The sequence below is a fragment of the Benincasa hispida genome, chromosome 11, assembly GCF_027475165.1.
Source record: "Benincasa hispida cultivar pf3 chromosome 11, pf3_genome.v1.1, whole genome shotgun sequence".
NCBI lineage: Eukaryota > Viridiplantae > Streptophyta > Magnoliopsida > Cucurbitales > Cucurbitaceae > Benincasa > Benincasa hispida.
The window spans coordinates 67,616,909-67,733,536 of NC_143488.1; the positions used below are offsets into that span (position 1 = coordinate 67,616,909).

At 33.5% G+C, this 116,628-nt stretch overlaps 1 pseudogene; it reads left to right on the forward strand.

Annotated features, from left to right (window-relative positions):
• Positions 1-35,065: 35,065 nt before the first annotated feature.
• Positions 35,066-105,756, forward strand: LOC150032826 (uncharacterized; annotated as a pseudogene).
• Positions 105,757-116,628: the final 10,872 nt, after the last annotated feature.

Here is a 116,628-nt window from a genome sequence, read left to right on the forward strand (position 1 = left end):
AAAATTTATAAAATATTTTAGTATATAATGATAGTATTTTTTCAGTATAATCGAGATCATTAAGATTTAAACTAAAGATCTTGTTAAGACATTTATATCTTAATCAAGTTAGGTTGGATTTGATTAGTGTAGAATGAGTTACAAATAGAGTTTTAATATAAAATTGATAGATATTGCAAGTAAAGATAATAATACTAATAAGAATAAATTTTGGTTGAATTATGAAGGTTCTCACTAGCTTAGTAATGATAGAGTTGGTGGTGTTTATAGGGTTCTAGCTCGTTTTAACTTTAAAATGGTCAAAATCTGTAGAATTTCTCACTTTTGTAAAAGAATAGATATTTAAGTTTTGCGGTATATTTAATCCGTGGTTAATCTTAGATTTTTAGGCATCGTTTGAACATAAAAAATGATAAACTGCAAAAATCACCTCTAACATATATATATATATGGTGATAATTGTAACTATGTCTTTAAATTTTTCATTGTGAAAATAGACTCCTCAAACTTATATATAAGTGTTGAAATTAGACTCTCAAACTTATATAATTGTGAATTATATAAGTTTGAGAGTTCAATTTTTTTCAATTGGAGGTTTAATTTCTACAACAATTTTAAGTTTGAATGTTCAATTTTAACACTAATATAAATATGAGGGTTCAATGTTTACGATTGAAAGTTTGATGGTGTAATTACAATTATAATTCTAATTTAGAGTGATTTTGATAATTTGCGCAGGGGTGGAACAAATCTTAGGTATTGAGTTATGGTAAGTATTTTTTTTTTTTTTTTCCTTCAAAGGGTGTTAGAATTCTAAGGTTTTAATTGTATTAAGTTAAAATTTTGTGATAAAAATTGATTCATATATATCCTCAAGTTCAAAGAGTAAAAAAAATTGAACATTTCTCATCATTGCTATTGTTATTATTTGTCTTCATCACTATTTTAGATTATTTTTATCATTATTTCTTCTCAATGATTTTTCTTTTCTTTTTTTTTTTTTTAAAAAAAAAGACATTCACAAAAGCTCACCTCAAACCCGCAAAGAAATCGACAAATCCAAAAATGATATCCAAGATCCAACTCAAGAAGTTGAAAGACCAATTGCACTTGACACTTTCAAAATGGAAGAATCACAAAGACCAACAGAATTTACAAAACCAGCAACATAATTGACTATGTAGTGAGCAATCCTCTTACACTCACAAGGACAAAACAAGAAGAAGACAAAACCCAACCGACTCGCCAAATCCCAGATCTCGACAATTGTATCCTTTACCTCGGTAAAATTTTTCAAGCAATTGTTTAGTAAGTTTACCACCTCCCTCGCATCAAATTCAACCATAAGGAGACGAGGGGAAGTAAACAAGAGGAGGAAAGAAAAGATAAACCGTCAACAAGCCTGAACCTCGAACAATTTTATGGGCTACTATGACGAATCATCGTGTAGTTTGCCCCTTTCAAAGATCATGCACACACTATTCAACCTATGCCACTCCGAAACAAATCTTTATTCTAAGAAGTATCAACATTCATCTTTTCCTCAGAGTGGGGTGTCATGCTCTCCAACTAGAATCAGACCTAGTGCATATTTTTTTTTTACAGGGGACATATTTTTTTGTACTAATTAATGTTGTTTTTAATTATGAAGGAATTAAAAAATAGGGGGTTCCAGTGAACATTAGGATATGGGTTTACTTATTGATGCTTGGGGGTTAGGCTTTGCTTTGACCAAATGTTTCTGACTTTGTTATTATTATCCTTTATAATCACTTGTCAGAAGTATGGGCTTAATTTTAATCATTCAAATTTAATTAAACCTTTTTTTTTTTTCAATAACCCCTCATGCTTCAAACATTGCATTATTTTATCCAATATAAGGCCAACTCTTATTTTAATAATAATTATTAAGGATTTTGACTATCTGATAGCTATATTAATTTTAAAAAAATATATTTGAAAATAAAGTTTGCTTATCAACCATTCTTAACTTTGTAACTTACCTTTGATATGTTGATAATGATAATGTTTTTGTTTGTTTATTGTTCTTGTTTTTAAAGTCTATTTTGAAAGAGTAGAAAATATATATTATGATGGGTTGTTTTTAAATATAGAAAAATGAATTAAAATATTTATAAGTATAATAAAATTTTACTCTCTATTGTGATATATTATGATAGACTACTATTGATCTTTATCTATGTCATTATAGAGATAAATAATAGTCTATCGCGATCTATTATGGTCTATCACAGATAAACTATGCTATTTTGCTATTATTTATTAATATTTTCAGCAGTTTTGTCATTTAAAATAATTTTTCTATTATAACTACTATTGAAAGGTTTATTATTAATAAAAATAAGGACAAATTACAAAACCACTCCTCAAATATGGTGATAATTACAATTATACCTTCAAGCTTTCAATTGTAAAACTTGAGTCCTCAAACTTATACAAATGTTATAATTTTATCCTCAAACTTACATAATTGTAGAAATCTCAAACTTACATAATGGTAGAAATTGTAACAATCATATAAGTTTGAGGGTTTTATTTTTCATTTGAGGGTTCAATTTAAACACTTATATAAGTTCGAAGGCTCAATTTTTACAATAAAAAATTTGAATGTATAATTGCAACTACTACTATACTTCCGAGGTAGTTTTCATTATTTATCTTAAAAATAAATTTAAAATATAGTTTAATTAGTGAAGACGTTAATAGTCTATTTTAAAGGTTAAAAGATCAAATGTTTATCTGCAGGCATAATGTGTTTTAGCACTTACATTATATTCTGAAACATCCATTTGGTCGTAATTTATGTTTTATTTTTAATTCCAGAATATGGATATTATTTTAAGGGACTTTTTTATATATAAAAAAATATTTAAAAATATTTATACTTTATAGCAAAAAGTTCCAAAAGTACAAAATATTTTTTAAATTTTTTGCTATAAAGGGTAAATATTTTTTTTTTAATTTTTTATTTATAAGAATTTCCCTTTTATGAGTATGCACACATGGAATTTTAAAATTATATAAAATCAAATATTTTTAGGAAAACGATCTGTTGCAAATATAGTAAGCAAACCTAAATTATTAACAAATATATCATAATGCAAAATAATTTATAAATATATCAAAATTTATGTCCAATTTTTAGAATTCATTAGTGATAGACTATATCGCTAATAGAAATCTATGAGTGATAGACTCTATCACTACTTTGTAAACCAATTCAACTCAATTTAGCACATCAAATACAAACTTCCTTAACCAACTCAACTCAACTATATACTATAAACACAAACAATTGTTATCAATTATAACTTAACTTTAAGTAACAAACACAGACAATTATTACCAATTACAACTTAACTTTAAATAACAAACACCCCTTAGATTCTCAAAATAGTTTTTATTAAGATTCAATTCGATAACTATTTGTTTTTTTTTTCTTTCTAAATAAGCTTATTTCCTTCTAATCTCTTGTAATGGTTTCTATCTTTTTCAGTTACAGACTTGAGTCATTAGCCAAATTTAAAAAACAAAAATAAGTTTTTAAAAGCTTTTTTTTTTTTTAGTTTTCAAAACTTGGCTTAACTTTTGAAAACATTGGTAAATAGATGATAAAACAAAAATTTTAGAAGTGGAACATGTGTTTATAAATTTAATTTTAAAAAGTTAAATACTTTTCTAACAATTTAGTTCTTGAACTTTGATTTGTAATGATCTAATCCCTATACTTTTAATTTTGTAACAATTTAGTCCCTGAACTTTAGTATCTAACAATTTAGTCCTTGTACTTTCAATATTGTAACAATTTAGCTCCTAACATTAAAAAAAAATTATCAAAATTAGATGCCAATTTTTAATACTTTATGATGTAAACTTTGTATTTCGTAAAAACAATTTAGTCCTTGTACTTTCAATATTGTTACAATTTAGCCTCTAACATTAAAAAAAATTATCAAAATTAGACGCCAATTTTTAATACTTTATGATGTAAATTTTGTATTTCGTAAAAACATTAAGTCTTTAATTAGCTTAATGGTTTATTTATGCATGAACTCTCGTTAAACCTTAACATTAATTTTTACAATAGAGACTAAAACGTTACAAATTTTAAAGTTCAAGGACTAGGTTGTTACATAGTAAAGTTCATGAACTAAATTATTATAAAATTAAAATATAAAGACTAAATCATTACCCACCAAAATTTAAAAACTAAATTGTATGAATGTTTGGGTACTAAAAGTGATGGATGATAAACATGGATTTTTATTTTATTTTATTTTATTTTTAATTTTTTAAATTCCATGCAGGTTGTGTTGGAAGCTAGATCCCCACCCTTTTGGGGCGCCAGGGATGAGAGGACCATTTTTCTTTTTCAACAAAAGACATAAAATGTATGGAAATTTTCTTTTATGTCTTATAATTCGGGCAAATTACTACTTTTTATTTTACTTCATGAATTAGCTGTCCTCGACTCATCTTTTGATGGATGACCTAAAGTTCTCCATTTCCCTCTCAAATCAAACTTCAAACTGGTTGAACCCGAGTTCGTCCAATCCACTTAAGTTAAAAAATACTTAGGTATATCTCAAATAGTACTTATCTTTATACATTTCATTAAATTATCTAATCATAACTTATCATGTGGTAACTTTTGTTTTTTTCTTTTTCGAAATATTTTAATATTTTTTTATGTGAGTGGTGGAAAAAGATGCAAAAAGATGGGTACATCTTGGAATGCACCAAGTATTGTCCCCTAAATTGTAGATGTATGAATTGCAAACTTTGAAATAAAGAGTCTCATCTCGACCACAATGTGGTGGATGTTTGTATTTTTTTAGTCATCATTGGCCTTGGTTGAGTTCTTCATGCTTTAACGTCAGTCAAATTTTGGTTCGGTCTAACTTTGGATTTAACCTATTTTATATTTGATTTCAACTTCACTTCAATAATGAAATTGATTGATTCAATTAAAAATTTGATAGTGTAAATTATAATAATGTTTATAGTTCAGGGTTTCTGTTTTTTACCCTCATAACTAACATTGTGGTCAATAACTAAATAGCATAATATCATTTTTTTTTAAAAGTCAACTAATAGTTGAAAATATCTATAATTATAATTCTCACCTCCATTCCACAACTAAAAATGTAAAAGATTTTTCCCAAAAAAAAAAGAAGAAGAAGAAGAAGTCAGAGGTCGGGAACAAAATGGTAGATGGCGTAATTAATTTTTCTATGAATGACTAAAATAATGTATGTGTTATTTCTGTGGGAAGATTAATTTTTATATTTAATTTCCATTACTGAAAGAAAAAACCCAGAAAAAGTCAGAAATATTTCTGAAATTTCTTATTATTTAAAAACATTATAGTCTAAATAATACCTGTTTGCCTTTATTGTGAGTTGTTGATTTAGGATTTAGTCTCTATAGGTAGGAAATTTAATAATTCAAGCAAACAATCATTAAACCTCTCAAAGAAAAAGGAAAGAAACATGGCTTTCGTCTCTAGATTTTGAGTCTAACTGGTTTCGACGTTATATTTTTATTCTTGAATTTTGAATATTATTTTCATTTTTTGCCTATATATAATTTGTTAAATACTCATCTTGGATCCTTAGCGTTAATAAAATAATTAAATAGTTTTCACTATTTTTTATTATTATTAAAATTAATTTAATATTTTATTTCATAATTATTTTAAATTAAGTATCTGAAACTCAACTATAAAAATCAAAGTGGACATCAATAAAAAAAAAAAAAAAAAAAAAAAAAAAATAATCATGTAAAATACTGAAAATTAAAAGACTAAATAAAAGTTAGATTCATAACTCAAAAGGTAAGAAATGTAACATTTTGAAACCTATAAACCACATAAAATTTAAACTCACAATTTATGAGTAAAAGTTTAAAATTCTAAACCTATGGACTAAATAAAAATTAGACCCACAACTTAGAAACAAAGAAAGTATATGTGACATAATTTACAATCAAATGATTTTAGCTTAAATATTTTGATATGAAATAGATTAACTGTAATCACGTATATAATTGTAATTTGTAAATATATATGGTAACTTTTATGGCATGACTTATTATATAAGTTTTCATCATATTATTTTTAACAAAAAAAATAAAAATAAAAAAATAAAATAAAAAACTATTTGAAATCAATATCGGAGTCTAGAAACACTAACCCTAAAGTTAATGTTAATGGTACTTCTGCACTTCAAATTCATATAACATGTTTACCAAATAAGGTTAGTCAGCAAACTCTAATTTTTATTATTATTATTTGTACTTACACCAAACTTTAGTATTAAATGTTATATATTATCGATTTATTTCAATTTTCTTACTTTATATATACGTCCAAACTTTGAAACAAAATGCACGTAATATTTAGAATTTGAAATCATGATCTCACATTGACTAAAAATCAGAATGACTTTGAATAGGTGAGTGAAAGACAATATAATCATTGGTGAGACATTTTGATAAAGGAAAAATATCAATTTATATTACTTCATTTTAAGGGTTGTATCAATTAAAATTGTTAATTAAATAATTGTATCAATTAATACACTTCATTACATCTTATTTAGGATAAACTCTATATAGGAGATTGAGACTAATAATTTTATCAGTTAAACTCATAAACTATCATAAGTGAATCAATTTAGAAACCTGTATTAAAATTATTTTTGAAAATCATTCATTCATCAAATTTTACACATGTATATTCTCCAAATGTTGAATTAACAAAATGGACAATTATAACTGATGTATGGGTAATTTCTAAGATGAGAGTCTAAATTGATTTTTTTTTTAATGAAAGTTTAGAAACTCAATTGATAAAATTATTAGTTGAAGATTTTAATTGATACAACCTTAAAATTTAGCAATATAAATTGATTTTTTCCCAACAAATTAAAGTAAGAGTTCAAATTTTAACTATTTTTGTTGATTATTTTATTTTTGATAATATGTTGAGTGGGACTGGGAGAATTGAATTTTTAACCTTGAAGTTGATAGTACAGTTATTATGTCAGTTGAATTATACTCATTTTGATTTTTTTTTTCCTTAAGAGTGTTAATAAATAAAATAAAACGAATCACTCCAAGAAAAACTACCTTTCTTGACATTTGCAATTTTAAATATTTGACGTTTTTATAAAAAAAAAATATATAAAAAAATAGGTGATTTTAAAGAAAAAACGTCAAGAATTATTTTTAAAAAGCGGAGGTTTCTGGAAAATATTGTACTTCGTTTTAAAAATGTCAAGTTCAATTAATGGTTTCTTAATGTTCTTAAAACGTTAAGAATATTAGAATATATAGGGCAGCGTTGCAACGTTGAAAAGTAGCGTTGCAATGCTATGAATTTTGATGGAAAAATGAAAAACGTGCGCGCCTCACGCAAGAAACATTGCAACGTTATGGGTTTTGACGGAAAAATAGAGCGCCTCGCAAACAGTGTTGCAGTGCTCTCAATAGCATTGCAACACTATAAGACAGATTTAAAAGAAATTTTCCAATCGAACTGCTCGTTTTCCTTTCTTCTCATCGCAATTTTTTTGCAATTCTTCTTGGTTTTTCACTTCCCTTTGATGCATCTTTATTATTCCACCAAAATCTATTGAAGAATGTCGACATAGAAAAGATCAGCAGAAATAAGCAATTGAGGTAGAACTAAACTCACTTTTAAAACGACAGGTTTTGGACCAGTAGTATGAACATTAGAAGGTGTCAAACTTGTGGGATACAAATGGGTATTTGTGAGAAAAGGAAATGAAAATAATGAGGCTACAAGATGCAAAGCAAGAATAGTTGCACAAGATTTTTCACAAAGACCTAGTATTGATTATGAGGAGACATATTCTCCCGTGGTGGATGCAATTACACTAAGATATTTAATTGGTCTGACTATGTATGAAAGTATGGATACATCTTATAGATGTAGTCAAAACATTTTTTTATGGATCTCTTGATAATGATATTTATATGAGAATCCTAGAAGGATTTAAAGTATTTGAAACATATACATCAAAATTCCGAGAATTGTATTCAACAAAGTTAGAGAGGTTACTATATGGATTTAAACAATCAGGACAGATGTGGTACAATCGCCTGAGTGGATATTTATTGAAAGAATGATATCAAAATAATCCAATATGTCTGTGTGTTATTATAAAGAAATCACAATCAGAATTTGTTATTATAATTGTATATGTTGATGACTTAAATATAATTGGAACTCCTGAAGAGTGTTCAAAGGTAATAGAATGTCTTAAGAAAGAATTTGAGATGAAAGATCTCAAACAAAATTTTTTTGCCTTGGTTTGAAAATTGAACATTTAGTAGATGGGATATTTATTCATCGGTCAACTTATACAGGAAAAATTTTGAAAAGATTTTATATGGGCAAAGTATATTAATTAAATATTCCAATAGAAGTTATTGGATATAAAGAAAGACCTCGAGACGATAATAAAGAACTTATTGGTCTTGAAGTACCATATCTTAATGTAATTTGTGCACTTAGGTATCTCGCTAATAATACAAGACTAGATATTACATTTTCAGTAAATATATTAGCTACATATAGTTCTTCTCCTACAAAAAGACATTGGAACGAAATTAAACATATACTCCATTATCTTCGAGGAACAATCGACATGGGTTTGTTTTATACAAATAAATAGGATTTTGAACTAGTTGGTTATGCATATTTATCTGATCCACACAAAGCTAAATCTTAAACAGGTTATCTGTTCACATGTGGAGGAACTGTTATATCATAGTGATTGGTGAAACAAACCATAACAACCACTTCCTCAAACAATGCTGAAATTCTTGCAACTCACGAGGCTAGTCGAGAATGTGTATGGCTAAGATCAATTACTCAACACATTCGTGAAACATGTGACTTGTCTTCTAATAAAAATCTTCTAACAATATTATAGGAAGACAACACAGCTTGTATAGCCCAAATCAAAAGATGATACATTAAAAGAGATAGAACAAAACATATTTTATTGAAGCTTTTCTACACTTATGATCTTGAAGAAAATGACGACATCATTGTACAACAAATTTGTTCGAATGATAACCTGATAGACTTATTTATAAAGGCATTACCAACCGCAACTTTTGAAAAGTTGGTGTATAACATTGAAATGCAGCGACTCAGAGATCTTAAGTGATGTTTTCTTGAGGGGAAATAAATATATTGTATTCTTTATATATTATATGAAATATATACTATTTTTTCTTCACTAGGATTTTTTCTCATTGGGTTTTTCCTAGTAAGGTTTTAACGAGACATATTTCATATATATATGGACATCTAAGGGGGAGGATTATAAATATTATAAAAATAAATAGATGCCCATTGCTTAGTGTCCTTAAAGCCATATGTTAATCTTCATGTTGTCCACGTGCCTTGTAGTTATTCATGCTTTGTGTTCATGTAAAACCATATCCTACTTGTCACTTTGCCTAAAAAGTAGCATTTGGTGGAATTTAAAATGACACACATGGTGAGAAGTCAACTTCAAAATTCCACTAAATTTTCATACTATTAGATTTTCATAATTTTAGATATTTTATAGCTTTAGTTATTTTATGATTATATTATTTTATATTATACTTATTATTATATTTATATATTATTATATTATATTTTCTTCATATTTGTTGTGTTTCATTGTGTTTCGTTGTACTCCTCAATTTTCCAAGTTATACTTTTTACCTTCATTTTACGTGTATGGAAATATCACACGTACTTAGGGTATTAGAAAATTCATGTTAGATAAGGCTTTAACTTTTTTCCAAAATATTTAGGCCATATTTGAAATGCATATTCCTTTTTTTTTCATATCTAATAAATCGAATATCTATTTAAAATATTTATATTAAAACTATTTATGATGTGATTTAAATAGTGTAAATTATTTATCAACTAACATATTTACAAAGATGTACAATTATTATACCCTAAATTATATGACATAATAAAATATTAACTATATAGAAATTAGGAAACTATTTTAAATAACAAAATTGCTAAAAATAGTTACAAATAATAGCAAAATATCACAGTCTATCTGTGATATAAAGCAATAGATTACTATCAGATAGACTGTGATATTTTGCTATTATTTGTAAATATTTTAATTTATTTTTCTATATTTAAATACAACCCTAGAAATTATAGCATAAAACACCTATTCATAAATTAATTAATAATATTTGAGATTTAACCTAATTGAAGAGGATTAAATTGGGATTTAGTTTCGAAATCTGCTACCAAACACACACATATATATATGAAAACACTAATAAAAGTTAATACATAAATTACAACTTTATTTTTCATTGATTTATTATTTTCAAATTTTTATTTCTAGATTACAGGCAAAGTGAAATACACTGGAGCTATCTATTTGAAAATTCGTGAAACGATCCATCCCTAAGAATGATTGAAAATACTCTATTAAGCTAGCTTGAATTTTTTGGTACAACGATGATCATGACATGCAGTAGCTAATTGACCCTAAAGGAATCAAATTAATATTATGAAATCCAAATTAAATAAATTTGGAAATATGAACTGTGCCAAAAGTAGAATGGTCCTGAAACCCTTAAATTATGCTTCCAAAATTTGGTCTTCGAAAACTGTCAGGCGTTGTAATGTAATATTAATATATAACCTTATTATTATTATTTTTAATATAAAAGTTTTTTTCCCCCTAAATTAATTAGTTTTAAGTTGTCACGAATACTCTCACTTATTGATCACAGACATTAATTTTTTTTTTAAATCAAATAATACAAGTCACATGTCCGTACTCATTAATGCAATATTCTCTCATTTTTAATTATCACATATTTATGGACGAATAAAAAAAATTCGAATGGATCAAATTTGCAACCCAAATGACTCAAACATGTTCTCCAATCCAACCTTCAAAATTTGGATTGGGTTGAATTAGGTTATAGGTTATTACTTGTCTTTTTTTTAATTTAATATATCTACAACACATATCTAATAATTAAAATCTCATAAATCTCAATTTTTACTTATTGAGTATCTATAATATCTACTGCAAACTTTATAAAAACAAACATTTTTAAAAGAAAAACATAAAGAATTCACAAATTAGTCAATTCTAAAAGAAATATATATATTTTTATTCATATATATGTAACTTGGGTTGGGTTGGGTTGGGTTGGGTTATCCCAATTTTTTTTATTCAACCCTAGATCCAACCCAACCCAACAAAAATAGAAAAAAAAAATTGATCCAACCCAACACAAAAACAAAACTAATCCAATCCAATTCTTATAGTTTGAGTTGGATAGTCCGAGTTATTCGGGTTGTCGGATCATTTGAACAACCCTATCATTAGCCTAAGTATTGGTGAGTTAGATTAGATTGGATTGAAATACTTTTTATACCAAATTCAATTGTTTGGATTATAAATGTTTTAACCCAAATAACCCTTATTAAATAATGAACTCAACCCAACACAGTCATAAAACATATGAATTGGGTTGATTCGAGTTATTTGGATTATTTATTTAAAATTTTATTCTAAAAATAAGTAAAATGTTAATATGTAAAAACTTTATTTTATTATTTTCATATATTGAATTAGAATTAAAAACTCAATTTCAATTTATATTATAAAATATTTCTTTCCAAAGTGCTAAATTTTAGGACTTATTAGAGAATAAATTATCTGAAAAATTATGAAACTAAATAAAATTTAAAATAAATATATGTATATATGATTGTAACCTAAGTAAAAGACATATTTTTTAAATTTAATATTAAGTTTGAGTTGGTTTGGGTTGGATTGGATTGTTTTAGGTGAATCTATAAACCAACCCAACCCACAAAATTTTCATTCATTTAAACCTAATATGATCCAAATGAGTATATAACCAAACCCAAACCGTAGGGTTGTGTTGGGTTGATCTAATTTTTCGAATAAGTTTTTTAAAAGGAAATAAGAAGAAATAGCAAAATTGAGGGGTGTCTTTTGATTTTTGTAAAAAAAAAAAAATAAATAAAAACAATAAGATTTTTGGCAAAAGCCATGACATGTATTTTTTTAGTCACCAAATTTTCCTTGGTACAGTCGATTAATAGTTTTTTCGAGTACCGTGTAATTGTTATACCATGTATAAATTCTCAATAGAAATACAGTGTAAATTGAGTCGTTTGTTATAAAACCGTGCATCAATTCTCAATAAAAATACAATGTAAATGGAACCGTCGGTTATAAGACTTCAACCTAACGAATTCAAGAGATAAGGTGCTGGATTTTTCTCCCATACCTTTTGATTTTAATTTATACTATATCTTTAGATTTTACAATATTTTATTCATTTTTAATTATTTTAAATTCGAATTAAATTTTTTTTTATCCTTATTAGGATTTTACTTAATATTTTATATATATTATCATCTTACAAACGGTATATTTCATTTAGATTTTTATCTTTTTTTGTATTCTTTTAATCATCTTTTATTCATTATCATGTTATTATATTATTATACCATTAATTTATCTTTTTTGACAAACAAATAAGTACTCACTCTTGCAATCTTTTTGTTTTTGTTATGCCTCTACAACGAGTTAGACTTCTTTCGTATGTTTTATGGTTGATGGAGTTATAAATACAGTGTATTTATTGAAGCTTCAATGACAATGACATTATGAATACAATGTAATTGTAAATAAACGAGCTTGCTTTCTGACTTTTCTCCCCTAAATTATATTTGAATTTATATTTTATTATCAAACAAAATTTTATCTAACTATTATCAAATTAATCACAATAAAAAAAACTTCCTGATTTTTCTCCTCAATTTATATTTGGAATTTATCTTTTATTATCAAATTTGATTTTATTTAACTAACTTTTGATTTGTTTTAATGTTTGTTACAAATTCAATTTATTTATTTTTTTCTTTAAATTTGTTATACATATTTTTATCAAATTAATTTGATTTTTTTTCTCGTATTTTCGATGTTTTCAATTTTTCATATAAAAACGTGTAAAAATAGCTTGTTGTATTTAAAAAGAAACATATAAATGAGAATTAAACTTTAAATATTTCAATTTTTCATATATAAACTTTAAATATTTCAATTTTTCATATAAAAACTTTAAATGTTTGAAACATGTGCGTGCGCACACACACACACACATATATATATGCACATGTTTCAAATATTTAAAGTTTAATTCTCATTTATATGTTTCTTTTTAAATACAACAACCTATTTTTACACTTTTTTATATGAAAAATTGAAAACATAAAAAATACGAGAAAAAAAAATCAAATTAATTTGATAACAATATGTATAAAAAAAATGAAAAAATATTTAGATAAATTGAATTTGTATATTATTACTATTAATATTAATATCAATATCAATAATAGTATTGTCATTATCATCATTATTATTATTAAAATAAGATAATTAAAAACCCTAAATCTCATCTTCTTCATTTTCTTCACTTAGTCGCCCCCAAAATCTCTTTTTCTACTCCTTAATCTCATGTCTGCGATCGTTGGTTCAACAACCCTTTCTTGAATTCTATCGTCTTGGCTAGCTTTTGATGACCACCCTGGTCAGGTCTTCGACCTTTTTCGCTCGCACACATGTTTTCTACTTTTGTTTTTACTTTGAACATCGTTTTCAACAATGACATTCCGGGATTGATAGTGTCTAAAGTTGGCTTTCAAGATCCTACAAGCAACATGGTCACATGGAATGAAGATGATGAAACTCCCTACAACTGGTTTAGTGTCAAACACAATCATATTTCCAATAGTTACATCGTTCGTTACAATTCCTTCAAATACTCACTTGCCAACAACAACTTTATTGGTACAATCAACTTTGTTTTTTTTTTTTTCACCTTGGAGAAAGTTCGTCGTTGTAGACATCCATAAGTTTTTAATGACCCCCACCGTCTGGTCGTCATCTTCCCTCGCATACACGCATTCTATAGGCAAGTTGAAAGCATTAAGGACCTTACTGGGTGATTTTTAATTTTTGCTTCCGTAATATTCAGATACTATATATTTATGGTTCTAGAATGTTTAGGTAGAGTAAAGTATTTATGGTATTTGAGTTGTTTTTGAAACAGTATATTTTTTCATTCTCGTTGTACTTAATTTTGTTGTTTTAGGGTAGTTTTATCATTTATTAACTAGTATTTTCTATTATATAAATTTTTTTTGCTATTTTAATAATTTTGAAACATTTTTGTCATTTTTCTAAATGAAACTTTAAAATTTGCTACTTCTCTTGTTAGCCATTTTCTAAAGACCCCTATTTGGCCCTATTACTTTAGCACTCATGGGAACAATAATTAAATTAACTAAAAATAGAAATTAATCGCAATGGAATACTGGTATTTACCCAAAGATTATTCCGAAATGCAAAAGATTCACTACTACAAAAACAATGTTTCTTGATGTTTTTTAAATGTCAAGAATCACTTTTCGTGACGTTTTAAAAAACGTCAAGGAAGTCAGTGTCAAGAATGTTGATTTTCTTGACGTTTTAAAAATGTCAAGAAATGTGACACTTGATATTTAAAAAACGTTAAGAAACACTGACACTTGACATGTTAGAAATGTTAAGAATATGCGAGTTCTTGACATGTTAAACATATCAAGAATATCTATATAATCTTGACAAGAAAAAATGTCAAGAAATTTGCTTGTGGTTTTTTTAGCAAAATTTGCAATGTTGACATTTTTACTTATAATTGCTCTTATATTTTGATCCAACCACATTTGGTATATATATAACATACATTCACCAATCAAATAAACAATACACACATTTTCAATGTTATATATCAACCAAATTTCCACCAATATCTCTTTATAAAAACTTCACTTCTTTACATTGTCAATATTACAACCTCATAAAGTATTTCTAAGTTAAAAGAATATGGAAAACCCCACATGAACAATTCCAATATTATAGGCAACCCCATATGAACAACTTCAAAAGTATAACAACTATCAGCCCTCATATGAACACATTTCCTATTGTACAATCAACAACCCCATCCCTTTTAAGAATAATTAAAAAATAAAAAATTACACCTACCAATCCCGTATGAAGTAATCCTAGCTAAATCTCGTTCACTATACTCTTACCTCCACAATAATAACGTAGCCCACCTTGAACTCGTCGTTTTGAGCACCTACATCAATGAAATAATATACCAAAACAACAACATATAGATTGAAACAACTTAGAATTACTAAACTTAAGCACGACAACCTATAAAATCCTATGAAACTTTACAGCTCCTTGAAGGATTTTGTAAGTTAATTAGAAGAATATGGACAGACTCATATAGATACTTCTAAAACAATATAAGGAACATAATTCTTACAGTCAACCAAATATGAATAGTTTCAAAAAAATATATTTCCAAAACTTCTATCAAAACTATCTATATGCCCACATAACAACTATCACATATAGCAATCCAAAACTACCTTTGACATTATATTATGGTACCTAACTATGAAACTTGTCGAATGTAGATAACTCGGGACAAGAGAGCTACATAATAACTTTAGATCATACCTCTTGAAGGAAAAACAAATAGACATAATAAAATAAAGCCCAACAGCTCAAAAGTCCACAAATTACTTTTTGCGAAGCTAGAACTTTATCATAGAGCACCTTGACGTCAATAAAGAACCACTTTATATAAAATATCCTACAAATGATATAAACCCAAAGTTTCAAACAAATATCCCCAACTTTACTCAACATATCAAGATCAATGCAAAATATCCTACAGACGAGCAGTTCGGTTGGAAAATTTCTTATAATCGTAGAAATCTGTCCATATTCTTATATACGCTACTGAAAATTAGCGTTACAACGCTGCCCTATATATTCTAATATTCTTGACGTTTTAAAAACGTCAAGAAACCATTAATTGAACTTGACATTTTTAAAACGTCAAGTATAATATTTTCTAGAAACCTCATCTTTTTTAAAACAATTCTTGACTTTTTTTTCTTTAAAGTCACCTATTTCTTGACATTTTTTCATAAAAACGTCAAGTATTTAAAATTGCAAACGTCAAGAAAGGTGATTTTTCTTGTAGTGACACGTGTGACCATCTACCGAATGCACCTATTAATACCATAAGATATCTAAATGGTCCACTTGGTCAGTTAATAGATCCACATATATCACCATAAATGCGTTCTAAAAATGCAGATGATTTAATTCCCACTTTAGCTGGTGATGGTCTAATTATTAATTTTCCTTGAGAGCAAGCATCACATGATAATTCATTATATTGAAGAATCTTCTAGCTTTTCAATGGGTGTCCACTTGAATTGGCAATCATTCTTCTCATCGTTATAGACCCTAGATAACCCAATCTATCATGCCAAATAGAAAATATATCTGAATTCATGAACTTCGGGTTCATTGTTGTATATGTTTCAACTACTCGTATATTTGTATAATACAACCTATAAGATAAAACAGACAATTTTTCCAGTATACATTTTTCATTTGAGACAGTAGAGATAATATATAGATGTTCCACATTATCCTTACTACCAGTCTTAAATGATAACATTGCAACGTATATCTTTAAAACTTAGAGGATTTCTCTTTGTTTGACTAGAGAACAATGCATTGTCAATTATAAATTTTGTTCCTCTAGGCAAAATAATATTTGCTTTTTCAAAACCTTCACTCAAGTTTGCATAACCTGATATTTTATTTACTTTTGCTTTAAGCATTGTCAATTTGGAAAAGTATTTTTTATATGTAAGTATTGTGTGTATAGTTGCACTATCTGCTAGACATAAATCTTCTTTGCTCATTTTTCAATCACTCAACATATGAAAATGATCTATATTTCTTTATTAAAAGATAATAGTTACAATAAAAAAAACACTTAAAATATACAAAAGTAACTAAAAAAAATGAAGATAAATAAAAGAAAACAACAACATTAATTCTAGATATACTCAAAGTCAAAAGAAACACTTGATATTCCATCAACTGTGCCAATCTTTTATTCGAGAGATTCAAAGAAGTCCGCCACATCCAAATTTGTCATATAGGATGGGTCAAATATGTCATTATCCTGGTATGCAAAATTTACTTCCATATTTTTCTATTTTTTTTTCTTCAGGGAGGTTTGATAGAGGTCAACTAAGTGTTTTGACATATGACAGGTACATGACCAATGTCCAGTCATTCCGTATCGGAAGCATTTATTTTCAACACTCTTTGAACTCTTATCTTGTGGAGCTTTTACTTTGTGATTATCATTTTATGTAGTTCTTTTAATTTGAATAATTAGAACGACCACCATGAAAATAATAATTATTTCTTCATCTGCCACGATCACGATCTTGACCACAATTATTAACATTCACAACATTCACTTCAGGGGATGGTGTTGTTCTAGTTGGTCGAAATTCGTGGTTCTTCATCAATAACTTGTTATTTTGTTCGGCCACGAGAAGACATGAAATTAGTTCAGAATATTCTTTAAAACCTTTCTCTCGATATTGCTACTGCATGAGCATATTCGAGACATGAATGTAGAAAATGTTTTCTCTAACATATTAGCATCAGTAATTTTCTCTTCACATAACAACAATTTTGAACTGATTTTAAATAATGCGGAATTATAATCATTTACTAATTTAAAATCTTGTAGCCTTAAATGCATCCACTCATTACGAGTTTTAGGAAGAATACTATCTTTTGATGATCATACCTCTGTTTCAAATTTTTTCATAAGATAACGGGGTCTTTTATTATAAGATACTCCATTTCTAATCTCTCATGGAGATGATGACAAAGGAAAATCATAGCTTTTGCTTTGTCCTGATTAGATGTCGTATTTCCTTCTTTAATTGTTTCTCCCAAGTTCATTGCATCCAGGTGAATTTCGGCATCGAGCACCTTGAAGGGACCGAATCCCGCAGCGAAAGCATTTTGTGAGAATGTCTTTCAACCATCAATTCAATTTTTACATAAAAAAAAAAATCATTATACTAGAACAGAATATAAACATATAAATTAGCATGCTTTAAGGAAAATATTATAACCATTCTTACCTTTGTAGATTCCCAAGTGCCAAGAACAATCCTTTCGAAGTTCCAACGATCTACCTTCAGCGATGGAAGCAATAGAAGCTCGTGTTGATAACGTGTTGTGAAATTGAGGAGTACAATGAAGCACAACGGATATGGAGAAAATATAATATAATAATATATAAATATAATAATAAATGTAATATAACATAAAAATAAAAGAAAATAACTAAAATTATGAAAATTTAGTGGTATTTTGAAGTTGATTTCTCACCAATGTGTGTCATTTTTTAAGATCCATCAAATACCACTATTTATTGACAAAACGGCAAGTAGGATGTGGTCTTATATGTACACCAAATATGGATAACTACAAGGCATATGAACAACATGAAAATTGACACATGGCTTTAAGGATACTAAACAATGGACATCTATTTATTTTTATAATATTTATAATATAACTCAGTTAATTAACTATACATTATAATTACTTTTAACTAATTATTAATATCAATATATTATTTAACCCTAATAAATTTGAATTAACTAATACATTTATAAATTATGATTTAGATTATCTAATTAACTATTTCATAGAATTTTTGTATGATTAAACTGATTATTTAAATTTTAATTTATCATTATATTAATTTAGTTCAATTTAATTAACTAGAATACTCAAAATATAGAAGAAACCCCACAATATTTAATTTCCAAAACAATAATTATACTCTTGCATATTCAAATATATAGATATTTGATATTCAACACATTCAATTTCTAGATATTTAATAATCATATCCATCAAACAAAATTCATTATCTAAACTGAGTCAATCTTCACATCACTTCATACAATAAGCTTTGAGATGATTTTACCATAGATATCAATACAAGTTTTAAAAACCATTGATAATACAAGTTCTATATTATTTAAATTGCACCTTTAATTATACTAACATAATCATAATTTAATTCACATAAAATTTATATTATCGACCTCAAAATCAACGATATAATTTATATACCCCATATTATGGGGATAATATTATAATTAAATTACATACAAATCCAAAAGGGAATGGCTCAGGTTTTTAATTAACTAAATTATGTTTAATGGAGTAAGAGTTTTGTATATGATAATATATGTATTTAAGTTGTGCATATTAGTGAATTTATGAGTAACACATATACTTGCAGTTTTTGGCAATGATTAGCTTCATAAAGTTATGTTAACAAATTGATAATAGGAAAGGAATAGAAAGGGGATTCTTAAAAATAGAAAAATAAGGAAAATTATCTACACAAAATAATAAAATTTAATTTTTTTTTTTAATAGAGATTGATAGAAGTCTATTAGTGTCTATCACTAATAGGAACGGATAGAAGACTATCATTGATATTGATAGATGTTAATAGATCTATCAGTGTCCATTAATGTTTTTTTTTCTTTTATTATTTTTATAAATAGTTTGATATTTTTTTTTATCTGTAAAAATTTTTATAAATAAATTTTTTGAAAAAATATGTCATTTGACTTCTTAATCTCAAATATAATTATGCGAATCTATTCAAAATTATTAACGGTTAGTTTGGACCGATTTTTCTAAAGGATTTTAAAATATATTTTTTCATTTTCACTTTGGAGGATTTTTTTTTTTTAAGTACTTAAAAAGTTATTTTAAATCTACCCAAAATCGAATTTGGGAATAAAGAGGGAAATGATAGAGAAATTAGGGTTTTGATGGCAGTTGAGATGTAATTATCAACTTTTTTTTTCCCCTTGTTGAGGGGAGAAAGAAAGACCAAATAAAATGGCATGTGGCCTTTAATTTGTTTGGCTTTGGGAAAGAAAATAATACAAGCAAAGTCTCATCCAATTAAATTTTAGTATCATTTTTCTTTTTTTGAAAAGAATTTTTGGTATCAATATTTTTAGGCAAAAGGTAAAACTCAATTTGTTGTATTAATTAGCTATATAATCACTTTTTAAAGGTATATAATCAATATTTTACTTCACCGAAAAAAGAGAAAAAAAAATTGGTTAGGTTTCATTAGATATAAATTTCAAATTTATATATCATCGATCAACTTAAAAAATAAATAAATAAATAATTGACTATGTCCTGAACTAAGGATAATCATTCTATTTTTTAAAATTAATTAATCTTATAAAAACTACTTTTATCTATAAATTTTCATGTTTTGTTATTTTTTTAATATTTTAAAAAACTAAGCTAAGTTTTGAAAAAAAAAAGTTGTACTTTTTTTATAAAAAAAACCTTAACTAACAAGAGTTTATTAAAAAAAAAAACCATAATTGAAAAACTGGGCATAAATAAGCAAAAATTTCAAAAACAGAAAATTAAAAATATTGATATTAAATAGGGCCTAAGAGATCTATTAAATATTTTCAAAAGTTCATGGACCATTTAGCAATCTCAAAATTTATGGGCTAAACTTATAATTTAGTAAAAAAAGAGGAAAAAAGGATTGTTTTGAAATATAGTAAAATGAACCAAAATATAGCCAAATGTCATTGTGGGTCTCTTCACTCCCTCTAAAATAAGAGTACACTTAAGACCCAAAACTAAATCTCAATATGGGAGTATAAGAAGAGACTCCTCTTTCAAAATTAAGCAATGTAGGATTCTCAACCAAAAGTTTTCTTTTTCTTTTTCTTTTAAAAACTTGAACTTTCACCAACATTTATCACTTGGTAGACATTGATAGATGTCTATCAATGCGACAATTTACTATATTTGAAACTATTTTTAACAGTTTTGTTATTTAATATAATTCAAAAAAAGAAAACACAAGAAAAAGTTCCATTCATTTTGGTGGTTGTGAATGACTTCAACCCGTCATGACCGGTTTTTTCCCGATTCAATTGGATAGGACCGTTGCTATCAGTTGCTCAAAACACGGCCGTCGATCGGAATCAATGGATGGTTTTGGCTCTTGAAGGACAACATTTTCATTAGAAGGAAAAATAAGTTTAAACGATATGTAGTTAAGTTGTCGTAGTCATAAATAACCCTAATGGGAAAAAAAATGTGATGTAGCTATTACTAGTTAAGATTTTTTGGGTTATCAAACATTAAATTCATGTGTCCTAAATAGACTTTATTTTATGTTATTAGGGATAGTACTTGGGTAACGAGCAAACGAGGCAAATAAATGACTACTAGAAAGGATAGAACAACTAGCGTTAATAGTTTCGTGAAAAAAATATATTCAATGAGAGGTAGCTCGATAATAACTATCAAATATAAATTCAAGATATACTTTTTTTCAATTTCTCTTTCGTATATCCAACCATTCAAAACTAATTCTCTCTTCAAATAATCAATCCAGTTTCAGAAATAAATTAAAAATACATCCAATTATTAGAATATGGTGGCAAAGCCACACATCTTGGTGACCACAATAATAATGAATGATTCAATAACAAAGAAAATGAGATGATGTCATGAATTTACAAGTAAATGCTATAGCATGTTCATTGGTGTAAATACATTTTTCCTCAACTATATAATTAATTGAAGAGAAGAAAATCAAAATGAGTATAGCTAAAAGTAAAGGTTCGATCTCCCAAACTCACATATTATCTAAAATAATTAAGAGAAGTAAAAAAACATAAGGGTACATGTGGAAATTACTTTAGATGATATGAAAATTGCATTTAAAAGTATAAAATTAATTGGGTTGATTTTAAATATAGAAAAATAAACCAAAATATTTACAAAATATAGCAAATTTTAGAACTATCAATGATAGACGCTAATAGATACTTATTGATGGTTCTAAAATTTTGTTATATCTTGTAAATATTTTCAACAGTTTTACCATTTGAAATAATTTTCTAAATTAATTTTGAATGATTAAAAGAGTAATTTTGGACATGATAAAAATATTTTTTAATAATTTCAAAATCACTCTCAAGTATGTGATGATTAGTACACATCTATTGAATTAGTGTTTATTCCTTCTTCTTTTGTCAAACATGTCTATCCAATATTTACTGTTCAAAGTTTGATTTGTCTATAGCAAATTAATGGACAAGATCAAATGATCATAACTTATAAGCTTTTTCTTTTTTTTTTTTTTTTTTTTTTTTTTTTTTTTTTTTGGGTTGGAGCAATATAAGTACATGGTTATAACCCTAGTTAGGCAATGTTTAGAGTAGTATAGTACTTTTGAATAATTCTAATCAACCAAACTTAATTATATGTTATGTTTTCTATTCGATGTGGAAAATTGGATCTTCGAATTTTAAAAAAGGAGTATATATTAATTATCGTTTAATTAAATTTATTTTTTCTTTTGAAGCTTAATTATTTGTTAGGTTTAGGTTGTGTTTAATTGTTTTATATTCGGTACGATAAATTGGATCTTTAAATTTAAGAAAATGATTGTATATCAATTACCGTTGAATTAGTTTATTATTTTTTCTGAAGCTTAATTATTTGTGAGGTTTAGGTTGTATTTAACGAATTTCTAGAGTTAAATTTTTTTAATAGTTTTTAAACTTCATTTTTATGTTAGTATGTTACTAAATTTGTGTTTACTTAATTCAGAAGTTTTAATTTTGGGTTTACCATGCACTTGACTTATTATTTATTATTTTTTATTTTTTTAAGATTTAATTCAGGACTTATATCTCAAACATAATTGAATTTTGTGTTGAATATGAGTTAATCTTTCAATTTCACATTTATTAGAGTTCATGAAATAAAAAAAATTATCTAATAAATCAAATATCCCTCAGAAACAAAATTAAAATTAATTCGAAGTATACTTACCGAAGATTAAACAAAAAGTTGAAAATTTTATTTGGACGCTTTTTAAACTTGGCTTGGAGGCTTATTCAATTTTTAACATTATCAAGATCTATAAGGTACAACAAAGAAAAAAAAATTGAAAAATATTCATTTATACTTATACCTCTAAATTTTGGAGGTTTGGTATCACTTAAAAACCCCAAAACCTAATATATATATCAATTTAAACTTTGAAGATTTGTAAATGTAACAATTTACATCTTTAGTTATATTATGTTTTTTCGAAAAAAACACATTGTGAAAAAGTATAATTGTATCAATTATACTTAAAAAATTTCATAGGTGTGTCAATTTTAGACTTTTAGTTAAGATTTCCTTTGAGAATAATCATCTATGCATCATCAATTCTATTAATCCATTTTGTAAAATCGACATCTGAAGAAGTTCTTCTTGACTCTACATGAAAATTGATGCATGGATGATTGTCATAGATAATCATAATGTAAGGTCTAAATTGATCTGTTTATGAAAATTTAGGGATTTATTTGATAAACACTACAAAATTTCACACAATATTTTTTTTTGAAAGAAATACAATGAAGAGTATAATTTCACACAATTATATAAATTTATAGTTTAAATTTATATAATTGTAGTTTGATATGACTAAAAGTGATAATGACTAGTTTTAATAGGATTTGGATTTCATCTAATTCTCCTACGTCTTTTTTATTTTTTTTTTACTTTTTTTTTTATATTCAATTCGATATATTCTTTTGCACTTTAACTTTTAATTTAATCCATCACCCCTTAAATATTATCAAATGCATAAATTAGCTGGTAAATTATATTATCCTTACAATCAAACTATTACAATACTTTTACTTTATTTTTTATTCTATAAAACTTGAAAACAATAATACTAAATGGGTTTTCAAATCAATCTTCAGTTGTAATCTTTTAATCAAGAAAAGAATGATAAAAATTACAGTTTGATGATTACAGTCCCTATAGTTTGAGGATTTGATTGGATCAATACTTATAGTCTAGTGGTGTATGACTTGTGCATTTTTGTGATATTGAGTTTAATTGGCAACAATTTCAAATAAGTTTAAAGGATGATTGGTTATATTCAAAGTTTGAGCATGCCATTGGATAGTTTATGACTGAACTTTGCAAATAAGAGAAAAAGAATCACTTTTTTATCAGGATGCATAATAGTTATTTACTAACTCCATCTTCATATCATAAACTATTAATTATTCATACATAGATGTAATAAAAGAGCATTGAAAAAGTTATAATTCCTCTAACTCTGTTATTCGTATTTTTTTAGTATAACAATTGTGGGATATGAAATTAAACTTCTAATTTCTAGGAAGGAAGAACTATGTTAATCGACCCATTGAGTTGAACTCACTATAGGATATCTTAATCAAAAGAACTAATAAAACTTAAGATTTTTACTGCCCTAAAGTATTGAAAGTTTAGAAGATAAATAAAAATAATGGTGGATTTTAACAAAAACTATATGATTTGAAAGGTTATTTGGGTATAATTGGAAGGAAGAGAGGATTTGGTGGGATTTATTGACAAATTTGTCCTTTGAGAGAAACAAGGAAATGACTTGAGTCACATTCATCCATTTGTGTTTGTTTTGTGCTTCCATGGTCTGGCAAAGGGAAGGCACACCAATGCATTCTCCTCTTCTTTCCCTGTCTCTAAAAAATTTAAATAAAAATTAAATTAAATTAAATTAAAATTAATAAAAAAAAATTGGTGTCATTTTTTAATATTTTATGATGTAGATTTTGTATTTTGTAAAAATATTGAATCTCTAATCAATTTAACAGTTTATTTATGCATGAAATCTCATTAAATCTTATTTTTAATTTTTATAAATAGAGACTAAATTGTTACACATTTTAAAGTAGATGGACTAAATTGTTATTTAGTAAAGTTTAAGGGTTAAATTGTTACAAATTTAATATATAGAGACTAAATTGCTAAAACCAAATTTTAGGGACCAAACTGTTATTTCTATGAAAGTTTGGGGACTGAAAGTGATTTTTAACCTAATTATTATTATTATTATTATTTTTCTTTTTTTTAGTTTGGTAAAATGACAAAGTTGTTTTTTCCATTTTTCTAATTTGGGACACTTTTTTTACTTGGGTTTGGATCCAATTTCATGCTCCACATCAGCTTCCACTTCAAAATTAATTAAAGGCTAATTATCTCCAATTGCCTTCTCCTTCTTCTTTTTTTTTTTTTTTCTTTTCTTTTCTTTTTCTTTCTTTTCTTTCTTTTTTTCATTTTTGAAACTTATATAGCTTTCTTCCTTTTATGGGTTTAGATTTTAGGAGATGTAACATTCAATTTTATGTTTTTCTTTGTTTTATATTCTAGTTATAAAAATTACTTTTTGCTTTTTATTGTAATTGATATAATATTATTGAAGCAATTATTTTTTTTCTTCTTCCAATTTAAATTATTAAAAAAAAAACATTTAGCATATGTTGGCCTAATTACTTGCAAAATTACTAATTCAATTATTTAAATGTCTAGGTCAATCATAAAAGTCAATTTAAATATTGCTTAATAGATAAAACATCAATTATCATTTTAAGAGATGATAAATGACTCAATTCTCTAAACTAAAAAAATTCAATAAAAGAAATGAAACAAGTAAAATTAACCGTCTTAATTTAATAGTTTTAAACTTTTCATTAAGTAGTGAAGAATTAAATCGTTTGATATTTTAAATGATAATATATTTCTTGTCGACTAAAGTAATGAAACCAAAACAAATTTTATTAAGAGAATATATCATCAATTATGTAATCAATGATGAATATTAAGTCTATCGTAAAAAAAAAAAAAAAAATTTGAATATCGAGTCGATTTTAAAAATGTTTTAATATTTTGAGAAAACCCTAAGTTTATATATGTTTTTTAAAAAATAATCTACTTTTTTTTAATCAAACCTCTTAACTTTTTACTCGTTTATTGACAAATATGACTTTATTTAATTAAGATATGAAGATTTAAATTCACATTTGTACATATTGTTATTATAATAAAATAAGTACACAAAGAGTAACTTACTTTCAATCAATTAATCAATAGATGGATTTTTATTTTATTTTATTTTATTTTTTTCACCATCTTTGTTGTAATAAAATTCATCAATTATAAGTGTCATTTCAAACCGACCTTATAACGAAAATTGATTATTTTGTTGCGACCCCATTGATTTTTGTATCAACCCATATTCAAAAAGTTAAATTTCAAAAAGAAAATAATAATAATAATATGAGCTCTGACATTTATATAATTTTTTTCTTGTGCCATAATAAATTAATACAACTTATAGGAGAAGACTTTAGAAATGGGCTGTCACGTTTTGTCCCCTCAAAATAGGCTAATTAGGCTTCTAGGGTTTTTCTTTATATTATATGTATATTTTTTCCCTTTTATTTTTCTTAAAGAAAATTAATTTAATAATTTATTTTTTTCAATCTTATAGGAATCACAAATACTTGTCGCTTATTCCCTCATTGGATTTCCACTTATTTTATTTCCCTCTATTTTCTCCAGCCATTAAATTTTAACATTTTTTCCTCCTCTTCTGTTTTGTTTGTTTGTTTTTTTTTTTTTTTTTAAAAAATCCGAATAAAACAAAATTGTAAAAGTAAATGTAAGCTTTTTTTTTTTAATCATAAGTTAAAAGGTAAAATTGAACTTCTAATATCGAAATTAATAGTATAAATTTTATGTTCGTTGAGTTATATGCTCATGTTGGTTTTTCTCTCCTTTACTATCATTACATTTGTTTAAAATTTTGGTTTAAATTTATGTTGAACAAATTAAGCTTATTTATAAGTCGTATATTTATTTAGCTTTCCAACTCTTCCAAATGATTATTAAAAACTTAGCCAATTTATTTTAAAAAATTAATTATTAGAAAAACCGTTAACTTTTTGGAGCTATACTAGCAAGCATGATTTTATTCAAAACATAAATATAAATATAACCATCTCCCTTTGGAGATGTTTACTCATAATGATCTCAGTTAATTGAGCTTGATTTTACATAATTTGTGTTATGTTATGATTAAACAAATAAATTATTAAGAAAATATGCGTTTATATTGATAAGTGATTGATTTGTAGGCTGTGATTTTGAAAGTTAGACGACAAAAGTGAGTTCCATTAGCATGAATTATTGTAAGGGGAGACATTGAAAAATATATGATATTAGATAAACAAACTGCATAGAAAAGACGTCAACTTTTTTTTGTTTGTTTGCTATAAAAGTAAATTGCATAGTAATTATAATAAAAATTAAAATCAAACCTGTAATGAATTAAACTAGATAAGTGAATGATAAATGTTTGGATTTTTCATGATAAGACTTGTCCCATCAATATATGGAAATACCCTCAAAGGCTACACACGATTTATTTAATTTTAGTGGATATAATAATCAAAAGAGAAAACAAAGAAACAAGAAAATACCATACTTTTTTGTTATGGTGGGGGAAAAAGAGGACAAAATATAACCACTAATGAAAGGGAGTTGAAATAATTTTGATCTTCCTTTCAAAATATATTATCTTTCATCTTCACCTTATTGGGGAAGCCAAAACCCTTTCCCTAATAATTCATCAATGGGGTAATTCCACGTGGATTTTATCTTTTTAATATAATTTGACATTTTGTATTTGTCACTCTATAACTCATAATTCATCATCATTTTTTGTACCATTTTTCTATTCTAATTTAGAAAATGAAAAGAGAAATGTTTGTTTTCCAGAGAGGATTTTGGATAAAATTATCCAAAACTATGTATTTAAGAAACAAAAAAGTTTTTTTTTTTTTTTTTTTTAAAATAAAAAATTCACTCAAGGACTCGAACAAATCTAAGCCCAAGAATTAAAAATTCCAAACACAAATGACGAGTACAACCATATTATCAACCAACATCCTTATATTTCCATTTACTTACAAAGATGCTTGTTGATGCACATTTGTCTAAACAATGGTCCACAAACTCCACAAAAGCTCCTTGTAAGCTTTTATTGCCGGTCTACATTAAAAGATTGTATGTACATCAAAGTGGTACTTGTTGAGCATACTTTGACATTCTGGTTAGTTTGATTGATTTTGAGTTGAGTAGGGTTTTAGTTACTTCTTTTCGAAAGAATATCTCAATATTTATAGAGAATATTCAATTGTGATGATTTTACAAACTTACTCTCTCATTAGTTGCTTCATAATTAGGGTTAGTGCATTAATTCTAGGATATGAAGTCCTTGTTTAATTTCGTAAAGATAACATGGCTCGTTAGCAGTTTTTAAGCTTATCGCATGTCAAGAAATAGTTTGCAAACTTCCTCTTGCATTTTGATCAACCTCATACAAACAGTGAATGAGCCAATCGAACTTCCCTCTCTATACCTTATTGACTTTACTATTATGAGATTTGTTAAAATATTGATATATCATTTTAAACTTTTAGATTGATGGATGGTTTAATAATACTCTTATTGAACGAGAAATCTTTATAAAATTAATAACTTGTTAGCTAGAATTCTTTATCATTTTTTAATAATGTATACTTCATTAAAATAAATAAAACAATAGGATATGGATTCCAAATAATTAACATCCAACTAAAAATATAGATTTAATTTGATAAAACCAAATTTATATTGTAAGTTTATAACTAGTTTACCTCGCTTTTGTCAAAGACTACAGTACGTTTGGATAAATCTTTTTCTTTTCTTTTCTTTATCATTTTCTCTCTCTTTTTTTAATATAATATGATCGAAGAATTACGTATCATTGAGACTTCTGTTCTCTGAATGGTATTTTCATAATTGAGAAATTAGAGATCTATCCTTTTTAACTTGAAAGACTCGATGCTTCTTTATACTTTATTTGAAGATAGCAATAATTTCAACAACAAAGTCATAGTTTTCTTTTTAATGATATTCACAAGAGCTTTGTTTTTACAAACCTACAATTGGTTATCATGTATTTAATAAATTTCAACTTTAGATCTCATGAATTGATTATAGTATTTGATAAATAAATACTAACTTGTTTAGATATAATAACTAATGTAGACCACCTATTAGAATTGAATATTTTTTTTAATAATTTATAATTATTTAACTGATGGTTTAAAATATTATATTTTGTTTTTTTAGATTAATTGAAAAACATATTAGATATATAATATAAATCTTAATTTTTAAGGTTAAAAGTTAAAAATTAAAATTAATTTAAAAAATGGCATCTTATCAGTAGAAAAATAGTTTTTAAACGGGTGTGGTGTAAAATCAAGGTGTGTTTTAAAAGTGATTTTAATTTATTTAATCACAATATATTTTACCAACACAAAATCAATATTTAAAATCTTTCCGAATCACTTTTATCCCTCACAAAATCAACTCCAAACCCATTCTAAATTTATTTTTTCAAAAAGAAATAATAATTAATAAATTAAGTACGAAAGTTCTTTTATTTTATGGTTGCGTTCACATTTGTTTTTTAAGAAAGGATTAGGAAATGTATCGATAGTGGGCCTCTATATGGGCCAATAATAATGGGCCAAATTTTACTGTGTTTCGTTTTTGGGTCAGAAGTCCTCTAATTTATAACCATTTTTTTTATTGATAAACTAAAAACCACCTAAATACAATTACAGTTCCAAAAATTCTGTTAAAGTAGGGAAAAAAATTATCACATCATTCTTTATCAAAATTGAGAAATGGGAAGAATCCAAATACACGTATCTATGTAATGATGGGAACAATTTAATCTAACTACAAGGGTAAAACCGAAAGTATCGTGTAATTTCATAATTATGTTGGCGTCATTTTGGTTAAATATTGTTGTGTTTCTTAACCGTGCTCGTGCTTTTGAAGATGAATGATGATAAGAATGAAAGATTATGGGGAAGATGATAGTTGAAGATGAAGAGGTTTCTGGAAATTTTCTTCAGTCCTTTGGACTTCTCTTCTTTTGTTTGTATTATGTATTAAATCAGTGAATGAATACCTACAACCCTATTTCCTTTATACACATCTTGCCATAATATTGTTACAATAATAATAATACATGGAATAAGAATATTACACATGACACTATATGATAGGTGGAGAGCAAACCAATTCTTAACAGAATTGTGACTCACCTCCTTCTTCTTCCACCTTTGTTTTCTCTTTTCCATTTCTAATTTCTGCTCTAACATCCCCCTCAAACTGGAGGGTACTTCAAGTACTCCTTGTTTGGCTCGTAATATATAGAAGTGTGTGTTGTTGAGCGACTTTGTGAGGCAGTCAGCAAGTTGGTCGGCCGATGGCACATATCGAATGTTGATGTTACCTTTTAGAACATGGTCTCTGATGAAATGAAGATCAATTTTGATATGTTTGGTTCTAGAGTGAAACACCGGATTGGCAGCTACGGCTCCTGCTCCTAGATTATCACACCATATGGTCGGTCGAGTATTTGACTATAATCCCATCTCACCTAGTAGTTGTTGAAGCCAGAGGACCTCAGATGTGGCATGGGCAAATGCTCTATATTCATATTCTGTACTCGACCTTGCGACCACTGCTTGCTTCCTTGAGGACCATGAGACGATGTTATTTCCTCCAAATGTACAGTAGGCAGCCCTGATTTCCTGTCATCAAGATTGGATGCCCAGTCAACATCCGAATAGGCAGATATATGTAGATTGGGGTTTGGTTGAAAGTAGAGTCCATAATGTTTTACGTCACTGATATATCTAAGTACTCTTTTAGCTGCCTGCCAATGGATATCAGTTGGAGTTTGAAGAAACCGACTTAGTTGGTTGATATCATAGGTGATGTCCGGCCGTGTATGCGTTAAGTACTGAAGGGCTCCAACAGTGCTGCGATATATATAAGGTTTAGAGAGGGGCTGTCCATCAATTTTTGACAATTTCCTGCCTTGGACAGTTGGCAAGAGCATCAGTTTCACATTAGACATTTGAAGTTTGTGTAGTAAACCATCCACATATTTCGACTGGTTTATCAGTAGGCCTAAGTCAAGATAGTATACTTGGATTCCCAGAAAATACCGAAGTTAGCCCAAATCTTTCAATGCAAAGTGTACATCAAGTGTTTTTATGAGTTGCTCTGTGAGTTGAGTGTTGTTACTTGTGACATAGACATCGTCAACATAGACAAGGAGGTATATGATAGAGCCCTTCGTGCGGTAGATGAACAGAGAGGTATCTGATCTTGACTGATAGAATCCCCATTTTGTGATAATTGAGCTGAGGGCTGTATTCCAGGCTCGTGGTGCTTGTTTCAGACCATAGATTGCTTTTTCCAACTTGCAGACGTGATTCGGGTAATGAGAGCTGACATACCTAGGTGGTTGACTCATATATACTTCCTCAGTTAGTCTTCCATTTAAGAACGCATTGTTGAAGTCAAGTTGCTTCAACATCCAGCCGTGTGACATAGCAGCATTGATGACTACTCGAATTGTTGAGGACTTCATTACTGGGCTGAAGGTTTCAAAGAAATCGACTCCATGATGTTGATGAAAGCCCTTTGATACTAGTTGGGCCTTATACCGCTGTATTGTGCCATCTATGTTCCGCTTTAGTCGAAATATCCATGTGTTCCCAACGATATTCTGAGATGGAGATGGAGGAACTAGTGTTCAGGTCTTATTTCTCATTAGAGTCGTGTATTTTTCATCCATCGCCTTTTTCCATTGAGGGGTTGCAAGTGTTGTTGTAATTCTGGTGGGCTCTGTTTGAGACCAATCTGTGGCTTTGCTCGTTATCCAGGCTTTTGGTTTAAAAATGCCAACTTTTGCTCGGGTGATCATTGGATGAGTGGGAGCAGGTGGGGGGCGGGTGGAGATGGTGGGTTGTGGTGGGCTAGTAGAGATTGAGATATTAGTAGGATGTGATATATGTGGCAGAGTTGGACTGGTATATGTCCTTCTAATGTGGTTTGAGGCAGGGACTTCGATGGGCTATGGTGAGATGCATATCCGGGTGAGGTTGTCTGGTTTGTGGAGTTTAAGGTATAGTCTAGATGGTAGGCTGGTGGTGGATTTGCTTGAAAGAGGGACAGTGATTGAGGCAGGGTATTAAGTATTGGTTGAAGGCTCGAGATTAATGACTCATTGAGGAAAGTAGGTATGGGAGAAGTTGTCGCCTGAACGATCGTGTTGGACAATGGAATGTCCACGATCGATGGACTCACTGCGATCATTTTATCTTTGGCCTTCACAATCAGTCTACATGATGAGAACTGGGCGATCGCATTGTCTTTTGTCTGTGCGATTGTTCTATAAGATGGGCGTTGAATGATCGTATTGTCTATCGGCTGGGCGATCGTTCTAAACGATAGAAACTGAATGATCGCATTGTTTGTCGTCTGGGCGATCGTTCTTAATGATGGGCACTGAACGATCGTATTGTCTGTCGTCTGGGTGATCATTCTAAACGATGGGGACTGAACGATCGCATTGTCTGTCATCTGGGTGATCGTTCTAAGCAATCGTGTTGCCTTAGCGATTTTGGTGTCTTTTGTATGGCCTGTCGTCTGGGCGATCGTGCTAAACGATATGGTTGTTTAGCAATCGTTTGACCTGTCGTCTGGGCGATCGTGGTGCACGATTGTGTTGCAAATGGAAATTCCCTTTCATTAAACTTTACATATCTACTTGTATAAATCTGGCCTGATGGACTGAGACATCTGTACCCTTTGTGATACGAGTTGGGACCAATATACACACATTTCTCCGAGTGTAATTGGAATTTTTTACCGTGGTATGGCCGTATGTATGGGTAGAAGGCACACTGAATGTCCTGAGATTAAGAAAATCAAGATTAAAACCATACATTATGGTGACGGGTGATTTACCTTGCAGTACTGTGGTAGGCATGCCATTAATAAGATAGGCAGTTATTGAAAACGCCTCCCACCAAAAGGACAGAGGCATGGATGCCTGTGCAAGGAACGTGTGCCTAGTTTCTATGATGTGCCGATGCTTGCACTCAGCTCTGCCATTTTGTGCAGAGGTATAGGGACATGAATTTTTGATTAAAATACCTTTGGACTCACAGAGATGGTGTATTTTGTCATGCTCTCTCCCATTATTTGATTGTAGTATCTTTATTCTAGAATTGAATTGAGTTTGTATTAGTTGAATGAAATGATGGAATGTTGCCAATGTCTCACTTTTCTGTTTCAGAAGGTATAGCCACACATATCTACTGTGATCATCCAAGAATGATATGTAATATCGGTATCCATCAGTAGATTCAATAGGGGTTGGTCCCCATACATCAGTATGTATTAATTAAAACTTATTAGAAGCCCGAGATTGAGAGTTAGGAAGCGGTAAGGCATAGGATTTTCCCAATTGACATGAATGACAAAATTCTTTTCCTTCATTCGATTTAACTGGTAATTTACACTCTCTAATAACATAATCTAGAGTTTTTACTGATGGATGTCCTAGTCTTCTATGCCAAACAACTCTTGATTCAACTACATTGATCCTAACTCCTGATAGAATTAAGGCAGAAGACTTGTTATTTTTGTACAGAGCAGGTCATCGGCTCTTGATATTATCTTGTAGCACTTCAGCCCCTTGTAGTTGGTATAACCCTCTGTCAAGCTCCCTTTTTAACAATGTTCTGCCCATATCCTTGTCCTTAATGACACAACAATCAGTGTGAAATTCAATAACCACAACATTATCATGAGCTAACTTTGATATACTAATCAGATTCTTTGCTATGTTAGGCACACACAGAACATCATTCAATGTAAATTCATTCATTCCATCAGATAAACAAGATTGACCAGTGTGAGATATGTGTAATTGTTCATCATTACCTACAGTGACTAGTTCATTACCTTCATACTCGGTTGGATTATTGATGTTGTTATAATTGGAGTGACATGGTTAGTAGCTCCACTGTCAATGTACTAGTTCGGATCCATTAATGTCTCTGGTGTGGCTGTGAAGGGGTTGGAGGGCTGAGCTGATGTGAATAGGGCAGTAGTGTTACTATTGGGGCCGACTGACCCATGATTCCCTCTACCTTGTCCAGCATTCTAGGAGTATTCCTTGTTAAACTGATGATAGCATACTAGAGCTGAGTGACCATACTCTTACAAACATGACATGTTGGTCTGTTTGAGTTGTTATTTCGATCTCTTCCTTGACCACAACCACCTCTTTGTCCATTAAATGGATTATGATTAGTGTTGCTGTCTTTGGCGTTGTTCCCCTGCTGGCGATTTCAATTGAATGAAGGATTGAAATGTGGCTTCCCTCTATTTGCATTCTTGTTAAATGCTACATTGACAGAAGGTTGTTGTGCAAAGGAACTATGTATTTTGATAGAATTTTGGTGCTCTAGCCTTTTTTCATAAGACAGCAGTTCAGATTGCATATCTAACCAAGAAATACCTGGTTTACCTTGGATTCCTACGACAACAGGATTGTATTCTTCATCAAGGCCAAGGAGAACTTGTGAGATTAGAGCTTTTGTCGATACAGGGCTGCCTACCTGTGCAAGGTTGTCGGAGTGCCTCTTCATCAATTTGAGGTACTCACTCATTTTCTGGCCACCTTTTGTTTGTCTAAGTAGTCTTCTTCAGCTTGTGATTGAACACCAAATAGTTCCTGAATAGCTTGCCACAGTTCCTTGCCATTCTCATATCCCATAAGTTGAACCCCTACATTTGGAGCCATGGAGTTGTAAAGCCATCCCAACAAAAGTTCATCGACAGCAAGCTAGGCCTCATATTGCGGATTGAGTGATCGTTCAATGGATGAACTGACTCTATCATCACTTGCCACTTGAGAGCTGGACGTTGCTTCAGAGGTCTTTGGGATGAACATCGGTGGGCAGGGTATCTGACCTGAAAGGTGTCCTTCGAGCTTGTAGCTTCAGAGGATCGACACTGCAAGAGTCTTCCACAGCATAAAATTCCCACGTTCAAGTTTCGTGGTGGTGAGTTGATTCAAGAACTGGTTGAGAGGTGGTGTGGTGAATTTTATCGGTTCGGTGGAGGAGCTATTTCTGGTGAATGTGGTATCGGCCATGGGGCTCTATTACCAAGTTGAAGATGAAGAGGTTTCTAGGAATTTTCTTCAGTCCTTTGGACTTCTCTTCTTTTGTTTGTATTGTGTATTAAATCAGTGAATGATTACCTACATCCTTATTTCCTTTATACACATCTTGCCCTAATATTGTTACAATAATAATAATAATACAAGAAATAAGAATATTACACATGGTACTATATGATAGGTGGAGAGTAAACCAATTCTTAACATAATGGTGACTCACCTTCTTCTTCTTCCACCTTTGCTTTCTCTTTTCTGTTTCTAATATCTGCTCTAACAAGTATTAATCTATCTCTTGGTATGAAGATGATCTTATGCGTTGGTAGGAAGATAGACTTATGTTCATGCACACCTTACTAGTTGCATACAAGTTCTCCTAAGCTATACCTTAGTATAAATCTAATTCAAGTGTCCTGGTAAGTCCACGGTCGAATGAGGGAAATCTAGAGTAAACTAATGCAGGCTTGGTCTTTGGATCTATTGCAGAAAGTTACTAATTGGTCGATATGCATTAGCTATGTACACTAAATTTCTAGCACACATGCAAGAGGAAATATGAGTTCAAATAAAGGGGGAAAAGGTAGATGGATGATTGGATCGAGCATTAGATGATATGCATTGATTTTCTAGTGAAAACAACAAGCCAATATACACACAATGATAATGAAATGGAGATGGTGAAGATATTTGCTAAAATCTAAGTGTATGTGTGTGATGCGTTTGGAGTATGTTCTTTAATTTATGCTCAACATCTCTCGATGTGGATGCCAAACTTATATATCTCTAGGTTGCATGTGTTAGTTAAAATGAACAGTCAAAGGGATGGTAATGGGGCTGGGCCGGGGCGAGGATGCACTCCCCATCCCCGTTCTCGTGGGGATTTTTAATCCTCATCCCCATCCCATTCCCCGTTTTGGGGAGTCGGGGTCGGGGTCGGGGAATCCCTGTACGGGGATTTGGGTCCCCACAAGAAAAAATCCCCGTTTTTTATTTTGTTATTTTTATTATTTAAAATTAACTAAATTTAATATTTATATTGAAATTGTAAATTTTATATAGGAAATTAGTATTATTGTTACATATAGTTGTTTAAATTAAATATTACATGTTTTTTATGATAAATTAATAAAAATAAAATTTATTATATTAAATTTTTAAAATTAAAAAAGGAAAAAAAACTGAAACAGTATGTTTCAGCAATATATTATTATTATTATTATTAGGTATATATATATCTATATATTAATTCCCAGGTCAAACCAGGGATTCCCCGCCCCGATTGGGTCGGGGACCCGACTCTGCGGGAAATTTTGTCATCCCTACAATCAAATGACATGAATGATTTTATCTCTAAAATTACTCACGCCTTAGCTAGATGCATTCTACAAATTACTACTCTCTCGAGTAACTAAATACTCTTTCACTTCAATCAATTGATCAAATAGATTCAAGCAATAAACTTTATGCAATTATCAAGCCAGAAGATTCACATATACAAACAACTTAATAAATTAATCAATGGAGATGTGGAGTATGGTTGAAATGGGGATTGAATTAAAGAAATATGTCCTGATACATATAATCTTAGTTCAATCAAGTAGAGCAGTGAATGAAAATGCTAAGTAAAAAAAAGAAATTAAGCTGTCAGGTTCAATCTCCTATACCCTTTGACTTGTTTTTGTGCTTGTTGCTGACAACAAGGTAGAAAGGGTGAAAGAGATGTCTCTCTCGAGCTCTTCTCCGATTGGACCTCATTACCAATGGTGAAAAATGGCAATCGTCCTCCTATTTCTTTCTTGCAGTCGACAGAGATGAAGGATAAAAAATGTCTAACTCTATAACTAATTTGACTATTTTTTTCAACTGCAGACAACATCTCTTATATAGGCAATTAGAACAGCCACTTGGTGATGTGATTACATTAAATTTCATAATCTGAGACAATCGTCTGCCATTCTGCCTTGATCAAACACCGCCAGTCAGGTGCTCATGCTTGCAAGTTGTGATTTGACGATAATTGCATGAGTCAAATGTATCTTATCATGTGTCGGATCAGCTAGACGCATGCTCCTTCCGTTGGCTTTTTCTAGAGCACTTAGTAAATTTTTCTAATTCCTGCATTGAAGTGAGTTATTGATGTAGTTTTTTCTGAAATGATACTTTTGCATGAGTTTATTACAAATATACAATTCCATGAATTTTCCTTTATTATGAATGTGTTTACATCACTTTTAATCCTAATTATTCCAACTTTGAGAGAATAATAACGTGTACTTCTATAAGTTATCACATCCCAGATTTTGAACAATGTTTGTCCTCAAGCATTCTGAAAATAATTCCTTAATATACTCTCATGGCCACAACGCAACTAGCTCCACCTCTCATCATGTCCTTTGACCTAAGAGTGTCTGAGATTGGCATTTAGAAGTATAAGTTTGTTCCCTTCCTAAAGAATATATATTCTCTTATACAGCAAGCACATTCTTAAAAATTCTTTTGCTTTCTAAAACATTTCCATCTTTCAAGTCCAGTAATGCATTAGAAGGCTTTCTCCTTATAAAAGTAATTTTCAATGCAAGTTCTTATTTCTTAAATACCACTCATATGTCGATTCAAGTAACTCGCCTTCGTTTTGGCTTGGCCCCACGGGTGTTATGCGGACATCCTACTACGAACAAGTACCCTTCATGTCTAAACTCTTATTTAAGCTTTATGTTCTATTTTCCTTGGTCTTAGATAGTGGAGCTGGGATGCTTTGGTCCCGGTTACGTACCTTCGTTTTGACTTGCCCCCACGGGTGTCATGCAAACATCCAACTACGAGTAAGTGTCATTTCCAACTTAACTCATATCAGGTTGGGTTTTCCTCTTGTGCTGATAATGGAGTTTTACTATTATGTTCAAATTATTATTATTATTTTGGTTAAATGAGTGACATTATGAAGATTTTTAAAAGCGATAGAATGCATCAACTCGAACCTCACCATCCCTAAATTTTAAAGGCCAGCAAGGTCCTCATTGCTGAAAAAGAACTATAAAAATTCCTTAGAAAATTTCAAAAGGAGATTTGAGGTGAGGTATGCGCGCATGGGGAGATCAAGGATATGTTTCATTAAGTGAGATTTTTAGACTTAGATTTCTAATGCCTATCCTAAACATTTATGTGTTATCAGACATTAGTGTCATCATCGAGGTATCAAAGCACGATGCAAGACACAAGAATAATGATAAGGCAAAATAGGAGGAATATTTAAGATAAACACAAGGATCAAAATGATGTAAATTGCATTCATAATAAAGATATATACCTGAAATTCAACATGGATAAACATATACAAAAGTTGATCAAAAGAATACAATCAAAATCCCAATTGTCATATCCCTTCCTGAACTACCCTCCTAATCCAAGAAGAGTTGTGAGGACAATAATTATCAACCCTCTTGTGACAACTATAGCTAACATACTTTCATGAACCTGTACCCCTAGTACCTGATTAGCAATTTATATCTCACAATAGATTATTACCACATAGTCAATATAACTTAACATACAAATTCTCTCATAGAACACTTTATTTACATACAACACAGTTAAGAGGTCTAAGTTAGATTATTTACAACAACCACTCAACACTCTTCCTTGACTCCCACAACATGGACATATGATGCAAGTTTAACAAGACATGATAAGACATCTAAGCTTCAAATCCTCTGAGGTTCTTGAGACGTGACTGACTGGCAAAACTGCTAGGCCTCGGTGTTGGGGTTGATGCCCTAAACCTCGTAAGGTCTCATAGTTTGTAATTGTAATGTACAAACATTTTATTTATGTAATAACATATGTGATGTTTTATTTCAAAATTGTAGATGTTACAATAAACTAACATCCATAGATTATTAACATCCAAGGATAACCTAAATGATCTATAGTAGATGGATAAGGCTGGATACCTTATCCTAGTGACACTACGAGTATGACCCTCTTTGTAGATGTTACAATTGTTGTAAAGTGCTATAAATGATTTAATCTTGATTATTTATATGGAGACATGTGAGCAGAGATATTCTATATGAAGGAGTTTGTATAAGACCGGACCACGAAATGTTTAGTTTAATTATATAACGTTGTTCATAATAGAATGACCATAGGTAACATGACCTAAATCCTGAGTGAGTTGTGAACTCCTGCCTATGAAGGCGATCCTTTGATTTGTATGGATGAGAGTGACCAGATCGCCGACTCAACAAGCCTACCATTTTAGGCTGGGAACACAGCTACACAAGAAGGAATTCACTCCTTCCCAATGTCAGTGCAAGCAAATAAATTGCTCCCTTAAGAGCTGATTCTGAGGCTTGAACAATGTGGCACCGCACCCTTTCCTAGCCCAAGAGGAGTTTGATCATTGTTGAACTCTGGTTTATTGTTCATTAGAGGGATTAGTATACTTAAGAAATTAGATATAATTTGTGAAGGGTCATCATACTGTTGACTAGTTATATCCAATGTACATAGAAATATATCTGTAGTACAAAGAGTGCAGCTATCGATCTTTAGTGGAGTGCTCGACAGTTAATGAATGGTGAATAATTTAATTAATTATTCATGTATCGTTGGAGCTTCAAACTACAGGTCCATGAGGTCCCCTCTATAGCTCAACGGGAATTAATGAGAATAAATTTTTGGGTTATTTGAGAGGAAATAAATATTTGAATATGATTCAAATATTAATCATATGAATTTGATTCATATAATTAAATTTAATATAAATGAGATTTATATTAAATGTCATTGGTGAGAGAATAGAAACTATAGGTTATATTGTATTTGATATAATATAAAATTTATAGGTTATATGTTACAAAACTCTTGGATTCTCATCTAGAGAATACAGAGCAAACATTCGTGGTGGTGTCCTCGTTGACGATTAGAGGGTTCAAGATTGATCGTGACAAGATTCAGAAAAGGAATTTCGTAAAGAAGAGTTCTTCAAGGGTAATGTTTCTTAAACCCTTTTTCTTTCCTATTCTCTATTTTAAAACATGTTGTAATTTTCTTTTACATCTGTATGTTTTTGCTGTAAAATTTATGTTTTGTAAATTTTGGGTATTTGGTCCCATCCCATGCTTCTGCTCAAGGACCTTCAATGGTTCCTTCATTCGGGACGTCGACTATTATTTGGTGAGAAAAACATTAGAAATGAGTGAGCTTAAAATGCCCAGTGAGTGACTTTTTTTTTAATAAATCATACTTTAATAACTCACGATATAAATATGTTTAAAGTAAATCATTTACATTCGTATTTTAGGGTTTTGAAAAATAAAAATATATATAAAAAAATAAAATTATAGCTACCATGCGAAACCCTAGATTAAGGCTCATCAACATTTCCTATAAAATTCCTCTACTCATTTGCTTGATCATGCGAGGGAGCCCTTTTGCTCAATCCTCAGTAATCTTAGTTGAGAGAGAGCCTTTTTGCTCCATCCCATCAACCTCGATAGCATAGATCTTATGTGCACGTAGAACTGAGTAAGAACTCGCTTACCTTACTATACCTTCAGTAGCAAGGACCATTATATAGCTAGGTACCTTACCATACCTTCGATACCAATGCTCAAGAGTAGATTTTACATATCACACATACATGTTAACATCATAAAACAACATACTTATCATGCTTAAGGGAATCAATAAATAGCTCATTCTAATGTTGAAACATGACATGAAACTTACTTGGAACGCAAGGAAATTGCATGTAAAAACTATCTTTAAATCATCAACATACGTTCATAATCGATTCCCATTACTTAAAACATGTGTTAGAAAATCAAGATGAAAGTAACTATGCGTTGGAAATTCACAAGTAGAACACTTAGCAAGTATTTTGAAAACTAGTCACTCATAGTCTTTAAGTTACTTCCTTAAAAGATCGTAAGCCTCCCCTATACGTGTCTGCCCTGTAAGAGTAACAAGAGCCTTTGGTTAATGTCTTAGCCCTCCCTTGAGCTTAACTTACTATTCAAGTTTAAAGCATGCCAAGCCTAGTTTGATGCATCAACTCATTCCCTTTCTACTCGACGTATCCTCGGTGCATTGGTACTTAACGCATTATCACACTTAACCAATATTTTTACCTTGCGACTAACTAGTGTGTGGCAGCTCACACAATATACTCCTAGGCGTCAAAATGTGCTTATCACACTTACGCGGTGGGCGCTCATGGTTGTAACCTTCAACGCCTACTCACTCTATCCCTCACCCTCGCCTATGGGTGCGCTTGCCCATACTTAGCCTCTACTGGTCAGCTACTTGCTTATGTGTAGGTTGCAGTTGCCTCCTTGTTTATCCAACCAAAACTTCACTTTCAGCTTGAATAACTTAAATTCCAAACTTAATCTCATGAAATTTCCTTCAATAATTTATTCCTAAATGTTTTAACTAACTGACCTTAGAATCTCAGCCTCTAATTCTCCTTTAGGAGTTGGAATTTATCAAGTTTTACAACTTATCCACGTGGCCTTAGATTCTTGAATACTTGAAGAAATTCTTTAACTTTCAACCCGATTTCATTGAAATCTTATCCCAACAACCTTGGTTTAACTTCTTCACAGCTCAACTATCACTTTGGCAACAACTCTCCTTCTTTAGCCCGTTCAAAATGCCCAAACCGAGATTCTTCAACTTCATATTTCTTTTATACTAAGGTTGCATGCTCATGATACTTTCTCAAAGTAACAGCTAACACACTAACCTCATCTTTATGGCCTCTAAGCATGCCACTTTGCCACTAATTAGGTGATTAAGTTGAATGCTTAAGTCATTCATCAATGCCCAGGTGGCGTCCCTACTAGCCTTCTTCCTCGGCTAATGCATACCACGGCTAACGTCACATACCCTTGCTCCCGCATTACTAACCAATGCATACACTGGTGACACTCATCGATGCCTCCCTTAACCTTTCATGTCTTAGCACTTCTTGTCTACCATGCGTTCACCTAGGCAGACTCAACTGCTCGCACACAACCCATCCTAGGCCTTCACTAGCCTCTAAATGCCCTTGACGCATACCTTTTATTACACTTAGCCAATTTCCACTCTTAGGTCTTAAGCCTACAGACACTTATGCGTTCCATTCCATGGCGAAAAGTCATACAACATGGGCGACGCATATTTACACATCGGAAGCGTGTTGTTATTTGCCATTAAGATTGGATTTGCAATAGCATTGGCTAGCTGTTGAGCTAAATTTTGGTTATCTTGGTTGTTTGTCATTTGTTGTTGTTGTAACCTTCGATGTCTATTTGATCTGTTACTTCATCTAAAAGTCCTCTTAATCTCTAGGTCGTATCTGAATTCCCGAGCTCTCGCTCTGTTCATAAAACATTTACAAGTCAAGGTTTAACTTGTAGTACTCCTTCGATTGAAAGTCTTGCAAAAGATACAATGACCAAATTTAAATTAGCTACGTTTCTAGATTCCCTAACAACGGTGCCAAAAACTTGTTGCATTTCCTAATCGTGCTCGTGCTTTTGAAGATGAATGATGATGAGAATGAATGAATATGGGGAAGATGATTAATCTATCTCTTGGTATGAAGCTGATGTTATGCGTCAGACAGAGGATAAAATTATGTTCATCACACCTTGCTAGTTGCATACAAGTTCTCTTAAGCTAGATCTAAGTATAAATCTAACTTAAGTGTCTTGGTAAGCCTAGGGTCAAACGCGAAGAATATAAAGTAAACTAACACAAGCTCGGTTTTTGGATCTATTGCAAAGGGTTACTAATTGGTCGATATGCATTGGTTATGTACATTATGTTAGGGTTGATGCCCTAAATCTCGTAGAGTCTCATAGTTTGTAATTATAATATACAAACATCTTATTTATTTAATAAAATATATGATGTTTTATTTCATTTTTAGTTGCATTAACCCAAACTAATAAACTAAGATCCAAGTTTATTTTGTAGCTTAAACATGTATGTAGAGATATATGGGTGGATCATGTTTTAAGTGATAACCTAAATGGTCTGTAGTAGATAGATAAGGTTGGATACCTTATCCTGGTGACACTACAAGTATGATCTGCTTTATAGATGTTATAATTGTTGCAGTGCTACAAATGACATGATCCTGATCATTCACGTGAAGATATGTGAGTTGGGATATTCTATACAAAGAAGTTTGTATAAGACTGGATCACGAAATGTTTAGTCTCATTATATGACGTCGTTCATAATAAAGACTTGCATTTTACCTGGATGACAATAGGTAAAATGACTTGAATCTTAAGTGAGTTGTGAACTCTTGCCTATGAAGGAAGTCCTTTTATTTGTACGAGCGAGAGTGGCCAGATGGCCGACTCAACAAGTCTACTATTCTAGAGATTCGTCTGATTGGGGAGCTAGAAACACAGCTACACAAGAAGGAATTCACTCCTCCCCAACGTCGGGGTGATAAATTGCTCCCTTAAGAACTGATTCCTAGGCCTGAACAATGTGGTGTCACACCCTCTCCTGGCACAAAAAAGGTTTGATCATAGTTGGACTATGATTTATTGTTCATTAGAGGGATCGGTGGTACTTAAGAAGAAGATATAACTACAGGGGTAAAACGGTAATTTTGGCTCAACTATACTTATGAGTAATTTGTGAAGGGTCATCGTACTGTTGACTGGTTATATCCAATGGACAGAAATATATTTGTAGTACAAACAATGCAGTTGTTGGTCTTTAGTGGAGTGCCCGACAGTAAACGAATAGTGAATAATTTAATTAAAGAGTTTAATTAATTATTCATGTACCGTTGGAGCTTCAAGCTACAGGTCCATGACGTCTCCTCTGTAGCTTAACGGGAATTAATGAGAATCAGTTTTTGGATTAATTTGAATTGTTCAAATTAATTGATGGAGTTAATTATATATGATATAATTAATTTAATTTAAATTATATATGATATAATTACTATATTGTATTTGATACATTATATTATAAAGTATATTTGAGAGAAAATAAATATTTGAATGTGATTCAAATATTAATTATATGAATTTGATTCATATGATTAAATTTAATATAAATGAGATTTATATTAAATATCATTAGTGAGAGAATAGAAACTATAGGTTATATTGTATATGATACAATATAGAAACTATAGGTTATATGTTATATTCAATATAACATATAGTTTAATATATATATTTTATGATAAGGTAGTTATCATATAAATTTATGTATTAAATAAATAAATTATTTAATTTATTTTAAACCATTTTTTTGGGACGGAGTTACTTTCTTTCCACTACGTGATAGTGGGGTAGAATGTTTCATGTTCTTTCTTTAGTGTTTTCTTTCACAGAGAACATAGAAAGTTTTGAGAGATCTCACATTACTATCATCCTCCTTCTCTCTTTTCTTTTCTCTAATTCCCTCACCAAAATAGCCAAAACCCACAAACTCATGGATTCTCATCTTAGAGAATACAGAGATAGCCATTATGGTGGTGTTCGTTGGTTCGAGAGATTCAATTGAAGAACTGTGCTTCAAAGGTAATAGGTTTCGAACCCCAATTTCTTCTTTGTAATTTAGTGTAAGCATGTTGTAAATTCATTAGATGCATAATTTTATTCTCTCTCTTTTTTGTGTTCTATGAATTTTGGGATTTGGATCCGATCCCCATTTTCGCTCAAGGTCCTTTAATAGGGATCCATCAATTGGTATCAAAGCCAAGTTTTTTGCCCAATTATTTCCAAAATTTCAGAATAATTTTACAGTTTATGGTGGGTTTAGCATTCTGTATTGTTCATGAGATGGATACTATGAATGTTTGTTTGCAATTAATGGATGGTTTTGAGATCGGGCAGTATAGATTCGTTGTTTAATTTACAAAATTGTTTGGTAAGGGTCCATATTTTGGGGCATTAAATCGCTATAGAGTCTGTAATTTTATGTTGTTGAGTCATCTGTGATGTTTCTGGTCAATTTCTAGAGAAAACGAGGAGAAAATTGAAAAAGTTTCGAAGGATTTTGAAACTATACAGTGGGTGACTGTACAGTAGCATCGCGACGCTATGCCCTAACGTTGCGATGTGGCGAACGAAGAAAATCTTTGTAGTGTCGTGATGTCACGATGGTCCGAGACAGATATTTCACGCAGTTTAACTCCGTTCGTGCGTGGTTCGTGGTCTGTTGGTCTGGTTCGGTTCGTGGGTTCTCTGATTCGAGCGTTTAGGTTCATCTGGACCGGTTCCTGGTCTGGTTCAAGCGGTTCAAGGCCCAGTTCATCTATTTCAAACTGGATGGATATTTATCTTGTAATAGTTAGATTTTTTTTAATAGGTAGATTTTTTTTAATAGGTGTCCAATCCCCGTCTTTAATTGCTTTTATATTATGCATGTGATGTATGATTTATTTTTAATATTATATGTCATAATGTATATCATATAGTATAAAATCCCACCATAGATTATGCATTCAATTTCATGCATCATATTATAAATGCTATAATTTAGATGCATGATTTAATTTTATAGCATGATCATACATCATATAATATAAATATTATAATATATGTATGAATACATTAATATTATATCCATGCTTCATTTATATTATAATTGTTATAATATATGGTTCAATGTATGTATGGATGTATGTTATAGTATGTTTCATTACCTAATTATATAAATGTTATATATATTAGCAATGAAATAAAATTGTATGAAGCATGACACTATCTTAGATAATTTATAAATGTTATAATTTACTAAAGTATGTCAAAGCATGCAATATATATTTCATTTGTTTCATTTGTGTATAATGGTTATAACAAAATGAAATTAGAAATTAAAATTGATAATTCAGAATTACATACAAACCTTAGGTTAAAATCATCTTTTAAAATTGTTTTAAAACATGATTCAGATAGACCTAAGATCATTTTTCTAATGAGATTAGAAATTTAAGTTTAATCTTTTAATTGACTTAATATGATTAAATTGATTCTTAATTAAAATATTAACATTGTAACAAATATATCTATAAGAGAACTTTTATCTAAGCCTAGTTCTATCTAGGTTGGGATATTTAAGTTAACGGAAACATAACACCCCTACCTGGGAACTTACCTGGAAAGGTAAATTAGATAGATTTATTACAAGTATGCAATGTTTGATTAAAGTTTGTTTAAGTATTTAATAAATGTCAGTTAAAATTGTTTAACTATCCAAAGCAAATATTTTTTTGGGCAAATTAAACTTTCACTTAGTTAAAATTAGTAACCGAATTTTTCTAAGTTAATTATGAAGGAACTCTTATCAAAGAGTACCTATGAGCGGAAGCAAGATCGTTCCAAATTCATTGTGATAGAAATACAAGCATTCAAAGATATACATACAAGTTATGCATTTCAAAATAAATTATGGCATGCTTTCAACAATTAAATACAAAGTAACAAGAGACATACCCTTGAAGAACTCTTCTTCTGTCTTTCTTTCGCTCTCGCTTGGAATAGCACCTCTCGTTGTCGCTGTGATCGCCCAGCCAATCATCTACCCAAATATCTCGTTGTCTCTCAGCAAACGACAGTCTTCTACACAAACAAGCAGCAACTGGGACACCGCCACTCAGTGACCTTGGTATTCTCGGAGTGAGAATCCAGGAGGTGTGAGATCTGTTGGAATTGGTAGAGGAAAGAAGGAAAGAGCGATCGTATTCAACGACCAAGTAAGTGGGGGAGGTTTGTTTCTATCACATAGACTTGTGCTTGATCGTTTAGTAAAAGATATACGATCTTTTAGAAAATAAGGTTGATCATTTGGACGATCGTTTAATGAATCTCGCTCAAGTGCGCGATCGCGTAGTAAAAGCTATATCATCGTTTAGGTAGATGCGCATGTACACGATCGTTTAGGAAACACTTTGAACTGTCGTGTAGGCTCTCGAAAACTAAACGATAGGCATTATATAATTATAAAGTGATTATCCGATTCTTTTGCAAAATGAAAACATTTTTCATTTTATCCTTTCAGTTATGAAAACTGAATACAACCTCCCACTTTCACGCACGATTATGGAGAAAACCACCAATAATTATCTCATAAATGTTTTAATTATAATAAATATAACAACTAACTTATATATTATATTTATAACCTATAGTTTTAATATCACATCATATGCAACATTTAAACCATTGTCCTTTTCTCCTTTACTTGATAAAATCATATTTATATCCATTTTTCTCCAATTAATATATCTCATACATCATGTCAATTATATCATATATAACTGAACTGATTTAATCACATCATATATAATCAAACTTCCTCTTGTCAATTTGAATACTTCAAACTGACCCAAAAACTAATTCTCAACTTGAACACATTGAGCTACCAAGGGGACCTTATGGACCTGTAGTTTGAAGCTCCAACGGTACGTGAATAGATGACTAAACTCTTTAACCATGAGATCCACCATCCGTTAACTGTCAGGCACTCCACTAAAGATCGACAGCTTCACTCTTTTCACCACAGATATATTTCCGTGTCCATCGAATATAACAAGTCAACAATACGATAACCCTTCACAGATGCTCGTAAGTACAGTTGGGCCAATTTACCGTTTTGTCCCTATAGTTACATCTAACTTCTTAAGTACCATTGATCCCTCTAATGAACAATGTCATAGTCCTACTATGAGTGGACATCTCTCGGGCCATGAGAAGGTGTGTGGCGCCACATCGTTCAAGCCCCAGAATCAATCTTTAAGGGAGCAATCTATCTACTTACCCCTATTTTAGGGAAGAAGTGAATTCCATCTTGTGTAGCTGAGTTCCCTTCTCCCGAATCAGACGAATCCCCAAAGTGGTAGGTTTGAGTCGGCAATCTGGCCACTCGCAACCATGCAAATCAAGGGACCACCCTCAAAGGCAGGAGTTCCCAACTCACTTAGGATTAAGGTCATGTTACCTATGGTCATCCTAATGAAGTGAAGTCTATGTCATGAACGGCGTTATATAACGAGACTGTACACTTTGTGATCTGGTCTTATACAAACTCCTTTGTATGGGACGCTCCCGCTCGTATGTCTCCACATGAATGATCAAACTATCTGTAGCACGTCACGACACTTGTAACTATCTACAAAGCAGGCCACATTCATAGTGTCACAAAGATAAGGTTTCCCTCCTATATCCATATACTACAGACCATTTTAGTTATTACTTAAGGCATGATCCACTTGTATGTCTCCACATATATGTTTAAGTTACAATGACAACCAGGGATCTTAGTTTATTAGTTTGTGGTAAAGCAAATAAAACATCTCATGTTTCATAGACAACAGTGAAGAAAATATCTCATATTATTACATCACAAGCATTTGTTCAATACAGGTGTTTATAAACTACAGGACCCAATGAGAGTTAGGGCATCAACCCCAACAATCTCCCACTTGTCCTAAAGTAAGTGGAGTGTACATTACAACAAGTACAAAACAATAAACTAGGGCACAAATGAAGGAAATCGGAAACAAGATTTCCATGAGTAGCGGAACAAGACTATTTCAAATTACAATCATGAATGAACATATATTTACAGTCGACTTCAAAACAAAAGGTTATACAATTACAATCCAGAAATTACAGCATGAACGATACAAATAAACAGAGATCAAATTCTACGCATATAGGCAGAAGGTCTCCATGCTCCGAAGCGCATGGCCGCTTGAATAACAGCAACCTCGAACGCCCGATCTACACGACTGCAACACCGTAAAAACACAGCACGAACACTTCGCGCTCGTCCTCAACGATCTCCTCAGTCACGATCTCCTCCGTAACACGAATGAACACACGTTCCTCCTCAGCAACACAAATGGCCTCCACAGCACCACGAACGGCCTCCAGAAAACCTCGACGATGTCGAGTTGAGTCTGACACCACCAACAAGGCTACCTTGGTATTCTCGGTGTAAGAATCCAGAGGTTGGGCTCTGTTCGGACTTGGTATAAGGCAAACGAACGGAGGAAAGAACGATCGCGTACACACTGGGCAAGTGGGATATGGTTGAGACCTCTCGTATAGGTCGATGCCCAATCTTTTAGATAAAGCTATGTGATCGTCTAGAAAAAGCAATGTGATCGTTTAGCTCTATCGTTTTGCTCGGTCTGTCGCCTACAGACACTACACGATCGTTTAATAAACATTGCACGATCGTTTAGCTCGCATCTGTAGGATCGTTTAGCTTGTCCAACCGTCATTTAGTAAATCTGTATTTACTGAACGACCACCGTGAGTTTCTATACGCCGAGAGAAAACTCAAAAATCCTTTTCAAACTTTTGTCAAACTTTTTTTTCAAAATAGGAAACCAATTTCCTTTTAAACTCACGGTTACCATGATCCAATAACCACTAACTACTTTGGTTATTTAAAAGAAAAAGTATTAATTATCCAATAATTAATATTATTATAAATATAAATGATAACCAACTTATCATACTATATTTATAACCTATAGTTTTAATATTTCATCTCATGAAACATATAAACCATAGTTCTTTTTCTATTCCATGGCACTTAATGTAAATCTCATTTACATCAATCCTCCACTAGATGTATCTTATACATCATACTGATTATATCGTATATAATCAAAATACCTTTTGTCAATTTGAACATTTCAAATCAACACCAAGAACTGATTTTCAATAGAATCCAAGCTACCAAGGGGACCTCATGGACCTGTAGCTCCGAAGCTCCAACGGTACGTGAATAACTGACTAAACTCTTTAGTCACAAGATCCACCATCCGTTAACTGCCAGGCACTCCACTAAAGACTGATAGTTGAACTTTTCTTACCACAGATATATTACGTGTCCATTTTAACCAATCAGCAGTGCGACAACCCTTCATAGATCGCTCGTAATGCTGGGCCAATAACCGTTATGTCTCTGTAGTTACATCTGCCTCCTTAAGTACCATTGATCCCTCTAATGAACATAAGTCATAGTCCCACTATGACTGAGTCTTCTTTTCCAAAGAGAAGTTGTGGCCACTATGTTCTAGCCCCGGAATCAACCCTTAAGAAAGCAATCTCTCTACTTATCTCTGCTTCAGGAAAGAAGTGAATTCTAACTTGTGGATTGAGTTCCCAGCTCCCAGATCAGACAAGTCCCCAAAAAGGTAGGCATGTTGAGTTAGCAATCTGGCCACTCTCACCCATACTAATCAAAGGACCGCCCTCAAAGGCAAGAGTTCCCAAAACACTCAGGATTGAGGTCGTGTCACCTATAGTCGTTTAAGTGAGATGAAAGTCTCTAGTATCAACGGCATTATATACAAAGTCTAGTCATCTAATGGACCAGGTCTTATACAAACTCTTTGTATAGGACACTCTCGCTCCACATCTCCACACGAATGGTCAAGATCTACCATCTGTAGTAGTTTATAACACTTGCAAACCTCTACAAAGTGGGTCGTATCCGTAGTGTCACCAGGATCAGGTATCCCACCTTAATCCTTATTCTACAGACCGATTTAGGTTATCACTTAAGGCATGATCCACTTCTATATCACATATACATGCTTAAGTTCACATAAGATAACCAAGAAGCTTTGTTTATTGGATATGAGTAAATGCCATAATTAAATAACACTTATTTTATTCATTGAACAATGTGTATCTTTACAAAACAACGAGACTCTGGGAGAATTAGGACACCAATCCCAACAACTAAGGCCCAGTACAAAAATCTCCCATTTTCCCTAGTCCAGCCGCGAGCGGTCCCGTAGACCCATGCTCTAAAGATGACCCTAAAAAACTGTAGCCTTGAGAGTCTTCGTAAACGAATCTGCAACATTGTGCTTCGAAACGATCTTCGTGACTATCACATCCCCTCGACGCACTATCTCGCCGATGAGATGATACTTCCACTCTATATGTTTTCACGCTTGTGACTCCTGGGCTCTCTAGAGTTCGCCACTGCACCACTATTGTCATAATTTAGTGTTGGGCCTAAACATGTTTGGAACAACTTCCAGATCAGTCAGGAACTTCCTAAGCCAAACGGTCTCCTTAGCAGCTTCACAAGCCGGTACATACTCGGGCTCCATTGTGGAGTCGGCGACGCACCCCTACTTTGTGCTTCACCATACTACGGCTCCTCTGTTAAGAGTAAAAACTAACCCTGAAGTGGATTTTCAACAATCCTTATCAGTCTGAATGTCAGAGTCCGTGTATCCAGTAAGGATCAAATCCTTAGATCCATACACGAGCATGTAGTTCCTCGTTCTCCGAAGATCCTTGAGAATGTTCTTGACTGTGGTCCAGTGACCCTGTCCTGGATTAGATTGATACCTACTGACTATCCTCACAGCATAGAAGATATCTGGTCTAGTACACAACATCACATATATCAAACTACTAACAACAGATGAATAGGGGACCCATCTCATCTTCTCAACCTCTTGAGGTGTCTTAGGACACATTTTCTTAGACAATGTAACTCCATGCCTGAAAGGCAGTAGGCCCCTTTTAGAGTTCTGCATCGAGTACTTGAGCAACATCTTATCAATGTATGATGCTTGAGGCAACACTAGCACTTTGTTCTTTCAATCCCAAAAGATCTGAATACCAAGAACAAACTTAGCCTCTCCCAAATCTTTCATTTGGAATTGGGTCGCTAGTCAGTTCTTAACAGATGTCAGTAGACCTACATCATTCCTAATGAGTAGGATATCGTCTACATACAACACTAGGAAAACTATTGAATTGTTGATGATTTTCTTGTAGATACAAGGCTCATCAACGTTTTGGTCAAAGCCGTATGATTTGATTGGAGTATCAAACCGAATGTTCCAAGATCGAGATGCCTGTTTCATCCCATAAATGGACCGATTTAGTTTGCAAACCTTTTGCTCTTGACCTTGGGCTATGAATCCCTCGGGCTGCACCATATAAATGGTCTCCTTAAGATTACCATTTAGAAAGGCAGTCTTGACGTCCATTTGTCATATCTCATAGTCATAAAATGAGGCAAGAGACAGGAGGATGCGGATAGACTTCAAATGCTAATGGGCAAGAAAGTCCCTCATAGTCAACTCCCTCCACCTGGGTATAACCCTTTGCCACAAGTCTAGCCTCAAAGGTTTGCACCTTCCCATTGGCACCCCGTTTCCTCTTATAGATCCATTTACAACCTATAGGTTAAACCCCATCAGGTTGATCTATAAGATCCCATACTGAGTTGAAGTACATCGACTCCATCTCGAGATCCATGGCTTTCACCCATTCATCCCAGTCAACATCCTTCATTGCCTTCTGATAAGACAACGGATCCTCAACCCTGCCATCGGCTACCATAGCCAGGATTTCAGTGAAACCCATATAGTGAACAGGTGGGTTCGCAACCCTCCCACTACGTCAAGGTTCCCTCAACTTTTGTTGATGGAGCAGACCCTTCAACAACTCTTGTTAAAGTTTCAATAGTTTCGTTGGAAAGTTCATGCAACACAATCTTACTACGTGGAATGTGCTCCCTAATATGATTCTTCTCTAGGAAGGTAGTGTTCATTGACACAAACACTCTGTTTTCAGTAAGACCATAAAAGTAACCCCCTCGTGTACCTTAGGGGTAGCCTACAAAGAGACACAACCTCGAGCGTGTTTCCAATTTCTTTGGATTAGCCAACCCCATATACAGAAGTGACGCAAACTAGCTTTATGCCCGTTCCATAACTCCAAAGGTGGTCTCACAACACTCTTAAAAGGAACACAGTTGATGATATACACTGCAGTCTTCACTGCAAAACCCCAAAACGAGTCTGGTAAGAAAGTGTAACTCATCATCAACCGAACCATGTTCAACAAGGTTCTATTTGTCCTCTCCACTACATCATTCTGTTGAGGTGTACTTGGCACTGAGAGGTAGGAAACGATTCCATGTTCTATCATATAGTTCTGGAACTCATAATCCAAAAACTCTCCAACTTGATTCAATCGAAGTGATGAAATAAACATACTCATACCGAGAGTAATCATCAGTAAAAGTGATGAAATACTCATAGCCTCCCCTGGCTCACACATTCATCGAACCACAAAGGTCTGAATGCACTAACTCTAAGGCTCTTCGGCTCAATAACCTTTTCCAGTAAAAGGTCTTTTAGTCATCCTACCCTCAAGGCAAGATTTTCACACCGGTAAAGAATTTTCCTCTAACTCGCTTAGAAATCCATTCTTCACCAACCTCTCAATCCTATTGAGATTGATGTGCCCTAATCGAAGGTGCCAAAGTTAGGCATTTTCTTTTGGAGAAACCTTTTGTCGTTTATTTTGAGTTACAACAGTTTTAAACATCTCTATGTTATGGAGGGAACTTGCTAACGGCCTTAGCACATACAAGTTGTTTTCCAATTTTGCTGAACAGATCTCTGATAATGGGTAGAAATACACGTTATTATGGCTCAAATAAGTAAAACAATGAGGAAATGCGATGGTAAAAATAAACAATATCATGTCCAAAAATGTTAAACTAAAAAAATTGCGATCGCATGCGCCCATCGCATAAAAACAGTTAATTTACTTATTTTGTGCATGAAAAATACGTTAGAGCAAGTAAAATTGCGATCCAAGGAATTAGGCATCCGCATGCTTGAAAGATAGCGATCGTAAAGTCATGCGATCGTGAGTAGTTGCTCAAGACGGTGGCCACATAAAGACTGCGCATCACGGTGACAGCATAATAAATCATGATTGGACGAAAAGCTGATGACGGTCGAATTCGAATTTATTTGACAAGCCATTAAAGCCACACTATAGCAAGTACACTCAACTTTCAGTGACCATTAAACAGCGCAGTAGAGCAGAAGATTTAATGACCGGCCATCATTTGAATCATTAGAGAGAAAGTCTGTTTCACCTTGAGCTCTATAAATACCAAAGACCACCATTGTACCGGGGATCGTCATATATCATATAGAGATACAAGTTATAAAGTCGTTAGTCTGTTCATGTACATACTTTGATTTAGAAGACGGAGGTGAGCTAAAAGGTGAAGAAGCCGAGAGATCATTCCTGAACAAATCGAGAGACTGCCGGAAAGCGGTATAAAAGGGAGAGAGGGCCAACAATTGCAAGAGCAAGAATATTCATCTGGACAGAGTTGGAGTGAAAAAGACAGTGTAAAGGCCACGGGAAGCAAGACATTGCTACCGGGCTTTTTATCTCTACATTCCATTGCTATTCTGTATTCAGCATTTTATTTATAAAAATGAAAATCTCATTTCAAACTATGTTTAATCTCTCCATACTTCGCATGAGTAGCTAGATTTCCGAATGGGTTGAGAAGTACTTAGCTAGCATGACCTAAGATTTACATTTTATGCGATCATCTTGTCTTATGTATGTGTCAGTCACCCTTTAGAGATACTTGAGAGAGTAGTCTGAAGAAAGAATCTAGGCTTGAGAGAGTCAGACTAGAACCGCATAAGCAAGAGATAGAAACTTAGACATAAGTTCTATTTCTATTAACACACCGCATGCACCCTAGAAATAGGATATGATAGTATGGGATCACCTTGTTTGTGTGTGCATCATTCATCATCGCATAAACAAGAATAGAGGCTTAGCCATAAGTCCTATCAACATTTTCGTATACATCACATACATCCTAGAAATAGGAATTATGGCATTTGCATGGAGAGATGACATGTTATTGTTTGTGTGTAGCATGATCGCATAACTTGTACTAATCTTGGAAGTGTTAGTTAAACCCCTTCTCGCCTCGTTCACTACATACTCATTGTAACTCTCAATTTCATCAACTCTTCGTTCAAACTTCGTGACATAGGAAATTTTCTTAATCACAACACCACTCAACTTATTTGTTTTCACCATCGTAAGAGAATCAAATTAACTATCGCATATTTACCCAGTAGTCTTTGTGTTTGACCCTGGACTTACCTGGAAACCTAGTGAGGCTTATACTTGGGTCTTATTAAGAAGACTTGCATGTGCAACGCATAACACATCATCGCAAACTCACACCATAATTGCATCACAATTTACAATGCATCAATCTCAACTCCATCTTTATTAATAAACACTTTATTCAATCCAAAATTAAGAGTATAAATACACTAAATTAGACACTTTACAGAAATCAACTTCTACTTTAGCTCGGAAACTACATAAACATCATTCAGAATGATAAACTTTTTCTGTAAAGTCAATTGAAGCCCTTCTACTGCTACGGTTGAGACGATGTGCCCGGTGCCTATTCACATCATCATCTCTCCAGCCTCAAGTTTCCACTAGGATCTCCCTTGAAAAGAAAAACAAACATGATTACTGGTCCCAATGTCAATAATCCAGGAAGAATCATCATTTTCCCCTAAACAGGTTTCCAAAACTAGTAAATCATATTTATCTTGTTTTTCCTTGGCCTTAGCCTTCTTCTTCTCCTTGATCCAGCGAGGACAGTTCTGCTTCCAGTGCACATCCTGGTTGCAGTGGAAACACTTTCCTTTGTCAACCGACACTGGTCGCCTCCCCGCTGTGCGACAGGCTGTGGGTTAGCAGGTGTCTTCCCCTTCCCCTTACCGCTCTTCTTCTTCTTCCACTTGAAAGTGTTAGAAGTAAAAGGTGTATACTTAGTCCCTGAAGTCGAACCTCGAAGGAACTTCTTTGAAGATAAAGCAACATTTGCATCACCTCTCTTCTTCTTCTTACTTTTTAGTAAGGATTGGAATGTCTGCAACTCGTTGAGGAGAGTTATAAGGGTATAGTCTACTTTGTTTAGTATCGCATTACTGACAAAGTGCAGGAAGCTATCTGGCAACGAGTACAGAATGATGCAACCTAGATGCTCTCATCGATGCGTGACCTATTCATCTCCGCCACGTTAAAGAGGACCATCATATTAAGCATATGTTCACGAACAGAGGTGCCTTTCTCCATTTTGGAGTTGAAGATGCATTTGAGAGCTTCGTGCCTGAGCTATCCAGACGGTTGTTCGAACATTCCCTGTAGGGACTCCATGATCTCATGCGCTGAGACCATAGCTCATGCTTATTGGCCAAAATGTCATTAAGACTGGCTAAGATGTAAGCTCGGGCCTTCTCGTTCACACGTGTCCAGCACTCATAAGCCTCTCGAACATTTTGAGTGGCGTTCTGAGGTGGAATAGGAGGACACTCCTCCGTCAGGACGAACCTCAGGTCATCAATGATTGAAATGGTTGTGACTGTGTGTTTCCAACTAGTGTAGTTCTCACCAGTCAATTTATCGGCACTTAAAAGAGCTAATGTGGTTGAGTCGTATTTACATTGCTGAAAAACGAACAAACTTAATGAGTCTATGCAATACCACATTCTAACACCAATTTTAGTTTTAGTAAAATAGTTTCCATGTACCCTACGTGAAAAGACATCTATTTCACAATGATGCCCAAGTGAGGCAAGACAAATGTCACTGGTGGGGTGATCAGATACCTCTTCACTAGGATGAGACACTTTCAACCATTAGGCAGAAACAACTCTTGTAACTAACCCTAATAGTCACCATTATTCAGACCAAAACGGTTAACCTTTAAAAACTATGCGTAAGTGTAACCCCTCATTTTCGGTCCTAGAGTCCCACCCTAATATGCCCACCGTAGGGAAAAAGTAGATTAGGACAAGAGACTAAAGCGACCTTATCCTATACAGGCGATCAGATAAAGAGTCCCACCCTAATGCATCCATCCTATAGAGGGACACTCCCAGGGCACCTCGAGGAGATGCACAAAAATGTTATCCAACATAATAAGAGGGACCATGGGATATGTTGTCGCACGTCCTGCTCCCACTTACTATGAACATTCTCTCCATTCACCTTGATATTGACCTACCCAAACACCATCCTTTAGGGGGACACTCCCAAGGTGCCATGAGGCCGAGGATAGATCTCACGGTGTGAACATAAAGGTAGAAACACGAAGAGATTTAAATGAAGTATCATATACCTCAAGTACCTCCACTGAATGTTCTACCTAGGGGTTCATTAACTTAGACCATCCGTCTACTGATTTTATCTAAGTCAGTTTAATTTGCTCAAAAACAACTCTTGTCTTTGAAATTAAACAAGTTTAAGTACTCATTAAACTCTTTAACGAACTGTACTCAAACTTGCATACATGCATCAAATCTATCTAATTCACCTTTTCAGGTAGGTTCCCAGGTAGGGGTGTTCCGTTTCCGTCTGCTTAAGTACCCCAGCCTAGATAGAACCCACCTTAGAAAAAAGGTCCCTTATAGATAGATTTGCTACACTTTTAATCTTTTATTAGTCAATTTAATCCTATTAAACTAATCAAAATATTAAACCTTAGGTTACAAATCTTATTAGAACTATGATCTTAGGTCTATCTCCACCAAGTTTTAAAACTCTTTTAAAACCATGATTCACGCCTAAGTCCTCATGCATGTCTTTCTTATTGATTTTAGTTCTAATTTCCCTTATAACATTATAAAAGAAACGACCAAAATCCATTCACATTGCCATTCACAACTAGGTATTTATAACTCTTTTAAATTTAACCTATGTGTCATGCTTCATTCAATGTCCAGTCATTACTATATATAACACTTATATACTTGGTAATGAACTAAGAAAACATGCTTCCATACACTCTTATACTATAATACTTATAATACAAAGATGATACATGTCTATGCTTAATGCATGCACAAATATAACTCTTATATTATATGATGCATGAGCATGCTCTTATATAATTTAAATCATGCAAACTACTATATCATAACACTTACAAGATAGAGATGATGCATGATCAATGCATAACCTAAGGTGGGATTTCAACTATATGGTATACCATATGACATATAATCAAACATACATCCTACGTACATTCACCAACGACTAATGGACTGGGATGATCAGCCTCAAAACCGAAAATTAAAATTTATCTATTACATAGCACCATTGAGCAAATTGGTTCACAGGAAAACTGGGTCTTGAACCGCCCAGGCAAAGCCTCCCTGATCGTTTAGTAAACTGGTCAAGTATCCACGATCATTTAGCAACGATTGAGGACCATTTATAATGTGATGAAACATGAGGCACTCAATCATTTAGCGCACTAACATTAGACGTGCAAGTCTAAACAATCGTTTAGAGGACGACGCTGCTGTGAAGCACGATCGTCTAGACAATCATAGAACAAGCGCTTAAGTAACATTTACTCCGCGATCGTGTAGTCAGGGACTAAGCGATGAAGCTTACTAAGCTACACGATCGTTTAGTGCGCGGGCGTCCACCTTGCTACCGAATATCTCATACTCAACAATTCTTACCCCATCGTTTGCACAACCTGACCAATGTTTGGTCGTCTTCTTCCTCGAAGTACTGTGTAACTCCTTGCCTTGAAGCTTCATCATGAGCGACTAACACATACTCAAACTCTTTGAATTACAGACTCGATAGCAAGTTAATATGCCCAAAAAACACAGAAGCCCTTACAATTAACTTTGAATGTAAAAGAATTAAAAAACCAGAGGCATCATCCCAGAAAACTCCATTAATTTACATCCACAAACACATGTTTAACACTTAAACAGAATGTAGACATGCTTCACCCACCAAGAATGTAAATGTTATTCAATACATCAATGGATTTGGAATATCAGTACCTGGCTCTAATACCAATTAAAGGAACTCTTATCAAAAAGTACCTATGAGCGGAAGCAAGATCGTTTCAAATTCATTGTGACAAAAATACAAGCATTCACAAACATACATACAAGTTATGCATTTCAAAATAAATTACAGCATGCTTTCAACAATTAAATACAAAATAACGAGAGACATACCTTTGAAGAACTCTTATTCTGTCTTTCTCTCGCTTTTACTTGGAACAGCACCTCTCGTTGTCGTTGTGATCACCCAGCCAATCGTCTACCCAAATCTCTCACTGTTTCTCAGCAAACGAACAATCTTCTACACGAACAAGCAGAAATTGGGATACCACCACTCAGCGACCTTGGTATTCTCGGAGTGAGAATCCAGGAGGTGTAGGCTATGTTGGATTTGGTAGAGGGAAGCAGGAAATAGTGATCGTATTAAACAACCAAGCAAGTGGGAGAGGTTTGTGTCTATCGTATAGACTTGTGCTTGATTATTTAGTAAAAGGTCGGTAGTAGGCCCTTCTTGGAGTCCTGCATCGGGTACTTAAGTAACATCTTGTCAATGTACAATGCCTGAGACAGTGCTAGCACTTTGTTCTTACGATCCCGAAATATCTGTATACTCATAACAAACTGAGCCTCTCCCAAATCTTTCATTTGGAATAAGGTCTCTAGCCAGTTCTTAACTACAGTCAGTAGACCTACATCATTCCTAATTAGTAGAATATCGTCTACATACAACACTAAGAAGACTACTAAAGCATTGATGATTTTCTTGTAGACACAAGGTTCATCAACGTTCTGGTCAAAGCCATACGACTTGATCGTAGTATCAAACCGTATGTTCCAAGATCGAGATGACTGTTTCAACCCATAAGTGGACCGATTCAGCTTGCAAATCTTTTTCTATTGACTTTGGGTTATGAATCCTTCGAGTTGCACCGTGTAAATGGTCTCCTCAAGATTGCCATTCAAAAAGGCCGTCTCGACGTCCATTTTCCAGATCTTATAATTATAATAAGCTGCAATGGACAGGAGGATGCGGATTGACTTTAACATGACAACAGGTAAGAAAGTCTCCTCATAGTCTACTCCTTCTACCTGGGTATAACCCTTTACCACAAGTTGAGCCTTGAAGGTTTGCACCTTCCCATCAGCACCCATTCATCTTGGTCATACTGAGTTGCCTTCTGATAAGACAAGGAAATCCTCAATGTCATCATTGAAGTACATCGACTCGACCTACATCATTCCCATCAGCACCTTGCCATAATGAGTTGAAGTACATCGACTCCATCTCGAGATCCATGGCCTTGACTCATTCATCCCAGTCAACATCCTCCATTGCCTTCTAATAAAATAATGAATCCTCAATGTCGCCATCTGCTACCATATCAAGGATTTCTGTGAAACCCAGATAGCGAACGGGCGGGTGCACAACCCTTCCATTATGTCGAGGTCTTTCAACTCCTAAGGTGGAACCGACCTACTAGATGAACTACCATCAACAATTCTTACTGATGAAGCAGGCTCTTCAACAACTCTTGTTGAAGTTTCAGTAGTTTCATTGGAAAATTCATGCAACACGACTTTACTTCGTGGACTGTGCTCTTTAATATGATCCTCCTCCAGGAAAGTAGCATTTGTGGAAACAAACACCCTATTTTCTGATCATAAAAATAACCCTCTCATGTACCTTTGCAGTAGCTTACAAAGAGGCATAACCTCGACTGTGATTCCAACTTCTTGGGATTTGCCTCAAGCACATGTGCAGGGCAACTCCAAATGCAGAAGTGATGTAAACTAGCTTTACGCTTGTTCCACAATTCTAGAGGTATCTCGCAAAACTCTTGGAGGGAACACAGTTGAGTATGCATACCGCAGTGTCCACTGCGAAACCCCAAAACAAGTCCGATAAGGAAGCGTAACTCATCATCGAATGAACCATGTCCAATAAGGTTCTATTTCTCCTCTTCGTTACACCATTTTGCTGAGGTGTACCCGATGCTGAGAGTTGCGAAATGATTCCATGTTCTATCAAATAGTCCTGGAATGTCGAGTCCAAGAACTCTCCACCTTGATTCGATCGAAGTGTTTTAATCCGTCTATCCAATACATTTTCAACTTCAGCCTTCAACTCTTTGAACTTTTCAAAGGATTTAGACTTCCATTACATAAGATAAACATACCCATACCTAGGGTAATCATCAGTAAAACTGATAAAATACCCATAGCCACCTCGGGCTCGCATATTCATAGGATAATAAAGGTCAGAATGTACTAACTCAAAAGGCTCTTTGGCTCGATAATCTTTTCCAGTAAAAGGTCATTTAGTCATCTTACCCTCAAGGCAAGATTCACACACCGGTAAAGAAGTTTCTTCTAACTCACTTAGAAGTCCATTCTTCACCAATCTATTAATTCTATTGAGATTGATGTGCCCTAATCAAAGGTGTCAAAGTTGAGAATTTTCTTTTGGAGAAATTCATCGACATTTAGTTTGAGTTATGGCAGTTTTAAACAGTTCTATGTAATGGAGGGAACTATGTGCTAAGTTACTTTCTAGATACGCTATACAAATATTAACACCATCTTTATGAAGAAACACTTTATCCACATTAAATGAAATAGTGTATTTAAATTGTAGCATGCACTTTACTGAAATAAGGTTCCTCTTAAGTTCAGGAACAATATATACATCATTCAAAATTAGAAACCTATTTTATAAAGATAACTGGATCCCTCCCATTGCCACAGCTAAGACAACGTGCTCGGTGCCTATTCATATCGTCATCTCACCAGCCTTCAGCTGTCGCCAGGATCTAATCCCCTGAAAAGAAGAACAAACATGATTAGTGGCGCCTGAATCAATTATCCATGCAGAATCATTATTCTCCACTAAACAAGTTTCAAGTACAAGTAAATCATATTTACCTTTATTTGTCTTGGCCTTAGCCTTGGCGGCCTTCCTTTCTTTCAACCAGCGAGGAAAGTTCCTTTTTCAGTGTCCATCTTTGTTGCAGTGGAAACATTTTCCCTTTTCAACCGGCGGCGAACACCTTCTTGGGCCGACAGGCGGCGGGTTAGTAGGTGCCTTACCTTTTCCCTTCCCACCCTTCTTCTTCTTCCCCTTTGCAGAGTTAGAAGTAGAAGGTGCAGACTTCGTTCCTGAGGTCGAACCTCTATGGAATTTCCTAGAAGATGAAGCAATATTTGCCTCAGCCTTCTTCCTCTCCTTACTATTCACTTTGTTAAGAACACATTACTAACAAAGTGTAGGAAGCTCTTCGACAAAGAATGTAGGATTATCCAAACCTGGCTACCCTCATTAATGGTAGACTCATTCAACTCTACCACATTGAAGTAGACCATCATGTTGAGCACATGTTCACAAACAGAGGTGCCTTCATCCATTTTGGAGTTGAATATATACTTTAGAGCCTCGTGCATGAGCTGTTCAGACGGTTATCCAAACATTCCCCGCAGGGACTCCATGATCTCATGTGCTGAGACCATGGGCTCATACTTCTTGGCCAATACTTCAGAAAGACTTGCCAAGATATAGGCTCAGGCCTTCTTATTTGCCCGTGTCCATCGCTCGTATGCCTCCCGAACATTTTGAGCGGCATTGGGAGCTGGAATAGGAGGACAGACCTCCGTAAGGGCAAACATGAGGTACTCGATGATCAGTATTATCGTGATCATGTGTTTCCATGTTGAAAAGTTATCGCCAGTTAATTTATCGGCGCTAAGCAAAGCTAATGTGGTTGTGGCCATTTTTAAAAGATTGTTGCTGAAAAACAAGCAAAACTTTAATTAGATTTTGCTAAACCACATTTTAACCAATTAATTTTGCAAAACATTTTCAAGTACCCTATGTGAAATACTTCTATTTTACAATGATGCCTCAGTGAGGCAGGATAAATGTCACTGGTGGGGTGATCAAATGCCCCTTCACTAGGATGAGACCTTCTCAACCATTAGGCAGAACCAACTCTTGGAACTGAACCTAACAACCACTATTTATTTGGTCCAAAACTGTTAACCTTTAACAATTCGGCATAAGTATGACCCCTCGCTTTCGGTGCCAGAGTCTCACCCTAATGAGCCCACCATAAGGAAGAAGTTGATTAGGACAAGAGATTAAGTAACCTTATCCTCTTATAGGAGATCAAATAAAGAAACGCGCAAAACTGCCATCCTATAGGGGGACACCCCCAGGATGCCTCGAGGCATGCACATAAACTTTATTCAATCCAACGAGGGAGACTGAGGGATATGCTGTCGCACCTCCCACTCCCACTTACTATGAACACTCTCTCCATCCACCTTAATATTGATCTACCCAAAGACCATCCTTTAGGGGGACAACCCCAGGGTGCCATGAGGCCGAGGGTAGATCTCACGGTGTGGACTATATAGGAGAAACGTGATTAAGTGAAGCATCATATACCCCAAGTACCTCCACTGAATGTTCTACCCAGGGGTTCATTAACCTAGACAATCCGGCTACTGATTTTGGTCTAAGTTATCTTTTTAAGTCCGCTCATAAACAACTTTTGTCTATGAATTACGAACAAGTTCAAGTAGTCACATTTAAACACTTTAATGAACTGTCTTTAACTTGCATGAATGCATCAATCTATCTAATTCACCTTTCCAGGTAAGTTCCCAGGTAGAGGTGTTATGTTTCCGTCAACTTAAATACCCCAGCCTAGACAAAACCCGCCTTAAACAAAAGGTCCCTTATAGATAGATTTACTACACTTTAACCTTTTTATTAGTCAATTTAATCCTATTAAACTGATTAAAAGATTAAAGCCTAATGCTAATCATATTAGAACTGTGATCTTTGGTCTATGTCATCCAAGTTTTAAACATTTTAAAACCATGAATTAAACCTAAGTGAGAATGCATGTCTTTTTATTGCTTTTAGTTCTAATTTCTCTTTAACCTTTAAAAAGAAACAACTAAAACACATTGCGCATAACTAGGTGTTTAAAACGCTTATAAAGAAACCTATGTGTCATGCTTCATGCAATGTCCGGTCATTACTATACATAACTTTTATATATAAGCGTAATAACCAAGAAAACATGCTTTACATACACCCTTATACTATAACAATTATAATATAAAGATGATGCATGTCAATGCTTTTTATGCATGCATAAATATAACTCTTATATTATATGATGTATGAGCATGCTCTTACATAATTAAATCATGCTTCTCTAAATTATAACATTTATAATAAAGAGATGACGCATGACCAATGCATAACCTAAGGTGGGATTTACTATATGTGCATACCATATGACATATAAATAACTATACATCTCATGTAATAAACGAAGGATTGATGGACCGGGATGAACCTTTACAAAAATCGGAATGAAATAACTCTATCATTTACATTTTCCATCGAGCAAACTGGTTCACAGGCAAACTGGGTCTTGAACCGCCAGGAGAACTCCATCATTTAGTAAACGCCACAAGTAAATGATCGCTCAGTGCACACTAGACGATAGTGCAAAAGCTAAACGATCACTCAGACGACAACGATGTTGCGAAGCCTGATCGTCTAGGCGATCGCTTAACGCGGCGAAAGGTAAACGATTTACCGTGCGTTACTCCGCGATCGTTTAAGCAGTTACTAAGTGCCGAAGCTTGCTGAGCTAAACGATCGTCTAGTGCGCGCGCGCATTAAACGATACCCGAGCATTCGATACTCAGCGATCGCTAACCCTATCGTCTACACAACCCAATCAACCTTTGATCGTCTTCTTCATTGAAGAACAACAACTCTTGCTCCGAACTTCTTCATGAACGACTCAAGACTCAAACTGACTTTGAATTACAGACTCGATAATAATCAATTGTGCCCAAAAATGTAGGCGTCTTTGAAATTAACTGAAAATGCAAAAGAATTAAATCAAACCGAGGCTACAGCCCAGAAAACTCCATTAATCCGCACATCCACAAACAATTTAACAATTAAACAGATAACAGATATGCACCCATCGCGAATGTATATGCAATTTGTTGCATCAATGAAATTGGAATATCAGAATCTGGCTCTGATACCAATTGAAGAAACTCTTAAACAAGAGTATCCATGTGCGGGTTCGGATCTTTTCTCTTTCATTGTGACCAAATTACCACACACATATTCTAACAAACAGGTATGCATTTTAACACTAGTTATAGGCATGCTTTGACAAATAAAATACAACAGATTGAGTAAACATACCAGTTGAAGACAATCTTCACTCGAACTCAATCCAGCAGAAGCGACTCCTCTACTGTCCTAATCGCCTAGCAATCAGTCGCCTACCAGCACTACGATCGTCTACACGAACAGCAACGCACAAACAAGCAGCAACCGGAGATGATACCACCACTTGAAGCCCTTGGTATTCTCGAGTGAGAATCCAAAGAGTGGACTTTGATGGAATTGGTAGAGGGAGAAGGAAAAGACGATCGTGTAGAACGACAAGCAAGTGGGAGATAGTAGGTGACTATCGTATAGTCGGGTGCTTGTCACTTAAAGAAAGGTACACGATCGTGTAGATTTTGCTAAGCAATCGTCTAATAATTAGTAAGCGATCGTTTAGAAAAGCTCGGTGCGCTAAGCGATCATTTAGAGAATGCGTATGATCGCTTAGTGCGCAGGTGTCCGATCGTTTAGGCGATGGGCGTTATCGCATAGGCTCTCAACTAAGCGATCGTAAAGTTTCCACACCATGAGCGATTTTTTTAAACTCTTGGCAAAATGAAACCAATTTTCATTTTATTCTTCAGTTACAATAACCAAAATTGATATTCCCACTATTGCACGATTCAGGAGAAATTTCCAGTCAAATTCACATAACTGACTAATTAATTAATAAATGAATATAGTCATATTATATTCTTAACCTATAGTTTGATATCATATATCTACTATAGTAATTTCTCCTCTACTTGATATAAATCATATTTATATCTAATTTCCTCCAAAACAATGTATCTCATACATTTAGTCAATTATATCATATATAATTAACTAGTTCAGTTATATCATATATAATCGAACTCCCTCTTGTGAATTTGAACATTTCAAACTGACCCAAAAATTGGTTCTTAACTTTATTCAAGCTACCTAGGGGACCTTATAGACCGGTGGCTCGAAGCTCCAACGGTACGTGAATAGCTGAGTTCTCAGCTCCTAAATCAGACGAATCCCTAAAATGGTAGGTTTGAGTCGGCGACCTAGCCACTCGCACCCATAAAAATCAAAGAACCGCCCTCAATGGCAGAAGTTCCCAACTCACTCAGGATTGAGGTCATGTTACCTATGGTCATCCTAGTGAGTGTAGTCTCTGTCATGAATGGTGTTATATAACGAGATGTTAACACTTCGTGATCAGGTCTTATACAAACTCTTTGTATAGAACGCCCCCGCTCGCATGTCCCCTACACAAATGATCAGGATCAGACCATCTATGACAAGTCACAACACTTGTAACCATTCCACAAAGCGGGCCGCATCCGTAGCGTTACCAAGATAAGGTTTCCCTTTTATATCCATATACTACAGACCATTTTGGTTATCACTTAAGACATGATCCACTTGTATGTCACCACAAATGCTTAAGTTACATACAGATAACCACGGATTTTAGGTTTATTGGTTTGTGGTAAAGCAAATAAAAAAAATAACTGAGCAAAATCAAGAAGTGAAGTAAAATATCATATATTATACATCACAAGCATTCGTACAAACTGTTTACAAACTATAGGACACGAGACTTTAGAGCATCAACCCCAACAACACCTTTAACTTCAACAACAATATCAACTTTGATTTCAATTTAGTATTCCCAATTCAATTCATCTAATCGTCGATTTCAATTCATTTTCTTCTTCTTGATCAATCATCACTAGGTTGTCTTTCTTCTTCGTGGATTCCATCGATCACAGGTGCACTTCTTCTTCTTCGATCCAAAAATTAGAATTCATTTCTCCAGAAAAATTGAAATATGAAACAATGAGGAAGAGAAGATTCATTCAATCATTCTTCTTCTTCTTCTTCTTCTTCTTCTTCTTCTTCTTCTTCTTCACAAAATGTTGGATATCAATATTGGTAGGATTATATATTGTATTATTATTTGTCTATCACTAATAGACAAAGATATAACTCTATCCTTGTCTGTCACTGATTGACAGGGATAGAACTCTATCTCTATCTGACGCGCCTATCTATGTTTATCCCTGATAGACAGAGATAGAATTCTATCTTTGTCTATACTTGATACACAAAGGTAAACGTCTATCTTTGCCTATCTCTTTACTTTATCTCTATTCTATTCTGAATTGAATTCACTATTTTGTATTGTATTTTATTAGCGAGATAGAATTATTTATTAATAGAACACGATAGATCCCTATTTTTGTCTATCACTCATCATTGTGATTGGATGTATAGTTGTTAGACAGAGATAGAACTCTATCTTTGTCATCACTGATAGACAGAGATAGATGCCTTTCTCTGACTATCACTAATAGATAGAGATAGACGCCTATCTTTGTCTATTTCTTTGTTTTGTCCCTGTTTTATTTTGAATTGAATTCACTACTTTGTATTGTATTGTATTATTAAGGTAGAACTATTTAGTGATAGACAATGATATATCATTATCTCTGTCTATCACTCATCATTGTGATTGGGTGTGTCGGTGATAGATAGAGATAAAAGTCTATCTTTGTCTATCAGTAATAGATAGAGATAGAATTTTATCTTTGTCTATCAATGATAGACAAAGATAGAACTCTATCATTGTCTATCTTATAGATACTGATAGAGCTCTATCTTTATCTATCACTTACAGACAAAGATAGAACTCAATTTCTATCTATCATTATTGGATATTTTCATTATAAGTTCAGTGATATTTTCATTATGAGTTTCTTATATTATTATTATTATTATTATTATTATTTGTAGAATACCATGACTATTCCTATAGTTGTTTTTTATGGATGACAATGGAATGATTATGGCTGCTATGAGAATTATGAGGTTGGTGGAATGTTGATAGATGATCGAATAGACTTTAATGGTTTAGCTGGTTTAATATATGAAGAGATTCAATTGAATGAGTTGGTAGATTCGTCAGTTCGACTGAATTTTGGTAAACATAGTATTCAAACAGTGGTTCTAATAAAAAAGAACAAAGATGTTTTTAGGTATCTAACTTTGGCTAAAGATGCAATCAGTAGATATCCATTAGTTGCTCAAGTAAATATTTATTCTTTGGAAGGGTCTTCTACTGCTATTAGTAGTGTAGGTGACGATGGTGATAGAATGTTATATTTAGGTTATTGTTCTTCTTGAAATGATAAATTTATAAAAGATGTGTATTTTTTATGGTGATTTGAAGGAAAAAAATGTATTTGAAAGTAAAGAAGTACTTTCAAAGTGTTTTTACATAAATGCAGTGAAGACTAATTTTCAATTTAGGACTACAAGATCAAATTTAAAATCTGTTGAGTTCAAATGTTTGCAAGAAGGCTGCAAATGGTATGTTAGGGCATTTCGGTATAAGAATAGTGAGTTATGGATGCTTAGGATGTACATTTCTAAGCATGACTGTCCATTGAACACAACTCAAAATTGCCATAGTCAAGCTTCTTCATCAGTAATTATCAATTGCTTGATACATAATTTTAGGTTCATGTCTATGGATCAATCCATTTCTAGAGACATTATCCATAAGGCTCGTACAAAGCTTGAAGTTAATATAAGTTATTAAAAAGCTTGGAGGGCAAAAGAACACAGAGTAAAGATATTAAAAGGAGATGCAATTGAATCATACATCTTGATTCCAAGATTTTTTGAAAATTTGAATGAAATAGGTCTAGGTATGATCCATTTTCCTTAGCAAATTTTTATCTCTTTCCATTGTAGATAGAAAGTGATAGACAACTATCACAGTCTATCTTAGATAGTCAGGGATAGTTGTCTACAACCATCTATCTTAGATACACAATAATAGACATCTATCATTGTTTATCTATACAGTTTTGTTACTATTTACACTGATAGAAATATTTTTATGTATTTTTACAGGTACTTACACTGCTTTAGAAATGGATGATAGTGGTCATTTCTGTTGGGGTTGATGCCCTAAATCTCATAGGATCCTATAGTTTGTAAACCTTGTATGAACAAACATTTATGTGATTAATAATATTTGGTATTTTATTCACTTTGTCTATGAAATATTTGATATTTTAGTTGCATTAACCAAAAACCAATAAACTAAGATCCGTGGTTATCGTTGTAACTTAAACATGTATGTGGAGACATACAAGTGGATCGTGTTTAAGTGATAACCTAAATGGTCTGTAGTATATGGATAATGCTGGGTACCTTATCTGGTGACACTCCGAGTATGGGCCCGCTTTTTAGGTGTTACAAATATTGTAAAGTGGTACAAATGATCTGATCCTGATCATTCATGTATTAGACATGCGAGTGAGGATATTCTATACAAAGGAGTTTGTATAAGACGGGACCATGAAATATTTAGTCTCATTATATAACATCGTTCATAATAGAGACTTTCATTTTACTAGGATGACCATAGGTAACATGATCTTAATCCTGAGTGAGTTGTGAACTCTTGCCTATGAGAGCAGTCCTTTAATTTGCATGGGTGAGAGTGGCCAGATCACCAACTCAACAAACCTACCATTTTAAGGATTCGTTTGATTGGGGAGCTGGGAACTCGACTACACAAGATGGAATTCACTTCTTCCCTGAAGCAGTGGCAAGTAGATAAATTGCTTCTTTAAGGGCTGGTTCCGGGTCTTGAACAATGTGGCGCCACACCCTCTCTTGGCCCAAGAGGGGTTTAGTCATAGAGGGACTATAATCTATTGTTCATTAGAGGGATCAATGGTACTTAAGGAGTTAGATGTAACTGAAGGAACTCTAATTACAGAGGACCTATGAGCGGAAGCGGATCGTCCAAATTTCATTGTGAAAGAACTTATACATTTATAGTCATACTAAATAGATTATGCATTAAGTAATAAATTATAACATGCTTTGAGTCAAATACAAAGGATAAGGAGACAATGCCTTTGAAGAACACTTATTCAAGATAATCCTCGATCAAGCACGAATGCAACGACCAAGAACTCGATCTCCCTCGAACACCAACAAGTAGAAACTCTATCCTCCAACAATTGAACACAACCACAAGATTACCTTGGTATTCTCGATTTGAGAATTCATGAGAGGTGGGCTCTGGCTTATTTTGGATTGAGGGAAGGATTGGAGTGAAGGAGGAGACGATCGAGTAAACGAATGAACGTATCGTGTAGAAGATGAAAGTCTATCGCATAGACTAGATACTCAATCGTTTAGACTCTCAAGCTATCGTCTAGTAAACTCGATGCTATCGTATAGTCACTCGATAGTTAATAATCTAAGCCGTGTGAGATTTTGAAGTCAAATTTTATTTTATCTCAAAATTTCCATAAAACCGTATAACCACCCACTAGAGGTAGTTATGAAGAAAAAGAAATTTAATTATCATATAATTAATAAATTATAAATAAATACAATAACTAACTTATGATATTATATTTTAATCTATAGTTTTAATATTATATCATATACAATATATAAAGCATAGTTTTTTTTTCTTTCTTTAATGACATTTAATATAAATCATATTTATATTAAATTTAATAACTATGAATCGTATTCCTAGAATTTATATTTGAATCATATTCAAATACTAGTTCCTCCAATCAAACAATAATGTATCAAATACATTATATCAATTATATCATATATAATTTAATTAATTTAATTATCAAATTCCCTCTTATTAATTTGAACATTTTAAATTAACCCAACAATTGATTCTCAGCTTGAATCTATTGAGCTACCAAGGGGACCTTATAGACCTGTATCTTGAAGCTCCAATAGTACGTGAATAACTGACTAAACTCTTTAATCACATCATCCACCATCCGTTAACTGCCAGACACTCCACAAAAGATCGACAGTTGCACTCTTCGTACTACAAATATATTTCTGTGTCGATTAGATATAACCAATCAACAATACAATGACCCTTCACAAATCGCTCATAAGTACAACTGGGCCAAATTACCGTTTTTCCCCTGTAGTTACATCTAACTTCTTAAGTACCACTGATTCCTCTAATGAACAATAGATCATAGTCCCACTATGACTAAACCCCTCTCGAGCCAAGAGAGGGTGTGGCGCCACATTGTTCAAGACCCAGAATCAGCCCTTAAAGGAGCAATTTATCTACTTACCCCTGCTTCAGGGAAGAAGTAAATTCCATCTTGTGAAGCTGAGTTCCTAACTCCCCAATCAGACGAATCCCCAAAATGTAGGCCTTTTGCGTCGGCGATCTGGCCACTCTCATCCATGCAAATCAAAGGACCACCCTCATAGGTAGGAGTTCAGAACTCACTCGGGATTAAGGTCCTGTTACCTATGGTCATTCTAGTGAAATGAAAGTCTCAATTATGAGCGACGATATATAACGAGACTAAACATTTCGTGGTCCGATCTTATACAAACCTCTTTATATAGAATATCCTCACTTGCATGTCTAATACATGAATGATCAGGATCAGATCATTTGTAGCACTTTATAACATTTGTAACACCTACAAAGCGAGCTCATACTCGTAGTGTCACTAGGATAAGGTACTCATGATTATCCATATACTACAGACCATTTAGGTTATCACTTAAAACACAATTCACTTGTATGTCTCCACATATATGTTTAAGTTACAACGATAACCACGGATCTTAGTTTATTGGTTTTTGGTTAATGCAACTAAAATATCAAATATTTCATAGACAATGTGAAAAAAATATCATATATTATAAATCACAAAATGTTTGTTCATACAAGTGTTTTACCCCTTCACAAATTGCTCGTAAGTACAAATGGGCCAAATTACCATGATTTTTTGGAAGAGAAGAGAGAGAGGTTTTGAGAGAAGAATTAGTGTGATATCCTTGAGAAAATCACAGAGTTTTTTTTTTTTTTTTTTTTAAGTATCAACCAAAAGAGAAGAAGAAGAAGAACCATTTCTCTATAAAACCACCACACAATCACGTACGTAGTTGAGAGAGGAGTTATAACTCCCCCCCCCCCCCCCCCCAATAATTATTTCAAAAATTAAATAATACAACAAATTATTTAATAAATAAATAAATATATAAATATATGATAACTACCTTATCATATATTATATATGTTATAGTTATCATATATTATATATGTTATATCAAATATAACACATCACCTATAGTTTTATATTGTTTCAAATACAATATAACCTATAGTTTTAATTCTCTCATTATGCATGATATTTAATATATATCTCATTTATACTAAATTTAATTATGTGAATCCAATTTACATAATTAATATTTGAATCATATTCAAATATTTATTTCCTCTCAAGATGAACTTTATATGATAATATATCAAATACATTATATTAATTATATCATATATAATTGATGAAAATTAATTATATCAAATTAATCAAAAATTAATTCTTAATAATCTCTGTTAAGCTACAGATGGGACCTTATGCACCTGTAGATTAAAACTCTAATGGTACTTGAATAATTAATTAAACTCTTTTAATTAAGTTATTCAACATCCATTAACTGTCAGTCGCTCCACTAAAGACCGATAGCTGCACTCTTTGAACTATAGATATATTTCTGTGTCTATTGAAAATAACTAGTCAACAGTGCGATGACCCTTCACAAATTGCTCGTAAGTACAGCTGGGCCAAAATTATCATTTTGCCACTTTAGTTACATCTAACTCCTTGAGTACTACTGATCCCTCTAATGAACAATAATTCATATTCCAACTATGACCAAACCCTTCTAGGGAAAAGAGAGGGTGTGGCACCACATTGTTCAAGAACCGAAATCAACCCTTAACAGAGCAATTTATCTACTTACCCTGACATTAGAAAATGAGTGAATTACGTCTTATGTAGCTATGTTCCCAGCTCCACAATCAGACGAATCCCCAAAATGGTAGGCTTATTGAGTTGCAGTCTGGCCACTCTCACCCATACAAATCAACGGATTTTCGTCATCCTAGTGAAATGTAAGTCTTTATTATTAATGGTGTTATATAATAAGACTAGTCATTTTGTGGTCCGGTCTTATACAAACTTTTTTGTATAGAATACCCCCGCTCACATGTCTCCACATGAATGATCAGGATCAAATCATTTGTAGCACTTTACAACAATTGTAATATCTACAAAACAGGTCATATTCACAGTGTCACCAGAATAAGGTACCCAGCCTTATCCATCTACTACAAACCATTTAGGTTATCACTTAAACATGATCCACTTGTATGTATTTCTTCACTTTTGTCTATGAACATTGGATGTTTTAATTACTTTACCACAATCCAATAAACCAAGATCCATGGTTGTCATTTATAACTTAAGCATGTATGTGGAGACATACAGGTGGATCATGCCTTAAGTGATAACCAAAATGGTCTGTAGTATATGGATATATGAGGAAAACCTTGTCCTGGTAACGCTACAGATGTGGCCCGCTTTGTAGAATAGTTACAAGTGTTGTAACTTGCTACAGATGGTCTAATCCTAATCATTCATGTGGATACATGCGAGAAGGGGCATTCTATACAAAGGAGTTTGCATAAGACCAGACCACGAAGTGTTATTGTCTCGTTATATAACGCCCTTCATGACAGAGACTTCACTTCACTCGGATGACCATAGGTAACATGACCTCAATCCTGAGTGAGTTGGGAACTCCTGCTTTTGAGAGCGGTCCTTTTATTTGCATAGGTGCGAGTGGCCAGATCACCGATTCAAACCTACCACTTTGGGGATTCGTCTGATTTAGGAGCTGGGAACTCAGCTACACAAGATGGAATTCACTCCTTCCCCGTACAGGGGTATGTAAATATATTACTCCATTAAGGGCTGATTCCGGGGCTTAAACGATGTGGCACCATACACCTTCTCATGGCCCGAGAGGTGTCCACAGATAGTAGGACTATGTTGTATTGTTCATTAGAGGGATCAGTGGTATTTAAGGAGTTAGATGTAACTACAAGGGTAAACGGTAAATTGCCTAGTTGTACTTACGAGCATCTGTGAAGGGTTATCGTACTGTTGATTGTTTATATCCAATGGACATAGAAATATATCTATAGTGAGAAGAGTGCAACTATCGGTCTTTAGTGGAATGTCTGGCAGTTATCGAATGGTGGATCTTGTGGCTAAAGAGTTTAGTCAACTATTCACGTACCGTTGGAACTTCGAGCCATTGGTTCATAAGGTCCCCCTTGGTAGCTCAATGGGTTCAAGTTGAGAATCAGTTTTTTGGTCAGTTTGAAATGTTTAAATTGACAAGAGGGAGTTCGATTATATATAATATAATTGAACTGGCAAATTATATATGATATAGTTGACATGATGTATGAGATACATTAATTGGAGGAAATGGATATAAATATGATTTATATCTAGTGGAGGATAAAAAACTATGGTTCATATATTTCATTTGATGTGATATTAAATCATAGGTTAATGAATATAATATGATTATATTTATTATTTAATTTGACAATTATGGATAATTGTTGCCCGACTTTTTCTCCGTAACCGAATGATAGTGGGAGGTTTCATTCAATTTTTGTAACTGAAGTATAAAATGAAAATTGTTTTCATTTTGTAAAAGAGATCAGACATTCGCTCACAAGTGGTGTATACTGTCTATCACATAGCAAACCGAGAGCCTACATGATAGCTCAACATTTCTAAATGATCGTATACACGCACGTGGTTTACTAAACAATCGCATAGGATTTGCTAAACGATCGTCTAACTCTTCTAAAGGATCACGCACCCGAGCGTCTTACTAAACAATCGTCTATACAATTGCAGCCCTTTTATTAAATGATCGTGTACCTCTACCTAAACATCAAGCATTGTCTATACGATAGACACCCGACTTCTCCCACTTGCTTGGTCGTGGTATACGATTGTGCTTTCCTCCTTCCCTCTACTAAATCCAACAGAGCCCACACCTCCTAGATTCTCACACCGAGAATTCCGAAGGTTCCAAGTGGTGGTGTCTTCCCTGCTGCCGTGTTCATGAGGAGGCTGTTCGTGGGTAGAAGATTTGGTGGATGATTGTTTGGACATTCTTAGAGAGAGCGAGAGGAGCAGTCCTTGGATGAGAACGAGATTTGAGGCGAAGAAGGGTTCTTCAACTAGTATATATTTCGTTCTCTTTGTCGTTAAGTTTCAAAGCATGCCTGTAATTTGTTGTTAATTCATAACTAGTTTGTTAGATTGTGAATGTAGTAATTCTGTCACAATGAGTTTGGAACAATCTTGCTTCTGTTCAAAGGTACTCTTTGATAAGAGTTCCTTCAATTGGTATCCGAGACAGGTTCTGATATCCAAATTCATTGATGCAAAGAATAGCATTTATTTTCTCAGTGGGTAAAGCATGTCTACATTCTATTTAAGTGTTAAACGTATGTTTGTGGATGTGGATTAATGAAGTTTTTTGAGATTAAGCCTCTGGTTATTTAAATTCTTTTACATTTGAAGTTAATTGTAAGAGCCCCTGCGTTTTTGGGCGTATTAACTTGCTATCGAGTCTGTAATTTCAAAGTGTTTGAGTCATTGAGTCATTTGTGCTGAGGCTTTGAGGCAAGGAGTTGTTGTTCTTCAAGAATTAAGATGATCAAACATTGGTCAGGTCATGTAAATGATGGGGTAAACGATCGTAGAGTATCGGATACTTGGGAGCAGGTTAACGCGCGTGCACTAAATAATCGTGTAGCTGAGCAAGCTTCATCGCTTAATTCCTGTCTACATGATCACAGAGTAAATCGTTTACTTATCGCTTTAGACGATCGTGCTCCACAGCAACGTCGTCGTCTAAACGATCGTTTAGTACTCGCATGTTTTCTTGTCTTGTGTGCTAAACGATCGGGTACCTCATGCTTCATCGCATAGTTATTGGTACTCGATCATAGCTAAACGATCATATACCCGACCATGTTTACTAAACGATAGGAGCTTCGCTCGAGCGGTTCAAAACCCGATTCGCCTGTGAACCGGTACTTCATGCTTCATCACATAGTTATAATAGAAATAGAAGAAATCCCACCTTAGGTTATGCATTGGTCATGCACCATTTCTTTATTATAAGTGTTATGATTTAGAGAAGCATGATGTAAATTACATAAGAGTATGCCCATGCATCATATAATATAAGAGTGATATTTATGCATCATAAAGTATAGACATGCATCATCTTTATATTATAAGTGTTATAATATAATGGTGTATGGAAGCATGTTTGCATGGTTCATTACTTGTATATAAAAGTTATGTATAGTAATGAATGGACATTGCATGAAGCATGACACATATGTCAATTTTTTAAGTGTTATAAATACCTAGTTGTGTGGAAATGTGTATAGTTTTAGTTGTTTCTTTGATAAAGATTATAAGGAAATTCGAACTAAAATCTATAAGAATGACATGCATGCGGACTTAGGCTTGACTCATGGTTTTAAAATTGTTTTAAAACTTGGTGGAGATAGACCTAATATCACGGTTCTAATACAATTAGCAACCTAGGCTTTAATCTTTTAATCAGTTTAATAGGATTAAATTGACTAATAAAAGGCTAAAGTGTAGAAAATCTATCTATAAGGGACCTTTTGTCTAAGGCGGGTTCTGTCTAAGCTTGGTATTTAAGGTGACAGAAACGGAACACCCTACCTAGAAACCTACCTAGAAAGGTGAATTAGATAGATTTGATGCATGCATGCAAATTTGAGGACGGTCCATCAAAGAGTTTAATGTGACTACTTGAACTTGTTTAATTTCAAAGACGAGTTGTTGGGTAAGTTAAACTGACTTAGATTAAATTCAGTAGCCGGATGGTCTAAGTTAATGAACCCCTAGGTAGAACATTCAGTGGAAGGTACTTGGGGTATCTAATGCTTCATTTAAACCTCTCGCGTTTCTCCCATTATTGTCCACATCGTGAGATCTATCCTCAGCCTCGTGGCACCCTGGGAGTGTCCCCCTAAAGGATGGTGTTTGGGTAGGTCAATATCAAGGTGGATGGAAAGAATGTTCATAGTAAGTGGGAGTGAGACATGCGACAATATAACCCACGGTCTCTCTCGTTAGGTTGGATAAAGTTTCTGTTCATCGCCACGAGACACCCTGGGAGTGTCCCCCTATAGGATGGCAGTTTTGCACGTTTCTTTATTTGGTCTCTTATCCTAATCTGCTTTTTCCCTACAGTGGGCGCATTAGGGCGGGACTCTGGGGCCAAAAATGAGGGGTTACATCTACGTGAAATTGTTAAGGGTTAACAGTTCTAGACCGAACAAATGGTGACTATTAGGTGCAGTTCCAAGAGTTGGTTCTGCCTAATGGTTGAGAATATCTCATCTCAGTGAAGGGGCATCTGATCACCCCATCGGTGACGTTTGTCCTGCCTCACTGGGGCATCATTGCGAAATAGAAGTCTTTTCACTTAGGGTACTTGGAAACTATTTTGCTAAAACTAAAATTGGTGTTAAAATGTGATTAAAGCATAGACTTATAAAGTTTGTTCTTTTTTTAGCAACGTTTTAAATGGCTACAGCCATAATAGCTCTACTTAGCGCCGGCAAACTAACTGACGAGAATTAAGCTAGTTGGAAACACATGATCACAACAATACTTATCATCGATGATTTCATGTTTATCCTTACGGAGGATTGTCCTCCTATTCCACCTCCTAACACCACTCAAAATGTTCAAAAGTCTTACGTGCATTGGACACGGGCGAACGAGAAGGCTCGAGCCTATAACTTGGCCAGTCTTAACGACGTGTTGGCTAAGAAGCATGAGCCTATGGTCTCAGCGCGTGAGATCATGAAGTCCCTGTAAGGGATGTTCGGACAACCATCTGGACAGCTGAAGCACGAGGTTCTTAAATGCATCTTCAACTCCAAAATGGAGGAAGGCACCTCTATTCGAGAACATGTGCTTAACATGATAGTCCACTTCAATGTGGCGGAGATAAATAGGTCTCAGATCGATGAGAGCAGCTAGGTTAGCATAATCTTGCATTCGTTGCCGGATAGCTTCCTTCACTTTGTTAGCAATGCGATTCTTAACAAAGTTGACTATACCTTTACAACTCTCCTCAACGAGTTGCAGACATTCCAATCCTTACTGAAAAGTAAGGAGAAAATGGGAGGTGAGGCAAATGTTGCCTCGTCTTCAAAGCAGTTCCATCGAGGTTCAACCTCAGGAACGAAGTCTGCACCTTCTACTCTTTTCACTGGAAAGTGGAAGAAGAAAAAGGGTGGTAATGGGAAGGGGAAGACGCTTGCTAACCCACAGCTTGTCACCTAGTGGGATAGGCGACCAGTGCTAGTTAACAAGGGAAAGTGTTTCCACTACAACCAAGACGGACACTGGAAGAGGAATTATTCTTGCTGGCTTAAGGAGAAGAAGACGGCCAAGGCTAAGTCAAAATAAGGTAAATATGATTTATTAGTTTTGGAAGCTTGTTTAGTGGAGAATGATGATTCTGCTTGGATTATTGACTCGGGCGCCACTAATCATATTTGTTCTTCTTTCACGGGATTAGATCTTGGCAACAGTTGGAGGCTGGTTAGATGACAATGCGATTAGACACTGGGCATGTCATCTCAATTGTGGCAGTGGGAGGAATCCAGTTGACTTTACAGAAGAAATTTCTTGTTTTATATGTATTTGTCATTCCTGAGCTTAAAAGGAACTTAATTCCTATAAAGCGCTTGTTGCAGTGTAAATATACTCTTGAATTTAATGTGAATAAAGTGTTTATTCATAAAGATGGAGTTAAGATCTAAAAAATAACTTGTATGTGCTAAGGTCGTTAGTAACGAATTCCCTCCATAACATAAATACGTTTAAAATTGTCGTAACTCAAAATAAACGTCAATGGGTTTCTCCAAAAGAAAATACCCAAGTTTGGCACTTTCGATTAGGGCACATCAATCTCAATAGGATTGAGAGGTTGGTGAATAATTGACTTCTAAGTGAGTTAGAAGAAAATTCTTTACCAGTGTGTGAATCTTGCCTTGAGGGTAAGATGACTAAAAGACCTTTTCCTGGAAAAGGTTATTGAGCCAAAGAGCCTCTCGAGTTAGTGTATTCTGACCTCTGTGGTTCGATGAATGTGCGAGCTAGGGGAGGCTATAAGTATTTCATTATTTTTATTTATGATTACTTAAGGTATGGGTGATGTGTTATTTTATGTGGTGAAATAATGAAAGGAATTGCATTGATGGAAAATGTGTTGTGCAACAAGTTTTCTCAGTAGAACCCAAGTATAAATCCTGTTGAGTTTCTTGGTAAATCCAGGGTCGAACTCAGGGACTGAGGAAAACAATATGCAGTAATAATTTTTAAGATGACTTTGCGGTAACCAATAAATCAAAGAGTTGTTGGGTTGTTGTTTGCGGTAAAAAAATGTATGCGGCGGATTTAAGAAAAGATTGATTATGCGACAAATACACTAAGTATGTGGAGGAATAGGTTGAGAAGGTCTTTAGCTAGCGTTTCCTGAGAATGTGTTCAAACTATGCGATCATGCTACACTCACGCGACAACAAATCATTTTCCAATGCAAATGCGGTAACTCTTAATTCTAGGACGCATGCAATGAATGCGATAATGTCCATAGAGCTTATTCCTAAGTCTCTACTTCTCGCCTATAAGATGATGTAAGATGCACACAAAGACAAGGTGATCGTATACAATCATAACCTATCTCTAGGATGCATGCGATGCGTTAATAGCAAACATTGCTTATTCCTAAGCTCTTATCTTTTGATTATGCGTTTCTAATCTGACTCTCCCGAGCCTAGATTCTAACTTGACCTTTCCAAGCCTAGATTCTATCCTTAGACTACCTCCTGAGTATCTCTAATGGACGAATGACGCAGACATAATACAAAATAATCGTATAGAATGAAGATCCCCAGTTATGCTAGCTAAGTGCTTCTCAACCCATTCGACAGATTAAGCTACTCATCCATAATACAAGATAATCTTTGGATCGCATTTTCTGCCTTGCGTCAACGCATATTCTGCACAAAAATACATAAGTTAACTGTTTTAATGCGATGGACGCCTGCAACCGCAATATTGTGGACTTAATGCTTTTTGGACGCAATCTTATATATTTTTATCAATGCAAACCTGCATTGTTTAATAAATTAGCACTGTAATAACGTGTATATCTGCCCGTTATCACACCCGTAAATTTAAACAATGCTTGTCCTCAAGCATAAGCTAAAGATTTCCTTTAGAAAGTCGACCGCAATCTCTTTTCCTAGATTTCTCAAGGATGCCTTATTTGAATCCTATACACTAAAATTTTCTTAATTTCTATCCAAGTCTCTTCTTAAAATATTTCTAGAATTTAGGGACCGCAAGTTTAACTTTCAAAAAGATTTTACTAGATTCCAGGACATCGCATGATTTATTTCAAAAAAACTTTTTCACTAGGGTGTTAAATAATTTTTTTATCCTTGCGTATTTTAGACATTATTTTTTTTTTTCTCTTTGACGTTGCGCTAATCCAAGTGCCTCACCTTCGTTTTGGCTTGCCTCCATGTGTGTCATGTGTACATCCAACTACGAGCAAGGCGCTCTTTCTCAGACTAAACTCATGTCTATTTGGCAACGAAGTTGCAGTCATTTATTTATGTGTTGATCACGATTCCTACCTTCGTTTTGGCTTGCCCCCATGTGTGTCATGCGAACATCCAATTACGAGTAGGATTCGATCGCAACGTTATGATTTTTTTTAAGCAAGGCTAAAAATAGCAAGGTCGAAAATGAATACCGCACCCCCAAATTTAAAATGCAGCAATGTCCTAATTACCAAAAGATTGAAAGAAGTCATACGATGTTCTTAGAAGTTTCGTAAAGGATCAGTTTGAAAGAAAACTAGCAGACCACTAACTTTTAGAAATATTTCATGAGCTAACTATCTTAAAATTAAGTTGACTCTAGTGTATACGAAAAAATAGAAGCATGTGTTTCATCATTGAAATCATAATTGGCAAAGAGAAATCATGTGGTGACTTACTAAATTGATCGATGTTAAATGATTGCGGTAACGAAAGAGGATGCGGTGATAAAATTTTCAAAATTAAAATGCGATGCGATAGTGCAAAATTTGGAATAAAGTCAAGGAAAGATACAACCCCCAAATTTGCGCTGTCGCCCGCATTATTTGTTGACACATCCTGCTTTGCGGCGATCTACTTTCTTTGGATTCCAGTGATGAAATTAAGTATTTGTGTCTTCGTGTAGCACCTCCGCAATCGCTTACCTTGATCGTTTGCAAAGAAAAACATCGAGAGGGTCAAATAATAAAAAACGAAGTTAACAAAAATTTTCTCTTTTTTAAAATTTTTTTTTTATAAAGATATAAAATGAAGACAGATAAACGATATTTGAAATAAGATCGTAGTAGTGAGAGTTCATGAATCATAAGTAAGAAAAAGGATACTCCAGAAGACTTGTGCCCCAAATGATTTTCTGTCGCATGCCAGCACAGGAGCCACTCGATTTTCCCTCATTTTGGGTTTCTTAGGTCTACAGAGGTCTTTTCTCGATGAAAATCACCCCCACAATATGCCTTGACTCTTTGCCTGTTAACCTTGAATGTACAGGTCCCTTCCTCATTAATCAGCTCAACCACACTATGTGGGAATATTTCTTTAATAATAAAGGGTCCGGACCAGCGCGACTTTAATTTATCGGGAAAGAGCTATAACCGTGAATTGAAAAGTAAGACCTTTTGTTTGATGTGGAGATTTTTGCCGCATAGCCCGTTGTCATGCCAACGTTTTGCTCGTTCTTTGGAAAATTTGGCATTTTCATAAGCTTGCGTTCTCTATTCATCAAGCTCGACCAGTTGTAGTTTTCTTGCTTCCCCTGCTACTTTTAAGTCGAAGTTAAGCTTCTTCATCGCCCACAGTGCTTTGTGCTCTAGCTCCAGTGGTAAGTGACATGCTTTACCAAACACCAATGCATATGGAGACATGCCTATCAGTGTTTTGTAGGTAGTCCTGTATGCCCACAGCGCATCGTCCAGCTTTGTTGCCCAGTCTTTTCGCAAAGGCTTTACCACCTTCTCCAATATCAGCTTAATTTCCCAGTTGAACACTTCAGCTTTACCATTCGTCTGTGGATGGTATGTAGTGGCCACTTTGTGGAGGATATTATATTTGAGCAGCAGATTTTTAACGAGGTATTGATAAAGTGGGAGCCTTCGTCACTTATTATGGCACGTGGAGTGCCAAAACGAGTGAAAATATTTTTCTTCAGGAATTTGGAGACTACCGCTTGGACACGTAGTCGACGAATAATAGAATATACTTGTGACCATTCGAAGGTGGGAATGGTCCCATGAAATCAATGCCCCAGACGTCGAATAACTCCAGTTCTAAAATGATGTTCATGGGCATCGCATGTTTCCATGAAATGTTACCCATGCGTTGGCACCAGTCACACTACATCGCATAGTCTCTTGCATCCTTAAATAGTGTTGGCAAATAGTACCCACTTTGTAATACTTTCGCTGCTGTGTTCTGGCCTCCAAAGTGCCCGCCATATGGTGAATCATGACATTGCAATATTATGCGTTGGTGAGCAACATCCGGTACACACAGTCGCATAATCTGGTCTGACCCCCTCTTATACAGATTTGGCTCATCCCAATAATAATATTTGCATTCATGCCTGAGCCGTCTCTTTTGGTGGTCAGTATAATCTTCGGGAAATTACTCGCAAACCAGATAATTTACCACGTCTGCATACCATGGGAATTCTTCAATATGAAATAGTTGCTCGCCTGGGAACGTTGCGCTCACCTCTGACTGATTGCGGTCAACCTCTGGATTTTCCAATCTGGATAAATGATCCGCAACTTGATTCTCCGTCCCCTTGCGATCAATTATTTCCATATCGAATTTCTGGAGGAGGAGAACCCATCTAATCAATCTCAGCTTCGCGTCCTACTTTTTCATCAGATATTTTATCGCCGAGGGGTCAGTATGAATGAGTACTTTTGTTCCAAGCAAATATGCTCTAAATTTCTCCAACGCAAATATTACCGCAAGCAACTCTTTTTCTGTGGTGGTGTAGTTAGTTTGAGCAGGGTTTAAAGTCGTACTGGCATATGTGATGGGATATAGTATTATTTTTCTTTTCTGCACCAGCACTGCTCCCATCGCATACCCGCTCGCGTCCCACATTAACTCAAAAGGAAGTGTCCAATCTGGTGCCATCAATACGAGCACGTTCATCAATGAGTTCTTCAAAATCATGAATGAGGCAATTGTCATCAAAATCAAATTTTCTATCGGCCTCTATCAACGCACTCAGCGGTCGTGTTATCTTTAAAAAGTCCTTCACAAAACGTCTATAAAATCCGGCATGTCCCAAGAAGCTCCTGACAGCCTTTACACTTGTTGGGGGTGGGAGCTTTTTAATTGCTTCAATTTTTGCCTTGTCCAACCCGTCCCTAGATACCTTATGCCCCAGCACAATGCCCCCCTTCACTATAAAATGGCATTTCTCCCAATTAAGCACGAGGTTCGTCTCCTCACATCTTTTTAATATCTTCTCCAAGTTGTCAAGACAGATTTTGTATATGTGCCCATATTCAGAGAAGTCGTCCATTAATATTTCTACAGAGTCTTCGAGATATTCTGAAAACATGGCCATCATACACCTTTGGAAAGTGCTCGGCGCATTGCAGAGGTCGAACGGCATGCGGTGAAAAGCAATTGTTCCATATGGTCATGTGAATGTGGTCTTTTCTTGATCTTCGAGAGCAATCATGATCTAATTATAACCAGCATACCCATCCAAAAAGCAGTAAAAGTCATTTCCAGCTAGACGATCAAGCATTTGGTCAATAAAAGGTAAAGGGAAATTATCTTTCTTTGTTGTCACATTCAGTTTGTGATAGTCCATGTAAATCCGCCACCCGGTGACGGTCATTTGCGGTATCAGCTCAATATTTGCATTAGGGACTACCGCCATCCTACCTTTCTTTGGCACGCACTGCACGGGGCTGACCCACGTGCTGTCTGCTATCAGATAGATGATGCCCGCGTCTAACCACTTGATTATCTCCTTCTTTACAACCTCCTTCATCGTAGGGTTGAGTTTGCGCTGATGTTCGATCGATTCTTTGTGGTTTTCTTCGAGATGAATTCTATGCATACAGTATACAGGGCTAATTCCTTGAATGTCTGCGAACGTCCAGCCAATTGCTTTTACATATTTTCTCATAATGCTCAGCAGCGCATTCTCTTGGTTTTCATTAAATGTGAAGGAAATGATTACCAGTAGCTTCTCATTCGGCCCCAGAAACGCATACTTCAGGTGGTTGTTTTAAGGACGGTTGCATTGTTTTTCTTTCTTCATTCACTGTTGGCTCAACTTCTTGGGTTGCGATCATCTCATCTTCCTTGTTTGTTTTTTCTGTGATCGCATGCAACAATGGATGCGATCACATCCTCATCTTCGTTTTCATCTTCAGGCTTCTCTTCTTCATTCAAACTCTGTTCATTGTCGGATTCATTAAGGTCTTCTTCGTCATGATACTTCATGGCATGGATAATGTCAAACTTGAGCATGCTCAAGGTGATCTCTCCTTTGTGCACATCAATCTGGGCACGACCGGTTGATAAAAATGGTCGCCCCAGGATGATGGGTACATTCTTGTCGGCTTCGTAGTCCAAGACGATGAAGTCGGCTGGTAATATAAACTTGTCGATTGTAACCAGCACGTCCTTCACCTTCCCCTCTGGATTCACCAGAGATCTATCGACTAATTGGAGAGTCACTGTTGTGGGCGCAACTTGCCCCACATTTAGCTGCTTGAAAATTGACAGAGGCATTAAGTTAATGTTGGCTCCAAGATCGCATAGTGCTTGCCCGATGTACAATCCTCCAATGGAGCAAGGTATAGTAAAACTCCCAGGATCACGCATAGTTGGTGGGATTATAGATTTTGAGCTCTGCGTCAAAGCCACTGTGGCGAACTTATCAGTGCCTCTCTTCTTTATCACCAAATCCTTTAGAAACTTCACATATGCAGGCATCTTCTCAATTGCTTCAGTGAACGAAATATTAATATGCAATTGTTTTAACATATTCAAGAAGCATTGGTACTGTACCTCATCATTTTTTTTCTTTCTGAGTCTTTGTGGTAAAGGTGGCAACTGTACTCTCATGGTCCCCTGTTCTTTTGGCTCTAAGGTGGACGCAATCTCTAGCTCTATCGCCTCTTTTTCTCCTGCTTCTTTTTTAGTCACCGCAATCTCTGGTTCCAGCGCAATTGAAGCAGTCTAGCTAGGCTCCTTCTTCTCCCCTACCACAGTCTTTCCACTCGCAATGTCACCACTTGACACTGCTCTTTACCCATACCCCCTGGGTTGCATGGAAGTTCTGTTGAACTCGGCAGGGCCCCTTGCAATCTGTTCTTGAGTTCGCCTACAATCTGGCCTATCTATATTTCAGGTTGTGGATAGACGTGGCTTGGTTTTGAAGCACAGTTTCGTTCTTCTCGATATATTGCTTCAACAAACTTTCCAAAGAGGAAGATTGTGACGCTTGCGAACTACTAGCTTGATTACTCGTCTGATCGTTGCTTCGCGGGAAAAATTCGGGTGGCCTTTCTTTTTGCGCTACTGATTGGAAATTTTGTTGCTAATTTTTCCATGCAAAGTTGGGGTGGTTTCTCCACCCAGAGTTGTGCGTGTTAGAAAATGAGTTATTCTTCACAAAATAAATTGACTGTGGGTTTTGTAGGCATTCTTCCATTGCGTGTCCTTCACCGCAAGTAGCACATCTTGCGGTAGTCTGGTTGATTGCGTTCACTTGTCCATTATATGTTGTTGGGTTATTGATTGTGATTCCCTGTTTTAAGTTCATCATCGCAGTCATCTGACTCTGAAGAGATGCGATAGCACCATTGTTCTTGTCATTATCCTTTATTCTCAATCTTTGATCGCTCTCTCTTCAGTCTTCGTGATTTTTAGAGATGCGATCAAGGATGTTCTTGGCCTCATTATATGTTTTATCTAGCAGACCTCCAGCGGCTACCGCGTTAGTAGCGGTCTGCGAAGCAGGGTTTAATCCATGATAAAAAATCTCCATTTGTAATCAATCTAGTAATCCGTTTACGGGCAGTCTCTTACCAGCCTCTTAAACCTCGCCTAAGCATCGTTGAGCGATTCGTCCACTGTTCAAAATTGGTTATTAATTTCCTTCCCCTGGCATTCTCAGTTGGTGGGAAATATTTCTTCATAAACTTCTTTACTACTTGTTCCCATGAAGTAATCTCCCCCGGTTTGAGAGAGTATGCCCATTTTCGTGCCTGATCACACAACAAAAATAGAAACAAAGTTAGTCGAACTTCTTCGATAGAGATATTTGGGAACATAAAAGTGTTGCAGATTTCTATGAAGCTTCAGAGGTGGGGGTGTGGATCTTCGCCACGCCTTCCTCCAAACTGTCTAGCAGGCTGAATCATTTGCAACATCACCGGTTTCTTTCGAATCGAGATCCATCAAGAGCAAACCTCATGATTCCTGGGGAGAAATCATAAAGGTTGAGTGACACATAGTCCCGTATGGGCCTATTGCGGTCATTTGCCAGTAGGATTGGATTCGCCATGAGATTGTTTTCATTTGGTGCTCCATTTCCTGGTTGTTCTGCCATATTATCTTTCTCTAGTGGTTGTTGTTGGCGGCTATCTCTCAATCTTCATCAAAACGTTTTTTCAATCTCTGGGTCGTAATTCGCCAGAGATTGAAAGCTGAAAAGAAATCAGAAAAATTATCATTAGCACACTAAATTGCCAAAGTCCCCGACAACGGTGCCAAAAACTTGATGCATTATTTTATGCGGTGAAATAATGAAAGAAATTGCGGTGATGGAAAATGCATTGTGTAACAAGTTTTCTCAGCATAACCCAAATATAAATCCTACTGAGTTTCTGGTAAGTCCAGCGTCAAACTCGGGGACTAAGGAAAACAATATGCAGTAACAATTTTTAAGATGACTTTGCGGTAACCAATAAATCAAAGAGTTGTTGGGTTGTTGTTTGTGGTAAAAAAAAATGTATGTGGCAAATTTGAAAACAGATTGATTATACGACAAATACATTGAGTATGCGGAGGAACAGGTTGAGAAGGTCTTTAGCTAGTGTTTCCCGAGAATGCGTTCAAACTATGCGATCATGCTACACTCATGCGACATCAAATAATTTTCCAATGCAAATGCGGTAACTCCTAATTCTAGGACGCATGCGATGAATGCGATAATGTCCATAGAGCTTATTCCTAAGTCTCTACTTCTTGCCTATACGATGATGTAAGATGCACACAAAGACAAGGTGACCGCATACAATCATAACCTATCTCTAGGATGGATGCGATGTGTTAATAGCAAACATTGCTTATTCCTAAGCTCTTATCTTTTGATTATGCGTTTCTAATTTGACTCTCCCGAGCCTAGATTCTAACTTGACCTTTCCAAGCCTAGATTCTATCCTTAGACTACCTCCCGAGTATCTCTAATGGACGAATGACGCATACATAATACAAAATAATAGTATAGAATGAAGATCCCCAGTTATGCTAGCTTAGTGCTTCTCAACCAATTCGACAGATTTAGCTACTCATGCATAATAAATAGAGAGTGAACTGATATAAAGAAGTAAATTCCATTTCTAAAGATAAGTTCAGAGTACAAAATGACAATGGAAAATAAAGATAGAGAGCCTGGTAGCAATCCCTTGCTTTCCAAGGCTTTTACATTGTTAACTATATTCTGCTCAAAAGATATTCCTGCTTCCGCAGAAGTTGGCCCTCTCTCTGATCTCGACGCTTCTGACACTCTTTCAAGTTCACCGGAACAATCTCTCGGTACAATCTCATTTCCCTCGCTTCCTCCTTCTAAATAAAAGAAAAACTAAGAACAAAGCTACTTCTATCTAAAGAGAAAGATTATCTAACTGTCTAACTCCTTCACTGAAGATGACCTCTGGTATTTATAGAGCTTTGAGGTGAAAGGCTTCTTCTCTCTTATGATTGCATTGATAGGATGGCATTAATTCTCTATTTGATGCGCCGAATATTTGTCACCGAAAAGTTGAGTGTACTTGCTACAGTAGATCAATAACGGCTTCTCAACTTAATTCGGACTCGATCGTCATCAGCTTTCTGTCCCATCGTGATTTATTGTGCTTTTCACCCAAATGCGCCCACCAAGTTGCGCCGGCTCTATGCGACAACCTTCTTGAGTAAATATTTGCGAGCGCAAATGACCGCATGACCTTGCGTTAACGCAATCTTTTGATGCGCTCGGCCGTTGATTTCTTTAGATCGCATTTTCCACCTTGCGTCAACACATATTCTGCACAAAAATACATAAGTTAACTGTTTTAATGCAATGGACGCATGTGACCACAATATTGTGAACTTAATGCTTTTTGGACGCAATTTTATATATTTTTATCAACGCAAACCTGCATTGTTTAATAACTTAGCACTATAATAACGTGAATTTCTGCCCGTTATCAATGGGTATATTTATTTGATGCAACGGAAGTCTGAATCCTTTGAAAAGTTCAGAGAGTTCAAGGCTAAAGTTGAAAATGCTTTGGATAGACGGATTGATTAAGATGATCAAAATTGAAAGTTTTTGGATTCAGGGTTCCAGGACTATTTGATAGAACATGGAATCGTTTTCCAACTCTCAGCGCCCGGTACACCTCAGTAGAATGGTGTAACAAAGAGGAGAAATAGAACCTTGTTGGACATGGTTCGGTCGATGATGAGTTACACTTCCTTACCGGACTCATTTTGGGGTTTTGCAGTGGATACTACATTGTATATACTTAACTGTGTTCCTTCCAAGAGGGTTGCAAGAACACCTCTGGAGTTGTGGAACGAGCGTAAAGCTAGTTTATGTCACTTCCACATATGGGGTTGCCAGCACATGTGCTTGAGGCTAATCCAAAGAAATTGGAACCACGGTCAAGGTTGTGCCTCTTTGTAGGCTACCCCAAAGGTACACTAGGGGGTTACTTTTATGCTCCGACGAAAAATAGAGTGTTTATTTCCACGAATGCTACCTTCCTAGTGGATGATCATATTAGGGAGCACAGTCCACATAGTAAGATCATGTTATGTGAGCTTCCAATGAAACTATTGAAACTTCAACAAGAGTTGTTGAAGGACTTGTTTCATCAGCAAGAGTTGTTGATGATAATTCATCTGGTAGGTCATTTCCACCTCAAGAGTTGAGTGAACCTTGATGCAATGGGAGGGTTGCGAACCCACTCATTTGCTATCTAGGTTTCATAGAAATCCTGGCTATGGTAGTCGATGGCGATGTTGAGGATCCATTGTCTTATCAGAAGGCAATGGATGATGTTGACTGAGATGAATGGGTCAAAGCCATGGATCTCGAGATGGAGTCAATGTACTTCAACTCAGTATGGGATCTTGTAGATCAGCCTGATGGGGTACGACCTATAGGTTGTAAATGAATCTATAAGAGGAAATGGGATACTGATGGGAAGGTGCAAACCTTCAAGGCTTGACTTGTGGCAAAGGGTTATACCCAAATGGAGGGAGTCGACTATGAGGAGACTTTCTCGCCTGTTGCCATGTTTAGTTGATCCGCATCCTTCTGTCCACTGCTGCTTATTATGATTATGAGATTTGGCAAATGGACGTCAAGACTGCCTTTCTAAATGGCAATCTTAAGGAGACCATTTATATGGTGTAGCCCTAGGGATTCATTGCCCAAGGTCAAGAGAAAAAATTTTGTAGGCTGAATCGGTCCATTTATGGGCTGAATAGGCGTCTTAATGTTGGAACATTCGATTTGATAATGCAATCAAATCGTACGACTTTGTCCAAAACGTTAATAAACCTTGTGTATACAAGAAAATCATCAACAAATCAGTAGTTTTCCTAGTGTTGTATGTAGACAATATCCTACTCATTGGGAATGATGTAGGATTACTGGTTGTAGTTAAGAACTGGCTAGCGACCCAATTCCAAATGAAATATTTGGGAGAGGCTCAATTTTTTCTTGGTATACAGATATTTTGAAATTGTAAGATCAAAGTGCTAGCCCTATCTCAGGCATCGTACATTGACAAGATGTTGTTGAAGTACTCAAATTAGAACACCAAAAGGGGCCTATTGCCATTCAGGCATGGAGTTACTTTGTCTAAGGAAATGTGTCCTAAGACGCCTTAAGAGGTTGAGGAGATGAGACAGGTTCCATATGCATCTGTCGTTGGCAGTTTGATATATGTGATGCTCTATACTAGACCAGACATCTGCTTTGCTGTGGGAATAGTCAGTAGGTATCAATCTAACCAGGCCAGGTGCACTAAACCGTAGTTAGGAACATCCTCAAGTATCTTCGGAGAACGAGGGACTACATGCTCGTGTATAGAACTAGAGATTTGATTCTTACTGGATACATGAATTCTAACTTTCGAACTAATAAGGACTCTAGGAATTCCACTTTAGGATCAGTTTTTACTCTTAACGGAGAAGCAGTAGTGTGGCGAAGCACTAAACAGGGGTGCATCGTCGACTCCACGATGGAGGTCGAGTACGTAGCGGCTTGTGAAGCTGCTAAGGAGGCCGTTTGGCTAAGGAAGTTCCTGACATATCTGGAAGTTGTTCAGACATGTCTAGGCCCATCACCCTCTATTGTGACAATAGTGGTGTTGTGGCGAACTCCAGGGAGCCTAGGAATCACAAACGCGACAAACATATAGAGCGAAAGTATCATCTCATCCACGAGATAGTGCATCAAGGGGACGTAATAGTCACGAAGATCGCTTTGGAGCACAGCGTTGCTGACCCGTTTATGAAGGCTCTCACAACTAAAGTTTTTTAGGGTCACCTTCAAAGCATGGGTCTTTGGGACCGCCCGCGGCTGGACTAGGGCAAGTGGGAGATATTTTGTATTGAGCCTTAATGCTCTAGTTTATTATTTTGTACTAGTTGTATGTACACCCCACTCGCTTTAGGACAAATGGGAGATATTTTGTATTCAGCCTTAATGCCCTAGTTTATTATTTTGTACTAGTTGTATGTACACCCCACTCGCTTTAGGAAAAATGGGAGATTGTTGAGGATGATGCCCTAAACTCTCGTTGGGTTCTATAGTTTGTAAACACAGTTTTGAACAAACGCTTGTGATGTATAATATATGATATTTTCTTCACTTTTGTCTATGAACATTGGATGTTTTAACTACTTTACCATAAACCAATAAACGAAGATCTCTGGTTGTTATTTGTAACTTAATCATGTATGTGGAGACATACAGGTGGATCATGCCTTAAGTGATAACCAAAATGGTCTGTAGTATATGGGTATAGAAGGGAAACCTTATCCTGGTAACGCTACGGATGTGGCCCGCTTTGTAGAATAGTTACAAGTGTTGTGACTTGTTACAAATGGTCTGATCCTGATCATTCATGTGGAGACATGCGAGCGGGGGCATCCTATACAAAGGAGTTTGTATAAGACCAAACCACAAAGTGTTATAGTCTCGTTATATAACGTCGTTCATGACAAAGACTTAACTTCACTAGAATGACCATAGGTAACATGGCCTCAATCTTGAGTGAGTTGGGAACTCCTACCTTTGAGGGCGATCCTTTGATTTGCATAGGTGCGAGTGGCCAGATTGCCGACTCAAACCTACCACTTTGGGGATTCATCAAATTTGGGAGCTGGGAACTTAGCTACACAAGATGGAATTCACTCCTTCCCCGAAGCAGGGGTATGTAGATAGATTTCTCCCTTAAGGATTGATTCCGGGACTGAAACGATGTGGCGCTACACATCTTCTCATGGCTCAGTAGGTTTCTACATATAGTAGGACTGTGTTGTATTGTTCATTAGAGGGATCAGTGGTACTTAAAGAGTTAGATGTAACTATAGGGGCAAAACGATAAATTGACGCAACTGTATTTACAAGCATCTGTGAAGGGTTATCGTACTGTTGATTGGTTATAGCCGATGGACAAATAAATATATTTGTGGTGAGAAGAGTGCAGCTGATCGGTCTTTAGTGAAATGGATGACAGTTAACGGATGGTGGATCTTGTAGCTAAAGAGTTTAGTCAGCTATTCACGTATCGTTGGAGCTTCGAGCCACAGGTCCATAAGATCCCCTTGGTAGCTCAATAGATTCAAGTTGAGAATTAGTTTTTAGGTCAGTTTGAAGTGTTTAAATTGACAAGAGGGAGTTCGATTATATATGATATTATTGAACTGGTCAATTATATATGATATATTTGACATGATGTATGAGATACAACAGTTGGAGGAAATGGATATAAATATGATTTATATCTAGTGGAGGATAAAAGACTATGGTTCGTATGTTGCATTTGATGTAATATTAAACCATATGTTAATGAATATAATATGATTATATTTATTATTTAATTTGACAATTATAGGATAATTGTTGCCCGGCTTTTTCTCCATAATCGAATGATAGTGGAAGGTTGCATTCAGCTTTTGTAACTGAAGGATAAAATGAAAATTGTTTTCATTTTGTAAAAGAGATCAGGCTTTCACTCACGAGTGGTGTATACTGCCTATCGCATAGCAAACTGAGAGCCTACACGATAGCTCAACATTTCTAAACGATCGTATACACGCGCACGGTTTAGTAAACGATCGCATAGGATTTGCTAAACGATCGTCTAGCTCTTTCTAAACGATCGTGCACCCGAGCGTGTTAATAAAACGATCATCTATACGATCACAACCCTTTTATTAAACGATCGTGTACCTCTACTTAACGATCAAGCATTTTCTATATGATAGACCCCCGACTTCTCCCACTTGCTTGTTCATGGTTTACAATTGTGCTTTCCTTCTTCCCTCTGCCAAATCCAACAGAGCCCACATCTCCTAGATTCTCACACCGAGAATACCGAGGGTTCCAAGTGGCGGTGTCTTCCCTGCTGCCGTGCTCATGAGGAGGTTGTTCGTGGGTAGATGATTTGGTGGATGATTGCTTGGACATTCTTAGAGAGAGTGAGAGGAGCAGTCCTTGGACGAGAACGAGATTTGAGGAGAATAAGGCTTTTTCAACTAGTATGTATTTCGTTCTCTTTTTCGTTAAGTTTCAAAGCATGTCTATAATTTATTGTTAATGCATAACTAGTCTGTTAGATTGTGAATGCAGTAATTCTGTCACAATGAGTTTGGAACGATCTTGCTTCCACTTATAGGTACTCTTTGATAAGAGTTCCTTCAGTTTCAATATACATGTTTAAGCTACATAGGATAACCTTGGATGTTAGTTTATTGGTTTGTAGGTTAATGCTACTAAATGTCGAATAAAACATCTCATATTTTGTTAAATAAATAAAAAGTTTGTAAATTACAAATACAAACTACAAAACTCACGAGATTTAGGGCATCAACCCCAACAATCTCCCACTTGTTCTAAAGCTAGTGGGGTGTACAATATAAAAGTCAAACTAATATAAAAGTACACAAAACAATAAACTATGGCATAATACGTGCCCAGTACAAAATCGTTCACTTGCCCTAGACTAAATGTGGCAAGTCCCATAGACCCATACTCTATAGGTGACCCTCAAATACCTTAGTCTTGAGGGCCTTTATAAATGGATCAGCAAGGTTGTGTTTCGAAGTTATTTGCGTGACAATCACGTCTCCTTGATGCACAATTTCTCAGATGAGATGATACTTTTACTCTATGTGCTTCCCACACTTGTGACTCCTAGACTCTCGGGAATGAGCCATAACATTACTATTTTCACAATAAAGGGTGATAAGCTTTAACATGTCTGAAACCACTTCCAGTCAGTTGGGAATTTCCTGAGCCATACAGCTTCCTTAGCAGTTTCACAAGCTGCTCATACTCAGCCTCCATAGTGGAGTCAGCAATGCACCTCTGCTTGGTGCTCCTTCAGACTACTGCCCCTTCGTTAAGAGTGAACACTGATCCCAATGTAAATTTCCTAGAATCCTTATCAGTCTGGAAATCAGAGTCCGTGTATCCTGTAAGGATCAGATCCTTAGAACCATACACGTGTATGTAGTTCTTCATTCTCGGTAGATACTTGAGGATTTTCTTAATGGCAGTCCAGTGATCAAATCCTAGATTAGACTGATATCTACTCAGTATCCCTATTGTATAGCAGATGTCAAGTCTAGTACATAACATCGCATACATCAGGCTACCAACAGTCGATGCAGAAGGGATCAGTCTCATTTTCTCAACTTCTTGAGGTGTCTTAGGATACTCTTCCTTAGATAAAATAATTCCATGTCTGAAAGGGAGTAAACCACACTTGGAGTTCTGCATCAAAAACTTCACAAGCATCTTGTCAGTGTATGATGCTTGAGACAAGGCTAGCGTTTTGTTCTTTCGATCTCTAAAGATCTGAATGCCCAAAACAAACTGCGCCTCTCGCAAATATTTCATTTGGAATTGAGTCGCTAGCCAATTCTTAATTTCAGTCAGTAGACCTATATCATTTCCAATGAGTAGGATATTGTCTACCTACAGCACTAGAAAAGCTACTAAAATGTTGATGGTTCTCTTGTAAATACAAAACAGGTCAACATTCTGATCAAAATCATAAGATTTGATCGCAGTATCAAATCTTATATTTCAAGATTGAAAAGCTTGTTTCAATCCATAAATGGACTAATTAAGCTTGCAAACCTTTCGCTCTTAACCTTGGGTTATGAATCCCTCAGGCTGCTCCATATAAATAGTCTCCTCAAGATTGCAAATCAGAAAAGAAATCTTGATGTCTATTTACCAAATCTCATAATCATAATATGAGACAATGGACAAGAGGATCTAGATAGACTTTTACATGGAAATGGGTGAGAAAGTCTTCTCTTAGTTGACTCCCTTGAATTGGGTATAACCCTTTGCCACAAGCCTATTCTTAAAGGTTTGCACCTTCCCATCAGCACCCCGTTTTCTCTTGTAGATCCACTTGCAACCTATAGGTTTAACCCCATCGGTTGATCTATAAGATCCTAAGATGAATTGAAGTACATAGACTCCATTTCGAGATCCATAGCTTTGATCCACATATCTTTGTTAACATCCTTCATTGCCTTCTTGTTAGAAAATGAGCCCTCAACATCTCCTTCAGCTACGATAGCTAGGGTTTCTATTAAACCTATATAACGAACAGGTGGATTCACAACCCTCCCACTACATTGAGGTTTCCTCAACACTTGAGGTGGATTTGACCTACTAGATGATCCAACTTAAATAGATCTTGCTGAGGTATTGGGTTCTTCAACAACTCTTGTTGAAGGTTCAGTACTTTCATTGGAAAGTTCACTCAACACAATCTTACTGCAGGGTTTATGCTCCCTTATGTGGTTTTCTTCTAAAAAGGTAGTGTTTGTTGACATAAACACCTTAGTCTTTAGGGTAACCTACAAATAGGCACAATTTTGAACGATGTTCCAATTTATTAGGATTTTCCTCAAGCACATATGTTGGGTAACCTCAGGTCCTGAAATGTCATAAGCTACCTTTACAACCATTCCATAATTCCAAAGGTGTTCCAGTAACACTTTTGGACTGAACATAATTCAAAATGTAAGCTGCAGTCTGTACTGCATAACCTCAAAATGAGTTCAGTAGGGAAACATAACTCATCATAGACCAAACCATGTCCAACAGGGTTCGATTTCTCCTTTATAATACACCATTCTGCTGAGGTGTACCAAGTGACGAGAGTTGAGACACAATTCCATGTTCTATCAAATAGTCTTGGAATTTTAGATCCATATACTTTCCACCCCGATCAGATCAAAATGTTTTAATGGTTTTATTTAATGCATTTTCAATTTCAGCCTTATACTCCTTAAGCTTTTCAAGGATTTCAAACTTATGTTACATTAAATAAACATACCCATACCTAGAACAATCATCAGTGAAAGTGATGAATATTCAAATCCTCCTTTTTCCTTAACATTCATCAAACCATAAAGATATGAATGTACAAGTTCTAAGGGTTCTTTGGCCCTGTGACATTTTTCAGTAAAAGATCTTTTAGTCATTTTGCCTTCAAGGCATGTCTCACACACAGGTAAAGAATTTTCTTCTAACTCACTTAGAAGTCCATTCTTGACCAGTCTCTCAATCCTATTGAGATTTATGTGTCCTAATCTTAGATGCCAAAGATAGATATTTTCCTTAGGAGAAATTTTAAGTCTTTTATTCTGAGTTACCGCAGTTTTAAATAGTTCAGTATTTAGGAAGGCTTTAGTTGCTAACAGTCTTAGTACATAAAAATTATCTTCCAGCTTAGCAGAACAAAGTTCTATACCATTCTTATAAATAAACGCTTTATTCATAGAAAAATGTACAGAATATTTTTCTTCAATCAAACAATTTACAGAAATTAAGTTTCTCTTTAGATCAAGAACAATAATACATTTTTTAATAAAATATATCTATTATATAAAGTAAGTTGGAGTTCTCCCACTGCCACAGCTGAGACGACGTGTCCAATTTCAACACGCATCTTCATCTCCCCAGCCTCTAGTTGCCGCCAGGAACTAATTCGCTAAAATGAAGAACAAACATGGTTAGTGACGCCTGAATCTATTATCAAGGTTGAATCGTTATTCTCCACTAAACAAGTCTCCAAAATTAACTTATATCACACATAATTAACTTAAATTAATTATATCACATATAATTAACTTAAATTAATTATATCATGTATAATTAATTCCTTCAATTGATTCTAATAATTCAAATTAATCTAAGATTAATTCTCAATAATCCACGTTGAACTACAGAGGGGACCTTATGAACTTATAGATTGAAGCTACAATGGTACTTGAATAATTGATTAAATTCCTTTAATTAAGTTATTCAACATCCATTAAAGGTCGCTCACTCTATTAAAAACTGACAATTGCACTCTTCGCACTACTGAATAATTGATTGGTTGTAGTGCGATGATCTATTAAAAATAGACACAGAAATCTATTAAAAATAACCAATCAACAGTGCGATGATCCTTCACAAATTGCTCGTAAATACAACTGGATCAAAATTACCGTTTTACCCCTATAGTTACATCCAATTCCTTAAGTACCACTTATCCCTTTAATAAACAATAAGTCATAGTCCAACTATGACCAAACCCCTCCCGGGCCAAGAGAGGGTGTGGCATCACATTGTACAAGCCCCAGAATCAGTCATTGAGGGAGCAATTTATCTACTTACCCTGACATTAAGGAATGAGTGAATTCTGTCTTGTTTAGCTGTGTTCCCAGCTCCCCAATCAAACGAATCCCTAAAATGGTAGGCTTATTGAGTCGAAGATCTGGCCACTCTCACCCATACAAATCAAAGGACTGCCTTCATAGGCGAGAATTCACAAACCACTTAGGATTCAGGTCATGTCACCTATGATCATCCTAGTGAGATATAAGTATCTATTATTGACAGTGTTATATAATGAGACTAGTCACGTGGTTCGGTCTTATAAAAACTTTTTCATATAGAATACCCACACTCACATGTCTCTACATGAACTATCAGGATCAGATCATTTGTAGCACTTTACAACAATTGTAACATCTACAAAACAGGTCGTATTCGTAGTGTCACTAGGATAAGGTACCCAACCTTATCCATTTACTATAGACCATTTAGGTTATCACTTAATCTTGATCCACATATATGTCTCTACATACATGTTTAAACCACAAAAGATAACCTTCGATGTTAGTTTATTGGTTTGGGGTTAATGTTACTAAATGTCGAATAAAACATCTCATGTTGTATTAAATAAATAAAAAGTTTGTACATTACAAATAAAAACTACTGGACCCATGAGATTTAGGGCATCAACCCCAACAGATCAATGAAAACTTAGAGAGCACGATGTAATTACAAGGGTAAAACGATAATTTTGACCCAATTGTAATTACGAACTACCTGTGAAGGGTCAACTTACTAATCATGGTTAAATCAAGTAGATAGAAATATATCTACTGTGAGGAAAGTGTAGCCACTGGGCTTTATTGGAGTGTCTCGGCAGTTAGCAAATGTTTATTAATTGGGTTAATGAGTTTAGTCGGTTAATCTCAGATCGTTGGAGCTCGTGATCTATAGGTTCATTAGGTCCCCCAGCTAGCTCATATCAGACTAAATCTTGGAACAGTATAATGATAGAATTTGAAATGTTCAAATTCGGTTTAGGAAATTATTAATTATATACGAAATAACTAAACGTTTAATTATGAAATTAAACAAATTGGAGAATTGTGAATATTTAAATATGATTTAAATATAAAATACATTAATAGGGGTTCATGTTTGGAATTGATGTTTTATTAATTTAATATTTTGATATTAAATTAAGTTTAATTAATTATTCATAATTATTTTGAATTAATTTTAATTTTAATTTTTGAAATTCAAATATAAAATTAATTTTCATTTTAAAATGTGAATTTTTTGAAAATTCTAATTAAAATGAAAATTAAGTAAGTGGATTTTTCCTACTTCTATCACTAAATAAAACACCTCATCCTTCCACTTATGCATGCATGTATTTGGTATCAATCTTATATACAATTGGATTGCATGATGTTATTCTATAAAAATAGAAGATTAATCAGCTAAAAAAACTTCATGCGAGATTGAATTTTAAGAAAGAATTGTTTTTTCTATTTTTCTACTGAAATCTCTCCGATTTTTCAAATTCCCCTCAAAATCTCTTCTCAATTTGGGTCTCACAATCTTCTCCAGGGCTAGAGAATAGAGGAAAGACTATAGTAGTGGTCTACGAACTGTTCGTGATCAGAATCGAGCTAAGGATTGCTAGATTTTTGAGTTCTTCAAAGGTTGTGTTCACTAAACCCTAATTGCTAAATTATGAACATGCATGCTTTAATCTTAAAATTAATGGAATTAGGGTGCTTAGGATCCTAATTATTTTCGCATATTAATTGTTAACACTAACAATTGGTATTAGAGCATGATTTAAGTACTCAATTTACGTTAATTTTAACTTGATGGGTGTTTTTCATGAGATGAATGCAATGGTTGCTGAAATGGATATATCACAGCTTTGGCATTTAGATTTACCTTCATTTATGTTTCAATTGTTGTAATTGGCTCCTTATTTAGTGGCCTTAATGTGTGAAAAATGGTTTGTAAATTTGCTAAAGTCATTAAAGTTGAAATTAGGCTGAATTGGAAAAGCTTTGGAGCATGCGTAGTAGGAAAATGAAAGTGGTTTTTGCTTCTGTCAAGAGGCGCCTTGGCACTCTTCAACAGCGTCGCGACACTTTTCTTCATTTTTTTTCTAGAATTGCGAGGGTGTCGCGACGCTATTCTTTATCCAATTCAGAAGCGCGCGTACACAAGGATCTGGTCCAACTGAACTAGTTCCACCATTTCCAGTTCCGTTCAACCGGTTTTAAGCCCTAGCAGTCTAATTCAACCCATTTCTGCCTTGAAGTCCAATTCATGCATTATTTAGTTGGTTTGTGCTGGTTCAAAAGGCTCGGGGGCGGTTCGAGCAGTTTGTGGATTATTATTGTAATAATTTAAGTGTTTGCTTGATTAGGATGCCAAAACTAGTCCATTTCGGTGTGTGTTTAATTAATTATGCATTGTGAATGTATGTCTTAATTAAATAAATTTTGTATGGCATCAAGTATGTCATGTAGATTAGGAAAGTATGTTGCATGCATTGGAAGTATGTTATAAATGTTATGGTGTATAGTATGCATATTTAGGGTTTCATGAGATTTAGTATAAAGTGTTATATTAATTTATAGAATGCTGATGTATGTTATAGATTTATTTAAGTTATAATTGTTATAAAATAAATTATACATTTAAAATCTATAACAAAGATAAATGCATGTTCACCTAGTGTTGATAAATAACAACTTGTTTTAAATAGTTAAAATAGGTCGTTATCTTGTAAAACTTTGGTTACAAACTTACCCGGGCTAATCCTGTCTAATGCTAGAGGTATTTAAGTTAATGGTTTAAGGAACACCTTCTACCTGTGGATTTAGCTGGTTCTTGAGTATTGTTAACTTGATTTTATGAGCATGCATGAGCGATATGAGGTAATAAATGGTTTATCACTTAGACACCATAGGTTAAATCTAGTATAAAAGTTATACCTAAATAAACACCTAGACTTAGGTTGTTTTAATTAGCCGGAGTATACCTAAGTAAAAGTATACCCAATTGTTTAGAACACTTCAGTGGGAGATTAATAATATATATGATATATTATTTTTATCTCTCACGTCCCTAATAGTTCACACCATGAGATTCATGCTCGACTTCGTGTCTCTTTTACCGTGACTACTCCATTTGAAAAGTGTTTGCATGGGTCAACAACAAGGTGAATAGGGGAAGTAGTTCATAGTAAGTGGGAGAAGGAAATGTGTCAACATATATCTTGCGGTGTCCTTCATTAGGTTGCACCGTGAGATTCCTATATTCCGCTTGCATGTCGTTTTAACACGACCACCCATTTGGAGGGTTGTGACTTTGAGATTGGAACATCGAAAACTCCATAAATGGATAAGGTTTCTTAGTTCCGTCTTCAGCATTGTCTGCCCTTTAATAGCTTGTTGACACCGTTTTCCAAGATATGAAAATGGAGAGTTACACTTACAAGAATTACTAAATATTAATAAATTCTTGACCAAAAAGTGATAACTAAATGCTATAGAAATAAGAGTTATTCTAGTATTAGTATTCAGTCAAGAGTGTATTGGTTCAGTGAAGGAGTAATTGACTGTCTTCCGGTAGTGGTTATTCTGACTCACTAAAGTATCATTACAATTAATAATGAGATATGGGTACATTATTACTTTTGCTAAATTTGATTGGATTTAGTAGCTTTTCACTAATAGAATTTGTTTATATCTTCAGCAGGTCAAACTCTATTATATAACTACTTGCTTTCAATAAATTTAACGGTGATAACTACTCAACATGGAAATCAAATATAAACACAATACTAGTGATCGATGATCTAGAGTTCGTTTTAACAGAGGAATGTGCTCCGACTCCTAGCTCGTCAACAAACCGAAATGTTTGGGATGCTTATGACAAATGGGTTAGTCTTCTGATTGGGGAGTTGGGATCACAGCTACACAAGACAGAATTCACTATTTCCCTAATATCAGAGTAAGTAGATAAATTGTTCCCTTAAGGGCTGATTCTGAGACTTGAACAATGTGACGCTACACTCTCTCTTGGTCCGAGAGAGGTTTGGTCATAGTTGGACTATGATTTATTGTTCATTAGAGGAATCGGTGGTACTTAAGGAGTTAGATTTAACTATAGAGGCAAAACGGTAATTTTGGCCCAGATGTACTTATGAACAATTTGTGAAGGATCAATGCATTGTTGAATAGTTATATCTAATGGACACAAAAATACATCTGTAGTGCAAAGAGTGCAACTGTCGGTATTTAGTGGAGCGATCGAAAATTAATAGATGTCGAATAATTTAATTAAAGAATTTTAAATAATTATTCAAATACCATTGGAGCTTCAATCTACAGGTCCATAAAGTCCCCTTTATAGCTCAACAGAGATTATGAGAATTAATTTTGAATTAATTTGAATTGTTCAAATTAATTGAGAGAATTAATTATATGTTATATAATTAATTTAACTTAATTATATATGATATAATAATATAATGTATTTGATACATTATAATATAAAGTTTATTTTGAAAGAAATTAAATATTTGAATTTGATTCAAATACTAATTATATGGATGAAATTCATATAATTAATTTAGTATAAATGTGATTTATATTAAATGTCATGCATTAATAAGAGAGAAACAAACTATATGTTATATTGTATTTGATACAATATAAAAACTATAAGTTATATATTATATTTGATATAACATATTGTTTAATATATATTATATGATAAGGAGTTATCATATAAATATATATATTAGATAATTTATTAAAAATAATATTTTAAATTATTTTGAATTTTATATATTAATTTTTTAAATTAATATGAGAGGGAATTGTAACTCCCTCCTCCTCTTTTCGCTCTTAATCATGTGGGAATGTGGTCAGTTAATGTGTGGTAATCTTTATCTTCTTGACTAAAGATTTACAGGTTCTCTAGGGTGTGAGTTTTTCCTAGAATACATTCTCCTAAGATTTTTCCTCTCTCTAAAAAAATCTATTCCCTCTCTCCCAAAACTCATAGCCCACATACTCTTGAGAATTCTCTACCCAAAAGAGAATACAGAGGAAACATTTGTGGTGGCGTCCTCACTGACGGCTTTTTGGTGTGTGTTTGATCGTGATCGGAAAAGAGGATTCGTGAAGAAGTTTTTGTCTTCAAGGGTATAACCTTTTCTCTTTTTCCTCTTTTAATCATGTTGTAATTATTTTGTTGAATTGCATAATTTTTGTTGTATAAGTTTTAATTCTGTGAAAAAATGAAATTGGGACGATCCCCGATTCCGCTATGGACCTTTGGATTCCTTCAATAACAACTGGATTCGTATCTATTACCTCCCTCAACAAAAAATGACGAAAAAGTTACCTATTAAATACAAGATCTATGTCTAACAATGGACCAAAGACTGCTTTCCTATACATTCTCATCTGCTCTTCTGTCAACTTATTCTTAATAACCGATGCAATTTTGTGGATTTGGCAACAAACTGTAGCAGGAAAATATCTCTCAGAAGGGATGGTCATCTTAGCAATCTATAACAAATGTATACATTACCACAATAAGTAAACGATCGCATAACAAAAACTAAACCATCGCATAATAAATAACTAAACGATTGCGTAACAAAACCAAACAAATCACATAAAAAAAAAACTAAACAATCACATAACAAAGAATTAAACGATCGTGTAACAGAAAACTAAACAACACTACAAGAAAAACTACATTTCTTGATGTTTGCAATTTTAAATACTTGACATTTTTATGAAAAAAAAAAGTCAAGAAATAGGTGATTTTAAAGAAAAAAGCGTCAATAATTAATTTTAAAAAGCGGGAGTTGTGCATTTTAGTACTTGACGTTTTAAAAATGTTAAGTTCAATTAATGGATTCTTGACGTTTTAAAAACGTTCAAAATTGTAGAATATACAGGGTAGTGTTACAACTCTACGTATTTTGACGGAAAAATGAAAAATGCACGCGCATCATGCATTCAGTGTTGCAACGCTCTCAATAACGTTGCAAAACTACGGGTTTTGGCAGAAAGATTGTGCTCCTCTTAAACAGCGTTACAACGCTCTTTTAATAGCATCTTGACGCTATCAGACAGATTTAAAAGAAATTACAGCAATCCATTTTCAATCTATCCTTTGCAACACTTTTAGTTGATTTTTTGCACATACACTCGAAATCTTCTTGGTTTTTCACTTCTCTTTGATGCATCTTTTTTATTCCATCAATCTTGAAGAGATTCTTCATTGAGGTAAGTAGATTTGAGGCATGAACTTTCAAAGTTAGGGTTTAATCTTAGATTGGGTTTAAATTTTGATTTTCTTGGTTTGATTAGGCTTAATTTTGATTTCTTGTTTAAATTAGGCTTAATTTTGTTTAGATTAGGTTTAATTCTTGATTTTCTTAATTTGAGGCATGAAGTTTCAAAGTTAGGGCTTGATTTTCTTGGTTTGAGGCATGAACTTTCAAAGTTAGGGTTTGATTTTTTTGGTTTGAGGCTTGAATTTTCAAAGTTAGGGTTTAATCTCTCATGTATATTCTTGAATCTCATAATAAACTCTTGTTTCATATTATTTTTTAATGAGATTGAATTTTAGAGAACTTGCCAAAGTTGGGATTGCCACTTTGCCAAAGTTAGGGCTTTAATTTTAGAGAACTTGCCACTTTTCTTTAATTAAATGCTTGCCAAAGTTAGTTATGTCAATGTGCCTAATTTGTTAGCGTTTTATGAACTAAGTAATGCTTTGCCAAACTTGGGTTCAATTTTTAGTTATAGGAATTAATATATGTTTAGCACATTAGAGCACGTGCACACCTTAGGTTCAATTTTCTGAGGTTCGATTACACCTTAGGTTCAATTTTTTTTAGATGTGTTTGTCTTTGTTCTCTAATTTGTCTTGAGGTTCTCTGATTTGTCTTACTTTCTTGAGGTTGGAATGTTGTAGAGCTAGAAATAACAAGTTATATGTATTGGGAACTTGTTTGTTTTCCACAACTTGTTTTTTGAAGTTGATCATTGTTTATCATCATTTCTTATTAGATTTACAATCATGGATGCACAAAAGTAGGTTATCCAAAGATTATGAATTGGGTGTGGAAAACTTCATAAAATTTGAATTTTCTAATACAAATAGCTCCTATATTCGTTATCCTTGTTTGAAATAGGGAAATTATGAAAAGCATAGTAGCAAGGATATTAGAGATCATTTATATGTCAATGGGATTGATGAAAGTTATAAAATTTGGTTTTGGCATGGGGAAAAACTTCCTAACTCATCATTTTGTGGAGAATCTTCTAAGTTTGACACCCATATGTATGAAGAGACTGATGTTGGAAGTTTAAAAGCAATGGTTGAAGTTGCTTACGAGGAATATTCAAGAGATCCGAATGGATTTGAGAAGTTGCTTAATGATGCTGAAAACCCATTATTCGAAGGGTGCAAAAAATATACTAAAAAAGAGTTGTGTCCTACGAGAGGATATAATAAACTTTTGTAACATGGATGAGGTCAAGACAATGACTTTGGTGACTTACATGGCATAAGTAATGTCATTACTTTTGTAGACTTCAGCTCTGACATTTTTTTCCAATTTTGGTCTTCTATATTTATGTTATAAATTTTTTGTAGGTACTTGCACCCATCCTTTATTGATTCAAAGGAAAGTTCACAATATACTTTTGTATTCATCTCTCATTTCCACTGGACATAACTCTCAAGAAGTTAAAACTCGAAACCTATATAGTAGATTGATGGTCTCAGAAGCAAACCAATTAGTTCTTACTTCTTTTAGTCCTGGGTAAGTTAGAACACGTTTTGTTTTTATTAATTTCCATTAGCAATAAAAAATACTAATTATATTTTATTAACTATTGGTCATTGGGCACTACTTGCTATAAATGCATACGGTGATACTGTGTACTACCACCTAGACTCCATAAGGACAACATCATGGGTAGATATACGATATATAACTGACACGTAAGTTAACCTTTTTCATTTGTAGTGTTCGTTTTAAAGTGTACTCTATTTTAGAATAATTTGTGGTTATTTCTTGAGAAATAAGGCAATTGCGATATTCAATCTCAAAAGAATATTAAAAAAAGCCAGAAGCAAACCTTATGGAGAACAGTAAAGATAAGTATAAATTAACAACGACTACTTATTCATCATATTAAGTAGACATCTGGTGCATAAGGATTACTTCAATCTTATTTACTGGTTTTTTCTCTGTAGTGTCCTCTACAAGTTGGGAGCACCGAATGTGGATACTACGTCATGAGGTATATGAGGGATATTGTGATCAAAAGAAGCATTGTCATCTCAGATTTGGTATGCTATTGTTTTTCGACATTTCAAATAGCATAGAGAAAAATAGAATCCATTATAATATTTGGCTTTTATGTTTATAGATTGATACAAGGAAACAGTACTCAAAAATCGAGTTAGATTAGGTGCGGATAGAGTTGGCTGAATTTTTAGGTTGCTACATGTGATCATTGTTGGTCATTTTGGATGTGTTTGTTCTGGCTGATCAATTTCTAGATTTACTTCATATCCATATAGGTGTAAATATCTTTTGGTATTATTCAAATATGCATAGGGGGAGAGGATAGTTTTGGATTGGTACATGTGTGGGTAGATGGATGGTTTTATTGATAGAAGTTTTGGAAATGTATTTTTTGAAACTTTTCATATTGGGTTGACAAAATTATGTTCCTTATATTGTTTTGGAAGTTTCCATATGAGTTGACTATTAGAATTATGTTGCTTAGGTTGTATATATTGACAATGTTAAAGAAGTTAAGTTTTTATAAAGAGATATTGGTGGTTTTTTGTTGATATATAAGTTTGTCAATGCGTGTATATTATTTATTTGATTGATGAATGTATGTCATATATATACCAAATGTGGCTGTTGGATCAAAATATGAGAGCAATTATAGGTAAAAATGTCAACATTATAGATTTTTCTGAAAAAATCACAAGCAAATTTCTTGACATTTTTCCTTGTCAAGAATGCCCATATTCTTGACTTTTCAAACATGTCACGTATCTGTGTTTCTTGACGTTTTTTAAATGCCAAGTTCACAAAATTTCTTGACTTTTTTTCCTTGTCAAGAATGCGCATATTCTTGACATTTCAAACATGTCACGTGTCTGTGTTTTTTGACATTTTTTAAATGTCAAGTATCACTTTTCTTGACGTTTTTAAAACGTCAAGAAAATCGACATTCTTCACATTGGTTTCTTAACATTGGCTTCCTTGATATTTTAAAAAACGTTAAGAAACACTGTTTTTGTAGTAGTGCGATCGCATAATAAACTATCAAATGATTGCATAACAAATAACTAAATGATCGCATTAAAAACACCTAAATGATCACGTAACAAAAAACTAAATGATCACATTACAAAGAACCAAACGATCGCGTAAACAAAACTAAACGGTCGTTTATGTTCCTCTAACCAATGGTTTAGAAAATACTAAACGCTCGCCTAAAATTATCTAAACAATCGATTTATGAACGAATACATGATCATTTAACAAAAGTTGAGAGATTGTTTAACAAAAGGTAAGCATGAACCCTTTGCGAACCCTAAACGACCGACGAGAACCCTAAACGAATATCAACATGTCTTCAAGGAGAAGAGTCACATACCTTTTAGGTCACAACAAACGGGGAAAAATATGTAAAAATGACCGACGAGAAGGTGGCCAAAACTCAGATGAAGATGGGAGATGACGAGAGAAAACGAGAGAAACTTGAGAGCAAAATCGCACAAAGAGAGATGTAGTGAAAAATGGGGTGAATGACTTCGTAAATCATACGTAAAAAGTCTGAAAGGTTTTTTAAATTGGAGGTAAAATTAGTATTTCATATTGGCAAAAGGTTAGTCATAGATAAGTTTTTAGGAAGAAGTCAATTATAGAAAAGTTTTTGAGATTTGGGTTATTTTGTGAACTTTCTATTAGAAATTCTTTTTTGTCGATGAAGAGGTAATGTTTTTACCTTAAAATCTAAATCTTTATCCATCTTAATTTTAAAAAAAAAAAAAAAATAGTCGAGGAACTATTAAATTCTTGGATTTGCATAAGTTTGGTTAAATCTTTCGTTTTCATCCATTACTTTTTAAACTTATTTAGAGGAGTTGAATAATTAAATTTTAATTAGATGTGAATGTGCAATTTGATTTTTTGTCATGTCTTTCATAACTTCTTTCCTATTTCTATCTTTACGTTTTTTTGTGCCTCCCGAGATTGAAAATTAAGACGGTAATCTCCAACAAAGTTGTAGAGAATATTGGGAATGATATATTCAAAAGGAAAAATAAATAAATAAAATCTGTTTCATTAGAAATGGAAATGTGAAATTAGTGAATAGTAGATATGCAACTGTAAATCAAGAAATTGAAATTACTCTATTTTCATCTAGTAATCCAAGAAATTGATGAACCATTCTCTCTTCATAAATTGAAGTATAATATCATCCAATCTTCTGCGATGAAAGGAAAAATGATAAATATTACGCTCTAATCTCACTTTTGTATCAATTTTATTTCACAAATTTTATTCTAATTATATCATATGTATTATAATTCGATCCATCATTCTAATTTTAATTTTTTCTTTCTTTCTTTACTTTTAGATTTCATGTCAATTGTTAAAAATTAAACTCAATTAGAAGTATATTCATTCAAAAATTTATGTCCCTTTAAAAATTATGTCTCAAACAATTTCAATCATATTCTACATTGAAAATTAATTTCAAACGATAAATATATTGTTCTAAACACTATTTTTTCAATTCATTTCTTGTCAATTCATATACTAGTTATACTAAATATATTCAATCAAAATTTAAAAATCATTAACAAAAAAGGGGCATTGTATTATATTAAAAGGGTAATAAGGGGATAACTTTTATCTTCCCTTCCTGCGCTTATATATCTTAAAATTCTTATTTTACCCTTATTCCATATTTTCTATTTTGTTATCACACCTTTTGAATTCTCCCGGCATCACTTCATACAAACACATCCCTTTATAAAATTGCACACTTCATATGGACACATTCTTTCACGTTATAACTACAAAATTTTCAAATAATAAATACAAACTTTTCTACCTTTATCTGGCCTCATATCTCCATTTTCATAATGTTATCTAAAGAATTCTAGAATCGAGTTTCATTCATCTCGGTTGCATTGGTTGCTTTTTTAGTGGGTTTCTATTGTTACCAACACCCAAGGCTGAAGTTCTCTTGATCAAGATGAGTTTCTTCACTTTTTTCTTTTGGGAAAGAAAGAGAACAAGGGAGGATGTATATTAAAAAAGACTGAAAAAATATGATACACTGATCAATTAATATCAAGTCGTAGAAAAGGAGAAGAGAAATAATAGAAATTTGTTATGGTGGATTTGCTTTGAGATTTACTTGGTCATTGAGATATTATACCCATCTTTAGATATATAAATGGATAAAATAAATATATTTTACTAAATATATAAGTTGTGAATCTCTAGAATATATGTATTTGGTTAGGTAGCTTTTTGAATCTTTCCTAAGTTTTTTCTTATTTCTTTCCCCAATATTTTTTTCTTCTCTTCGTTTTTTGATTCTTGGTTCAGTCACATCGGACACATTAGGCCACATCGATATCCTCTCTTCCACTGTCATGCCGTCGTTGAACTAATCCATAACAAATTAACTAATGTGAGGATGCAATCTCAAATTTTAGGTGAGTATCATGTCTAAATTTATTGATTTTTTCCATTTAATTTTACATTCATTTTTTATGTGGAAATTTTTAGTGACTACTATGTTTTCCATCCCTCCATTTTGAAACTTTTAGAAAACCAAATCTTTATAAAACAAAAACAAAAACAAAAAAAATTAATTCCAGCAAATTAAACATCTCTTCCACAACATTCATCTTCATGGTTTAAATTTTCCACTCCCATTTGTACTAAAAGAAACATCTCTTCTGCAAGCAAGGTAATAACCAATTTTTACAATTTTTTTTTTTTTTTTTTTTGCCTTTTTATATGAATTCTAAGGAGACGACTATAAGTTTTTTTTTTTTTCAAGTTGCTAAATGGGTCTTCTCCAAATTGGCCAATTATTTAATATATGAAGTAGAATTTATAATGAAAAAGAAGAATAAAAAATACACAAGAATTGAGTCTTTTGAGAAGAAATGAAAATAAGTTTGAATGGAGAAAAGAAGACCAATAAGAGATGTGAAAGTAAAGAAGAAGATTCAAGGGAGTGTTAACAATTATATTGTTTTATAAGGTAATAGCAATATAACTATAACGTTTTTAAAAAATTGCAAATATAGTCAAGTCTATCAACGATAGAACGATAGACCCCAAGTCATCGTTGATAGATCCCTGATTATTTTATATTCATAAATATAACAAGCAACCTTGTAGAAGACATGAAATAAAGAATACCACAATTTTATTCATTACCACAATTGTAGGAAACTTTTTAATTTTTAAGTGCACATACAATTAATGAGTATCTTCCTTTTCAACCATAAGAAATATTCATAAATTTGTCGCATTTTTAAATTATAATGTTAATTTTGAGCATGTAGGCTTGGTTAGTTCGTGAAATTTTATATTATTGTTATTTTATTATTGTTAGTTAGATCTTTGATTAGATTTCTAATTTATTAAAATCTTAAATATCTTATTTATATGTTCGGATCAAAATATTTATTTGGTTTTCATGTGTTTGAATTTAACATTTTTTTTTATTCATTATGTTAGGAGAACTACTCATGACAACAATAGAAAACAATAGAAAACAACGTAATCAAATTTGATAGATTTAAAAGATCTAAAATAAATGTATTAGTATATATCATACATATCTCTAACTTTTTATCTTAATTTATTCTCAAATTTACTCTAATAATAAGAGTTGTGCTATTTTTTAGGAAGAAAATATGTTAGGTTGAATCACACAAACATACTAGCAAAACTAACAATCATCAAAATTTATGTGTTCCAAATATCCAAAAAAAACTTGCAAACTCATTTTATATTGTTGTGAATTAATCTAAAATAAGATATATATAGTGTTGACCATTAATTATTTTATTTTAATTCTCATGTTAGATCTTTGTTATTTAAACTCAATAAAATCTAACTTCATTTGCGTAACACAGGCAGTTAGAACAATCTAATCCCCTTCCTTTTTTTTGAGTGGAATTGGCTGTTATCAAACCAGATTTATTCTCTTTATCACATAAAGTCTTGAAGCTCACGGAGCAGTAAGGTTGAGTCCAACCGAGGTTCATCAACCACTTACGATATTTGATCAGAAAGTTCTTCCCCTACGACTACCTTGTTACGAACGAGCTACCAAGTTCACACTTTACCAGACACGATCTCGATCTTCCAAAGAACAAGGATTTTTTCGAATAATCCAATTCCCTGTAGATCCACTCTTTTTCCTATTCAAAGATCAGCCTTTTGTTTCTGTGTTTTCACATCAAGAATACTTTACAGATGAAAAGATGTGAAAAACGGCCAATTATTAATGGAATTCCTTGTCGGCTCTCTTCGATTCCTAGCTCTACCGTATCTTTTGTTTCATTTCTTCTAAGTTCATTTGTTCTTAACGGTTCATAAACAAAATTGATGTTTTATTTTATATCTATGAATGTCTAGATCAGCTTATGCATACATCAACTAATCTCACGGGACAACCCGTCGGGTGTTAAGGAAACTCGAAAATTAATTCCTAAGTAGGTAACCACCATGGATTGAACTCTTAATAGAAAAAATAAATCTGATGTTCTAAAATTTTTTTTAGCTAGTACTTACTAAAAATACACAATAAATCAATAATTTTCTTTTCTCAAACGGCGTCAATGTGTCGCCCGATCATTGACGCCATTCGGGGGAATATAACAAGTTCCAACACAAGGAAGTTCAATATATTCAGAAGACTGAATCGAATAGGATAAAAAAAAAAAACCTCTATTTTTGCAAATATTTTCTGGACAAATCGATTTTTGCAAAATAAAATTGCAATCGGCCCTATTTTTATACTTAATCCTAAATATTGCAATAGGTTATAATTTCAACCCTTATTAATGTTTTGGGAGTACTTTGATAGAAATTGAAAGTTAGATCAAAATTGATATAGCTGGACAAATTTAAGAGTGAAGATGGATGTTTTAAGGGGCAAATGTGCATTGTATTTTAACATATGGTTTATATTCTTTTTCTTTCTCTCAACTTTTAATTTGAAAATTTTGTTAGAGTGAGCTTAGTCTAATGTAATTGACGTGCACAACTTTTTTTGAGGTGTCCGATCCCCATCCCATAAATTATTGTATACAAAAATGGAACATTTTGTTATGTACAAAATTCACATAGATTTACTGTTTACTTGATAAAGTCAACATGAGCATAACTGACATTATGTATTATAGATTTTGAAGTTTAAGATTCAATCACCCACCCTATATATTGTAAATAATAAATAAATAAAACCTTTTGTAATATATATTTTAGTTTATTGACCTTATGATTGAAAATAAGAATTTAAAATTTTCTACTATCATCTCTTCTAAATTTTTGAAATGTTTAGTTTTTAGTCTTGGATGTTAAAATTTGATCCGAAAAGTTTCATTTGATAAATTTCTTTCGAGTTGAATTAAAAGATGAAATTTGTGTTGCAACTTATGGGTAAAAATAAGAAGACAGATAATATTATTTATATCCATGTTCAAAATTAAAAATCATTTTTACCATTTTTTTAATCTCAAATGATTTCGTTAAAATTATTTACATAAATAATTTTTATGTGATTGATATTCTAAATTATGTCACATACAGTGGCCAAATGCACGTAGGGTAGGGATAGCAAAATTTTTAGTAGCTCTCCGACCCAACCGAAACGGGAAATCCTCTATTTGACCAGATACGGGAGTCAAATTGGAGATTTAAATTGAATGGCCGATCAAAGACTCAGGAGGGAACAGGGCCTCACCCCAACTAGATCCCTGACTCCACCCTATTGCTATCTCTAACGTGTAAGAGGCCAAGGGATAGATGCCCTTCAAATTATCGTTTTTTATATTTTTAATATAAATTGCAAGTAATAATTACTAGTATATATAAAATTAAATTCACGATATTTATCAAAATCTCTCCATGATGCATTGGTATTGGGGCACACCTAACGTGCATGTTGCCATTAGTAAAAGAATTTTTTTTTAAAAAAATGAAGTTTTTGTTAAGTTTCTCGGTCAAAAAACATTCTATTGAAAATATAACATTTATCTTTTATTTTACATAATTTTCACGTTTACATTACTTGGATAGATATTTTAAAGAAAAAATAATGGAGATAGAGATTATATACTCGTTGTCTTCAATAATATTGTAGGTATAGTATCCCTGTATAAAACTCTTTGATTTGCCATTGGTCACATGTATCTTTCAATTTCCACTAATTCTTATTTTAAAATGAATATTTTTTATAAAAAAACTCCCGCAAAAGGAAAATATTTTCATAGTTTTAAGAGAACAATTAAAATCTCAGCAAACTTGGGATGTTTGTGTATAATTCAACCAAAAAAAGGAAAAAGAAAAAGAAAAAAGAATTTAAGAGTTGCTAAGAAGTGGGAAAAAAACTTGTTTCATGGATACTTTGTGTATGGGCCAAAAGCTCTCAATAGTAGAGCCCAATACATAAGGATGGTTGGGGCTTTTAACCATTATAAAAGCCCAAAAAACATCTGAAGAAGGGGGCCGAATCCTGGTCTAAATGGGCCTATTAGGTAATTCTCATAGAAAAATCAGACTTTATGCCAAAAGAACTTGAAACTATATCATATTTTCAAGAACTGACAAGAGAAATAGCAAAATTTAAAGTTTTATTTAAAAAAAATGATAAAAATATTTTTAAATTGTAAAAATAGAAAAATAAATTTAAATAATAGAAAATACAAATTGGTAAATGACCAAACTACCCCAGAGACTAATAAATTGAATACAAATAGACAATGCTTAAAAAACAATTCGAAAACTGCAAATACATTCTATCTAAATTTCTAGAAGAAAAAAAAATACAATCTCAACTAAAAACTAAAAAATAAATAGCATGGTCAAAATTTTATAAACGGTTCGAAAATCTAAAAACTCGCCAATATGGTCACCATCGAGAAACAATTGGCGGTTGTTTCTTCAATGAACGACCACGATGTTGTGTCTGTGGTGTGATGGTCACTGATGGTGACATGTGGCTACTTAGAGAACCAGTCGATGATGAGCAAAAGAAGATTTGACAATCATGCAAACCAAAATGTAGTAGAGAGGGTGATGGTGAGAGAAGAACAAATTGAAGGTTCTAAAGGAGATGACCCAAGATGCGGCTGTGATGAGAAGAGTATGCTAGCATAGATTTTAGAAGAAGTTGTGGATGTGTTATGGCTACAAGTTTGATGCAAATGGGAAATAGGAAAGAGAGAAAGAAAAGGATGAGATAAGAGGGAGGTAAAGTAGAATTAAGATTTTTAAAATATATAGGGTGGAAAATTTTTGGATTTTTTTTCACAAATTATAAATATATTGAAACTTTGGAAATAAGGGTTAGGTTTTTTTTTTTCTTTTAAAAAAAGAAAATATAAAATAAATCTTCTCAAAATAATAAATAAGTATATAAATATGTTTTATATACCAATGATATATTGTTATATCATTAGATTACATTTTAAAAAGTATAAACTATATCAATAGTAATAATATACACACAAAAAAATAATATAATAACAAAATATATGTACAAATAAAAAAAAGATAGAATCTAATAACAAAAGATAGATTCAAATAGATATTCTTGGGGGAAAATCTGGAAGAAACTCTAATTTAAATCCGGAAACACAAAAAATAAAGGTTAAAATTGCATAACTTTATATCTTCATGTTACAATTATACCGTAAATGTATATTAGTTAATTTTCAGAGCCCATCAAAAACAAACTGAAAATACATTTAATTTTATATAACATTTTGAAGCGGATAACAACATGTTTAAACTAATGAAAAAAGATATAGATAAAACAACAAAAAATTAAAACAATTGAAAAATAGTTAGATAAACCAAAATTGATAATAATGTAGTTGAAGAGAATGTTCAGTTTATGCCGAATTATTATTCAAACATATATTGTATTTTCAACATTACAGATACATTAGAAAATAGTCAACTACCACACATAAATCATAACTCCAATTCTCTGGCGTTCCCTACAACTGTGAAAGTTCTGATTTATTGTAGTGTTTAACTCTGATTCTCTCTGATGAGCAATATTTCATCTTCTTTGGTTGAAAAATAAAATAAGTTGATTATAATAATGAAACAAAGGAAGATTGAACTCGTTCTTGAGGGAGGGCAGTTGTTATTGAGGAAGGACAGATTGTTCTTGAGGGAGGGCAGTTGTTCTTGAGGAAAATCAACAATTATCCTGTATACAGAGCTCATTCTTGTTTATGATTCTATATTTATCAAGTATTTGTAGTTTCATTAATAACAACAACTACAAATCAGACAAAGACAATTCATGTATTTTGAATATTTGTTGGTTTTGCCATTTTTCAGAACGAAATTCTAAATTTTTTCATACGTTCCAATTTCCCTATTTTCAAATTTGTATAAGATAAAATAATCTATTATCGGTATATTTTAGGTATTTATTAAAATTTTTCATATTACCAAAATACCCTAAAATGTAATAAATGAATTAGCTCACATATAATGTAAAATTATTTTTCCTTGGAAAACGTTTTCCATTAATGATAATTTCATGTTTTTATTTTTATTTCGTATTAAGTGACCAATCAATTTTATTTTTTCCTTCCATGTTTCAATAATATATACTTTTTTTTTTTTAATAATGTGTATTATTTTCCTTTCTTCATCACAATTTTGCCGTGTCTCAATTTTCCTTCCTCATTTTGTTTTTCCATTGTATCTCTTTCGAAATGTTAGTTCTTCATTTTTTATGTATATGATATCTATAGAGAAGGCCTTATTTCATTTATGAATTTGAGTCATAATTTGTCTTCATATTGTGATATATACCTAATAATTATATCAATACTATGTTTATTATGTAATAGATACTTCATATTTTCATATCATACTAATTCTAATATGATAGTACTTGGTGTAGTTTGATATTATATAATATATACCCATATTTTTATACTATTTTCATTTTTGTTAATACATGTATTTCACCTACTTTGCACATGCACTATATAGTTATTATTCTCAAAGATATATTTGTTCATCATCAATGTCATGTTTTTTCGCAAAAATATTTTTGTCATATATATAACTCCCCATAGTAAATATCAATTTATACCCCTAAACTTTAGAGGTTGTATCAATTTATACCCTAAATTAATAATTTTATCAATTTAAATCTTGAACTTTGTGAGTTATATTAATTTAAACCTCAAATTAATAATTATATCAATTTAAACCATGAACTTTTAGGGTTATATCAATTTAAACCCTGAATTTTCATAAATGTATCAATTTAAACCCTTCATTATGTGTCATTTGAATAAACATAGTGTAAGACTTGTAATTTTATCAACTAAACCACTAAACTTCCATAAGACTTGTAATTAAGACTCCGTTTGATAACCATTTGGTTTTTTGTTTTTATTTTTAAAATTTAAGCTTATTTCATCAACATTTCTTACAATGATTGTCATCTTTTTTAGTACAATGGTTGAATTCATAGCTAAATTTAAAAAACAAAAACAACTTTTTAAAAGCTACTTTTTATAGTTCTCAAAATTTGGCTTGATTTTTTAAACCACCCATAAAAAGTAGATAACAAAGGGAGATATTTAGATAGTGTCCATAGGCTTAATTTTAAAAAATAAAATGATTACTAAATGGGGCCTAAATGTTTTGCATGATATTTTTCAAACTAAATCTAAAGAAATGTATAAATTGATATAATTATAAAAGTTTAGGGTTTAAATTGACATACTTAAAAAGTTCAGGGTTTAAATGGATACAATTACTAGTTTTATGGTTTAAATTGATACAACTCCCAAAATTTGGGGTTTAAATTGATAACAACCTCAAAAGTTCAGAATTTACATTGTTCCAATAATTAGTTTTGAGTTTAAATCGATACGATCCCTAAAATTCAGGGGTATAATTGAAATTTGCCCTATTAGATATACCCTTACATTTTAGGAAATATGACTATAGCACGAACTCTTGAATTTTAGTTATGTACGAGATAGGTGATGCAAATAATTCCAATATTGAGTTATGTACCAAAATACAAGATATTTTTGTCCACACACTC